Source organism: Clinocottus analis, unplaced genomic scaffold (genome assembly GCF_023055335.1).
Source record: "Clinocottus analis isolate CAN_PGR_092001 unplaced genomic scaffold, fCliAna1.0.p SCAF_14, whole genome shotgun sequence".
Classification (NCBI taxonomy): domain Eukaryota; kingdom Metazoa; phylum Chordata; class Actinopteri; order Perciformes; family Cottidae; genus Clinocottus; species Clinocottus analis.
The window spans coordinates 705445-845761 of NW_027175865.1; the positions used below are offsets into that span (position 1 = coordinate 705445).

At 44.9% G+C, this 140317-nt stretch overlaps 8 protein-coding genes across 18 annotated transcripts in view; 3 read left to right on the plus strand and 5 right to left on the minus strand.

The window, feature by feature from the left end:
• The first annotated feature begins 2191 nt into the window (after positions 1-2191).
• LOC137784441 (chromodomain-helicase-DNA-binding protein 4-like) lies at positions 2192-34408 on the plus strand. 2 transcript variants are annotated; one of them, XM_068575082.1, is made up of 41 exons: positions 2192-2431; positions 2859-3063; positions 5144-5253; positions 6689-6931; positions 9967-10085; positions 10625-10899; positions 11014-11141; positions 11316-11454; positions 12458-12624; positions 13555-13788; positions 14481-14684; positions 15363-15571; positions 16277-16408; positions 16507-16606; positions 17386-17577; positions 18463-18663; positions 18760-18897; positions 19321-19442; positions 20108-20281; positions 20373-20514; positions 20614-20745; positions 21159-21276; positions 21369-21493; positions 21689-21781; positions 22347-22494; positions 22947-23125; positions 23212-23401; positions 24102-24191; positions 24295-24386; positions 24484-24617; positions 24769-24913; positions 25094-25259; positions 25543-25661; positions 25750-26017; positions 26264-26320; positions 26463-26714; positions 26861-26969; positions 27060-27192; positions 33145-33340; positions 33582-33748; positions 34078-34408. In XM_068575082.1, exons 2-41 carry the CDS (start codon positions 3000-3002, stop codon positions 34090-34092), a joined length of 6021 nt encoding a protein of 2006 aa, XP_068431183.1. In that variant the 5' UTR covers positions 2192-2431; positions 2859-2999; the 3' UTR covers positions 34093-34408. The 2 variants fall into 2 exon arrangements, with proteins under 2 accessions (XP_068431183.1, XP_068431184.1); XM_068575083.1 differs by having other exon boundaries at positions 23212-23389.
• Positions 34409-35111: 703 nt separating this feature from the next.
• LOC137784913 (vesicle-associated membrane protein 1-like) lies at positions 35112-39341 on the minus strand. Its single transcript, XM_068575895.1, has 5 exons — positions 39311-39341; positions 38082-38190; positions 37562-37720; positions 36376-36427; positions 35112-36067 (listed from the first exon to the last, which is right to left on the minus strand). Coding segments are annotated over exons 1-5 (339 nt in total). The 5' UTR covers positions 39313-39341; the 3' UTR covers positions 35112-36050.
• Positions 39342-41122: 1781 nt separating this feature from the next.
• On the minus strand, positions 41123-50720 carry LOC137784717 (non-homologous end joining factor IFFO1-like). 3 transcript variants are annotated; one of them, XM_068575590.1, is made up of 9 exons: positions 49276-50720; positions 45950-46010; positions 45556-45651; positions 45304-45444; positions 44998-45155; positions 44759-44876; positions 44535-44636; positions 44260-44390; positions 41123-42850 (listed from the first exon to the last, which is right to left on the minus strand). In XM_068575590.1, the coding sequence occupies exons 1-9, from the start codon at positions 50232-50234 to the stop codon at positions 42682-42684; spliced, it is 1935 nt and encodes a 644-aa protein (XP_068431691.1). In that variant the 5' UTR covers positions 50235-50720; the 3' UTR covers positions 41123-42681. The 3 variants fall into 3 exon arrangements, with proteins under 3 accessions (XP_068431691.1, XP_068431690.1, XP_068431692.1); XM_068575589.1 differs by having other exon boundaries at positions 44998-45158; XM_068575591.1 differs by lacking the exons at positions 41123-42850; positions 44260-44390 and having other exon boundaries at positions 44571-44876; positions 44998-45158.
• A 611-nt stretch (positions 50721-51331) lies between these two features.
• On the minus strand, positions 51332-57082 carry LOC137784390 (glyceraldehyde-3-phosphate dehydrogenase-like). Its single transcript, XM_068574989.1, has 12 exons — positions 56988-57082; positions 56656-56703; positions 54799-54898; positions 54061-54170; positions 53880-53970; positions 52977-53092; positions 52798-52879; positions 52381-52532; positions 52212-52290; positions 52029-52112; positions 51723-51820; positions 51332-51584 (listed from the first exon to the last, which is right to left on the minus strand). The coding sequence occupies exons 2-12, from the start codon at positions 56676-56678 to the stop codon at positions 51515-51517; spliced, it is 1005 nt and encodes a 334-aa protein (XP_068431090.1). The 5' UTR covers positions 56679-56703; positions 56988-57082; the 3' UTR covers positions 51332-51514.
• Positions 57083-63884: 6802 nt separating this feature from the next.
• Positions 63885-94397, plus strand: LOC137785220 (protein FAM131B-like). 7 transcript variants are annotated; one of them, XM_068576335.1, is made up of 11 exons: positions 63885-64153; positions 75113-75150; positions 81179-81214; positions 82404-82509; positions 85251-85469; positions 86091-86231; positions 87769-87924; positions 88811-88983; positions 90950-91084; positions 92574-92702; positions 93518-94397. In XM_068576335.1, exons 1-11 carry the CDS (start codon positions 64126-64128, stop codon positions 93692-93694), a joined length of 1338 nt encoding a protein of 445 aa, XP_068432436.1. In that variant the 5' UTR covers positions 63885-64125; the 3' UTR covers positions 93695-94397. The 7 variants fall into 7 exon arrangements, with proteins under 7 accessions (XP_068432436.1, XP_068432438.1, XP_068432437.1 ...); XM_068576337.1 differs by having other exon boundaries at positions 82404-82500; XM_068576336.1 differs by having other exon boundaries at positions 75116-75150.
• Positions 94398-94811: 414 nt separating this feature from the next.
• Positions 94812-119103, minus strand: LOC137785219 (chloride channel protein 1-like). Its single transcript, XM_068576334.1, has 24 exons — positions 118958-119103; positions 113221-113533; positions 112622-112753; positions 112338-112466; positions 111166-111299; positions 110934-111011; positions 110752-110830; positions 110530-110655; positions 109177-109261; positions 108678-108779; positions 108495-108579; positions 107390-107545; positions 105946-106015; positions 105025-105135; positions 104239-104452; positions 103206-103339; positions 103023-103114; positions 102274-102384; positions 101978-102065; positions 100350-100432; positions 98728-98775; positions 98510-98614; positions 97409-97495; positions 94812-96563 (listed from the first exon to the last, which is right to left on the minus strand). Exons 1-24 carry the CDS (start codon positions 119063-119065, stop codon positions 96141-96143), a joined length of 3093 nt encoding a protein of 1030 aa, XP_068432435.1. The 5' UTR covers positions 119066-119103; the 3' UTR covers positions 94812-96140.
• An 8240-nt stretch (positions 119104-127343) lies between these two features.
• On the plus strand, positions 127344-131383 carry LOC137785221 (tyrosine-protein kinase STYK1-like). Its single transcript, XM_068576342.1, has 8 exons — positions 127344-127544; positions 127642-127878; positions 128215-128396; positions 128762-128842; positions 129139-129365; positions 129555-129595; positions 129856-129952; positions 130604-131383. Exons 1-8 carry the CDS (start codon positions 127352-127354, stop codon positions 130797-130799), a joined length of 1254 nt encoding a protein of 417 aa, XP_068432443.1. The 5' UTR covers positions 127344-127351; the 3' UTR covers positions 130800-131383.
• Positions 131384-131748: 365 nt separating this feature from the next.
• Positions 131749-140317, minus strand: part of LOC137785193 (polyhomeotic-like protein 1) — a 10724-nt gene continuing 2155 nt past the window's right edge. For both annotated transcript variants that reach the window (XM_068576295.1, XM_068576294.1), the window contains exons 4-15: positions 140223-140291; positions 139995-140117; positions 139741-139908; positions 139568-139649; positions 138233-139251; positions 137494-137629; positions 137205-137374; positions 136665-136755; positions 136079-136166; positions 135058-135229; positions 134721-134946; positions 131749-134128 (exon numbers count right to left, since the gene is read on the minus strand). In XM_068576295.1, coding sequence (XP_068432396.1) covers positions 133977-134128; positions 134721-134946; positions 135058-135229; positions 136079-136166; positions 136665-136755; positions 137205-137374; positions 137494-137629; positions 138233-139251; positions 139568-139649; positions 139741-139908; positions 139995-140117; positions 140223-140291 — 2496 coding nt within the window. In that variant the 3' untranslated portion in view covers positions 131749-133976. The remainder of the gene's footprint in view (positions 134129-134720; positions 134947-135057; positions 135230-136078; positions 136167-136664; positions 136756-137204; positions 137375-137493; positions 137630-138232; positions 139252-139567; positions 139650-139740; positions 139909-139994; positions 140118-140222; positions 140292-140317) is intronic.

Sequence of the window (140317 nt, forward strand, 5' to 3'; positions counted from 1 at the left end):
AGAGAGAGAAGAGACAGAGAGAGAGAGAGAGAGAGAGAGAGAGAGAGAGAGAGGCCTCCAGCTGGAGCCAGAAGGGAGACAGCTTGAAGAGGGTGAAAAGCCAAAGAGTCGGGCGCTGCAACAATGTGCTGACGTGAATGATTTCATCCCTAGATTAATAATAAACCCGGCGCGGATTAAAACCGGAACCAATCGTCCAGATTCACAGGTAGCGACGCAATGGCGTCCGCGTGTGATGGCGGTCTAATCTAGTGCAGTCACTCAGTTCTGGTCTAGTCGAGCCCAGTCTAGTCCATTTCAGCCCAATCCAGTCCAGTCTGGTCCAGTCTAATCTACTCTATTTTAATCCAGTCCAGTCTGGTCCAGTTGCGCGACACACTTATTATATTGCAAAGGTTGTGTGCTTATGAAATATTCTGGTATCTTTTCCGACTAAAAAGAGGAGATATTCCTAAAAAGAGTACGAACATTCTTGTGTTGGGAATAAAAACCTCTGTTTGTTTGGCCTCGAGGTTTCGACTCTAGAAAGTGGAGTTAAAACCCGGCAGACCAGAACTCCGTGACACGGGACATCCTCCACAAACAAACAAACAAACAAGACTTTTTGCGTAATTTTTTCAAATTATACAATGCTTGAATTTTTCATAATTTTCTTAGTCGCTGAGCCGATCAGGTTATTGATAAGTAGTGTTGGGTTTCACATGGTCGTCTTAAAGGGCCGGTACGTTTTTAAAATCACGTCTGCATACTTCTGGCTCTATCTCGTGCTCTGACTGGTGGTCAAACAGCTGGGTTCTTTGGGGCGGGGGGGACACACACTTGTGGGCAACTCAAGCCACATAGGCAGACAACAACAACAACAACGCACGACTCATTCTGATGCCCACCCCACTGCCATTTTTTTTAACACGGCCCTCACAACCGTCAATGTACACCCCCCCAGCCCACACAGACACACACACACACACACACACATACACACACACACACACACACACACACACACATAAAACATCACACTCAGCACTAGTCCACTTTCGCTCAGTCTAAAATGCACTACAGTCGGTTAATGGTGGGAAAGAAAAAAAAACTGTCTAGGACCCAGACGTTTTTCCCACCATTGACTGCAATGCATTTCCAAAGCAGCCTGTGGAGCAAGTGTGTGTGTGTCTGTGTGTGAGTGTGTGTAGCACACAGCATAACTCAGCTGTTGGCTCTTGTACTTCTGGGCTCCTTGCTTCTTGTTTTGATGGGAGGGGGAGGGGGGGCTGCAGTTTGACCTTTGTGACCTTCACCCTGCAGGCCCGTCTGACTGTTTTAACCCCTCACACCTCTCTCTCTCTCTCTCTCTCTCTCTCTCTCTCTCTCTCTCTCTCTTTTCACCTTCTCCGTCCGGCCTTCAGGTTCCTGATGATAACATTTTGGTGATGAGTCATAATCCTTGTGATGACACCTCATATGTTATGGAGTGGAGGGGGGGCGGGGCGAAGCGGGGGGGGGGGGTTACACCCGGGGTCACCCAACTTTCCGGTGGCACCTTAAGGTGCAGAAAGTGGTTGTGCATCCGCAGCGTCCCGTGCAGCCAGACCCGCATACAGTACGCCGGCTGCGCATACATGCAAACATGCACGCTCAAGTTGAGCAGTCATGTGACACACACACACACACACACACACACACACACACACACACACGCACACGCACACTTGCTCGCGCGCGCGCACACACACACACACACACACTTGTCATGTGATGCTCTTTCTGTTTTTTCTTCTTCCCCTGTTTTCTCCTATCTCTCTCTCTCTCTCTCTCTCTCTCTCTCTCTCTCTTTTTGGAGTTATGCTTATTGAGGGATGTCAGTGACTGTGCTCATTACTATTATGGGATGCTGCACAGGGGCGGGAGGGGGTGAGCGTCTCCACGGTAACCACGGTTGCTATGGGAGGGGGTAGAGTGGGGGGGTGCATGTAGGAATGGGGAAGAGACTGTATGAGAGGGTGGGGGTGGTGGGGGGGAGTTGACTATTATGGTCTGTACGTTGCAAGGTAACTATGCAGAGTGGGGGAGGGGTGACTGAAGTGTGTGTATGTGTGGAGGAGGAGGAGGAACGGGGGGGGGGGGGGGCGATATTATGGGATGCCTGCCCCCTGATCTCTTTGTGTGTGTGCGCGCGCGCGCGGGGTGTGTGTAGTGTGCGAGGGAGAGAAAGAGGAGACGGCGTCGTGCGCACACGCTGCGCTCTGCATATACATATATATATATAAAAATAAAAAAAAACCGAAAATCTATTTAAATGTGTTCGTGTGCCGCTACCTGAACGGAAGGAGAGACAGAGACACACAAGTATTGATTGATTGACAAAGTCAGCGCGGACTTACTGTTTTTTTTTTTTTTTTTTTTTTTAGTGAGAGAGAAGCTGGTGAATCAAGTTGTGAGTATCACAGTTTTTTTGAGGGGGGGTTATTGTTTGTAAAAAAAAAAATACTTGAGTAAAAGGTAAAAGATGGACGCCGGGTTGTTTATTTTAAGAAGATGTGTTAAGTGTGTAAAGCGCCTCGCTGCTGTATCTTCTTCTGCTGCTTTATTTATTGTGTCTTTTTTTCCGGTATCGTCTCCGAGCCGGTTAGCAGCGCGTGCTAATGGCAACATGTCAGCTGCACGCGGGGAGATGGAGGCTTTGTAATCTGTCTCATCACCACATAAAGTTATAATTTAATGTCGTTAACAAAGTCCACGCGGAGTTTGTTTGTGTGTTTTTTTTCTTAAATCCTTGTATTTAGTGTGTCTCTCTCCGCTGTTTTTAAAATATTCACTTCCGTTTTCTTTTTTTTTTGTGCGTTTCTTATTTCCCTTGTCAGGAGGGGTAAACCTGTCCGACCATCCGAACCGACTCTTAAAAAGACCTGCACCCTGGATAGCACAACTTTTTTTTTTGTATTTAGTTGAGCTAAACCGCTTAGCTAACTAAATATAAAAGTTATTCCTCCCCCTCGTCGGCGATGTCTGGAAGCGAGGACGACGGCGGGGACGGTTACGGAGCCCCGGAGGACCGGCTACTTCACGGTAAGGCGGGAGGCTCCGCGAGCTAGCATCGAGCAGATGTTTTTCCGCCTGTTTTTACATACACTTGAATCGCGTTTCGGCCCGCCGAGCTAATGTTGCTAACCACTGCTGGAAACGTTAGCAAAAATGCGCGCGGTGTCGTTTTAACGTCTTTTATTGATACAACAAATGTGTGTGAGAGGGAGAAGGAGGTGTGTGGGGTTCTCGGCTACGTTTTACGCCGGTTTCCCGGTCGTGTTTCCCCCGGTAGGGGGGCCCTAAACGGTCGCCTGCTACCGGCGTTATTTACGTGTCCGATGACAAGATGGAGGCAGCCAGTTAGCTTGGAAGCTCGCGGATGACGTTCCCGGAGCGTTTCCCTCCTCGTGGCCGGTGGTTTGTTGTGCGTGCGCGCGCACGTATGTGTGCGGAGAGGGAGAGTGTGGGGGCGCGCGCATGGCGAATAAAGTACAAATAAAACATTATCTGACATCGTATCGATTCATCTTCCTGGGTAGATATTATATACGCAGACTAATGGGGTGTGTTTGTGTGTGTGTGAAGGGGGGTTGCATTGTTTACACTGTGTGTATAATACCGACGTGCACGCGCTGCGTACACAGTGGACGCTTTGAGAACAAGAAGTCCTTGCAAGTAAGCTTTCACGTTTCATTCATCACGTAGCACCAGATTTTAATGAATCGGTCACGTGGTTGCTGCATACATCTAAACATATTGTGCAATCCAACTGAAAAATGCAAAGGAAAAAAAAGCACGTTATTTGTTCTGATGCAAATAAACGTTTTTTGGATTTGATGATGATGCACCAGTGTCAGAAGTATTCAAAATATATGTATATTTAAGTAAAAGTACAAGCAAATGCATTTACCTAACTATTCAGGATCCTATATGTTACATCATTGCATCATAATGACACTTTGTGGTAGCTTTAAATAACACTAATGCATCAGAACATAGCAGTTGTGTCAGTCTAGATCTGCAAAGATAACTGAAGCTGTCAAATGGAAGTAGTGCAATAAAAAGTATAACTTTTCCTTCTGAAATGTAGTGTATAGTCAGTGACTGGAAATACTCAGTATTGTCCGTAAGTATAGTTCTCGAGTGGATTGTTTTGGTTCCACCTCTGAAAATAAACTCAAGCAGGAGCGTGTTGAGCTGCGACTACGTTTCGTAATTTATTAAGCATTTAGTCTTTTAAGATTGCGAGACATTAACGTGCCGTCACAGTTCTCCGAGTCCAAGCTTGTGTCTTCGGATCCTCTGAGGCGGTGCTGAACACTGGACTGGGATGCTCCCTGGGTATACTGGGATCCTCTCTGGGATTCTCTCAGAGAGACAGGGGAGGCACTCTGAGAGACTGGGACGCTCTATAGGAGACTGGGACGCTCTATAGGAGACTGGGATGCTCTCTGGGAGACTGGGATGCCCTCTGGGAGACTGGGATGCCCTCTGGGAGACTGGGATGCCCTCTGGGAGACTGGGATGCTCTATAGGAGACTGGGATGCTCTCTGGGATACTGGGATCCTCTCTGTCGTCAGGCCTGCAAGAGGGGATACGGGGTGTAACTTCTAATGACTAATCAGTTGTAAACTTACGGTTTTAACCACAGGAACAAACTGATTTCAATCGCCCCCCTAAGGGCCAACTCGCAGCCCAAACCACTGGCTTATCCGCCACTCGTCGTTGTTCTCTGGACTCCTGTTGGTTTTTATTAATCGTGCACCACTTAAAAGTCATTTAACGCCATGTGAATGCGGTTGCAGCCTGGCAGGGGAAAGAAGCAACGTTAAATCATCCTGCTGGAGTCCAGACTTTGTCACTTGCTCGTGTTTTTCTACATCCAAAAAGGAAGCTAGTCGGTCACTTCAATAAGGGTGAAAATGTGGCGTCTTGTCAATCTCTCTATATTCAGAGATGTCTCTTTAATGTGTATATATAAAATATATAATCGGAATAAAACTGAGGGAAGCGGCTCAAAGTTCACCAGCTTGTGTTTTGCAACGCTCTGGTCTCTGTATGTCACTAACTGTGAAATGTCTCCGCTGTCCTGACTTTCTTTTCTCCATTTTTTTTCCGCAGACGATGAGGAAGAGGAGGTCTCGGAGGCCGAGACCCCAAAGGTGAAGAAGAAGAAGAAGGCCAAGAAGAGCAAAGAGAGCAAGGGCAGCAAGAGGCGGTCGCGCAGAGAGGTGAGACCGCAGACTATTGTCATCAAAGTCAGAAAGCTACCCAAAGAGCACGACAACTTTCTTTCGAACACATCCAAGTCCTCGTCCTGCCCTCGCATGGCAGATTAATTGTTGTTGTGGTGTCGTGTTCATGCTGCACGTCTTGCACCTGAAACAAATCTGTTTTTACCACGAAAACGCTGTAAAAGCTCAATGTGACCCAGGTGGAGTCATTCTTGTTGATCCACACGTCGTCTTAACCATCTCCCCTCATGTACGTAGCATCTCGCCCAACAATCCAGGTGCAACACACAAGTAGACGCCCTCTGCATAGTACCAACACATGCTTTTTATTGGCTGTAGCTCCCAGACAGGTCATGATATTCAGGACGCTAGTTATCTGTTATCAGTCTTGGCTCTTTCTTTTTTTTTTGGCCTATGATTTGCAAAATTTGTCCACTAGCGTCTTATCATTTTATTTAATTTTTTTTACATTTTCCTGATTGCCGTGTATCTTCTGTGCTTGGTGAGCCGTTGTTCATTATCAGGCGCTGTGCTTTTCCTCCGCTGGTTAATGAGGAAGACGAGCGGCTCGGCAGGCTGCCGGGGTCTCTGCTCCCCGATGCTAACAGGCCGTGAACCAGGAGGAGATCAGCCGGTCTGGTCTCTCCGGAGGGTTAAACGCTGGTCGAATTTTAGTTCCTGCGGCTGGCGCCCTCCTGCCCTGGGGGAGTTGTTCCCCACGGTTGGGGAGTTAGACGGAGGGCTCACAGGTTGTAATCCTAGTCTCATTTATGGTCCGATAAACCACGTATTCATCATATTAAGTCCCCTGGGTCATATCGCTAGGTGGCACGCTGCTCTAGCTATCTCGCAAGCTACTGTAGCTAGCTGTCAAGCTGCTGTAGCTAGCTGTCAAGCTGCTGTAGCTAAGTGGCAAGCTGCTGTAGCTTGCTGTCAAGCTGCTGTAGCTTGCTGTCAAGCTGCTGTAGCTAGCTGTCAAGCTGCTCTAGCTAGCTGTCAAGCTGCTGTAGCTATCTGTCAAGCTGCTGTAGCTAGCTGTCAAGCTGCTGTAGCTAGGTGCCACGCTACTGTAGCTAAGTAGCACGCTGCCGTAGCTAGGTGGCACGCTGCTGTAGCGAGGTGGCACGCTGCTGTAGCTAAATGGTAAGCTACTGGAGCTAGGTGACAAGCTTTCCCCTCCCACCATTTTTTGAATTATACAGTTTTCCCCTACTTTTTTTTAGTTTTCAAGAGCACAACTTTCGTGGGATTGAATGCGTCTGAAGAACTATTAAGAACTATTTTCTTGTGTATCAACACTGCTTGTTGATGGAAAAAGCACGTTACAAGTTGAAGGACATTTCACTCCTCACTTATGGGATTTTAGATGAGTTATATTCAATCATTCCTCTAATAAATCAGTTTTTATCATGCTTCGCCCCTCCTGTTGCAGGAGCTCCCTGTCAGCTCCCCGGAGCCCATGGACGCCGGCGGGGCGGAGGAGGCGGAGGCCGGCCACGCCCTGCGCTCCGACAGCGAGGGCAGCGACTACACTCCGGGACGCAAGAAGAAGAGGAGGGGCAGCAGCGGCAAGGAGAAGAAGAGGAGCAGCTCCGGCGCCGAGAGGAGCAGCTCCAAGAAGAAGGAGCCCGAGCCCGAGGAGGAAGATGACGACGATGATGACGACGACAGCTCGGTGAGGACAACGGGGAGTTTGTGGGGGGAGGAGCTAGTCTAATCTTTTCTTTTCAACAACGACTGGGACTTTGCGGAGGCTTTGGAGCACGTCGGTCACCCCTTCGGGTCGCGGGTTTCAGGTCAAGACAAACGTTGGGTCCAGGATGCGTAGTTTTATCTCTATTTGGTTCAACGCAGCCAGGTGTTCCAGTTCACGGCATGAATCTCTGAACCCCTGCGCCGCTTCAGGGTGTTTTTCACTCCCGTGGCCTTGTTTTCACTGCAATATAAAAAGTCCTGCGCCTCTGTGGAAACGGCACAGCCGAGGCTAGAAGGAGAAGGAACTCAGACGGGACTTTTGTGCAGAATAAAAACGCAGTTAAAACACCTTACAGCCAACATTGTGCTACAGTTGTTGGTGGAAATGGATGCACTACGTGTGATTTATATACATTAAAGTATTCACAGTTTCGCAGAATGTTTTGTCAGGTGACTCGTCGGTCTCAGATGACTCGATCACGGCTTCACAGTTGCGTCAAATTTTATGTTTTTAACAAGAACTGGTTGGCGCAAACGGTTCATTAGAAGGACAATTTTTAAGGAGACAATGTTTTTTTCCGGTAAAATGTAATAATTCGTCACACGATGTGTTCAGGGAACGTCGAAAAGATGAGCATCTGACCGTTCATGATAGTTTCTGCAGCTTCCGGTTGCGATAAACAGAATAGTTTTGGCAATTGTTTTACAGAAAACAAGCTTTTCCACCCAGCGGGTCGTAGGGTCCAGACTCTGACAAACGTTAACGCAGGTTTCAAGAAAAGTGAACGCGAGCTGCAGCGACTGAACCGAAACATGTCGAGCTATAACGCGCATCGTCCCCGCTTTAAGTTTACTTCTAAACGTATGAAACTGAGCTTTGTGCACAAGCGCTTCAGAATCCACGCTTTCTGCCCACCACTTTTTGTGGCTCATGGACTTGTGCGAGAGGCTCTTCCTGTGCGTACCTGTGCGCCCCGGCGTACCTGTAGTGAGCATCGGAGTCGTTCCCGTCTGACGGACGGAAACGTGAGACGACAGACGAGGAAACAAAGAGCTGCGTCTGCTGGACTCGCAAGACCCGGCGGCCAATGAGGGGCCTCGTAGTTAATGACACTTATGCAAGGAGGGGGGAGGGGGGGGGGGGGGGTGTCTGCGTGTGTGTGTGTGTGTGTGTAAGGCGTATATATGCTGTTACCATGGCAACCCCGCTTAGCGCCGCACCGCACTGCGCTCTTGACCCTTTTTTCTTTTTTTTGGGAGGCGGGGTGAGGAGGAGGAGGAGGGGGGAGGAAGGGGCGGGGGGGGGGGGGGATAAACACATTTTTTGATTCATTGTCAGAGACGCCGCTCGATCTGTTCGGCAGCCATTTGTTGAGACGGGATGAAGGATTTTAGCTAGTGGAGGAAGAGGAGGAGGAAGAAGAGATTACTGCTCACCTGCTCATCGGCCTTTTTACAACTTTAGGTCGCTTTTTACATTTATTTTTATTAAAAGCTGTAATGAACAAGAAAGGGATATTTAAGGTCAAAATATTCACAACTGTTTCAGTTTTGCAACATTTATTATATTTTAAAGTCGGTTCCCCCACAAAAACCAATCAAGCTGAATATTTTTCGTGGTTCCTTCTGGATTGTGAGGATTTGCAGCTTTTTCTTTTGTTTATCGCGCTTTGTTCTGATAACGATTTAAAGCTTTAATCAGGAAAATATTTGGCATAGAAATGTTTCTGATTGAACAAAAGCAACGTAAAAGGTTTTATGATCAATAATGAAAACAAATCTACAAAAGGCCATAAACTATTACATTTTTATTGATTTTAATCATTTATATATAAAAGTAATGACACACTAAACCAGAAACTATATCAATAAAGTATTTTTGTGTGTTTCAGGGGTAGACTTATTGATTTATTGATTTCAGGCCCAAAGGCAAAAGCGTTCTTTTCTTATTTTTAACACAGCGACGGAAAACATTGAATATTTTGTATTATTGTTTTTTCTATATTGCACAAACAAACACAGGACAGAACAAAACAAATCACCAAACTATTTCATCAAATTATCTTTTAAACCTTGATGGTCCAATTTAATCCTAACAAACTCAATCCAATATTAAAAAAATGTTCTTTTAGACACTTTAACACAAAAAACACTGTGGATTCAAAAAATCAAGATCATAGATACATGTATATAACATGCATTTACAAAGTACATATTGTTAAATGAACTTGAATGCATCAATTTGTGAGGATATATTCAGCTATAAACTCTGTTACTGTTTAGATATAAAAGCTCCCAGACGCAACATCGCTGCAAAAAACAACCCAATAGTAATTTTTCTTCCTCCTATATTTTCTATTTTCGAAGCCAAAATTGGATTAAATTAAGTCAGGTGTCCTGTTACCTGTTGTTACTTGTTACCTGGTACTTGCTACCTGCTACCTGTGCCGTCATCATTGAACACGTTGTGAGGCAACAGCGTTCTGAAGAGACGGACATGTTGGGGCTCGTCTCCTGAACCGGGTTCTGCTCCGATTGATCCGATTAGTATCGATAACTCCTCGCTGAGCTAAAGTGCTCGTGAGCTTACAGATTTGTGTGTGTGTGTGTGTGTGTGTGTGTGTGTGTGTGTGTGTGTGTGTGTGTGTGTGTGTGTGTGTGTGTGTGTGTGTGTGTGTGTGTTACTGCTGTTATTGAGACATTTTATTGTGACTCTTCGGCATCGATGCATTTTGCAACGTCTACTTTTGTGCGTGTGTTACATCACGTTTGTGCACTTTTATTACTGAAGACTTGGCAGCTTTCGTGTGTGTGTGTGTGTGTGTGTGTGTGTGTGTGTGTGTGTGTGTGTGTTTCATTCACCATTACCAGCTACCATCTTGGGATGGCCGTTCTGTTTAAGTCTCTTTTTTACAGGCTGCTAGCAAGATTTTTCTGTCTCTTTTAGTAATTTTTCTATATTAATGTTGTCCCTCTAACAAGGCTTGTTGTTGTTGTTGTTGTTGTTTCCTTCAGGAGCCGAAGTCGTCGTCCCAGCTGCTCGACGACTGGGGCATGGAGGACATCGACCACGTGTTCACGGAGGAGGACTACCGCTCGCTGACCAACTACAAGGCCTTCAGCCAGTTCGTCAGGTAGAGGAGGACCCGCAAGTCTGTGTGTGTGTTTGTGTAGTGAAAGTTGTGTAAATGTGTTATATTCATGTGTTCATGACGTTCATTTACGCTGAGTTATAAATAATGAATCTGCTTTTAAAAGAAAGAGGCTCAAAATATCAGCAGCATACATTCATATAAAATCTATATAAATGTTTATTCTTTTAACCAAACTATTGTCTCTCATTCATTTGAGTCATTTAAGGTTTACTGTATGCTTTGAATCCTCATTGTTAGTTTAAATACTACATTTTATCACTTTTTACTGTTTACACACACATTTCACACAATGTTTGATCATGAACATTTGGTTAAAAGTCATGAAAATATGGTTAAAAGTCACAGAAATATGATTTAAAATCATGAAAATATGGTGAACATTTTGTTAAGTCGTTGAAATCCATCGGTCACAATGTGTATGAACCTGTATTTTACTTCATATATTATCCATGAGAGAAATTTCCCATGACTCTTTAAATAATGTTCCATGTCCCTCCTCTTCCTCTTCTTCCTCAAAGGCCCCTCATCGCAGCCAAGAACCCCAAGATCGCCGTGTCCAAGATGATGATGGTCCTCGGCGCCAAGTGGCGTGAGTTCAGCACCAACAACCCGCTTCGCGGCGCCGCCGCTGCCAACGCGGCGCTGGCCACCGCCAACGTGCCGGCCGCGGTCGACACCATGGTGGCCGAGGTCGCGCCGGTGGCTCCGCCATCGCCGCTGCCGGCCCCGGTGGAGGCTCCGCCCCCTCCGGCGCCTGCACCGCTACGCAAGGCCAAGACCAAGGAAGGGAAAGGTACGGCGGTCAGAAAACAGTTTCAGACGGATCTCGGTTCTTCTTCTCTTATCTGTACGCGACTCATGTTGTTGTGTGTGTGTGTGTGTGTGTGTGTGTGTGTGTGTGTTGCAGGTCCCAACGCCCGCAAGAAGTCCAAACCTACGCCTAAAGCCCAAGAGAAGAAGAACGCCAAGACCAAGAAAGTGGCGCCGCTCAAAATCAAACTGGGAGGCTTCAACAGCAAAAGGAAGCGCTCGTCGGTACGACTGTCTCTCTCTCTCTCTCTCTCTCTCTCTCTCTCTCTCTCTCTCTCTCTCTCTCTCTCTTCTCTCTGTCTCTTCTCTCTGTCTCTTGTTCTTGGTCGCCCACATAAAGTTGTGTACGACAAACAGTTTTTAAACGTGTGTGTGTCTCTCCCTCCCTCCCTCTCTCAGAGCGAGGAGGACGAGCCGGAGGTGGACAGCGACTTCGAGGACGGCAGCATGAACAGCGTCTCCGTCTCCGAGGGCTCAAACAGCCGCAGCAGCCGCAGCAAGAAGAAGCCGTCCAAGAGCAAACCCAAGAAGAAGAAAGGTGTGTGTGTGTGTGTGTGTCCACGCTGCTCTGACACTCCTCCTCCTTCTCCGCCCGCTGACTCAGGCTCTACCTGTCGTAAGCGGCGGCGGGTTGAACGCACGGCGGTGAATCCGGTAATGACTGCGTGCCGAGTGAAGCATTAAGCCTGCAGATTGGACAACAACACACACACACACACACTCACACACACACACACATTAGTCACTGTGCCTGAGTCAGCTGATTATATTTAGCAGGCTGACATCTTGGTCTTGGCCATCTTCTACTGACTCATCTTCATCTTCTTCATCCTCTCCTGCAGCCGCTCGGCCGTCGTGTCGGATGGGTTTCGGCTCGTCGAGTTCTCTCAAAAAATTGGCGTAGAAATCTGTGTTTTTAACGGCAGATTGTTAACGTTTAGCTTTTCAACTCGCACACGTTGAACCCTTTAACACGGTTCATACGGTCATTGAAAACCTGGAGGAGTCATTGAGTTTTATTTCAAGGCCTGGAAAGTCCTTGAGAAAAAAATCTCCATAGTGTTGTAAAAGTTGAAAGTGATGGAGGGAGAGGCAGTCATTGAGTTTTTTTCAAGGACTTTTCCAGGCCTGGAAATAACCAAAGTTTTGTGAATGTGTTATATTCATGTGTTTCAAGACGTTCATTTACGCTGAGTTTGAAATAATTAACATGCTTTTAAAAGGAATAGGCTCAAAATATAAGCTTGAAAAGTCATGGAAACACACTTGAACAAAGCTTTTCATATCCGGCAATTCTGGAAAAAACGCGAACAAACTTGCGTGTTTTGGCGGAAAAGCAGCGCATTAAAAAGCTTTAACCGAAAGTCAAAATGGACGTTTACATTTGTTGTTGTTGAGGAAATGTGTCTGTGTGTGTGACTCACCAACCATCCACACACACACACACACGATGAGCGTGTCACTTCCTGTGTGTCGGGCTGAGTGTGCGTGATGTTGGAAGGTTTCTTGTTAAGTGCCTTGTTGTGTCTGTTCTGTAACAGCGGATGAAGGGGACGGCTACGAGACGGACCACCAGGACTACTGCGAGGTGTGCCAGCAGGGCGGCGAGATCATCCTGTGTGACACGTGTCCCCGAGCGTACCACATGGTCTGCCTGGACCCCGACATGGAGAAGGCCCCCGAGGGCACCTGGAGCTGCCCGCACTGCGTAAGCCGCCGCCCACACGCCCACGCCTCTTCATTCACCGCCCAACCGCTTCACCGCTTGGAAACCGTGTGCATTTCAATACCCAGCATGCCCCATTCAGACAATCTTTGGGCATAAAATACGTAATTTTTCCATTTTTGAACGGAACGACACAGTTTTTTGACTGAAACTCCTTCCTAACAGGACAAGACTTTGTTTTATTGTGATTTTTGTCTCAGATTCTGATTCTTTATGTCCTAATCTTTCCATAAAGGTGTCTGATTGACGCTCCAGGAGGCTTTTTTGGGGAATCTGGCTCATATCATGCTGGATGTTCATAGTTAGCATCAAAATATCTTTTAAAAGTGATATTTGTTTTTTACAGATGTACATTTTTTTCACAAGACTTTGCTTAACAAATACAAACAATAAACACAAGTACGGGAATTAACAGGGAAAAGGAGGTCTAGAGACAAAATGGCTTCTCGTAACATCAACTGAAGTTTAGCTTCTCTACGAGTCCCCGTAAAGTAGGACGGGCGTCAGCTATAACGATGAAGATTAAGATGAAGATCAAGAGTAGAAAGACGGGAACTTTGTGCTTTTTAAAGTGACACCAAAAGCACTATTTGTGTAATAAATTGTCTCCTTGTTACCTTGACTTCTTGGTGAAGAAATCATCCAAAAAAAGGGAACAACCTTGACACAAACTTGTGCATCTTTGGACGCACAACTGCACGAGTGTGAGGCGTTTTGTGCGTTTTTAAACGCTGCGTTTCTTTGACAAAGATGCATGTTTGTGGAGCTTTGTTTGAGTTTGTAAACACACCTTTTTTTACGTACCTTAAAGCTTTTCTCAAGAGATTCAAAGTAACGGAACAAGTGATTGTTTTGTGTTTGTCGTGTTACTCTGAGGGTTTTTTAAACGTCCGATGTGGTTGTGCGTCCCAGGAGAAGGAGGGCATCCAGTGGGAGGCCCGGGACGAGCCCTCGGAAGGCGAGGAGGAGCTCAACGAGACGGCGGACATGGAGGAGGACGACCTGCACATGGAGTTCTGCCGCGTGTGCAAAGACGGAGGCGAGCTGCTCTGCTGCGACTCGTGCCCGTCGTCCTACCACATCCACTGCCTCAACCCGCCGCTGCCCGAGATCCCCAACGGAGAGTGGATCTGCCCTCGCTGCACGGTGGGTGCTTACGCTCTTCCTGCCGCCTTTCTTCGATTCTGTGCCCGCTGACCCAAAACAACCCGACGAGTTCTTTGTTTCATTGAGGGAACAAATGAGGTTTAGTTCAAGAAACCAGCGCAGAAATACAGGAACAGATTAACGTGTTTATAAGGATGGAAACGCTGGATTATTACGGAGTTTTGAGGACGTTATTTGCAGAGCCGTCGACCTACAGAAAATTTATTTTTATTTAATAAATCAATTTATCAAAACAGTTGATGGATTTGTAAAAATAATCAGCAAAAAAAAGGGAAAAAAATCATTAGTTGCATCCTGGAAAGTATTTTCAATGTCAAATAATCTGCTTATATCTTGATATATTGTCTGTAAAAGTCATAAAAACAGGTCCCTTAAATTCTTATAATATAAACTATTAACTCTCTGTAAAGATTGTTGTATTTTCCATCTTTGTCGCAATATACAACTTATTTATTCGGAATAAAGTGTGTGAGACATAATATTTCTCTTAGTCTAAATAAAGGAGAAGAAAAGCGGTAAAACATCATATTAACACTTTAAAAAAGTATTTTGTTGTGTTTAATTGTGTTGCTTCGTCTATAAAATGTTAAATGAAAGTGAGAAATGACGTCAGAAGTTTCCTCCTCTTCCTCTTCATAACATAAACATGTCTCCTCCTCTTCCTCCTCCAGTGCCCTCCCATCAAGGCGAAGGTGCAGAAGATCCTGACGTGGCGGTGGGGCGAGGTCCCGCCCCCGACGCCGGTGCCCCGCCCCCCCGACCTCGCGGCCGACGCCCCCGACCCCAAACCGCTGGTGGGACGTCCCGACCGCGAGTTCTTCACCAAGTGGTCCAACATGTCGTACTGGCACTGCTCCTGGGTCACCGAGCTGCAGGTGTGTGTGTCTGTGTGTGTCTGTGTGTGTCTGGGTTCTTACAGTCATGGAAAACCTGGAAAAGTCATGGAATTTTAATGTGGTTGGAGGGAGCGACATGTAAAACATGTGGGGAGGAAGGGAGGGGTAAGGAAGGATGGAAGTGAAGGAGACGGAGGGAGGAAGAAGGAGAGGGAGAGATGAAGAAGGAAGTGAAGGAGAGGGAGGAAGAAGAAGGAAGTGAAGGATAGGGAGGAAGAAGGAAGTGAAGGAGACGGAGGAAGAAGGAAGTGAAGGAGAGGGAGAAGGAAGTGAAGAAGGGAGGGGGAACAAAGGAAGTGAAGAAGGCATGGATGAGGAAGTGAAGGAGAGGGAAGAGGAAGTGAAGAAGGGAGAGGAGAGAGAGAAAGGAAGTGAAGGAGGGAGGGAGAAAGGAGGTAGAGGGAGGAGGACAGAAGGAAGTCAAGGAAGGGTTCTTGCGGTCATGGAAAACCTGGAAAAGTTAAATACTACATTTACTCACTTTTTAATGTTTATACACAGATTTCACTAAATGTTTGCTCAAAGGCACCTGGTTAAACATCATGGAGATGCACTGGTGTGTGTGTGTTTGTGTGTTTGTTTGTGTGTTACTCAACGTCCACTTTAATCTCCCGCCTCCCTCCCCGGTTATTTATTCTTCGTCCGTGTTGTTTCCAGCTGGAGATCTACTGCCAGGTGCTGTTCAGGAACTACCAGAGGAAGAACGACATGGACGACCCGCCCACCAGCGAGTTCGGCGAGGGCGAGGAGGACAAGAGCGTGAAGAGGAGGAACAAGAACCCCATGTACGCGCAGCTGGAGGAGAAGTACCTCCGCTACGGCATCAAGCTGGAGTGGCTCATGATGCACCGCATCATCAACCACAGGTGAGGACGTGCCTTCACTCGCGGCGCCCGGGTTACAACGTAACCGCTAAATGAGCTGAAGTCATGAGAAACTCATTAAAGGTCCCGATTACTTTGCTTCCGCTCAATTGAGTTGTTTTAATTATTATTTATCTTACCTTTTATTTCATGAAGTAGTTTTTTATTGCATGCACAAGCTGCTGCTGTGAGTTACTAGTTAGTTGTATTAATTAAAACACAACAAAAACACAATAAATCTCTACTTGCATATTTAATATTTCTGATTCTGGTGTCGTGAAACATAACAAATGACTGGTTTCTTAATGTTAATGTTTTATTACATGCACAACTTGTTGCTGTGAGCTTCTCTATCACAGGAAGCGCAGGTTTTATTCAACAAAAACACAATAAATCTCTGCTTATACATGTAATATTTCAGATTCTGGTGTCGTGAAACACAACAAATGTCTTATTATTATTAATTTCACCCTTTTATTTGATGAGAAGAGTCTCTTTAGTTAACAAGTCACTGGTTTCTGAAAGTTAAGCAGTTTTTATTATGTGCACAACTCATTGCTGTGAGTTACTATATCACAATGTAGTCTTTCAGAAAACATAACAAAAACACAATAATTCTCTACTTACACGTGTAATATTTCACATTCTGGTGTCGTGAAACGTTTAAAATAGACTTATGTGTTCCATCATCGTGCTTCACGTCCTCAGCGTCGACCGGAAGAACAACATCCACTACCTGATCAAGTGGAGGGAGCTGCCGTACGACCAGGCCACCTGGGAGGCCGACGACATGGACGTGCCCGAGTACGACACCCTGAAGGTGCAGTACTGGAACCACAGGTGAGACGCCGCCCCTCTCTCTCCTCTCTCTCTTTCTTTTATCGGACGCGCTGCGCTTTTGAACACTTTTTGCTGACCGAGCGCGTTTCCTCTTGCAGGGAGCTGATCATGGGAGACGAGGGGAAACCGGGGAAGAAGATCAAGGTGAAGGGACGGACGAAGCGGCTCGACCGACCTCCTGAGAACCCCGTGGTGGACGTGAGTCACAACTTCCTGTTTCAGAGAAGGACGAGAGACCATGGACACTCTCCAAACACTTTTACAGCTTTTGTTCTTGACAAAAAACATCTTTTAAATGATCTCTTGTGGAAAAAACAAGGGACTTCAACATATACATTCTTTTAATCTGAATATTTACGTTTCATTCCTTATTTTTTTTACCTTTTTCTTGGTTATCAGGCGTTTCATTGGTGGCTTCGAGAGATATTAAACGCCAGTTCTTGTTTCTATTTATTAGGCGAGGATTCCTTCTGTTGATCCTCAAGCGTGTCTTTTAATTTGTGAATTGATAGTCGATGATGATGACGAAACGTTTGTACTTCGCACGGCCCTTTTTTAAATTGCTTTAAGACGCAAACGAGGTGAAACACAAACGGCAAAAGCAAATAAATGACGCTGCATTCGTTACATGAACGTAGCGTCACATGTTAGAAAGTTAAACTTCATTACGTCGTCATGTTACATGCGTTACGTGACATTTTGCTCTCTACTTTCAACACATCCAGAGCAATGTATGAGTGTCATAAGAGACTCTACTGGACTCTACTGTCATTAAGGAAACTTTGTAAAACGTCTAATTAATCAGACGACCTCTAGTTCACTGGAACAACAATATGTTGCACATGAATAAACAGCTTCTGGGTTCACGATGCGATGTTTTGAAGTGAAATTCAAATTTAAAAAAGCGCGTTAGAGGCAGCTTCTCCTGGACTTCTGGTGTCTGTGGGTCTGACCCGTGTCTCTGGCGTCTCCCGCAGCCGACCATAAAGTTCGAGCGGCAGCCCGAGTACCTGGACAGCATGGGGGGGAAGCTGCACCCGTACCAGCTGGAGGGGCTGAACTGGCTGCGCTTCTCCTGGGCGCAGGGAACCGACACCATCCTGGCCGACGAGATGGGGCTCGGCAAGACGGTGCAGACGGCCGTGTTCCTGTACTCGCTCTACAAGGAGGTGTGTGTGACTGTGTGTGTGTCGTTTTGTGAGATTATTTTTATTCAATTGTTATTGTTCAGCACAAAAAGTCAATATTTCTACTACACAGTTCATCGTCTTCACGGTTTTGTATTAAATTGTTTAGTATTTTCCCTCATAATTAATATTGAAGCCTCTCTGGCGGCAGAGGAACTCCTCGCTGTGGAGCCGTGCTCCTATTGGCCGGCAGCCTTCCAGCCATTTTGTACCCGTCAGGTGAAATGTGACATTAAGTTCATTGTCAGACGGTAATCGTCCTCAGACGTCACGTGAGCGGCTGCTGCCCCCTGCAGGAGGGAGGCCAGAATGCACTTCCTGGAAGGAGACGATGCACTTTTACTCTAATTCATGACGCAGTGTGTTGAGTCTTCAGTGTCTTTGTGGGGAGAAATCGGACAGAAAATGTCTCTGGAACTAGTTTATTAATCAATTTAAAGCTTAAGTGGTTTGTTTTGAGCGTAGTTGGCACAAATTCACTGGCTCCATCTTCAAATTTGATGATTCAGCAGGATTCTTATGTGGATGTTTTTTTGCTGTATAAACAGAAGGATTCATCCAATAATCCAGAAGATATTCATCTGATTTAATTGTGAAAAATCAATTGTAGCTCCAGGAGGAAATTACCTGAAACATAAAGAAGATTTGGGTTAAAAAATAAAATCCTTTCTGGACAATTTTCACAATCATTACTGTACGTTTTGTCCAAAAATGTACTGTAACTTTACATGGAAAAGATGCATTTTTTTATTTGTAGATTTCTGCTCTGCTCATTCCAGTTCTTACTGGTTTGGAACCAGAAGAACTGACCTCCTCTCCCTCCCCCCACCCTCTCTCTCCCTCTCTACACCCCCCCCCCCCCATCAGGGCCACTCTAAAGGGCCGTTCCTGGTCAGCGCGCCGCTCTCCACCATCATCAACTGGGAGCGCGAGCTGGAGCTGTGGGCGCCCGACATGTACGTGGTGACGTACGTCGGGGACAAAGACAGCCGAGCCGTCATCCGGGAGAACGAGTTCTCCTTCGAGGAACACGCCATCCGGGGAGGGAAGAAGGCCTCCAGGATGCGGGTGAGGGGATGAGGAGGAGGAGGAGGAAGAGGAGAACACTAACGCCTCCAGCGGCTCGGCGCTGACGTCTTTGTTCTTCTCGCTTTCCCCCGACAGAAAGACTCGTCGGTGAAGTTCCACGTCCTGCTGACGTCCTACGAGCTCATCACCATCGACATGGCCATCCTGGGCTCCATCGACTGGGCCTGCCTGGTGGTGGACGAGGCCCACCGGCTGAAGAACAACCAGTCCAAGGTACCGGGGGGGGGCTGGTAGTGAAGAGCAAGTTCGTTAAGTCTAAGGTCAAGTTAGATAGCTCAAATTAGCTAGAGTTAAGGTCAATTCAGTCAAGTTTCTGGTCAATGTTAGTTAAGGTCATGATTAGTTAAGGTCATGGTTAGTTGCTGCTTCACCAGTTTTCTAAACAGGTTTTTTCTACTTTATATTCTTTCTTTAGGGGGATTTTTGCACCGTTTGTGTGTTTTCTTTCATTCCGTCTGTGTTAATAGTTAAAATCTACTTCTTTCTCAAGTTGTGATCACACCAAAAAGCGTAAAATATACAAAGTCAAAGCAGCTTCTCAGACACAACTTCATCTTTTCATGTTGTGGTTCTAGTTGCGTGCCGACCGGCGTCTCTGACGTTTAACTTTCTTTGCCTTCTTTCCCTCCGCTGTAGTTCTTCCGCGTGTTGAACAACTACCCGCTGCAGCACAAGCTGCTGCTGACGGGAACGCCGCTGCAGAACAACCTGGAGGAGCTCTTCCACCTGCTGAACTTCCTCACGCCGGAGCGGTTCAGGTACGCGCCGGCTCTGCTTCTGTCTCACGAGAGGAACAGGTGTCGCTGTGTGGCTACTGGGGACGCGAAATCATTATAAATGCTAATAAACCTGTAGAAATCAGTAGAATAAACCTCTTTTATGAGCTTTTTTATCCATTTTAGTTTCTTACGACATCTTGGATTTGTGCGTTGCATCCAAACCTGATTTAAAGCAACTTTAAAGTCTCTTAAACTGTTATTATAATTATTAAAAATACCTAACCTCACTCAATCAAAGCCACACTTCACACATATACGCTTAACATATGTTATATATTGAATTAAAGTATATAAATTATGGTTACAATAAGAAAATACAACTTAAAATGTTTCTCTATTTTTTGCGAAATATATATATTTTTCCTTTTCTGTGCATTATCATAAACCAACATACCAATAACACATATATGATGTTATCATCTATGTTCACGAGGGTTTTCTGTATGTTACACCTTTTTAAATTATTCCAGTAGGCCTTGTGGTTGAAGAGATAATCTGGGTTTAGTTTGGGTAAATTAACCATTTAACTTTTTGGAAAACGGGGCTCGCTGCTGTGAGGTTAAATTTAAAAGTGTGCCGAGGTTTTGGCAAATCACACGAAGCCCTCGTGCCTCGCCCGTCTCACCCGCCCGTCTCGTTGGCAGTAAGCTGGAGATCTTCCTGGAGGAGTTCGCCGACATCGCGAAGGAGGACCAGATCAAGAAGCTGCACGACATGCTGGGCCCGCACATGCTGAGGAGGCTGAAGGCCGACGTCTTCAAGCACATGCCCTCCAAGACGGAGCTCATCGTGCGCGTGGAGCTCAGTCCGCTTCAGAAGTGAGTCTTTTACTCAATATTTTAAAAGTGTACACATGTTTTTAAAGCGGGGGAAAAAGGTAAATGTGTGTTTTTGTTTGTTCGCTCGCAGGAAGTACTACAAATTCATCCTGACGAAAAACTTTGACGCTTTGAACACCAAAGGAGGAGGAAACCAGGTTTCTCTGCTCAACGTCGTCATGGACCTCAAGAAGTGCTGCAACCACCCCTACCTCTTCCCCACGGCCGCCATCGTACGCAACGTTTACAAAAATACACATATCATATATAAATATATATTCCAGCCCCAAACTTTAGAAACATAAAATGTCCGTCTGGTCGCTCGCCAACAGGAAGCTCCAAAGATGCCCAACGGGATGTACGACGGCAACTCTCTCACAAAGGCTGCTGGGAAACTGGTGCTGCTGCAGACGATGATGAGGAAGCTGAAGAGCGGAGGACACCGAGTGCTCATCTTCTCTCAGGCAAGACGCCGCATGAGTCTTCATCCTCCTGTATCCTGTCTCTTTAACTCTTCTTCTTTCTCTTCCACCTGAAATATACGTTCATATTTTATTCATAACTAGAATTGTAGAAAAGGTTGTAAAGAAATCGTGCAAACACTTTTTTATTTTACGCTTCCTGTTTGCAAGTCTCCACTAAAGTATTTCCAGTTGCAGAAATGTCATTTAGCTCCTAACAAACTGTCTCCTCTGCTAACAGAACACATGGAAAGTAGCAGCATAGTAGCACTTAAATGTCTCTGATAGCACTTTGTAGTTTAGCTTCCTTGTAGAAATCATGCTTTCTTGATTCTTGTTGTTCTGAGTTTGTATTCTAAGTCTCTTTGGATGAAAGCGTCGGCTAAATGAAATGTAACGTCTGTGTTTTCCTGCAGATGACCAAGATGTTGGACATACTCGAGGACTTCCTGGAGAACGAGGGCTACAAGTACGAGAGGATCGACGGCGGCATCACCGGCGGGATGAGACAGGAAGCCATCGACCGCTTCAACGGTGAGGCCGGGGAGCTCCACCGCTTTTTAAACGTTACGTCAGTCATCGGCGTTTCAGCTCGCTGACGATCTTCCTTCCTTCCTCCCCTTCAGCTCCCGGCGCTCCGCAGTTCGCCTTCCTGCTGTCGACGAGGGCCGGCGGCCTGGGCATCAACCTGGCCACCGCCGACACCGTCATCATCTACGACTCCGACTGGAACCCCCACAACGACATCCAGGTACGGCGAGGCTCCGCCCACCCCGACTCGCTTCTGTCGATCTATCGATCGGGGACGTTTGTCTTTTTATTTTGAAAGTTATTTTTTATTTCCCTCATTTTGTAGTTCCAGATTTCCTTTTTTTTATTTATTTATTTTTAATGTAGCTTTTTGTCTTATTTTGGCGGTTCACATCTCCTCTTCCTGTGTCTCCAGGCCTTCAGCAGAGCGCATCGTATCGGTCAGAACAAGAAGGTGATGATCTACCGCTTCGTCACCAAGGCCTCAGTGGAGGAGAGGATCACTCAGGTGAACCAGAGACTTTCATCTTTCTAATCCTGCCGCAGAAGCTTTTTGTAGAAACGCAAAAGAAACACAAAAAAAACATTTTATAGCTGCCAAAAAAGTGAGACTCAGCGAGACGATGAAAGCACCAGGCAGATCATTTTTTGTGTTGTATTAAATAAATAATACAAATAATTTTACTCTTATTTTTATATATATATATATATATATATATATATATATATATATATATATATATATATATATATATATATATATATAATTTTAAAATAAAAAATGATATATAACATTTTTTTATACATATAAAAAATATTTTATATTAAAAAAATTTTTTTATATGAAATATTTTGTATACATATTTTTTGATATATAAAAAACATTTTCTTTTATGTATAAAAAAAATATTTCTTTAAAAAATATATTTAAAAAAATATATAAATATATATATTTTTTTACATATAAAAAAAAGGTGTTGTAATAAATAATGAAAATAAGACTCGCCCGTTCGAGCAGATGACCGCACCGGCCGTACTAACGAGCAATACAAATGCTCCTTTCCGTCGTCCAGGTGGCCAAGAAGAAGATGATGCTGACTCACCTGGTGGTCCGGCCCGGCCTCGGATCCAAGACTGGATCCATGTCCAAACAGGAGCTGGACGACATCCTGAAGTTCGGCACGGAGCGACTCTTCAAGGACGAGTTCGACGGGGGGCTCGGTGAGAGAGTAGGAAACGACACCACGAGGAGGAGGATTATTTACTGAGGAGAGAGACAACGGGGCTGAGAGGAGGGAGGGAGCGAGAGGGGAGAAAGGCTGGAAATAGGAAGAAAGTGATGGAGAGAGGAAGTGAAGGAAGGAAGGAGGGAGAGAGCAAGAGATAAAGGAAGGAGGGAGAGGAAGAGAAGGAGAGAGGGAGCTTCTTAAAGAAAGAGGCTCAACATATCAGCAGCATACATACAGGCATCTATATAAATGTTTATTCTTTTAACCAAACTATTGTCTCTCATTCATTTGAGTCATTAAAGGTTTACTGTATGCTTTGACTCCTCATTGTTAGTTTAAATACTACATTTCATCACTTTGTACTGTTCACACACACCGTGTTTGCTCTGGTCAGAGTGTGTATGAACCTGAGAGAAGTTACCTGACCTTTGTTCTGCCCTTCAGGTGAGATGATGAAGAGCAAGGAGGACGACAGCAGCGTGATCCACTACGACGAGAAGGCCATCGACCGGCTGCTGGACCGCAACCAGGACGCCACCGACGACAAGGAGCTGCAGAGCATGAACGAGTACCTGAGCTCCTTCAAGGTGGCGCAGTACGTGGTGCAGGACCAGGAGGAGGAGGTGAGTGAGGACGGAGGCTTCGGACTCTCGCCGCCGCCGCCGCTCCACGTCTGCAGGTTTGTTTTTAACCCGTCGTCTCCGCCCAGGAGGAGGAGGTGCAGCGCGAGGTCATCAAGCAGGAGGAGAGCGTGGACCCGGACTACTGGGAGAAGCTGCTGCGGCACCACTACGAGCAGCAGCAGGAGGACCTGGCCCGCAACCTGGGCAAAGGCAAGCGCATCCGCAAGCAGGTGAACTACAACGACGGGTCTCAGGAAGACAGAGGTAAGAACGGAGGTACATCCTGGCTCTTTCCTACGCTACTTCAGGACGTGTTGATGAGTCTGTGTGGTCTGCTGTTTGTATTATGGTAAAATATATATATATTTGTTTATTTCTTTTCAGTGTTTTTGTTTTGTAAGATTTTTTTGTTTTTTATTTAATTAATACGCTTTATTAGTTTTTATGGTTTTCTAAGATTTAAATTTTATTTTCATTTTTTTTATATATGTATATATAAACCTTTCGTTTAAAATATTTAAAAAATATATTTTTATATATTTAAAAAAAATATAAAAAATAATTTTATATATAAAATATATATATGACATTTATTTTGATATTTTTTATACACAAACAACTTCATAACTTCATTACATAAGTTTCCCCTTCATTTTTTTTTGGTGAGGATCTATTTTCAGTATTTTTATTTGACCCTTCTGCTAATGTCCGGCTCGCTTGTTTGTATGTTAAGGACATTACGAAGAACATGTCTTAAACATGTTATATTGTGATAAACATGTCTTACAGTCTGTCTGGAGGATATTTACAGTGTAATTTCCAATGAAAATGGCAGAAATACTTATATAAATACTATATGAACATAAAAACCTAGGTGTGAATTTAGTGTGAATGTTGAATTTGTGATAAAACTAAAATATCCAGCCGCGTCTCATCGGGCCTCTAAACTAACTCCTCTTTGTTTTCTACCTTGAAGCCGATTGGCAGGACGACCAGTCCGACGGCCAATCGGATTACTCGGTGGCGTCTGAGGAGGGAGACGAGGACTTTGACGAGCGGACGGAAGGTAAGACTGTGTAACTCTTATTTTGTGAGACGCTCGTACACTAAAAGAAGACGACGTTCCCGTCCGTCATCGCGTGTTTTAACCTCTGGTGTAATTCCTGCAGCCAACTCTCGCAGGCCGAGCAGGAAGGGCCTGAGGAACGACAAGGACAAGCCGCTGCCCCCCCTGCTGGCCAGGGTGGGAGGCAACATCGAGGTGAGGACCTTGCTTATCCTCCTCCTCTTCCTCCTCTTCCTCCTGCATTTGGCTCCCCTCCCAGGTTTTAATCTGTGTGTCTGCCGTGCTCCCCCAGGTGTTGGGCTTCAACTCTCGGCAGAGGAAGGCCTTCCTGAACGCAGTGATGCGTTATGGGATGCCTCCGCAGGACGCCTTCACCACCCAGTGGCTGGTCCGAGACCTGCGCGGGAAATCTGAGAAGGAGTTCAAGTGAGAGGCGACGGGTTTTACGTTCACAGCGTCTTCATTTCAACACTTCTCTTACATCATTTGTTGTGTATTAAAACCCGTACGCAGAGATAGAATAATGTATAATGTATAGTTGCTGGTTGTGTATATTCACGCGCTGGTCTCCTCTCAGGGCGTACGTCTCTCTGTTCATGCGTCACCTCTGTGAACCCGGAGCCGACGGCGCCGAGACCTTCGCCGACGGCGTCCCCAGGGAAGGGTTGTCGCGGCAACACGTCCTCACGCGCATCGGCGTCATGTCACTCATTCGCAAGAAGGTAACAACAACAACAACAAGACTTTATCCAACTTTCTGTTCTACTTTATTTGAATTTTCTTGAGTTTTTTGTATTTTGCTTTTCGAAGGATGAACTGAAACGTTTGTCTGCTCACATGTAACGACGTGTAAACAATATGGCCGACGTGTAAACAATATGACCCCCTCCTCCCTCCACCAGGTGCAGGAGTTCGAGCACGTGAACGGCCAGTGGTCGATGCCCTGGATGGCCGAGCTGGAGGAGAGCAAGAAGGCGGTGGCGTTGGCGGCGGCTCAGCTCGACTCCCCGGGGAAAACTCCGTCTACCGGAACCCCCGCAGACACGCAGCCCAACACGCCCGCTCCAGGTACACACACACACACGCACACACATGCATAGATACACGCGTACACATTTACATATGCACATATACACACACAGACATACATGCACATATACACACAAGACACATGCACAAATATACACACAGACACACATGCGCAAATATATATACAGATATACACAAACAGTTATACATACACACACACACACACACACACACACACACACACACACACACACACACGCTCTCAGGCTTAAAGGTTCCTTGGTAAACCACACAACAACAACGACTCGTTCGTCTCCTGCAGGTGACGACTCCTCAACAAAGAGCGAGGAGGCCGTGAAGGAGGCGGAGAAGAGTCCGGCGGAGGTGAAGAAGGAGGGCGAGGCCGAGAAGAGCAACGGCAAAGAGCCGGCGAGCGACGAGGTGAGGACCGCGCGCTCCAGTGGCGCGGCTGAAAGCGGGATTATATGTCCTGAGCGTGTGTTAATTCCCCCTCCGCGTCGCCTCCCAGGTGATCGCCATCCCAGACGACGACGAGGAAGAAGAAGAGAAGAGTCCGGCGGCGGAGCCGGAGAGCAAGAAGGACGCGGAGGAGCCGATGGAGACGGACAAACAAACGAGCAACGGGGAGGCGGAGAGCGACAAGGAGAAGGAGAAGGAGGGAGAGAAGGAGGCGGAGAGCGAGACCAAGAGTCCGGACGGAGAAGAAGAAACAAAGTCGCCGTCGGAGGCCAAGACGGAGGTGACAGAGGTCAAGTCTGAGGACACAGAGGTCAAAGGTAAAAGCTCCTCCTCTTTAAACGCTTTTTCTTCTTTTCCTCTTTCTCTTTCTCCTCCTTTTTCCTCTTTCTCTTTCTCCTCCTTTTTCTTCTTAAACAGTCAACAGTTTATTTAGGACTCGAGTCCCATCCAATAAAGTCTTGTGTAACAGATCCCGTAGTTTCAGATCTCTGAGAGAAACTTTGTGTGTTTGTTTGTTTGTGATCTTTTTAAAGTCTTTAATGTGTTTTTCTCTGTTGTTGCAGCGGAAGAAAAGAAAGAGGAAAAGATGGACGTCACGCCTCCTGCAGACGAAAAGAAAGGTACCGATCCCCCTTTCCTGTTATGACATCACAGGTTATATTCCGTGAGGGAAGCGATGCGATGAGATTAAAACAAGCTGTCTGGTCGTTAACGGCGTCTCTTCGTGGTCGTTAATGGCGTCTCCTCTTCGTCCTCGTGCAGTCGAGCTGAAGGAGGAGAAGGAGCCTCTGAAGCTGGAGGAGGCGACCAAACTGCAGAACGGAGACGGCAGCAAGGAGGGCGGAGCTTCAGCCGCCGCCGGCGCCGCCGCGGCAACCATGACCACCACCACCATCGCCACAGTCGGAGCCGCCGTCGGCGCCGCCGCCATCGCAGCCGCCGCCGCCAGCGAGGAGAAGAAGAAGGCGGCAAAGACCCGCTTCATGTTCAACATCGCTGACGGAGGATTCACAGGTACAGACACGTGTGTGTGTGTGTGTGTGTGTGTGTGTGTGTGTGTGTATGTGTATGAGGGTGTGTGTACACATCTTTTCTTTACATGCATACCTAGAAAATCAACATTTGTTTGTTTTCTCACCGTTGTCGTGGTTTCCCTGCAGAGCTTCACTCCTTGTGGCAGAACGAGGAGCGCGCCGCCACCGTCACCAAGAAGACCAACGAGATCTGGCACCGCCGGCACGACTACTGGCTGCTGGCCGGCATCATCCTGTATCCTTTCCTTCCTGTGGCTCTCAGATATCTGTGTGTGTGTGTTGAGGAGTTGTTGTCGTCGTCGTCCTTGACCGCGGCTCCTCTCAGACACGGCTACGCTCGCTGGCAGGACATCCAGAACGACGTGAAGTTTGCCATCCTCAACGAGCCCTTCAAGGGAGAGATAAACCGAGGAAACTTCCTGGAGATCAAGAACAAGTTCTTGGCCAGGAGGTTCAAGGTGGGAAAAGTTTAACGTTTGGAGCGGGAACGTTTTCACCTTCTTTTATCTGACTCCATTCATAAAAACTGTAGTTTTATCAGTAATCGTGATTCAAATTCCTATTTTCTCTTATTCATTTATGTCTTTTAAGGTTTTACTGTGTGCTTTGAATCCTCATTGTTAGTTTAAATACTACATGTTATCACTTTGTACTGTTTACACACACACTTCACATGTTTGGTCATGGAAGTTTGGTGAAAGGTCGTGGAAATGTTTGTGAAAAGTCGTGGAAATTTGGTAGAAAAGTCGTAGAAATTTGTTAGAAAAGTCGTGGAAATTTGTTTGAAAAGTCGTGGAAATTTGTTAGAAAAGTCGTGGAAATTTGTTTGAAAAGTCGTGGAAATTTGTTTGAAAAGTCGTGGAAATTTGTTTGAAAAGTCGTGGAAATTTGTTTGAAAAGTCGTGGAAATTTGTTAGAAAAGTTATGGAAATTTGTTAGAAAAGTCGTGGAAATTTGGAAAAATTTGTGAAAATTTCTATGAAAAAGTCGTGGAAATGTATTGAAAAGTCGTGGAAAAGTTTTGAACATTTGTTAGAAAATTTGTTTGAAAAGTCGTGAAAATTTCTTAGAAAAGTCGGGAAAATTTGTTCGAAAAGTTATGAAAATTTGTTAGAAAAGTTATGAAAATTTGTTCGAAAAGTTGTGGAAATTTGGTAGAAAAGTCGTGGAAATTTGGTAGAAAATTTGGGAAAATTTCTATGAAAAAGTCATGGAAATGTTTTAAAAAGTCGTAGAAATTTGTTAGAAAAGTTGTGAAAATTTGTTAGAAAAGTTGTGAAAATGTATTAGAAAAGTTTTGAACATTTGTTAGAAAAGTCGTGAAAATGTATTAGAAAAGTTGTGAAAATTTGGTAGAAAAGTTGTGAAAATTTGGTAGAAAATTTGGGAAAAAAGTCGTGGAAATGTTTTAAAAAGTTGTGAAAATTTGTTAAAAAAGTTGTGAATATTTGTTAGAAAAGTTGTGAACATTTGTTAGAAAAGTTGTGAACATTTGTTAGAAAAGTTGTGAACATTTGTTTGAAAAGTCGTGGAAATTTGTTAGAAAAGTCGTGGAAATTTGTTAGAAAAGTTGTGAAAATTTATTAGAAAAGTTTTGAACATTTGTTAGAAAAGTTGCGAACATTTATTAGAAAAGATGTGAAAATTTATTAGAAAAGTTTTGAACATTTGTTGGAAAAGTTGTGAAAATTTATTAGAAAAGTTGCGAAAATTTATTACAAAAGTCGTGAAAATTTGTTTGAAAAGTCGTGAAAATTTGTTTGAAAAGTCGTGAAAATTTGTTTGAAAAGTCGTGAAAATTTGTTAGAAAAGTTGTGAAAATTTGTTTGTGAAAATTTCTATGAAAAAGTCGTGGAAAAGTTTTGAACATTTGTTAGAAAATTTGTTTCAAAAGTCGTGAAAATTTCTTAGAAAAGTCGTGAAAATTTGTTACAAAAGTCGTGAAAATTTGTTACAAAAGTCGTGAAAATTTGTTACAAAAGTTGTGAAAATTTGTTACAAAAGTCGGGAAAATTTGTTAGAAAAGTCGTGAAACTTTGGTAGAAAAGTCGGGAAAATTTATTTGAAAAGTTTTGAACATTTGTTAGAAAAGTTGTGAAAATTTGTTAGAAAAGTTGTGGAAATTTGGTAGAAAAGTCGTGGAAATTTGGTAGAAAAGTCGTGGAAATTTGGGAAAATTTCTATTGAAAAGTCGTGGAGATTTGTTAGAAAAGTCGTGGAAATTTATTTGAAAAGTTTTGAACATTTGTTAGAAAAGTTGTGAAAATTTGTTAGAAAAGTTGTGGAAATTTGTTAGAAAAGTTATGAAAATTTGTTAGAAAAGTCGTGAAAATTTGTTTGAAAAGTCGGGAAAATTTGTTAGAAAAGTTATGAAAATTTGTTAGAAAAGTCGTGAAACATTGGTAGAAAAGTCGTGAAAATTTATTTGAAAAGTTTTGAACATTTGTTAGAAAAGTTGTGAAAATTTGTCAGAAAAGTCGTGAAAATTTGGTAGAAAAGTCGTGAAAATTTGGTAGAAAAGTCGTGAAAATTTGGTCGAAAATTTCTATGAAAAAGTCATAGAAATGTTTTAAAAAGTCGTAGAAATTTGTTAGAAAATTTGTTAAAAAAGTTGTGAAAATTTGGTAGAAAATTTGTTAAAAAAGTTGTGAAAATTTGGTAGAAAAGTCGTGGAAATTTGGTAGAAAAGTCGTGAAAATTTGGGAAAATTTCTATTGAAAAGTCGTGGAAATTTGGTAGAAAAGTCGTGGAAATTTGGTAGAAAAGTCGTGGAAATTTGGTAGAAAAGTCGTGAAACTTTGGTAGAAAAGTCGTGAAAATTTCTTAGAAAAGTCGTGAAAATTTGTTACAAAAGTCGGGAAAATTTGTTACAAAAGTTGTGAAAATTTGGTAGAAAATTTGTTTGAAAAGTCGGGAAAATTTGTTAGAAAAGTTATGAAAATTTGTTAGAAAAGTCGTGAAACTTTGGTAGAAAAGTCGTAAAAATTTATTTGAAAATTTTTGAACATTTGTTAGAAAAGTTGTGAAAATTTGTTAGAAAAGTTATGAAAATTTGTTAGAAAAGTTGTGAAAATTTGTCAGAAAAGTTGTGAAAATTTGTCAGAAAAGTTGTGAAAATTTGTCAGAAAAGTCGTGAAAATTTGGTCGAAAAGTCGTGAAAATTTGGTCGAAAATTTGGGAAAATTTCTATGAAAAAGTCATAGAAATGTTTTAAAAAGTCGTAGAAATTTGTTAGAAAATTTGTTAAAAAAGTTGTGAAAATTTGGTAGAAAATTTGTTAAAAAAGTTGTGAAAATTTGGTAGAAAAGTCGTGGAAATTTGGTAGAAAAGTCGTGGAAATTTGGTAGAAAAGTCGTGGAAATTTGGGAAAATTTCTATTGAAAAGTCGTGGAAATTTGTTAGAAAAGTTATGAAAATTTGTTAGAAAAGTTGTGAAAATTTGTTAGAAAAGTTGTGAAAATTTGTTAGAAAAGTTATGAAAATTTGTTTAAAAAGTTGTGAAAATTTGTCAGAAAAGTCGTGAAAATTTGGTAGAAAAGTCGTGAAACTTTGGTAGAAAAGTCGTGAAAATTTATTTGAAAAGTTGTGAACATTTGTTAGAAAAGTTGTGAAAATTTGTTAGAAAAGTTGTGGAAATTTGTTAGAAAAGTTATGAAAATTTGTTAGAAAACTTGTGAACATTTGTTAGAAAACTTGTGAACATTTGTTAGAAAACTTGTGAACATTTGTTAGAAAAGTCGTGAAACTTTGGTAGAAAAGTCGTGAAAATTTATTTGAAAAGTTTTGAACATTTGTTAGAAAAGTTGTGAAAATTTGTGAGAAAAGTTGTGGAAATTTGTTAGAAAAGTTATGAAAATTTGTTAGAAAAGTCGTGAAAATTTGTTAGAAAAGTCGTGAAACTTTGTTAGAAAAGTCGTGAAAATTTATTTGAAAAGTTTTGAACATTTGTTAGAAAAGTCGTGGAAATTTTGTTTCAAAAGTCGGGAAAATTTGTTTGAAAAGTCGGGAAAATTTGTTAGAAAAGTTGTGAAAATTTGTTAGAAAAGTTATGAACATTTGTTAGAAAAGTTGTGAAAATTTGGTAGAAAAGTCGTGAAAATTTGGTAGAAAAGTCGTGAAAATTTGGTAGAAAAGTCGTGGAAATTTGTTAGAAAAGTCGTGGAAATTTGTTAGAAAAGTCGTGGAAATTTGTTAGAAAAGTCGTGGAAATTTGTTTGAAAAGTCGTGAACATTTGTTAAAAAAGTTGCGAAAATTTATTAGAAAAGTTATGGAAATTTAGAAAAATTTGTGAAAATTTCTATGAAAAAGTCGTGGAAATGTATTGAAAAGTCGTGGAAAAGTTTTGAACATTTGTTAGAAAATTTGTTTCAAAAGTCGTGAAAATTTCTTAGAAAAGTCGTAAAAATTTGTTACAAAAGTCGTGAAACTTTGTTAGAAAAGTTATGAAAATCTGTTCGAAAAGTTGTGAAAATTTGTCAGAAAAGTCGTGAAACTTTGGTAGAAAAGTCGGGAAAATTTGTTTGAAAAGTCGGGAAAATTTGTTTGAAAAGTCGGGAAAATTTGTTAGAAAAGTTATGAAAATTTGTTAGAAAAGTCGTGAAACATTGGTAGAAAAGTCGTGAAAATTTATTTGAAAAGTTTTGAACATTTGTTAGAAAAGTTGTGAAAAATTTGTCAGAAAAGTCGTGAAAATTTGGTAGAAAAGTCGTGAAAATTTGGTAGAAAAGTCGTGAAAATTTGGTCGAAAATTTCTATGAAAAAGTCATAGAAATGTTTTAAAAAGTCGTAGAAATTTGTTAGAAAATTTGTTAAAAAAGTTGTGAAAATTTGTTAGAAAATTTGTTAAAAAAGTTGTGAAAATTTGGTAGAAAAGTCGTGGAAATTTGGTAGAAAAGTCGTGAAAATTTGGGAAAATTTCTATTGAAAAGTCGTGGAAATTTGTTAGAAAAGTCGTGGAAATTTGGTAGAAAAGTCGTGGAAATTTGTTAGAAAAGTCGTGGAAATTTGTTAGAAAAGTCGTGGAAATTTGTTAGAAAAGTCGTGAAACTTTGGTAGAAAAGTCGTGAAAATTTGTTACAAAAGTCGGGAAAATTTGTTACAAAAGTCGGGAAAATTTGTTACAAAAGTTGTGAAAATTTGGTAGAAAATTTGTTTGAAAAGTCGGGAAAATTTGTTAGAAAAGTTATGAAAATTTGGTAGAAAAGTCGTGAAACTTTGGTAGAAAAGTCGTAAAAATTTATTTGAAAATTTTTGAACATTTGTTAGAAAAGTTGTGAAAATTTGTTAGAAAAGTTATGAAAATTTGTTAGAAAAGTTGTGAAAATTTGTCAGAAAAGTTGTGAAAATTTGTCAGAAAAGTTGTGAAAATTTGTCAGAAAAGTCGTGAAAATTTGGTCGAAAAGTCGTGAAAATTTGGTCGAAAATTTGGGAAAATTTCTATGAAAAAGTCATAGAAATGTTTTAAAAAGTCGTAGAAATTTGTTAGAAAATTTGTTAAAAAAGTTGTGAAAATTTGGTAGAAAATTTGTTAAAAAAGTTGTGAAAATTTGGTAGAAAAGTCGTGGAAATTTGGTAGAAAAGTCGTGGAAATTTGGTAGAAAAGTCGTGGAAATTTGGGAAAATTTCTATTGAAAAGTCGTGGAAATTTGTTAGAAAAGTTATGAAAATTTGTTAGAAAAGTTGTGAAAATTTGTTAGAAAAGTTGTGAAAATTTGTTAGAAAAGTTATGAAAATTTGTTTAAAAAGTTGTGAAAATTTGTCAGAAAAGTAGTGAAAATTTGGTAGAAAAGTCGTGAAACTTTGGTAGAAAAGTCGTGAAAATTTATTTGAAAAGTTTTGAACATTTGTTAGAAAAGTTGTGAAAATTTGTTAGAAAAGTTGTGGAAATTTGTTAGAAAAGTTATGAAAATTTGTTAGAAAACTTGTGAACATTTGTTAGAAAACTTGTGAACATTTGTTAGAAAACTTGTGAACATTTGTTAGAAAAGTCGTGAAACTTTGGTAGAAAAGTCGTGAAAATTTATTTGAAAAGTTTTGAACATTTGTTAGAAAAGTTGTGAAAATTTGGTAGAAAAAGTCATGGAAATGTATTGAAAACTCGTGGAAATTTGTTAGAAAAATCGGAAATTTGGATTAAAGTCGTGGAAATGTTTTAAAAAGTCGTAGAAATTTGTTAGAAAAGTTGTAAAAATTTGGTTTGATGAAGTCATAAAAATAGGTTAGAAAAGTCGTAATAATTTGTTAGAAAAACTCGTCGAAATGTGGTAGAAAAGTCGTGAAAATTTGGTGGGAAAAGTCATAGAAATGTGTTAAAGTCGTGGGAGTGTTGTGGTCCAGGTGTGTATGCACCCTGGTATTTGTTCTCCACCCGGCTGACCCGTTGTGCTCCGTGGTGGCGTTCCTCCTGCAGCTGTTGGAGCAGGCGTTGGTGATCGAGGAGCAGCTGCGCCGCGCCGCCTACCTCAACATGTCCGAGGACCCGTCGCACCCGTCCATGGCGCTCAACACGCGCTTCAGCGAGGTCGAGTGTCTGGCCGAGTCCCACCAGCACCTCAGCAAGGAGTCCATGTCCGGGAACAAGCCGGCCAACGCCGTCCTGCACAAAGGTGAGGCCCCCGGTTGTATAGAAGTCTCTGCTTCATGTGTTAAAGCTGCATTCTCTCTCCTGACCGCCAGGGGGCAACTCCTCTGGTTGTATAGAAGTCTCTGCTTCATGTGTTAAAGCTGCATTCTCTCTCCTGACCACCAGGGGGCGACTCCCCTGGTTGTATAGAAGTCTATATAAATGAATGAATGACCCATTAATATGTTCTTTATTTAAATATGTGTTTCTCTTCTTCCTCTCAGTGCTGAAGCAGCTGGAGGAGTTGCTGAGCGACATGAAGGCAGACGTCACTCGCCTCCCGGCAACCATCGCACGGATACCGCCGGTTGCCGTGCGGCTCCAGATGTCAGAGAGAAACATCTTGAGTCGGCTGGCGAGCCGGGGGCCCGAGACCCAGACACAGACGCAGGTACGCAGAGGACATATTATTTTTATGTAGATATGTACGTGTATTTTATGTAGATATGTACGTGTATTTTATTTTATTTTTTTCTCGTATTTCTTTTCTCGTATTTTTATATTTAATCATTTGCATATATTTTTTGAATTATTTTTATATATATATATATATATATATATATATATATATATACATTATTTATATTTTTAAAGACATGATTTATTTCTTGTTATATTTACTCCCAGCAGAACTACCTGTTAAAGTTCCGTTTTCAACAGAAAAAGTGAAATGTTCCTTTCAGAGTTGATGATTTAAACTTCCTCTTTTCTTTCCTCCAGATGTCACAGCAGTAAAAACTGAACCTCTGCTTTACCTCGAAGACCCGCCCCCCTGCCTCACCTCGACATTCCTGATTGGTGCGCAGCAGAATGATGGACAGCGCGCTCGAGCTTGAAGCCACGCCTTGTTCAAACCCCCAAGCCCCGCCCCCCCAAAACAGACATTAAACAGTTTTTCTGGAGGATCGAATCCTTTCCCCCAAAGTTTGAGGCTGTGGACAGAAAAGCTATTTTATTTTTTTTCCTCCTTTTTTCAATTTCTGTATTAATATTATTGATATAATGTTATTATGATGGTTTTTTGGGACCTAAATAAAAATATGTAATAAAGCTTTTGTGCGTGGTCAGTTGGTGGCGGTTCACCTGCTGGAGGAACTTTACCAGTTTACTCTCAGGTGACTTCTCTGGTTTCTTTTCTTTTTCTTAAAATCATCTTTTATTTATTTATTTTTTATTTGACCTTTTTATTTAACCTTACTAAATCAGTTTAGAACCAATTCTCATTTTCAATGACATCTTTTGCATAAAGAAAAGTAGATTTTTTATTTTCAACACTTTTCTCGATTCATCATATCATATTTAACTTTTATTCATTTATTTAGCAAATAAATTGTTTTACTTCCTTTTAAACAGACAGCTTTGGAAACTTCAGAGAACTTTATTTTTAATATTCCATTTTGTGTTTCTTGATCCATCTCCTGCCGTCTTGAAGTTGCAGTTTTAATAAGCTCTGCATGAATAAATCTGTATTTCTAGCTTTTAGTTGGCATTTAGTTGGTTTAGAATATTGTTTTTGTCACAAACTCGAAACCTGCATAGAATGACGCATCACATGATAAATGTAACAATACCATTTGTCACCACTAGAGGCAGACAAAGACCTTTGGGAGTAAATCGGAAAGAAAACGACGTTTCTGTTGCAAACATGAATTTATTGAGTTCACAGGCAGAATCAGAATCACAGTGCGTTGAAATCTTTCAATGTTAAAGTTCCAGTTTTAAATTTAACACGTGTATTTTTATATATTTTTTTACATTTTCTGAATCTACAGTTTTGCCATTTTCCGAAAGAAAATGTCTTTTAAAAGAAAGAAATGTACAGATGAGTCACAGTCGAGTAAGTTCAGAACACAAACACAGGAATGTATGGAAGCCCATTTCCGCAACACCAAAACAAAAATAAGGACCAAAAAAAAAAAAAAAAAGAAATTGGGACCCCAAAAAAAAAGGAATAATTTTGACAATTCTAGTCAGTAAAGTTCTCATTTCTCTTGAAGTGAAACGGGGGAAACTTTTTTTTTTTGTCGTTGCCTTTATTCAAGTCAACAAAAAAAGGCAACGAAAAAAAAAAAGTAAATTTTTTCTTTTTTATTGTCCTATTTTTTTAAAACATTTTTTGTCCTAATTTTTTATTTTTTTTGTCCCATTTATTTTTTGTGTTTCAGAAATGGGCTTCCATAGCACACGACAAATCAATTAAATCTAAATGTTTCCCGTCGCAGTACCGACACCGACAGCGGGGGGGCAGCGTTCCTCAACATGAACATACGAGTACAACACAGCGAGACGAAGAGGGACGGACAGAAAGCAGAAACCATTCACTCTGGTTTCACATCTGCTTTATTTAAGTACTGGTTGAGATGAAATCACTTCCTGTCCTTTAACTCGGCCTGGAAGTTTGTTTTTTTATTGATCAAATCCCTTTTTGGAGTATCTGGAGTGTCAAACACAAAGAAGACTCTTTTCTATCGCTTCGCCTCCAAGAAGTGTGAAGTTTGTGCAGCGAGAACCAGGAAGAAAAGAAGTTAGTTTTCTTTGATTAACTTAATAATTATTAAACAGTCAAACCCCAAAAACTAAAACGTGACGTCCACTCAGGATCCCTGATGGAGAGGAAGAGGAGGAAGAGGAGGGGCTGGACTTTCTTCTTCTCTGGTTTCTGGGGCTCGGCGGTGCAGACTCGTCCCTGAAGCTCAGTAGAAGAAATACACTGAGGAAGAAGAGCAGAGGAGTGAGACGTCTCCTGATGAAGAGAAAAAAGGTTTCCTTGTTTTTTACATTTGATGAAACTTTTTTTTTTCGAGCTTTGATTTGATATTTTTGTTTAATTTTTATAAACACAAACTGAAACAAAGGTTGTTATTAAATCTTAAAATTAATATATTGGAGTTTGGATGCAATTTATGGTGCATTCATAACAAAAAACACTGTTAATACTGTGTGTGTATGTGTGTGTGTGTGTGTGTGTGTGTGTGTGTGTGTGTGTGTGTGTGTGTGTGTGTGTGTGTCTGTACTTACAGAAAATGACTCCAAAACATATCAGCCCTACGATCGCCATGATGATCATCATCTGCAAGAAAAACACAAAATAAAAGCTGAAATCATTATTTACGTGTTTGTTTTCATCCCTAAAATGAAAAATAAATAAATAATAATCCTTTAAATATGTTGTATTTCTGAAGAAAGCAAAAAATAAAAACAAGTGGCAACAAATGAAATTGTATCTTTTTTGCTCCAAAATGTTACAATTTTGTGTGTGTGTGTGTGTGTGTGTGTGTGTGTGTGTGTGTGTGTGTGTGTGTGTGTGTGTGTTTGGACTTAAATAACGATGACATGAAATTCAGAGCAGCAGGAAATCACATTACCTCTGATGGAGGGAGGGGCGAGAGAGATTAACAAGATCGAGAGAGAGAGACAGAGAGAGAGAGAGAGAGAGAGAGAGAGAGAGAGAGAGAGAGACATGTTCGTGGGTTGATGTGTAAAATGTGTGAAAGTGAAATAAAGCTTCCGTGTTATTCTACGTTTTCAGCAGCGGATTAACAAACATTTGGCGCTCACAGTGTTGGTGATGAAGATGTGATGATGAAGATGTATCTTGTGTCTTTTTATGGGATTACGTCAGTAACGTCTACAAATGAAATCATCAAAAGAACAAAACAAAGAACTCAACTTTAGGGTTAAAATTAAAGGCAGTGCGTCCTCACAAGTATAGTGAGGGTGTGTGTGTGTGTGTGTGTGTGTGTGTGTGTGTGTGTGTGTGTGTTGGTTGTGTCACACATCACAGCTGGCTCTTTAATCTGGCGCTGTAATCCAGATTGTGAGTTCTCTCCCTGACTTCCTGCTCGCCGTCACTCAAACTCCTCCCTCATGTAATCCGCCCCTAAACGCCAGCTTCTGATTGGACGATCTGATCTGCCAGAGGCGGAGCCCTGAGAATGAAGGGAATGCTGGGATGAAGACGGCTCGGCGGCCAATAGAGGGAGGGATGATGGAGGGATGATGGAGGGATGATGGAGGGATGATGGAGGGATGATGGAGGGATGATGGAGGAATGATGGAGGGATGATGGAGGGATGATGGAGGATGGATGACGGTGACAATAAGATGCGGCGATGGAGGTGAACGAGGAACAAAGATGGCGGCTGGAGGGTAAATCCAGGCGAGAGGAGACAGAGCACAGGTGCATGATGGGTAAGAAGCCCACCTTGCAGTTCTTCCACCAGTACTTGTTCTTCAGTTTGGCGGCGCTGCTCTCAAACTGCGAGGCTCCGGCCTGCAGGGCGTCGGCCCGGTCGTCCAACTCCGACAGCTTCTGGTCGCGCTCCAGAACTTTGTCCACGTTCACGCGCATGATGTCCACCACCTGTCAATCAAGCAGTATGTCAATATACCAATACATCAACATACCAAATAATGTATCGATCAATGTCAATCAATATCAATATCACCTTTATCGATATTAACATAACATGTATCTCTTTTGTGGCCCTGATTATACATTCATATATATATATGAATAAATACGTAAAAAATATGTAAACATATATTAATAAATTGATATGTAAATATAGATACATATGGTAATATATATAAATATATATGCATACAAATAGATATATGTAAATATGTAAAGATAAAATATATACAATATATGCAACATATATATGTATCATATCATATATATATATATATCTATATATATAAACATAGTTTGTGCTCCTCACCTCGTCCACCTGCGCCTGCGTCTGCTGCAGTCGTCGGTTGCTCGTGAGGTTCGGAGCCGCAGACGGAGGAGCGCCTTCATCTGTCGCCCCGGAGGCTTCTGAAGACGACCTGCAGGAGGAAGAGGAGGAGAGGAAGAGGAGGAGAGGAAGAGGAAGAAGAAGAGGAAGAAGAGGAAGAAGAAGAGGAAGAAGAGGAAGAAGAAGAAGAGGAAGAAGAAGAAGAAGAGGAAGAGGAAGAAGAAAAACTTGTTTTTGCCTATGAAGTACTCAAGAACACAGAAACAGAACATTTTCTTTGAACACGTACTAACTTTACTTAAATAAAGTACAAACACCTCAACAAGTGAACTTAAATAAAGTTCTGTGGTATTTGTATTTTATTGAAGTATTTCTATGATACATTATACTTCTGTAGTTATGAATTGAATGAAATATCTATAGCTGAAGAAGTAAAGATGAATAATTTGTAGACATTTGAACCTGTTTAAATAATCCCACTAGAATATATTTCTCGTGTCTTTTTGCTGCATAAAATCTGCATAATGAGACTTTCACATTTATTACTTGACGTATATATTTACTTTCCGGTTCTTTCTGCATAAACTTCACATTTCTTGAGACGAGGTCTTTAAATACGTTTTGCTTCTTCTACGTCTCGTCTAGAAAAACTACGACAGCAGCCGGCGGTTCGATGCCCGCGGCGCTCTGACAGCCGGCTTGTTTTGCAGAAGCAAAATGGAGAAAGATTAGTGCCGAGAGGCTGAAGAGAGATCAACGTGCAGCGCTCAGGCCGCCCGGTGCCCACCACGAGCACCAGATATGGATTTATATGGATTTATATAGATATATTACCTATAATAAAGTTGTTTTTAAAGACTTTTCTTTTAGTTTGTGATGTTTTGAGCTGAATGAAGTCCAAGAACAGAAAGATTCTGAATCTGATCACTATATTGTTCATACATCATAATAATAATCTGTTTAAATTGTTCAAGGCATTGTTGTATTTGTAACAATGACTTAAATCAATATGGATTCATAAAGAACGGTACGTAGCTTCGTCCAGGATCTATATCTATATATCTATAACTATAACTATAACGATGTCTTTAACTCGATGTAAGCAGCAACAGTTTAGTCGACGACAAATTTAGGATAGTTAATAAATATTCCTCTCAGATAACAACAGAACGATTAATACAAATTAAATGAAATACATGTTGAGTACTCACATCTCAGCGGCTGGAGGATGGAGATAATCTGAGAGAGAGAGAGAGAGAGAGAGAGAGAGAGAGGGAGGGGGAGGGACATGATGAGGAGGGGGAGGAAGGAGCGATGATGGTGATGGAGTGAGAGAGGAAGAGGATGATGATCCAGATGATTCTCTCTCTCTCGTATCGTGATTCACTTTTACTTTCAAACCAAAAAAACTACACTGAAGCAGCTGCACAGAAAGACAGAAAGATACATACAAAGATATATATATATATATATATATATATATATATATATATATATATATATATATATATATATATATATATATATATATATATATACGTACATACACATACAGACGTTAGTTTTGTGAAGAACCTCCCAGAAGTTCAACCTCCAGATAAAAAAGGTTGAGAACCTACAAGAACCTTTAAATTCTTAAAAAGTTGTATGTTGTGATCAAACAGTCTTAAAAAAGGTTTTACAGTCTGAGTACAATATGAAAGTTATATGTTGAAAACAATGAAAAAAATCTTGTAACAATGTAAAAATGTGCAATATTTCCTTTTTATTTATAGAACACGTGGAAGTAAAAAGTACAATCCCGTGAGACAAAAAGTAAACGTACCAAAATAAACTCACAACACAAACTCCTTCCAAGTCTTTTATTCGGTGCAGCTCTTGAAGCTGGAACACAAAACGTTAAAGTCCTGGAGACAACAGCTCCAGCCCCGAAACAGGAAGTAAACACTCGTCCTGCGTGGTTGTTTCCTTCAGCTCTCATCGGCCGCTCTCTCGTTTCTCGAGACTTTCACGTCTTTTTCTTTTCTCACACACTTGATTTATTTCTTGCTATTTACATTAAAGCGTCTGTACAGTTTCATGAGACGTCTAATGTTTAGTTTCTTTGCTTTTCTGCTCGACGTTAAAGGAAAACTTTCACATTTCAGTCCGTTTAGTTTAGTTTAGTTTACGGAAAGAAGCATTTTTGTTTCAGGACCAAAACTAAAAGTGTTCCTTTAACCGACCTTTATTGATTAAAGCCGACGTGTTTGAAAAGGCGACCGGGACGAAAGTAAAAACAAATCGTGATTTTAAAAACACACTTCATGTTCAATTCTTAAACAGGAAACTTAAAAGTTAAAAAGTGATGTGTAGTAATGTGTAGTTAGCGATGATGTAACTGAAGGTCATAAGAACATGAAGCATGAGATAGCTCAGCCTTGTTATGTACATTATTATGATACAATATTTAGCATTTACAAACTGTACATAATTAAAATAGGTTTTTCACTTTTTGTAAAATAAAAAAATAATAATTCCCTTAAATTTTCTGCCATCAGCCGTCTCAAAAGCCCCGGATTATTATCATATTTATATTTATTACTATTAATATTATTATATTTTTTTAATATAATTGTTATTTCTGCCGTAGAAACAAGAGAAACGCGTCACACGGGGCTTCGAGAGTGATGATGTCATTGATTATTTTAGCGTTAATGGCTAGAAATATGACAACTTCCATCTAAATTTTAAGATTTTGGAACCAAAATCACCCGGGATATTATTCAGATTCACAAAACTAAATTAAATTAACTTTAAACTGAGAAGAATATAAGTAATCAAATTAACGAGCAATTGTCTTTGATAAATTGTAATTTTAAAAGCAAAAGAGTTCCATCTTTCCCAACATTGTATATTTTTTATTATAAGATTACTTCAGGATTAATAATTAAGAATAATATTTACTTATATATCAATATATTTAATATATAAATACATATACATAAATATACATAATATTAATATATATATATATATATATATATATATATATATATATATATATATATATATATATATATCATATAAATATAATTCAGGACAGTTCTCATATTTGTCATATTTGTCAGTTTTAAGGCTCGTTGGGTTTTAATAGTTTGAGATTTGTTAACTTTCAGACGATCGCTCGTTACACTTCCAGAGTTACATTTCTGCTTCTTTCAAAGATGCAGCACAAGACAGGATTAAACGCAATAAAGTTTAAAAAAAATCATAATAAAAACAAGCAGTCTATCATAATAAATAGTTAAACTGTTCATACATGTGAGCAGTTTGTGTGCAAACTCTTTCTTTTGTGCGTTGCTGAAAGGCATCGATACAGAAACTGTGCAATAAATCAAGCAGCTCCTGCACTCAGCAGCGAGGTCATTGAGACGCTGCCCTCCTGTGGTCACCTGCTGTAACTGCAGCTCAGCGTTGAGGCGCTGCCCTCCTGTGGTCACCGGCTGTCACTGCAGCTCAGCGTTGAGGCGCTGCCCTCCTGTGGTCACAGGCTGTCACTGCAGCTCAGCGTTGAGACGCTGCCCTCCTGTGGTCACCGGCTGTAACTGCAGCTCAGCGTTGAGGCGCTGCCCTCCTGTGGTCACCGGCTGTAACTGCAGTTCAGCGTTGAGACGCTGCCCTCCTGTGGTCACCGGCTGTAACTGCAGCTCAGCGTTGAGGCGCTGCCCTCCTGTGGTCACCGGCTGTAACTGCAGCTCAGCGTTGAGGCTCTGCCCTCCTGTGGTCACCGGCTGTAACTGCAGCTCAGCGTTGAGGCGCTGCCCTCCTGTGGTCACCGGCTGTCACTGCAGCTCAGCGTTGAGGCGCTGCCCTCCTGTGGTCACCGGCTGTCACTGCAGCTCAGCGTTGAGACGCTGCCCTCCTGTGGTCACCGGCTGTCACTGCAGCTCAGCGTTGAGACGCTGCCCTCCTGTGGTCACCGGCTGTAACTGCAGCTCAGCGTTGAGACGCTGCCCTCCTGTGGTCACCGGCTGTAACTGCAGCTCAGCGTTGAGACGCTGCCCTCCTGTGGTCACCGGCTGTAACTGCAGCTCAGCGTTGAGACGCTGCCCTCCTGTGGTCACCGGCTGTAACTGCAGCTCAGCGTTGAGACGCTGCCCTCCTGTGGTCACCGGCTGTAACTGCAGCTCAGCGTTGAGACGCTGCCCTCCTGTGGTCACCGGCTGTAACTGCAGCTCAGCGTTGAGACGCTGCCCTCCTGTGGTCACCGGCTGTAACTGCAGCTCAGCAAAGTCCTTTAAGGCAGTTCAACATCAAGTGAAGAATTACTGCTTTTTCTTTTCTTTCTTCTTTTATAATTCACTCTACAAGCTTCGCAAGCAAATTCTGGTTTTTGTGTGGACGTTTTATTTAACGTATACACATTAAATCCACTTTGTTTCTGCATGATCAGACTTTTAGAGAAGCTTAAAGATAATTTAAAAATAAAAGGCTATTTTACATTTGCTGGTTTTAAAACAACGTCCACGTTAAATCCCACAGAGAGACGACATCATCTACCAGCAGTGTGTGTGTGTGTGTGTGTGTGTGTGTGTGTGTGTTAGGGTTTCCTCCAGGTCAGAGGTGGGATGGCGGCGTTGGCGGCGCAGTAAGAGACGGCGCTCTCGGACTCGGCTGGGAGCTGCTGCTGCTTTTTCTTCTTCTTCTCCTCCTCCTCCTCCTCGCCTTTGGAGTCGTCCACCGTCAGCGTGATGAGCGACGGCGCCTCCCTGTGGAGGGAAAGCACAAAAAAACATAAACTTCCTCACTCAAGGTGAATGAATATATTGTCTGCAGGAGGTTCCTTCAGTCGTTTTTTTGGTTTAGTTTTTTTACACAAACGTGGACCAGAAAAAGACCTCTGGAAAATGGAAATTTGAACAATATATATAATATATGGAAGCCCATTCGCGCCACAAAAAAAAAAATTAGGACCAGAAAAAAAAAAAAAAAATTAGGACCAAAAAAAAATTAAAAATTAGGACCAAAAAAAAAAATTAGGGAGAAATTTTTTTATAGATTTCTTTTCGTTGACAAAAATAAAGAAAACATCTAAGCAATACGTTATTTCACAATACCTTAATTTAAATGTAAATATGTATTGTTCATACAACAAAACAAGTACAGGTAAAAACAAAGTCCAATCGTTGTTTCAATTCAAAATATCTTTTAGTAAATAATAAGAGCACTTGAATATAAAACAATGCTTGCTTGGCAATGTCAACCACCTGTAAGCCTGTTGATGGGTTACTTTAAAGTAAATAATTCATTCAATATATGTGTGGACTTTGCATTTTACTCAGTTCTTAAAAATGGTCAATGGAAGGACAACAATGTACTTTGTGTGTACAAATATTAGCTACAATTATATTTAGGCTGTAACTGTAATTTTGACATTTGTAGTCAGTAGTCAAGTTCTCATTTCTCTCCTGGAATGAAACTTTTTTTTTGTTGCTTTTTTTCTAGTCAACGGAAAAAAAAGACAACAAAAAAAAAGATTTTTTTTTTTTGGTCTTAAATTCTTTTATTTATTTTTTTTGGTCTTAATTTTTTTTTTTTTTTTTTGGTCCTAATTTTTTATTTTTTTTGGTCCTAATTTATTTATTTATTTTTTTCTGGTCCTAATTTTTTTTTTTGTGGCGGGAATGGGCTTCCATAGTAATATGATTAAGAGTCTTCCGTATTAAAAATTTAAAAAAAAGACATCAAGAGTTAAAAAATATTTACATAAATTTGAAAAAGGTCCATAAGTCTTTCAACGCATTCGACTCAGTTATTAAGTTATTATATAACATAACTATGTATTCTTTGATATATTTTAATCCAGTAAAAACTGATGTTTATCACAATAGCACAACGTTTACCTTTGTTAACCCTCTAATTAGTGTGTGTGTGTGTGTGTGTGTGTGTGTGTGTGTGTGTGCGCATATGTCTGTCTGTGTGTGTGTGTGTCTCTTTCACTGGTCCCCGCTCTGCGTGATTAGTCTCCCACAGGTCCTCAAATCTGTGTGTGTGTGTGTCTCACCGGTCCCCGCTCTGTCCGTGTGTGTGTGTCTGTGTGTGTGTGTGTCTGTCTCACTAGTCCCTGCTCTGCTTGTGTGTGTGTGTGTGTGTGTGTGTGTGTGTGTGTGTGTCTCACCGGTCCTCGCTCTGCGTGATCAGCCTCCTGCAGGTCTCCATCTGGACGTCCAGGCCTCTCTTCATGGAGCACATCTCCATGTACTCCTGCAGGTGGCGGTTCATGTCGCTCTTGGCCGTCGCCAGATCCACCTGACGGGACGCAAAGCCTTTTATTCACCTTCAGACACACGTCTGTCCACATTGAGAAAACTACGAGGTGGACGTCCAGCTGTGAGGAAGAGCAGGTATTAAACAAACAACAACAAACAAACAAAGGGATTGAAGCCGACTCGCCTCGATCTGGTCGATGGTCTCCTGGTACTCCTTCTCTCGGGTCTTGAACAGACACTCGGTGTCTTTGATCACCTCCTCGATGGACTCCTCCTGCTGCTGCAGCTGGAACCCAGGAGGAGGAGGAACAGGAACACATTATGAGCCAATACAATTGTGGATTAAATGTGTGTGTGTCTCTGTGTGTGTGTGTGTGTGTGTGTGTGTGTGTGTGTGTGTGTGTGCACCTCTCCCTGTGTCTCTACTCCCAGAGGGTATCCAGGAAAATCCTCCCAGAGCAGAAGAGTCTCCTCTGTTTCCTCCCACGCCAGACTGTCACAGTCATCATCAAACTCACACTCCCTCCTGGACACACACACACACACATACACACACACACACACACACACACACACACACACACACACACACATTAGACGTTTCAACCGGTCGCGTGTTGGTGTGTAACCGGCGTGTAAACACCCACAGCTGGTTCAGCATCCTCTGCATCTGCTCGTTGATCTGATTGGCCGACATGCTGCAGGACTCCTCGTCCTTAGCCCCGCCCATCTGGCCCTCGTCCACGCCCTTAGCCGATTGGCCGCTCTGCTGCCTGCCGCCCAGCGTGGAAGGGGGCGTGGCCACCTGCTGGAAGGGACAACGCGTGATAACTAAGGAAGCCAAATGGCGGCGGGGTCGTCGAAAGGGAGACTTTTTCTTGCTGCACGTGTGTGTTTGTGTGTCTGTGTGTGTGTGTGTGTGTGTGTGTGTGTGTGTGTGTGTGTGTGTGCACCTGGAACATCTGCATCATGTCCTCACAGTTCCTCTGCTGGGCGACGTCACACAGTCGGGCCGTGATGTCGATGCGCCGGCAGATGTCCATGTCCACCTTCATGGCCTTCTGCTGGATGCGGCTGTCCAGGTCCGACAGGTTCTGGTGGAGAGAGAGAGGGTTCTCATCCTCTGACGGATCAGAGCCGGCGTTGTCACACGGAACCCGCCGGTTCCTCTGTGGAACGTCGGCGTTCCTCTTCCTGAGACTCACGTTGCTGACGAGCCCTTTGAAGAGGACGAGCTCGGCCTTCAGCTGCGTCACCCGCAGGGCCAGCTCGCCCTCACACACCTCGCTCTCCTGCAGGTCCTGCACACACACACACACACACACACACACACAGACACACACACACACACACACACACACACACACACACACACACACACACACACACACACACAAACAGTCAAAGTTAACAGACTTTTTAATGTTTAATGTTGAAATGTCGGCCATGTTTTTTTTCTGCTACTAATAAAAACGCGGCCCTCAGCTGCACTTGTGTGATTGTTGTTGTTTTTTTGTGTCCCCGTGTTGCGTAACGACAATAAATAATCCTTTGATCTTGTTACTTTAGTGTGTTTCATAATAAAAAAGAAGACGTTACCTCCTCCAGGTCAGCCACCTTCTCCTGGAGCTCCATTCTGACCGTGACCTCTTCCTCCCATCTACAACACACACACACACACACACACACACACACACACACACACACACACACACACACACACACACGCACACACACGAGGGAGTAACGGTGTTATACTGAGGTATTAAATAGAGGTTTTGATCGTGAAATGAACTCCTTTAAGTAAATAAAGGTCACATTGATGCGCGCAGCAGCTCGACCACACGCTCACGTTCAGGCTGAATGTCCTGAGAGGGCCACCGTACTCAGGAATGCTCTCTGACTTCCACCAGCACCACCACATTGACATGATGAGGTCATGGTTTTGACTCTCTACTACACACACACACACACACACACACACACAGATATTTCACCTGACGCTGCAGAGGGTGTGATGAGTCAGCCAAACGTTTTAATAAACAATAAAGAAAAACACAGAACAAAAAAGCATGAAAAATGGTGAGGGAGTAAATGTGAGGAGAGAGAGAGAGAGAGAGAGAGAGAGAGAGAGAGAGAGAGAGGAGACGGGGTGACATCACTGCTGCCGGTCACAGGCCAGTGCTGCATTGCAGGTATCAGGACAAGAGGGAGGAAGAGGAGGAAGAAGAGGAAGAAGAGAAGCTCCTTTAGGACAGAGTTAAAGGAAACCAATGTATTAAAAGAGTGTGTAAAGATGTTGTGATGTCATCAACATGTTTCTGTTCTCTCTGACAGTGAACGGGTTCTCTAAGAGGAACCACAGCTCTGTAACATGTGATGAATACCTGGTTCTCTGAGAGGAACCACAGCTCTGTAACATGTGATGAATACCTGGTTCTCTGTGAGGAACCACAGCTCTGTAACATGATGAATACCTGGTTCTCTGTGAGGAACCACAGCTCTGTAACATGATGAATACCTGGTTCTCTATGAGGAACCACAGCTCTGTAACATGTGATGAATACCTGGTTCTCTGAGAAGAACCACAGCTCTGTAACATGATGAATACCTGGTTCTCTATGAGGAACCACAGCTCTGTAACATGTGATGAATACCTGGTTCTCTGAGAGGAACCACAGCTCTGTAACATGTGATGAATACCTGGTTCTCTATGAGGAACCACAGCTCTGTAACTTGTGATGAATACCTGGTTCTCTGAGAGGAACCACAGCTCTGTAACATGTGATGAATACCTGGTTCTCTATGAGGAACCACAGCTCTGTAACATGATGAATACCTGGTTCTCTAAGAAGAACCACAGCTCTGTAACATGTGATGAATACCTGGTTCTCTATGAGGAACCACAGCTCTGTAACATGTGATGAACACCTGGTTCTCTGAGAGGAACCACAGCTCTGTAACGTGATGAATGTCTAACAAACTGATTCCTCTGGAACATCAACAGGATTCTTCTGAACTGATGTTCATGTTGTGAATCAACTTCCTGTAAATTAATAAATAAATAAATGACAATAAGAAACAAGAACCTTTGATCTGGAGAACCCTTTGAACTCAGAACATGAATTAGTGCTGAACTCAGAGGGTCAGAGGGAGAACCGCCTGGTTCTGGTCCTGGTTCTGGTCCTGGTTCTGGTTTTAGTCCTGGTTCTGGTCCTGATTCTGGTTTTGGTTCTGGTCTTTGTTCTAGTTCTGGTTCTGGTTTTAGTTCTGGTTCTGGTTCTAGTTCTAGTTCTAGTTCTGGTTCTGGTTCTAGTTCTGGTTCTGGTTCTCGTCTTGGTTCTGGTTCTGGTCTTGGTTCTGGTCTTTGTTCTGGTCCTGGTTCTGGTCTTTGTTCTGGTCCTGGTTCTGGTCTTGGTTCTGGTTCTGGTTAAAGTTCTGGTTCTGGTCTTGGTTCTGGTTCTGGTTAAAGTTCTGGTTCCGGTCTTGATCCTGGTCCTGGTTCCAATTCTGGTCCTGGTTCTGGTCTTGGTTCTGGTCTTGGTTCTGGTTCTGGTTAAAGTTCTGGTTCCAGTTCTGGTCCTGGTTCTGGTTCTGGTCTTGGTTCTGGGCCTGGTTCTGGTCCTGGTCCTGGTCCTGTAGTGTGAGTGAAGCTCTGCCTGCGTCTCCTCACAGAACGCTGAGTCGTGTTTCTTTCAGCAGAAAGAAACTCTCGTGTTTCAAACAGAAACATTTTAAACATCTTAAACATTTAAAACAAAACAAAAGTCCTCGAGGATTTTACTTCTGGTGAAACCTCAAAGAGTCAAAGAGACAAAGAGTCAAAGAACTTCATCTTCAGTTCTGCTTCCATACATCATACATCATCTGCCAAATAGAAAAGTTAAAGAAACGCAGCTCAGTGCTTTGACCCGGAGGCGTCTGAGTGTGTGTTGAGCTCCAATACAACATGAAGTACTAAGTACACCATACTGGTACACGACTACATGAGTACTGCTGAGCGCTGATGACCAAACATTCACTGGCAACTGAAGACAGACGCGTATCGACGTGTTTTAAACGTTATTGATCCTCAATACTGTCACTGCGCTCTGGTCCCTCACCTTCACTGTGTGTTGTGTGTCCAGCGTGATGTCAGAGACACTCATCTTCATACACACAGTGACTCGCCATAACTGATCGTAGAGAAATGATTCAAGGTTTAAAACATTGACAAAAGTCTGGAGTTTATTTGACTAATTGGCTATTTTTTGATAGCTAGCACAGTTTTCATGTAATTACTGTTTGAGTTTAGTAAAACTGTTTCAGAGTTTACAATGGGTGTGTATGGCACAGAGTGTTGGTGTCCGAGTGAGAGGGAGAAACTGGTAAAAATAAAACCTATGCTGTCTTTCCTCGCACAATGTTCACTCTTCAGACATTATTGTTGGATAGAAACGTAGGATATTTTTTGTTTGTGGTTCACAAGCGTCAAGGAATCAATCAAACGTTTTATTTTTTTGTCAGCAAGCCTGAAAGCAACATGAAGTCCGACCAACTGCCGATTGAAAATCACTGTTCAGTGATTTTAGAATTTTTCTAGTTCTCATTTATTATTTTTTACCTTTTATCTTAATGTGGTTTGTAGGAGGATGAGTTACTTATCGTATTAGTAACTTTGTTATATGTGCACATGACATTAAAATATCTGGAACCTTGAACATGTTTGCATCGTAAAGACTTGTTGTATTTGTGTTTGTATTTGATTTGATGATATATATATATATATTTATGTAGATATAGATATGTAGATATATAGATAAAGATATATAGGTATGTAGATATAAATAGATAGATATAGTGTATATAGATATGTAGATATAGATATATAAATATAGATATATAAATATAGATATATGGACACAGATACAGGTGAATGGCCTCACCTCATCTTGTACTCGTCCCTCTCTCTCTTCACTTTGCCCAGCACGTTGTACAGCGCGCGGATCTCCGGCGTGATGGTGTCGGTCTGGACCCCGACACCGTCCGGCTGCGTCCAGGAGGGGGCGGCGGGCCCCGGGGCCTCCCTCCCGGACCCGAACCTGCGCGCGTGGTTGAAGGACCAGAGGCTCCCGGGCAGGAACCTCGGCGCGGGAGGCGGCGGGGCCCTGAGCGGGTTCCCCCCGGCTTGGGCCTTCTCGTTGACGTTGAAGCCGCCGAGGAGGCTCCTGGTCGGGTCGCTGGGGCTCAGGGCCGGGCTGCCGGAGAACCCGCATGTGGTGAGGTTGCAGTTGGAGTCAGTGTGCGGCGGGCCGCTCCCGAACAGAGGGGGCGGGTTCAGGGTCGGGGACAGCAGGCCGCCGGGCAGGTAGGCCGCGTGGTTGGCGTTGTGGAGCGGCACCGGGATGGGCCCGATGAACCCGGTCTGCACCCCCATCTCCTTGGTCTGCGGCTTCTGGGCTCCTCGGTCCCCGCAGCCGTCCTCCTGCGCCTGCTGCAGCTGCTTCTCCAGGACTTTGTTGCGGCGCTCCAGCTCGTGCACTTTGGCCAGGAAGCAGCGGAAGCGCAGGTTCAGGGTCTTCAGCACGCTGATGTTGGAGCCCAGGTCGTTGCGCAGCAGCGCCGCGGCCGCGGGGGGTCCGCGGTGCAGAGGGTGGCCGCCCAGGTGCAGGTAGGCGAGGCCCGACGGCGGCAGGGAGCCCATCAGGTCCAGGCCGGACAGCGCGTCCGGGCCGAACCCGCCGCCGCCGCCGTGCTCCCCCAGGAAGTAGCCCGGCTCCAGGCCCGCGGGGTCGCCGGCCAGCGGGTAGTGCGGGTGCGCGTGCGGGTACTGCAGCTGCTGCTGCTGCTCCAGGACCGGGTTCATGCTCGAGTAGGAAAATCTGAAGTGCTCGAAATCCGGCATCAACCCAGACTTCTGGACCCGGATATTCAACGCGAATACTTCGAGATGTTCGCTCTCAGCAGCGTTTACGAGCTGCGGGTTTAAAGTGCTGTGACGTGGGTTAAAAAGGCTTCACGGGGCCCCAGAAATCGCAGCAGAAATAACAATGTCCCGGTGGAGTTTTGCAGAAAAGCTGGTATTAATAACGACGACACAACAATACACACAACGAGGTGCCTCTGGACCCGCAAACACTGCAGCAACACGAGAGTTTTACTTTTACGCAGAGCGGAATGTGCGCACTGTCATCAACGTTTATTCTAAGGCTCAGAATGAAGCGTTCACGAGATATTGTGCAGCTGTAATAAAAATATAAATGTATATTTGTGTATATGTGAGCACCGTACCTGGCAGTGAGAGGAGGAAACAGTAACTTTGGCGGCCGACGAGGAGGTGAAATGAGCGAGTGTGTGTCAGCAGAGGCGCAGCAGCAACACCACTGCGGCGGAGAGGAGCGGGGGAGCGGCGCAGTGCGCATGCGCGGCCGTAGGACCCGAGCAGAGGAGTCAACTCGTCCTGGATCAACGACATGGGGACTGACGTCACACAAGCCGAGGTGTTTTAATGCCTTTTAGCCCATCTTCCATAATAATAAGAAATAAAAGACAATTGTTTTTCTGCTCCGGGAAGTTTTTAACTAACATTATGATAGAAATCCACAGAAGTTTTAATTGTTCGTCAGCTTTTCTAATTCAATTTTTGGCCATTCTCCCAGACATTAATTTGATATTCTGCACAAAAACTTAATGTAATTTGTCTAGAAAGGAGTCATTTAATTTAATGTTTGACTATTTAACTAAAATATAGACAAAAGAAGAAAAAAAGTCAGTTTAATAGAAAACTGTAGGAGCCCATTTCCGCCACACAAAAAATAAAGATGAGATAAAAAGTCGAAATTATGATTAAAAAGTCATAATTATAAGATTAAAAAGTCATAACTATGTCATAAAGTCATAATTATGAAGTAAAAAGTCAGAATTATTAGATAAAAGTCAAAATGATTAGATAAAAAGATCAACTTAATGAGATAAAGTCATAATCAGAGAGGACAAACTCCATCATCATCAACTAGAGGACTTTATTTGCATGATTATCAAGCAGAACATTCAGTACAATAAAGTTCAGTAAAGGAACATCGCCTCTACGCTCATGTCGTATATATAAAAAAAAGAATTTCTAAAGGTTGTTGGAGACGGGAGGTCGTTACAGGTGAAGCGCGGCGGGGGCGGAGCCTCAGGACTTTACTCCTTGGAGGACATGTGCATCACAAGGTCGCACACGCGGTGGCTGTAGGCGAACTCGTTGTCGTACCTGCAGACACACGGAGGAGATGTTCATGAAGGTAAGGTGTGTCACTAGAGGGATGCACGGGTTCTACAGCGAGACACATATTCATTAAAGAGACTTTAAATGACTCTGTTCAGAGCAGAGATGTGGACTTGTGCTCACCATGAAACCAGCTTGACGAAGTGGTCGCTGAGGGCGATGCCGGCGCCGGCGTCAAAGATGGAGGAGCGAGAGTCTCCGTTGAAGTCTGTGGACACGACCTGAGCAGAGAGAGGACCAAGAGCACCACGTTCAGACAACAGGAGGAGCACCGAGGACCAACACCTGCAGGCTGGTTCCTCCAGGTTATTCATGCTTTCATTCAGTCAGACATGTTATGATAGGTGTGTTGCCATCTAGTGGCGGACATCGGGCCTGCGCTCTGCTCTGCTCACACTGACGCTACACAGGAAGCCTGTCTTTACGTACGTGGTCCTCTGTGTATCCCAGAATTCCCTTCATGGGTCCGTCGGCGGCGGCCTTGATCACCTTCTTGATGTCATCGTACTTAGCCTGAAGGACGAGACGTGTTTAATAAGACCAGGATCAGAACTCAGCTGCATATTGTGTTTTTATCTAGATGATAAAAGCTTCAGGTGAAGAGAGACTTACGGGTTTCTCCAGACGGACGGTCAGATCAACGACGGAGACGTTGGGTGTTGGGACACGGAAAGCCATGCCGGTCAGTTTACTGGAGGAGGAAGAAGACATTTTTAGTACAATAGGATTGTGTTTTTTCTTCATAATACATAAAAAAAAGTATCCGCTCTGCTCCTCGTACCCGCTCAGCTCGGGGATGACCTTGCCCACGGCCTTGGCGGCGCCGGTGGAGGCGGGGATGATGTTCTGGGAGGCGCCACGGCCGTCCCTCCACAGCTTACCGGAGGGCCCGTCCACTGTCTTCTGGGTGGCGGTGATGGCGTGCACGGTGCTCTGAGGGGAGGAAGGTTCGAGTCATCGTGTGTGTTGCGTGCGTTTCCTTCCTGCTCGTTTATTAATATACAGGCTGAACTATATGTCTATGCATCTCTATCTCGTCTGGCTTCTTTGTTTTAGTTCTTTAAAAAAAAACATTTTAATCGTATTTTCTTGCCCTGTCTGCATGTGGTTTGTGTTTCTTTCTTAGTCTTTGTGCTCTAAATGCTACAAAATAATCACAAAAGCTGCTCTTAAAGCTACAAATACTTGAGTTCTTTACCATGAGACCCTCCACGATGACGAAGTTGTCGTTGATGACCTTGGCGACGGGAGCCAGGCAGTTGGTGGTGCAGGAGGCGTTGCTGCAGACGGAGACACGAGTTACAAACACACATTCAAAGGCCTCCAGATGCTCTCTTTGCAAAGTCAGACAACACTTAAAACGCGCTGCAGCCTCACCTCACCACCTTCATGGAGTTGTCGTACTTCTGGTGGTTGACGCCCATGACGAACATGGGGGCGTCGGCGCTGGGGGCGGAGATCACCACCCTCTTGGCACCGCCCTTCAGGTGAGCCTGGACGGGACAACGCGAGAGGACGATGAGGTCGAAGGCATTGAAATGAATTACGTAGCTTCAAGTCTACACCATCACATTATTAGTGGCTGCCTTCATGCCTTCTGGAACAAAACTAATAAACATTAATGAAAGTTGTGTTATAAGCTGCTACTATCTTCGGTGGTTGTCTCCGCTGTTGCCTGCTAGCGCTGCTGCTGCTGCTATCTCCCCATTAGCTTCTGGCTGTTGTCAGCTAGCGCTGCTGCTATCTCACCACTAGATTCCGGTTGTTGCCAGCTAGCGCTGCTGCTGCTGCTGCTGCTGCTGCTGCTGCTATCTCCCCTTTAGCTTCTGGCTGTTGTCAGCTAGCGCTGCTGCTATCTCCCCACTATCTCTCCACTCTAGCCAGCGAGCACTGCTACTATCTCCCCATTAGCTTCCCGCTGTAGCCAGCTAGCGCTGCTGCTATCTCCCAACTAGCTTCCAGCTGTAGCCAGCGAGCGCTGCTGCTATCTCCCAACTAGCTTCCAGCTGTAGCCAGCGAGCACTGCTGCTATCTCCCCACTAGCTTCCCGCTGTAGCTAGCTAGCACTGCTGCTATCTGCCCACTAGCGTCCTGCTGTAGCTAGCTAGCGCTGCTGCTATCTCCCAACTAGCTTCCGGCTGTAGCCAGCTAGCACTGCTGCTACCTTCGGTGGTTGTTGGGGAGCAGCAGCGCTAACTGGCTACAGCGGGGAGTTAGCAGGGACAACCACCGAAGGTAGTAGCGGCTTATAACCCGACTCTTACGGTACTATGAACTTACGGAGGCCTTCTCGATGGTGGTGAACACACCGGTGGACTCCACCACGTAGTCGGCAGCGGCGTCGCTCCACTTGATGTTGGCGGGGTCCTTCCTGTAAGACCACATCCGAGGTTAAAATGAGCTGGGATCAGGTGTGGAAAAAAATGTCAATCCAATAATAATAATGAAAAAGTGCCCGTACTCGTGGAACACTGTGATGTGCATGTTGCCGATGACCAGCTTGCCGCCCTCGGCCTTCACCTCTCCGTGCTTCCACACGCCGTGAGTGGAGTCGTACTTGAACATGTAGACCTGCGAGACGGAGAGTTGGGAAGCAGAAGCTCTTCAGTCAGCAGGTGACCATCAGCTTACAGCGCGGCACCCAAACTACAACCCTGTTTTATTTAAATAAACTGCAATATGGCTTGAAATAGTATTACCATATCAAGCAGATACTTGTTATTGTACATCGCAGATAAATAAATGTAGTAAAATGAACTCTGTACCGGCAAAAAAAAACAACCGTAATCTTGATATTAAACAGATTTACAGCTTTCAATTAAGTTTGCATGATAATCTTTTAGGTGCATGCTGAAAACTAGGAACAGAAACCAATAATTATCAATTTATCGTTTAAAACCTGACTTATTTACAGACATCATAGTATTTTAAGTGAGAACTGAGGCCATGCACTGTGTTAAGCAGCAGAAACAGACATAGTTTTTGTAATGTTTTTGTTTTTAAACAGTTTTTCTTGCGCTAACAAGGTTAACTGATGGAAAATGACACATTCACTATTATTTGGCCCACAATCTAAACAAAAAGTGTCTTTCAGGATCATACTTTACCATATTTCACCCCAAAAAAAACATTACTAAACGTTTGATCCTGAATGAACTTTGGAAAACCTTTGCAGGTGAGAAACAGGAAGTCCTCTCACCATGTATTCCAGGTCGATGAAGGGGTCGTTGATGGCCACGACCTCGACCTTGCCTCCGATGGCGGCGGCGCGGGTCACCAGACGGCCGATACGTCCGAATCTGAAAGCGAGGAAGAAAGGAGGAGGAGGAGGAGAAGAAGAAGATGCGCTTGAGACAAAGGATAACAGAGGCATGAAAATGTGACACTTGCTCTCTCCGGCCAGCAGGGGGCAGCGAGACACACACTGAGAGAGGGGAGGCGCAGCGGAGGGGAGGCAAAGGGCCATAAAAGGCCCCGCCACCCTCCACTAGAAGATAACAGAAGATGCCTAAATATGGCAGCAAGGCAGGGGTCAAACAGCGAGACAAAGGGGCGACGGGGAGAGGCTTTTATTTCTCATATCATATCAACCACTTCTGTGGAAGAATGGAACTCTGATAACGAGTGTGAGAGGAGAAATGTCCTCAACGTCCATGAGGAGGAGGACACAGATGGACCTGATTCATCTGAACGGGTCTAGTTCTTCTCCCGGGAGTCGCAGGGCGAAGGGGGAGGGTTACATACTTGCTGTCTCGGCCAGTTTGACAATCACACTCTCCTGCATGCCGAAATAAGAGAACCCCTCCTTCCCCCCCGAAGGAGAAGGTCAGGGTGCAACCAGGAAGTTGAGACAGTTGGCTGACTAAAGGTCATCGCTACGATTCCACGCTCATGAGACCTTTATGAGACGGTAGAACAACCTTTTACAAAGAGGTTCAATCAGCAGGCCCGTCTGGGCGGGTTCTAGATGGAACCTTTGGATTACAACAACCTGGACGGGTTCTAGGTGGAACCTTTGGGTTATCAAAGGGGTTATCGGTAGAAAAGCCCTGGTTCGGTTCTTGTTAGTAACTTTAGAAAGAGGAAAGGTTCTGGATAGAACCTCCCATAGAGGGTTCTGGGTGGAACCATTACTCCAGAGATGAGTTCTCTATAGAACCCAAGAGGAGAACCTGTAACGCCGGTGGTCTCCGGGTCCGAGCGGCGCCTCCAGACCTTCGGCCCGGATGATCTCTGAGAGTCAGCGTGAAAAGGTCAGAGGGTAAAAATAAACGAGGGATGAAAGGAATGTGACAGCTGAGGAGAGGAGGGGTAGTGGAGGAGGAGGAGGAGGAGGAGGAGGAGGAGGAGAAGGAGGAGGGAGTCCAACCGTGACACCGCAATGGCTATAAATAACCAGAGAATAGACGGGTCCGGTCCCACCACCAAGCCGCATTTTGAGATAGAAAAGAAGTTTTCAAAGGAACATTGTGGAGGCCAATTTTAAGTTTCAGTGACACTTTACAATATCATGCCATTTAGTTAATTTAATGCATTTATTGCAACTTTAAGGCTTCAATGCTGCACTGTTGTTTCTTGTAGAGATGCAAGTCACAATTATTTTGTGTTACTAGATTAATGTGCTGACTGTTCACATTGTTCCAGAACCCGTGGTGACGAATTCAAAATGCACATCAACGCCTCATTGAGTCCTTTAAGTGTCCTTTAAGTGTGATTTTAGTGTCCTTTCCTGTGGCTCAGAGTGAAATAAAGACAATCATTTCACTCTGAACAGCTTCTGGGTGTTCGTGATGGGAGTGAAGGCTGCAGCCGCCCCAAACTTGCAGGATGACATCATCGTTCCCACCCAAAACGTCCACGAGAACATAAAACACGAGGAAATATTTTGTATTACTTGTGCACTAAGTTCTTAATGTCGCTGTCGTACCACCACAAATAAAACCCCACTGAGGCCTTTAAAGCTCCTCAGACTGTGCAGCTCCACTGAGACGCTTCTGAGGATCAGTGATGAACCATTTTATGACTTAAATCTGAATTTAAAAAAGCAGCAACTCACCCGTTGATTCCGATCTTCACCATTTTGTCTGATATGTTCTAGTCCTCACTGGGGAGAGAAGAGACACACAATGCATGAAGAGACACACAATGCATATTTAACCATCATCTGTGCATCATGCAAAACAAAAGAAAGAAATAAAAACTTAAATCAATATTGCAAAGTAATTAACTTTGTAAAGCTCTGTACAAGTTGCATGAGCAGCATGCAGATCAATCAAAGACCAAATCACAGGAATTCTGAGACGAGATCCCTTAAAAAAAGTTTGTTTTGTTGCATAAAAACTAAACTAAACAGGAGTTAGCAGTCTGAAAAGTTGCTCCATGAAGTACCGTTGGTGAAGGCTCTTGGTCTGTCTGTCCTCGGTGGGGAGAAGCGAGAGCGGGGAACGAGCCGACCGCCTCGCCGCCCTTTATACCCTCCAGAATGTCAAGGTCGCGTGCAGCTGCCCGTCACGCCGCGAGGTCACGGGGTTTCACAGGAGTCTTTTTACAGCAGAAGGAAGGCGATACAAAAGACATAAACTCCTGAAAACATTCTGACCGACTTATTCTCACTCAAACAGCATGAGACACACAAAGACCTTTCATTTATTTATCCTATGAAACACAAAAAAAACATCCATCAAGAAAAGTAGTCCCAGCAGAGAGGATGTAGACGCTGTGGCTGCTCTAAAGAAATACACATTTATACTACAAACTAAACACTTTATCAAACATTAATAATCTCAAAGAAGCATTCCTGTACATTTCCTCCAAACTTAAATAAGTGAAGTAAAATGGGGCATTTAACGATCTATTGATACGTAGATAATCACAACAATGTGTAGGCGGATCACACGGCTTTGCGTTATGAACTCATTTGTTTATTTCATATTAAGTTATGTTTTAGGAAGCGACCCCTCCCGTCCGGTCACGTGACGCCGTGGCGCTCGCCACTACGTGGACCGCTGCATGACCGAGGAGAGAGGAGGCGGAGAGATAAAGGTCATGTCGGGGTCAACTTTAGAGTGCAGGGGGCGGAGTTTAGGAGTCATCAGAGACACTCAGTTCATATGCGAATATATAGATATTGAAAACAATATTGCCAGAAATTAATTTAGTTACAGAATTTTAGGCTTTAACACATGAAGCATAGACTTCTATACAACCAGAGGAGTCCCCCCTTGGTGGTCAGGAGAGAGAATGCAGCTTTAACACATGAAGCATAGACTTCTATACAACCAGAGGAGTCGCCCCCTGGTGGTCAGGAGAGAGAATGCAGCTTTAACACATGAAGCATAGACTTCTATACAACCAGAGGAGTCGCCCCCTGGTGGTCAGGAGAGAGAATGCAGCTTTAACACATGAAGCAGAGACTTCTATACAACCAGAGGAGTCGCCCCCTGGTGGTCAGGGGAGAGAATGCAGCTTCAACACATGAAGCAGAGACTTCTATACAACCAGAGGAGTCGCCCCCTGGTGGTCAGGAGAGAGAATGCAGCTTCAACACATGAAGCAGAGACTTCTATACAACCAGAGGAGTCGCCGCCTGGTGGTCAGGGTTAGGTTTAGACTCATTTAAAAAAGAAAAGTGAGTTCCACAGAATAATTGTTGAGTAAATTTGTGTCAGTAAAGGATTAAATCTCGAGCGTCACGTGACACAGAGTCATGCGCGGGATCCGAACCCGAGTCCTCACGATGCTCAGGGGCCGACGGAAATACAGTTCTTTAAGTCAGCCGGTGCGAGTTGAAGTAAAGGTCGGGCTATAAATACGACTGCCGACCTTCTGCCGCACCGAGCAGGATATGTCAAAGGGGGTGACATTTGGCGACGCAACGAGCCGAAGGTCAAAGGTCGACCCGGCCGGGAACGACTCGAGGAAAAAGACTCTGATGGGACCGACCGGGTCGTCTGGATGAAGATGTGTCGAGTTCCAGCTGCTCTGATCGGACCAGAATAAACCTCCTGGTGCTGGTCTCTGAGCTGAAACTACGGAAGCCCCGAGAGGTAAAAAATACAAAACATTCACGTGTGATCAATATTCAAAGTCTGATGTGTTTTTTCTGTCCTGTGGTTATGAATTTAGATTAGTTGAAAATAAAAGCCAAATTTTCTAAGTGGATGTTTTTTTCCATCTGAGAAGAACAGGTAGAAAAGAAAGTGTTTTCTCCTCCAGGTGAGTTTTATTTCTCCATAAAGTCTGAACTCCAGGTGCATCAGTTGTGTGCTGGCGAGTTACAGAACATTAAAATCACCACGAGGAAAACATAGATGCTTTTAGAACCTTTTAGCACCAGTGATAGCAGAACTTTATTATTATTAATTTATTTTCTTTTTTTTTCTCATTTCAAAATAAAAGCCAACTACTAAAAAAACAAGATGGCGGCGCGAGCCTTTCTTTGTCTCCACTAAAGTGTGAAAAACTCAACAAATCCTGATTTATTTTGTTGTTTTTCAGGTCGCATGTTGAGCTAAGAAACTTTGAGTGAAATTAAACATGTTTTAAAGATAAAAAGCAGCAAAATGTTGTTTGGAGGATGAAGAGAGAGAAGAAGAGTTGAGGGAAAAGTCAGAAGAAGAAAAAAATGAAAGATGATGAAAGATGGCTTCAGTCCAGTTGAAGAGCTCTCTCTCTCTCTCTCTCTCTCTCTCTCTCTCTCTCTCTCTCTCTCTCTCTCTCTCTCCTCTCTCTCTCTCTCTCTCTCTCTCTCTCTCTCTCTCTCTCTCTCTCTCTCTCTCTCTCTCTCTCTCTCTCTCTCTCTCTCTCTCTCTCTCTCTCTCTCTCTCTCTCTCTCTCTCTCTCTCTCTCTCTCTCTCTCTGGCGCCCTCTAGTGACAACAAAAGGAGTTTCATAGTCGTTTGCCTCTGTGAATGTTTTGGTCTCATTGTGTCTCTTTGTTGTTCTTTTTGCCCTTTTTGTCGTCTTTGTGAGTCTCTTTGAAGTTATTATGATCTCTCTGTCGTCGTGTTGTGTCACTTTGTTGTCATTTTGTGTCATTTATTTGTCTTATTCTGTCTCTTTGTTGCCATTCTATGTCTCTATGTGGTTGAGTTGGTCCTTTTCATAGTCATTTCATGTCTCTTTGTCATCATTTTGTGTATTTTATTAGTCTCTTTGGACTCGTTTTGTATGTCTTTGTGGTTGTTTGGCCCCTTGTCCGTCATTGTCAGTCTCTTTGTAGTCGTTCGGTCTCTCTGTCGTCTCTTTGTGTCTCTTTCTCGTCACTTCATGCCTCCTCTTGGTCCTTTGTGAGTCTCTCGCTGGTCGGTGTCTGTTTCAGGGACATTTTCTAGGTGAATGCACAAAGATGTGCCACACTTCCGTATCAGTTAAAGACAAATTGCTAAACACAAAACGACAAACTGCTGTCGTCAGCTCGGCTCTCGTTATGATGTCACTCCCGCCGTGAAGTCGGGGACAAAAAGGATGATGTCATCCTGTAGGCGGCGCGTATGATTCAGTGTAAAGGTCAAAGGAACGAAAAAGAAAAAACAAAGTAAAGACGCCGACCCGCAGAACCTCCAGCGGTTCTGTGATGATCTCGTTAAGCTCGCGGGTCGGACCGGCTGAACCGAGCGCTCCGCTGGCGGACGCAGAGGACGGCGTCCTCGACTCGTCCTCTGCTGCAGGAGGAGGCCTCTCCTGAGCAGAGAGGATGCTGGGACACCTGGCAGGAAACCAGGTGAGCGGAGGTAAAGGACGGAGGAGAGTTTCATTCATAATTCACTCGTAGACTCGTTCACAAAAACATAATATTTTAAAATAATGATTCCTCAATAAACACAGTTATTATTGTTATTTTATTTTGATAATGTGTAAAAAAAGTTCATATTTAGTTCAAATTGTCTCACATAAAACGTATTTATTCCTGACCGCTCGTTGTCATTTCCAGCTTGAACGCTGGAGCTGAACATTACTGGCGGTACAGGACGGCCTGAAGGTGTTTCTACAGGTGAGTTTGTTCACACAGGATTCATAAACTCATTTATAGAACATTTTATTATTAAAACATGAATAAAATGTTTCTGAGTCACAGAGTGAAACATCATCCGTCACAGAGACGGAACAGCTAAGTTTTTTTTAAAGTAAGAAATCTGAAACCAACCCTTTAGGACAATAAAAGCTGATTTCTCTCTGAGATTTCCCGCTCTGCACAGAGGCAGTGAACGCAACACTCAGGAGCCGTTTGTTTGGTTTTCAGAGGCATGAAACTCTTTTTCACGGCAGCAGGGAGCCGAAAACAAAGAGCATCGATCCTGCAGGACTCCAGTGTGAGATCAATCACCATGGCATTTACAGAGTGTGTGTGTGTGTGTGTGTGTGTGTGTGTGTGTGTGTGTGTGTGTGTGTGTGTGTGTGTGTGTGGCAGTTTACATCCACATGGATCCAAAATGGCGTCACTTTATATCGTTTAGTCTATTGAGAGATTTGTCTTTAAGCAAATATTTTTTTGAGTTTAAAATAAAATGTTTCATACTGAATGTCGTATTTCCAAGAAATTCCTGAGCGTATTTTACGATCTTTTCCTAAACCTAACCAAGTATTTTAACCATAATTTAGGAAGGTTATCGGTTATTTATTTTCTCGAACATGCATTGCCTTAATCTGTTTACTTTTGCAGTTTAATGCACTCTGAGTTGTTTTTGAGGAAAAGTGCATTATGGGTAATTGTACAGCAGCTGCACAATAAAACCAGTCATGAAGTATTCAGCAAACAATTTAACCCAATTTAACAATTTAATTTGGCAAATGAAAAAAAAATATGTGGATAAAAAATGATAAAACTGTACAAATTGACAAAATGTTTTGTTTTCTTATAAATGGAGATTAGTTGTTAATGATGTTTGACCACTAGATGGCAGCAACCAGCCTCCTTATTCTATTAACATGTGACGACTACAGGCTCTGTTTTAGCTCTTCTTTTGGTCTCCACCAACTACACACACACACACACACACACACACACACACACACACACACACACACACACACACACACACACACACAGAGTCAAAAGAACCTTCCTGCTGCCACAAATACTCTTCCGCTGCTAAAAAATAGTCCCTAACAAATGCAGTTTTTTGGGGAGATAAAATAATAAAATCTAATGTCATATTTGTGAATATTGTAATATATTTTTTCCCAGATTTGCATTTTCAGTTGTAACCAAAAGGTTTAAGTCTGAGACACACACACAGGTGTTTACACCTCAGCCCTGTGGAGTCAGATGATTCTATCCTTGTGAGGACATCTGGCCTGCAGGTTTTTGTCCCTTTTCCTTCATCTTCAAAAAAAAAACACACAACCAACCAGCTGGACAATTAGGAATTCATGCACACACACACACACACACACACACACACACACACACACACACACACACACACACACAGCTATAAATAGTGAGCGACGTCTTTGTCTTCGAATGAAGAGACGTAACATTTCTCCTTCTTTCTCGTCTCTCTCTCTCTCTTCCCTCACTCCTCTCCTCTTCCCTGCGTTTCCTTTCCTTTCCTCTCGTCTCTCTCAGTCAGAATACTAATACACCTCCTCTTCTCTCTCTCATTCTCAAGTTGTTCTTTTTTTCATTTCCACAGAAGCTCATATTTCCCATAAATTGTCTCGGCTTGAACTCGTTGTCCTCATCTCTCAGCGTGACTCATAGACTTCACCCTCTTCCTCTCTCCCTCCTCTTCCTCCCTCCCTCCTCTTCCTCTCTCCATCCTCTCTCCTCTTCATCTCTCCCTCTTCCTCCCTCCATCCTCTTCCTCCCTCCCGACACTCTCTCAGGCAAGTTTGGGTTTTTACCTCCTCCTCATGTCGTTACGCTTTCTTCCCTCTTTTCTTCTGTCCTCCGTATGGACTCCTCTGGTTGTATAGAAGTCTATGTTCATGTGTTGAAGCTGCATTCTCTCTCCTGACCACCAGGGGGCGACTCCTCTGGTTGTATAGAAGTCTATGTTCATGTGTTGAAGCTGCATTCTCTCTCCTGACCACCAGGGGGCGACTCCTCTGGTTGTATAGAAGTCTATGTTCATGTGTTGAAGCTGCATTCTCTCTCCTGACCACCAGGGGGCGACTCCTCTGGTTGTATAGAAGTCTATGCTTCATGTGTTAAAGCTGCATTCTCTCTCCTGACCACCAGGGGGCGACTCCTCTGGTTGTATAGAAGTCTATGCTTCATGTGTTGAAGCTGCATTCTCTCTCCTGACCACCAGGGGGCGACTCCTCCGGTTGTATAGAAGTCTATGCTTCATGTGGTAAAGCTGCATTCTCTCTTCTGACCACCAGGGGGAGACTCCTCTGGTTGTATAGAAGTCTATGCTTCATGTGTTAAAGCTGCATTCTCTCTCCTGACCACCAGGGGGAGACTCCTCTGGTTGTATAGAAGTCTATGCTTCATGTGGTAAAGCTGCATTCTCTCTTCTGACCACCAGGGGGAGACTCCTCTGGTTGTATAGAAGTCTATGCTTCATGTGTTAAAGCTGCATTCTCTCTCCTGACCACCAGGGGGAGACTCCTCTGGTTGTATAGAAGTCTATGCTTCATGTGTTAAAGCTGCATTCTCTCTCCTGACCACCAGGGGGCGACTCCTGTGGTTGTATAGAAGTCTATGCTTCATGTGGTAAAGCTGCATTCTCTCTTCTGACCACCAGGGGGAGACTCCTCTGGTTGTATAGAAGTCTATGCTTCATGTGTTAAAGCTGCATTCTCTCTCCTGACCACCAGGGGGAGACTCCTCTGGTTGTATAGAAGTCTATGCTTCATGTGTTAAAGCTGCATTCTCTCTCCTGACCACCAGGGGGCGACTCCTGTGGTTGTATAGAAGTCTATGCTTCATGTGTTAAAGCTGCATTCTCTCTCCTGACCACCAGGGGGCGACTCCTGTGGTTGTTTACAGTAACGTGAGTTGTTTACAGTAACAAGTTGTTTACAGCAACATGAGCTGCTTTGTGTTGAACTGAAACTTGGCGCTTGAGAGGAAGACGAGGATGAAGATGAACTCAGCTCATGGACGCTGTAAAGGAAGTTTAACACAATTATACTGATAACTGAAGATCGACAATAACTTGTCAGACGAGTGTGTGTCTTTGTGTGTGTGTGTGTGTGTGTGTGTGTGTCAGTCAGTCAGACAATGAGGGGGGAAACAGACACTTGTGACGACGTGAGAGAGAGAGAGAGAGAGAGAGAGAGAGAGAGAGAGAGAGAGAGAGAGAGAGAGAGAGAGAGAGGGGGAGAAGGGAGGCGACGCGGATGACACAAACACACCCTCACTCTCTCTCTCACTCTGTCTCTGTTTCTCACACACAGAGGAGAAGAGGAAGAGGACGGCGAAGCAGAAGAGGAGGAGGAAGAGAGGGGGAACGCGCAGAGAGAGAGAGAAAGAGAGAGAGAGAGAGAGAGAGAGAGAGAGAGAGAGAGAGAGATGCCCGCTGAACGGATGGATTTTATTCTCCCCGAGCTGCAGGCGCCTCTGTGAGACAACATGGGCTGCATCGGATCCCGGACGATCAGTAAGGAGCTTCATATGCTGCCATGTGGCCGCGGGAGGATGGATGGAGGGATGGAGGGATGAACGGAGGGGTGGATGGAGGGAGGAAGGGATGAATGGAGGGGTGGATGGAGGGATGGATGCATTGGAGGGGATTTAAGACGCGCTGTGCGTCTGCAGGGCGGAGGTGCCGGGAGAAAGGTCAGAGGAGGAGCCGGTAACACGAGGAGCCTCTTCTGGTGTCGCTAGAGTTTACTACAGGGACTACGTCTGGCTGCGTGTGTGTGTGTGTGTGTGTGTGTGTGTGTGTGTGTGTGGAGGGGAGAGGCGGGACAGACAGGCGGGATGTGAGCGGAATGAGATGCAGCTTGACGTCCTGGTGTCCACATGGATGACACCGGGAAGACTGAGTGAGTGTGTGTGTGTGTGTGTGTGTGTGTGCATATATATATATATATATATATATATATATATATATATATATATATATATATATATATATATATATATATATATATATATATATATGTGTGTGTGTGTGTGTGTGTGTCTGTGTTTGAGAAGAGAGAGAGAGAGAGAGAGAGAGAGAGAGAGAGAGAGAGAGAGAGAGAGAGAGAGAGAGAGAGAGAGCGAGAGAGAGAGAGAGAGAGAGAGAGAGAGAGACTTCCGCCTTAATGAAACTAAGGTCATTGCATTTTGGGTGTCTGAGAAAATTCCCCTCTCTCTCTTCTTCACCATCACACTTTCCTTCCTTCCTTCCTTCCTTCCTCTCCCCTCCATCCACCTCTCACCTCACCTCTCTCTCCCTCCCTCCCTCCCTCCCTCTCTTGTCTCTCTACTGTGCGTCATGCAGCAACGTAATAAATTGAAGACGCAGGCAGCTCACGCCGGGTTTTCACACACACACACACACACACACACACACACACACACACACACACACACACACACACACACACACACACACACACACAGGAAGCTCGCGGGGCATGACTCGTGCAGGATGAGTCAGAACCGGCCCGGTAAACTCAGGTGTGAGTCTGAACGCTCTGCACATGTAGGTCAATTGTGCAAAGTCAATGGTGCCGACAGCCACACCCACACACCCACACACACACAGACACACACACACACACACACACACAGGACTCCATGCTACACTTGTGAGGTTACAGGATGCGTTGAATCTAAACCTGGATTGTTTCTGTTGTTTAGACTTAATGACCAAAAACATCCTCAAACTAGTCTGAGTTGAGTGACGCAATACCAGTGTGTGTGTGTGTGTGTGTGTGTGTGTGTGTGTGTGTGTGTGTGTGTGTGTGTGTGTGTACCCTGAATGTCTCCCGACGGTTTGTCCGGCGCCTCGGTCGCTCGCCGCCTTCGGCGAGAACGAGAAGCAGCGAAGCTGTTTGATAGAAACACTAAATATAAACCCATTAAATCTGGGACGAACACGGAGACATGAAGGAAGGGGACGACTGCGGTTGTATAGAAGTCTCTGCTTCATGTGTTGAAGCTGTATTCTCTCTCCTGACCACCAGGGGACGACTGCGGTTGTATAGAAGTCTCTGCTTCATGTGTTGAAGCTGTATTCTCTCTCCTGACCACCAGGGGGCGACTCCTCTGGTTGTATAGAAGTCTATGCTTCATGTGTTGAAGCTGCATTCTCTCTCCTGACCACCAGGGGGCGACTCCTCTGGTTGTATAGAAGTCTATGCTTCATGTGTTGAAGCTGCATTCTCTCTCCTGACCACCAGGGGGCGACTCCTCTGGTTGTATAGAAGTCTATGCTTCATGTGTTGAAGCTGCATTCTCTCTCCTCACCACCAAGGGGTGATTCTTTGGTTGTATAGAAGTACATTCACAAAGATGGACACACACACTCAGCTTTGAATCTCCCACAGACTCAAAGACCCGGGAGACACTTCAAACTGCTCTAATGTGTCAAGGAAAGCATGGCCACTGTGTGTGTGTGTGTGTGTGTGTGTGTGTGTGTGTGTGTGTGTGTGTGTAAGAGAGTGTGTCATCCTTTCCCATTAAGTGAAGCATGCAGCTGGTGCGTCCGGCCTTCACATGCTCGTGTATGCACACACACACACACACACACACACACACCATCAAAGCCACATCAACTCCTTCATGATGACAAATAGAAGCTGCTGAGGAAAATAAACAAAGGAGGAAACGTTTGACCTTTGACTGACATTGAGGTGGACGAGAGAGAGAGAGAGAGAGAGACGGAGAGAGGGAGAGACGGAGATAGAGAGAGAGTGAGAGAGAGAGAGAGAGAGAGTGAGAGAGGGAGGGAGATCAATAATAATGTGGCTGCTGTTTGAGGACGGCAAAGTACAAACAAACAAACAAACAAAACAAACCTCCGACTGTGAGCTTCAGTTTCTCTTAGTGAGCGACTCAGGGTCACACTGTGACCTTCACTAAGGACTCAGGGTCACACTGTGACCTCCACTAAGGACTCAGGGTCACACTGTGACCTCCACTAAGGACTCAGGGTCACACTGTGACCTTTACTAAGGACTCAGGGTCACACTGTGACCTCCACTAAGGACTCAGGGTCACACTGTGACCTCCACTAAGGACTCAGGGTCACACTGTGACCTCCATTAGGGACTCAAGGAAAACAGGAGGTGAAGTTTTAGGCCTCTATCTCTACTATAGTTAAGTCACGTAAACATAAGAAGAAGAGCATCATGGGTAAAAAGAAACCGGTGCTGTCTTGGGGGAGGACTTCCTGTTTCCAGCGAGGAGCAGGAAGTCGCCGCTTTGAAGACGAGTGGACGCTTGTTTTGTTCGCCGGCGGGTCGTCACACTATTTCCACGTCAGAGCGCGACGACGACGCAGAAACAAAAACATCGTTAAAAAAACTGGAAAGAGAAAGAAAACAGGTTTGAAAAGATTCCTGTCGTTCATGTTTACGCCCAAATAAGGACGGAAACCCGATGACGCAACAAACCCGTCTGAGACTGGCAGTAAAAGAAGGAAAAGTTCACAAAATCCGACACGTTCGTTCATCTTGTCGGCTAAGATATGAAATAGCCGCATGAGCAAACACCTCGTGGAGGTTATTGTCTGTGTTTTTTATAACGATTCATAAACTCGGTTGCGGTGAAAGACGAGAGAGAGAGAGAAGCGCCAGAAAAGTGTTTTTTACCGAAATCAATCATCTGTTTTATAGCTGAATAAAAGTCAGTTAAAGGGCCGGAACGCGTCTGAACCTCCGAGTGTCGAACAGGAGGAAGTGCAGCGAGGACGAGGAGCGCGACGCCGCCGAAGGCTTCCTGCCGCGGCGTCTGGCGAGCAGCTTCTATTCTTATGTTCGACTGAGCTAAAAATAGATCGGGAGAGAGGGGGGAGGAGGAGGGAGGAGGACGGGGGAGGAGGGAGGTCAATGAGAGACGGAGGGGAAATGTTACAGTAAATATGGGTCAACAGCTCGCTCTTCGGTTCCTTCTTCTTCTTCTTCTTCGTTCCCGTCTCGGCCGGTGAATTAAATGTCAGCGTCTCCTCAGACAAACGGACTCGTCCGCACGGCGTCCCGGCTCCTTCTCGTCCCGTCGCCTCGGGTTTGACTCCCGTCGCTCCGTCGGCTCGTCGAGTGAAGCTCCGGCGAAGCGAAGCCGCTGCCATTACACTGAACTCCCCTCCAGTCAGGAAGAGCTGACGCTCTCTGGAGAGAGGACACGAGGAGAAGACCTGATCCGCTGCTCCTCCTGTGAACACCAGGTCCGCCCGGCGACACCACAAATGTGTCGACTTATCAGGGTCAAAGGTCACGTTCAATTTCCCTTCAGGGATCAATAAAGTAATTATCTGTGATATAAATCCATCAAGTGAAAGGGTTTTTTGATCATTACTATTTTACCATCAGTATTTTATCATTACTAATTTATTGTCAATATTGTACCATCAATATTTTATCGTCAATATTTTATCGTCAATATTTTATCGTCAATATTTTATCATCAATATTTTATCGTCCACGGCTGAAACCGGCGACAGAAGTGGAGTGAGCTTTGTGGGGTAAAAAAAAGTTTGCTTGTTGTGTTTTCTTTAATATCTTGAAGACCGTGTAGCATTAGCCGCTAACGGTGAATAAGCAGCGAGAGAATAAAGCCGTCTGGTTGGCTGCTGCTCTGAAGAGAATGAACACGTCGGAGGAGATTTCTGCCGTCTCACTCTTTCCCACAATCGTGTTGGTGTTGTCGTTGTTTGAGGCAGCGTGGAGGTCGTTTGAGGCAGCGTGGAGGACATTTAAGGCAACATGGAGGTCGTCTGAGGCAGCATAGAAGACATTTAAGGCAACGTGGAGGTCGTTTGAGGCGGCGTGGAGGTCGTTTGAGGCAGCATGGAGGACATTTAAGGCAACGTGGAGGTCGTCTGAGGCAGCATAGAGGACATTTAAGGCGGCGTGGAGGTCGTCTGAGGCAGCGTAGAGGTCGTTTGAGGCAGCATAGAGGTCGTTTGAGGCAGCATAGAGGTCGTCTGAGGCAGCGTAGAGGTCGTTTGAGGCAGCATGGAGGTCGTGTGAGGCGGCGCGTCCTCTTCTTTTGTTTACAGTAATTGTGCTGATGAAGAGCAGAACAGAGAATCCCACATGAAGGTTTTTTACTCACCTGAGGAAACAGAGCGGCAGCGCTCCATAAGACCTCGTGTAAAACCAGCACCAGGTCCCGCGCTGCTGGTTCTCACTGGGAGCGTCATCACAGAGTCAGTCAAGCGCTTCAGTCAGAGACTTTAAGGGCTTTTAACTCCCAGCTGGAATATATTTACCGTGTTGAGTGTTTGGCAATGCAGAACATAAACGATACGCTTCCACTAAATAATGCATTCATCTTATTTTAATGACACTAACGCACATCACCACGGAGCTGAATTCATTCATAGAAGTGCAAAACAACAACAAAGTGATGACATCATGGGAGCGCCGCTCAGCTGTTGTGTGTCTGTTGTGTAGGCGTGTTTGTTGTGTGTCTGTTGTGTATTTTGCTGTCCAGAGTCCTGAAACGGAGCCGTGTTGCTTTTTGTGGTTTAAAGTCGTTCTTTTGGGTCACAATGTGCTCGTTGGAGCCAGAAAAAGGGAACAGCTGTTTCTAGTTGTTTTAAGCGCTAAAAACTGTTTCTAGTAGCCGCAAACAGCTGTTATTAAATGCTAAAAACAATTGTTTTTGGGACTTAAAAACAACAGTTTTCAGTCGCGGACCTTCAGAGCTGAGAGGACTTGAAGGTCTTCATAGTTATGATCCGGTCACAGAGAAATCTCGCTTTTAAAACAGCAACCTGTGAAAATATATTTAAAAACAAGTCACCTTGCATTCAGTCACCGGAGTGCAAACATGAATATGTATTCCACGTTTTAAACCCCGATGCCCTGAATCAACAGCGAGGTCGTTACAGCGTCAACGAGCAGCAGCGTTGCTCTCTGAGTTGCTGCTCCACCACCAAGAACACGCTCGACATGAGGAGTCGTGTTAGTTTAGACGACCGTTGAGTTTATGGAGGTAGATTTGTGTCTTTTTTACCTGAGAAAAATACACTCAATTTTTTTTTGCAAATTTCTTTTTTACAACAATATTTTGTTTGAAGAGCGGTTTTTTTTTTGAGAGCAATTTTTTTTGGTAAAAATGTTTTTCGAAATTTTTTTTTTTTCAGAGCAATTTTTTAGAGCGTTTGTTTTGAAAGGATTTTTTTTTAAAGCGTTTTTTTTTTTTGAGAGATTTATTTTTTTGAGCAAAAATTTTTTGAGAGCAATTCTTTTTTTGGAGAAATTTTTTTTGGAGAGGAATTTTTTTTAAGAGCAATTTTCTTTTTTAGAGCAAATTTTTTTTGGGACAAAATTTTTTTGGAGCATTTTGTTTTGAGAGTTTTATTTTTTAAGAGAATTTTTTTGGGGAGATAAAATATGTTTTAATTGAGAGAAAAGATTTGGAAGACGTTCGCCTGGGTAAAAAAGACACAAATGTACCTCCACAGACGATCAGCCGTGCAGATCGACAGAGGTATCCGGCGCTGGCCTCTCACACGATGCAGGAGGTTTGTTTGCCGTCTGAGTCGCGCTCTCATCCGTCAGACTCCGAGTCTTGTTTTGGCGTCCGTGTTGTTGTCGGTCGGCAGGAGGCCTCGGCTCCGTTACCTTCCACATAAATAACCGCAGGATTGTGTGATGCGAGTCGCAGCCGACGTGACACTGGACTGTGAAAGGAGCGGAGTCCTGCCGCCGGTATTTTTAGCCGAATCGATTCAGGCCAGTAAATGGGAAGAAGAGAAGAAAAAAAGCCGATTGCTTCCTTTCAGGCATGTCTTCTTTCTTTTTTCTTTCTGAGTGTCTAGTTTCCCGTCTTTCCCTCTAAATTTACATCACAATGGCTCCGCGGCCTCGGCCCTCCTCCGGGTTCTCCACATGACAGCCGGATGCCACATGCAGGATATTTTTGTAGAAATGTGACAGGCGGCTTGAGAAGTAAGTCAGAGCCTCACCACAAGAAGTGTTTCACCACAAGATGGTGAATCTTAGAGAAAGCTAAAGTCGTGATGCTATGAACTAGCTTGTGTTTGTCCCCTGGCCTGCGTCGCTTCATGAGAATGTGAAAGAAAATGAGTTTGATGAGGAAAAAATGTGTGATTTTCAATGCAATACGTTTCTTTGTTGCAGCAACCAGAGAAATAAAAACAGAGTTAGTTTCTTTTAGGAATCTGCACTGCTGGAAGCAAGCGAGAGGCATTGAAAGCACGGTGGGGTTAGCAAGCTAGCTAACTAGCCAGCTGTCTGCTAATGTCAACATGCTTTTAATGCGAGAGGCATTGAAAGCATGGTGGGGTTAGCAAGCTAGCTAACTAGCCAATTGCCCGCTAATGTCAACATGCTTTTAATGCGAGAGGCATTGAAAGCATGGTGGGGTTAGCAAGCTAGCTAACTAGCCAATTGTCCGCTAATGCCGCCGTGCTTTTAATGCCTCTAGCAATGAAAGCATGGCGGGATTAGCAAGCTAGCTAACTAGCCAGCTGTCCGTCCATGCCGCCGTGCTTAATGCTACACCGGTGTCTGCCGATAACATGCCTGAATCGGACAATGTTTTGCCATAACATAGGTATTTTTTCCATTTTTGGACCGATCGCCACGTTCTTTTGACTGAAACTTGTTCCTGAGAGGCCGATGCTCTGTTGCATTGTTATTCTTTAGGTCCTGACCTTTCCAAAAAGGTGCCGCATGAGCATGTGGGTTGTCGTTCGGGCCCTGAACAAACAGTACGTAACACTCAGTTGTGTTTGTTTCTCTGCGCCGGGTGTGTTGGAGGTATCGCCTCACACGGGACAACCCCCCTCCCTCCCCAACGAACCAATATCCAGCTCTGCTGACGGATCGACTGATGGATGCCTCGTGTGTGTGAGGAAACACACACACACACTTTTGTAGGGAGGATTGTGTGATCTTAGCAGCGAGTCTGAGAGCGATGAATATATACGGCGTGAGGCGACCGGTCAATAGTTTGATTGACAGGTGGCCGTGAGCGTCTCTGACCTGGAGGGCAGCGGGAGAAAGAACGATGAGAACGATCCATTCGTCTTGTTTCAACTTTTAACTGGTTACGGTCTCGATTCGATACGGACGACCTTCAAAAGGTCAACGGGGACGCGAAGAATCGTCTATTTCTGTGCAGCGAGTGTTAACGGGGGACATCGGAGACATCTACGAGAAACCAGATGACATCATGCAGGTCCACCAGAAACCCCTTCGGCTCAGACTCCAGAGGGATCCAGGAGAGACCAGTAGACTGGACTGGACCCAGATCCAGTAGAGACCAGTAGACTGGACTGGACCCAGATCCAGTAGAGACCAGTAGACTGGACTGGACCCAGATCCGTCTTTGTCCGTCTTCGCTCGCCTGGATGAAGCTGAACGTTTGTTTTATTAGAGGAGCGAGTTCAGGAAATGACAGTTCGCCTGGAGGAAAAGGTGAAGCAGCTTAAAGGTTTCAGCCACAAAAAAATAAAAAATTTTAACCAAAAAAAAAGAAGAAAAAAAAATAGAACCAAAAAAAAAAAAAAAAAATTTGACCAAAATTTCTTTTTTTAAAATTACGACCCAAAAAAAATAAATAAAAAATGAAGAAAAATTAGGACCAAAAATAAATAAATAAAAAATGTTGACCAAAAAAAATAAGGAAAAACATGAGGACCAAAAAAAAAAAAAAAATCTACAAAAAAAGAACAAAAAACTGGACCCCAAAAAAAAATTTGACCAAAAAAAAGTAGAAAAATAATTATAAAAAAATAAATAAAAAAATGAGGACAAAAAAAAAAAATAAAAAAATGAGGACAAGAAAAAAAAAAGAAGGGGGAATCCATTTTTTTGGTCCAAATTTGTTTTTGTTTTTTTTTGGTCCTAATTTTTTTTATTTTTTCTGTGTGTGGCGGAAACGGCCTTCCATAGCAGCCTCATCCCTCCAGGTGTGAAAACGTCTTCACGCCGAGCGGACTGCAGCTCAGGAGACGTGTGACTGGAGGAAAACACTGACCTGGAATCAGACCTGGAATCAGACCTGGAATCAGCTCACACACAACGATACAAAACGTGGCGACAAAAAGAACCAGGAGGTCCTTTAAAAAGTAACAGGACCATGAGCTGTAAGGCTAAAGTGGAGGCTAACGGCAGCACAGTCTCTCACTAGAGACTGTGAAGTATATAGAGATAGATGAAGTATATATATTATACATTTAAGCAATAAGGGACGAGAGGCAGTCCTGTATCGTTAATAACGTGCTGTTCAAGTGTGCTTGATTGGATCCAACAAGTATCATACAGGGAGATAAATGTGCTGTTAACCTTTTTGTTCAAGTGTCTTAGCTGCGTGTTATCAAAGTAGTTGATGCATAGAGATTAACCCTTCATGAGCTGGATATTAACTGAATATCTTGTCTGTTCAATCAGTCGTCGGTGATTTAAATGTACAGATTAAAAAAAAATAGCACAAGACAGAGAAAGAACATTGGAGGTTTTTTCCTTCTTGGAGTCACATCAGGAGGAACATCAGGTCACGAACGGAAACCTCCAGGAGCTCCAGGGAATATGGGGGCGCACACACACTCGCAGACACACACAGACACACACACACGCGGGTGAAGGTATTGCAGTGAGCAGGACTCCTTCAGTGTTCGGTGTCGGCTCAGAGCGTCCGCCGCTGAAGCGGAGGTGAGTCAGACTCCGGACTTCACTTGGGATCACTGTCGCAGGCTGTGTGTCTCACACACACACACACACACACACACACACACACACACACACACAGTGCCCAGGGCGATGGCAGCAGACAGGCGAGGGTCTGCCAGCGAGCGCTGTCAAGACCTATTGTTGCATCGTTCCGCTCTTCCTCAGACATTCCCTGTGTGTGTGTGTGTGTGTGTGTGTGTGTGTGTCAGCAAGCATGTGCAGGTGCATGTGTGTGTCTTCATGAGGCCTGTTGTGTGTTCGTGACAGCTTTCCTCTTTTTCCGCCCCGCTGATCACCTTTTTTTCTTCCGTCTCCTCCCCTCCTCTTCCTCTCCTTCCTATATTCTTTTTTGTTTGTTTCCTAAGTGATCAATTCATCTCCTCCCCCCTCTGCTCCCTCCCTCCCTCCCTCCCTCCCTGTGGAGCAGTAAGCAGCTGGATCAGCCCTCGTGGAGCAGCTAAAGCTCCTTAAACACATTTTTCTGGCACGACTCCACCTGTCTTCCTCCTCTCCTCCCTGCTGCCCTTCAGCATCCTCCTCTTTCTGCTTTTTTTAAATTGTCCCTCTTCCTCATGCTTTCATCATCATCATAACCAGTCAAGTGGAGGACACACTGGTTCCCTTCGTCTCCAGACGTCAACGCGCTGGACGCCGTAGAATCAGCGTCTCCATTTCGCTGCTTAATTGTCGATAAAGTTGCAATAAACTGAATATTTTTTAGAGGTTTTGGATTCAATAACTGAGCGTTCAAAGCTCTCTCATGAGTTCTCATCATCGTAACGGAGAAGAAAAACTTATGTATACTTTTGTTGTGTTTATATATATATATATATATATATATATATATATATATATATATATATATATATATATATATATATATATATATATATAATTTTCTCCCCTCGACAATCGTTTTGAGCTTCGATTAATCTCTGGGTTTTATTCCCTTCACTTCCTCTTCAATTTTTTATCATCTCTGTTTTATGAGTCTCTCTCTCTCAGGGAGCTCCATCATCTCCACTGTGTGTGTGTGTGTGTGTGTGTGGTGGACTTGCTTGTATGGACCTCCGTGTGTGTGTGTGTGTGTGTGTGTGTGTGTGTGTGTGTGTGTGTGTGTGTGTGTGTGTGTGTGTGTGTGTTGTGAGGAGTGAATGGCCTCCAGGATCCCCGGAGTCGCATCTCAAATGTACTCACAGAGAGCCGAGTCATGACTGAGACTTCATTAACAGAGAGAGAGAGAGAGAGAGAGAGAGAGAGAGAGAGAGAGAGAGAGAGAGAGAGAGAGAGAGAGAGAGAGAGAGAGAGAGAGTTTTAAACTTCAATTCATTTCTCTGCGTTGAAGTAAAAAGAGGTTTCATTCACTCTGAACCTCGTTTAAGTGAATAAAAACCTTTTTCACAGTTTTTTGCTCATTTCACGGAAACAAATAGTGGAATCTCAGAAAAGTCGCAGCTCAGATTCACAAAGTCGGACTCACGTTCTGATGTTTTAGTCGCGTGCTGACGAATTACAGTCTGAAGTTTTTACTAAAACGACGGCTCATGAAACACTGAGACTGCAGAGTTGTGTCTAGTCTGATGTCACTGAAACCTGCAGCTGTACTGTGATGATGAAATGATCTTTAATTCATCTCTCTCTCTCCCTCTCCCCCTCCCTCTCTCCCCCTCTCTCTCTCTCTCTCTCTCTCTCTCTCTCTCTCCTTCTCTCTCCCTCTCCCTCTCTCCCTCTCCCTCTCTCTCTCTCTCTCTCTTTAGCAGTGGACGCTGTGCCGGTACAGAAAGATGGGGATCAGGTAAATGTTTTTCTTTTTCTCCTTAACGCTGAACATAGAGACTGAACAGAGAGACAGACAGACAGACAGACAGACAGACAGACAGACAGACAGACAGACAGACAGACAGAGAGACAGACAGACAGACAGTCGGCGCTCTCCTCCAGCTGTGTGTGAGCGTCGCTTCTCGTCTCCTCAGACCTTGTGGAGGTGAGGAAAAGAAGCGCTGCTGCTCACAGAGAACGTCCTGCTGGCAGGCGGCCAGACTAAACTCTGGAAAGAGATCAATTATTCAGTGTGTGAGTGTCTGTGTGTGTGTGTGTGTGTGTGTGTGTGTGTGTGTGTGTGTGTGTGTGTGTGGTCTACATTACTGTCACAACGCATCAGGACAGAGTTACACGCTTTGTTGTTCTGACTCTGTACTGCAGCACGTTGGAGTGGAGCGGAGTTAAAGGGGAACGCATTGTGTTACAGCTGCTGCTGCTGCTGCTGCTGCTGCTGCTGCACAGCTGCTGCTGCTGCTGCTGCTGCTGCTGCTGCACAAGTAGCATGAAGCCTTCAGTCTCTTTAAAGGGCTCAAGGAGAACGAGTCCAGTGGAAATGTTCTCCAGACGTCTGTCAACGCGCTGAATGAACGTTTTATTTAGGCGCAATACCGCCAGCGGCCACTGGAGGAGAAGTAGAGGCCGAGCAGGACGCTTCACACACCTGTGTGTGTCCTCGTGTGTGTGTCCTCGTGTGTGTGTCATGCTGTGTACCTGTGTGGACACTTCCAGAGAGAGAGACGTCCATCTTGTTCTCACCAGCTGCTTTCATGTCTTCAGTGTTTTCGTTCTCTCTCGACACAAAAGGTTGAAGGTCGACAGCAGAACTTTTATTTCCCGTTGAAGCTTCAGCTCTTCTCCTGCGTCAGCTGCGGCTGGAACGGAGAGACAGACGGAGAGGGATTATGAGTAAATAGAGAAGGTAGAAGAGCTTCGGGGAGATGATTCACGCCAAGCGGCGACAAACAAAGAGGCAAAATAAATTCCACACGGAGACGAGGAAGCAAACGCGGTGCGGCAGAAGTTCAAGGACAAAAAAGTGCAGGGCGGAAAAATCAGAGATGAAACGAGAAGATCAGACAGAGAGATCTCACCACGACATCGAGGAGAGCCGGCAGGAGGTTAAGAAAGAGAAGGAGGTCTCTGTCTGGGTGGAACAAAGAGAGACTGTGACGTGAGGCTGGATCATGAGTCATGGTTGACTCCACGGCGGTCTCCTGGGTGAAAGTCCTGCGTTAGCTCGGCTGGTTCGTGCTCCCCGACTCATCTCAGTGTAGCGTGTTAGCATGATGCTAATATTTGCTCAGGAAGTTGTTGGAGACGTCATCCTAAAAGTCAGGAGGATTCATCCTCTGGGGACCATGAACGTGTTCTGGGAGTCCATCCAGTGTTGTTGTTGACAAAGTGTTGTTGTGTTTACATTTACACAACTTGTTTAAGTTGCGTGTCGTACAAAGTGTCATCGCTTTCTCTTCTGGTTCAGTTCTTTGTGACTTTGTTGCTAAACTTTAAACCTTTTAAACGACTAAAAGACTTCCTGAAACCCAGAATTCATCTTTCAGGATGTGAACGACGTAAATAATGTTTTTATCTTCCCAGGAGACGTCAGTCCCGGTTGTGCGATGGTTTCTTTGTCTCGTCCACACTCCACCATGTCAGTGGTTTGTCAGGCCTGAGCAACACAATCCATCACACATTGTGTCCTCGGAAAGAAGAAGAAACAAAGACGCACAATAGAAAGTAGTTTTGCACCCTGCGTCTCGCCCCAATGCATGCTGGGATATGTTAACGTACCCCCCCCCACCCCGTGACCATGAGCGGGGAGAAAGACACACAGAAAATGTGTAGCTGTCGTTGTGTAAGCGCTTCGCGTCGTGACCTCCAGAGGCTCAAAGACACGATTGAAGAAACGCAGAGACGAGAACGTTGAACAGGAGTTTGAGTTTGAGCTCGCACGCCGCCGGAGAGACGACGAGCTCAGCTGCTGTTGTGCACTTTATGGAGACTGTTTGACTGCAACGTATGAGCACGAGCACACACACACACACACACACACACACACACACACACACACACACACACACACACACACACACAACAAAGATGGTGATGACGTCTGATGTTTGTTTTCTTCTGTCCTCGGTTGACCAGGAGAGCTTAACAACCACACACTGAGCGCTGCTTCTGAATCCAAATCCTGCGACCTCTGACGCAAGCTGTGTTAATGACAGACACACACACACACACACACACACACACACACACACACACACACACACACACACACACACAGTCCAAGGACAGAGATGACGCCACAATAACTAACTCCTCACACATTTGACCATCATGGATCATGTATAGAACCTCCTACAGAGTTTCATCCTTCATGCTACAGTGTAGCTAGATGTAGCTACAGTGTAGCTACATGTAGCTACATGTAGCTACAGTGTAGCTACATGTGTAACTACAGTGTAGCTACAGTGTAGCTACACGTAGCTACAGTCTAGCTAAAGACGTTTGCTCTCTCTTAAAGATTTAAGGGCCTCAAACAAAACCCTTTATAACGAACGACTGATTAGAAGGTTATAACTATATCTTTATTTATCTTTCATCAGCAGCAACATTAGATTAGAGGTAGTTTTCACAGTGAAAGCAGATCATTATAACATGAGTGAGTTGTCTGCAGTGTTTATAGATGACTCAATGTCCCGTTAACGCCGACAACACATTAACACACAACATTTATGGGCATTAACATAATATACTGAGCATGTTCCTCAGATGAGTAATAATCCTGTAACACTTCAGATCAGCGGGTGATTCACTCTCGCCACCAGAAGATTCATTTACATCAGTCTGAGGCTTCATTAGCCTTTAAATGAAATAAAACACGATTCAATTAGTTCTCTTCAGTCTGGAGTTTAGCACGGCGGCTAACATGCATGCTCCTGTTGAGAGGAAGTCTTATTTTGAAAGGTTCGGTGTCGCTCAGGTCTGGTTGTGATGCAGGAATGATTGTTTATCAGTTATTCTCCTGCTCTGGTTCATCCTGGCTTCTCTACAGCGTCTCCTTCAAGCGTCTCTGTTACAGGATTATTCTTGTTCCTCATTCACTTCGCCATGAAAATAAACATCCTCGGACAATGAGCGTCACATGGACGCTCCGCAGAGAGCGAAAGGAAGGAAGCGGATGAATCCTGGCTTTGGGTTTCAGCTCGTCCGTCCTCTGTGTTCGACACCAGAGGAGGAAAGAAATGGAAACGTGTCAATCGGGGCGACGAGGCCGTAAACCAGAGTCAGACCTGAATTCATATTCATTCATGATGTTCTGGCTGCAGAGTCCCTGAGCGCAGCAGCCGCTGATTAAAGCGTGAATAAATACCACGACAGAGGCCGGGCGCCATCCTCATGTTCCCCCGCCGCCGCTTGCTCTCCTGCCCTCGTGTCTTCTGTTGTCAGTCTCACATGCGGCTTGTCCATCTCCCGCTACACTATTAGCATTTTAGCATTTTAGTTCCTTCAGGTGACCTGATGGGAATCAACAATTACGCCATTACAGCTGCACACGATTGGATCTTTATGTAAAAATGTAGATGTGGATTCATCTGGAGTCGCACAATGAGAGCAGCACTCTGCCCTCGATGTGTCGGCGTGGTGAACGTTATTACTGCTGCTGCCACGTGAAGACACCAGGAAGAAGAGCCCTGTCAGTGAGTTTGGTTAAACGTGCCGTTAGCAGTGCGCTTGTCTCCATTAGAGGACTTTTAAAGTGTTGTTCTACTACAATAGAGCAACAAAAACAAAATGGCGGCGTGAAGTCGTACAGTTTCTTTAAAGCTACTTCAAAGAAAGTTGAAGGAAGTTAAAGCATTTAACGTTTGTGCGTTCGGCCTCCAGCTGCGAAAGTGAGCTGCAACCAATGAGCTTTGTCTTGGGCAAAGCTGGACTCAGAGTCCGGGTCCTGGTGTCCTCTTCAGAGTCTCTGATGCTGCATGACACACCAGTTCATTTTCTTACAGTTTCAGAGATTTGTGATCGTTCCATTCTCATTTCATACGCTAATCAATGAACCTCTTCTGCAGCAGCAGCAGCAGCCTTGTGGGGCCGGGACGCATAGCAGGACGTAGCCAGGATGTAGAAAGCTAGGACATAGCCAGAACGTAGCCAGGATGTAGGCGGGTCGTAGCCAGGACGTAGCCAAGAAGTAGCTAGCCAGGAGGTAGCTGGGACGTAGCTAGGACTTAGCTAGCCGGGTCATAGCCAGGGCTTATTTAGCCGGGACATGGCTGGGACGTAGCCAGCGTTAAGCTAGGGCCTAGCTAGCCAGGGCGTAGCTGGGATGTAGCTAGGACTTAGCTAGCCAGGGCGTAGCCAGGGCTTATTTAGCCGGGACATGGCTGGGACGTAGCCAGCGTTAAGCTAGGGCGTAGCTAGCCAGGTCGTAGCTGGGATGTAGCTAGGACTTAGCTAGCCAGGGCGTAGCCAGGGCTTATTTAGCCGGGACATGGCTGGGACGTAGCCAGGGCTTAGCTAGGGCGTAGCTAGCCAGGGCGTAGCTAGCCAGGGTGTAGCTAGCCAGGGCGTAGCTAGCCAGGGCGTAGCGGCCTTTAACGGCACGACTCTGATGAGGAGCTCAGAGCGCCGGTGGAGGAGAAACTCTTTTGGAGCGACAGACGCTAAAAAGAAAGAACAGAATCCTCTCTGACGGCGTGAAGAGCACCGACGCTCTGCAGCGACCGCAGGCTCCCAAAATGTTCCCCGCTGCCTTTTTATTATACTGTATGATGAATATGCATGAGTGTGAGTGTGTGTGTGTGTGTGTGAGTGTGTGTCCAGGTTCGGTCACCCAATCAGATTTGCCGTTGCCCCTGGCAACAGGGTTGCTGCTGAGCGGTATCCGTTGGTTACCTAAACATTCTGTGTGGACGGACAAAAGGACGGAGCGGCGACACAACGGCACAGAAACACACAACGACACCACCTGAACTACACCACCTGAACTACACCACCTGAACTACACCACCTGAACTACACCACCTGAACTACACCACCTGAACTACACCACCTCCATGTGTCTTTGTGCGCTTTGACTCAAAGAATTAACATCTGATGTCATACATTTAAAAATCATCATAATTGTCTCCTCAAAGTCGAGCTGCTGACCCTAAAATCACTTTGATCACCGCGTTCTTATTGCCAAATAATATGAATCCAGATGCAAATTTGAGTCCATGCGGTTTTTATTTGTAGTAGTATTTATAGTAGTTTAGTTAAAGAAACACAGAATCGCACTACTTTAAATATTACAAGGGTTCATACACATCTTGACTCATGGATTTCCATGACTTTAAATCATATTTACATCACTTTTTACCAAATTTTCCTGACTTTTAACTAAATTTCTATCACTTTAAACCAAATTTTCATGACTTTAACTAAATGTTCATGAGCAAACATTGTGTGAAATGTGTGTGTAAACAGTACAAAGTGATAAAATGTAGTATTTAAACTAACAATGAGGATTCAAAGCATACAGTAAACCTTAAATAACTCAAATGAATGAGAGACAATAGTTTAAATAAAAGAATAAACATCTTGACTCATGTTTTCCATGAGCGTACAGTACTCTGTACTACCTGTACATGAAGAGAAGTACACACAACTAGTAATCTTTGTTGATTTAAGACCAACATCGAGCGATTAGTCCCGTGATTTATTTAATTTGAGAATAATTTGGGTGGATTACGTGCAGGACGCCACATCCTCTGCAAACATCAAAGTAGTTCAACTTCTAAACTGTTGAGTATAAAAAGTGTTTTGACCTTTTAGAGAAAACTATTGTGACATTTTCACACTCAACAAACCACCGAACTGAAAACGTTCGGGACGCAAAAGCCTGGAAACCAGTTTTCTGTCCCAAACCTCTTCTATTCTAAATCTCTTCTCTTGCTTCACCTTCACCTTCCTCATCCCCTCCTCCTCCTCCTCCTCCTCCTCCTCCTCAGTGTGACCATACAGCGTCTTCCTTGGAAGGAACCAATGTAAGTCTCTTTGTTTGAATCTCCATCTCGCTCCATCGCCCTCCACCTGAGTTTGGTCTTGGAGTCCATGCGTTGACATCCTCCTGGTTCATCCCTCCATCTCTCTCATCCCACAGTTCTTCTCTTTCTCTCCCTCCCTCTCTTGGCCTGTGCTAACCTACTGAACAGGAAGCCTTGCTGTGCTGCACACAGGACAGACGCCGGGTGCTATGAGGAGCTCATCTCATCCACAGCTGAAGCCGTCGTTCCAGTCACAGTTTTTTTGCTTGCATAATGTTCATTTTTGTTGACTCACAAGTGTTCTCGTACGCAAAGACCTCGCTGACCCGAAGGGAGCGTTTGTTTCGCTCACCAAGTGGACCAAGTCGGCATTGTTAGCTTCATTAGCTTCGTTAGCGTCGTTGAAATGCAAAGTTAGTTGTGGCCATAGACGCAGAGACGCGTCCTCTTGTTACGGTCAGTGAGTCGTAGTCTGGCTTTGTTCTGGTTCTCTGTTGTCTATTTGCACAAAAAACAAGCGTTTGACTGCCGTCGTGTCTTTTTAAATGTTGGTGTTCCACTGACGCAGGACGATGAGCTTCAGAGGCCAAACAAACACAGACTTTCACCCAGGAGACGGCTGTTAGCGTCCTGCGTACCTCATCAGGAGCCGGGCTCCGTCTCTGTTCATCAGTTAGCTTGTTGGTTTGCCGCTAACCGCTAACTGGCACCAGGAAGTAAAAACTGCGGGAAAATCACACAATAAATTGCTTTTAAATCACTGAAGCATCCATTTTTTTGTTGAGTCTCATATATATATATATATATATATATATATATATATATATATATATATATATATATATATATATATATATATGTATGTGCATATCTAGGATTCTGTTCTTTTCGAGCAATGATGCCTGTAAGACGTTTACAAGGTGTTTGAATAATTAACCCTCCTTTCTTATTCCCTCTTTTACAACCTCTCTTCTCTTCTTCTGTCTCTCTCAATCATCTGCTCTCTTCACCTCCATTTCTTTATTCTACTTTATCGTTCCTGCATTTATCTTTTTCTCTCTCATCTGCACTTGTTTTGTCTTTTTTTTTTTTACCTGTCACGTTGCATTTTCTTTCCTTCTCTTTGTCTCTTTATTGTTCTGTCCATCCCTCCCTCTCTCTCTCCCTCTCTCTCTCCCTCTCTCTTTAGTCGTCCATGGAGGACACGACTTCCATTCTTCCCCGGCTCAAGAGGAAGCCTCCCCAGACCTATGGGATCGGTGCCCTGGCTAAGTCCTCTCTGACAGGTGTGTCAGGTGTGTGTCTGTGCTGCTGTCGATGGTAAAATGGCCCCCATGTTGCCTCCAGGTGCTCCGGGAGGCTCGAGGGTCGAGTCGCTGTTGAGCAGAAAGCGGAGGTCAAACTTCCTCGTGGTGAAAAAGATCATTCCTGGTTTTCTTCCCGCGTGTCACTCAGATGGTTTGGGTTCAGCGACCGACGTGAACGAGAGTAAACGGGGGATTTGAACTTCAACTAGCGTTGGTCATGTTTGGAATGGTCGCTTAGCATTAGCTTAGCTGCGCTAAAGTCTGCGTGACCAACAAATATATAACTCTGGACTAATTGTGACGCAATGTCCGTCCAGCAGGGCGGAGACAGGAAGACATCTTTGAGGTGAAGTCCTTCCTTCCTGCTGCTGTCAGGCTGCACAACAAGCTGAGCTCACAGTCGACTACACAACACAACTCATGACATTTTAATCACTCATGATTACGTTCAACTGGTGCAATATTAATACATTTAACTACTTTTTTAATATACTTTTTATTCCGTCTGTTTTCTTCTTTACCGTATTTATTAAATACAAAAAACGATCACAGTTTCAAATTGAAGCAAAATGACTTTGTTTATGCAACAAAGCATCTTTTAAATAAGTAAGTTTGTTACTTCAGTTAAGTTACATCCTAAAGTGGTTTCACGAGGACAGCGGTCTCCTGGGTGAAAGTCCTGTGTTTGTTTGACCAATTCATCCCAATCTCTCGCCGACGCTACACAAGTCATTAGACATCAGAGAGAGGATGAAACCAGCTGTTGCCTCCATTTTGAATCTAAACTTCATGTTATCAGGATGCCGAAGGCGACACTGAAACCCGACACATTTGTGGAAAAGAAAACCAGGAACGACCTCGTCACGTTTGCCGTAAACGGCGGATTTTGTAAAACCCGAAACTCAACAGACGACTTCCCTCTCGAGGAGGGGGAGGAGCTTGGAACCAACATGGTCACCCTGTGGGTGCCCCCTTCCTTTATCACTTCCTACTTCCCCCTCTTCTCTTCCATTGATTTCAACAGCAGACGTCAATGACAGACACATTTTTGCGGAGTCATTGATGGAAATCCGATCAGATCTTTGATTTCAAAGAAAACTTAAAGTAAGTGCGATTACTTACTTTAATGACCTACTGAAGCATCTCCACAGGTGTGTTGGGACATGTGGTGTACTTGTGCAGTGCTGGTGGTGCTGGTGGTGTGGTCCGGTATCTTTGTGTCGACTTCTTTGTGTCGTGGCCGCTGCGTCTGTGCTTCACACTGTGATGTTTGAGTGTAGCGCCTCAAGTGTCGTCTGTGTTTTTTGGTTCATTTTTGTGTGTCTGGTGCACTTTAAATATATATTTTTTGGAGTATCCGAGGCCCTTCACCTCCCTCCCTCATCCCCATTCTTTCCATTCCTATTTCCATCCCCAATTAGTCTCTGCAGGGAGTGTTTGATTTTCAAATGAGATTGGCTCTTTGTCTTCAGGGGAAAACTGTTTCTATTCATAACTCAGCGTGGAAGTTGGAGACGGAGCAACTTCCACAGGCGCCGTCTCTTGTTGATTCACGCCCGTTTGATTTTGATTTTTAATTATCGATCGGCCTCTCCGGCAGCGTTTGACTCAGAGTACGAGTCCCTCGCATTTGCATCTCAAGCAGAGCGTTTAGCCAGCGGACCCTTCTTATCGCCGTGGATTACGTTCCTCTCTCTCGGTCTCTGTAACAGCTTTTTAATTACAGGAAGTCTAATGAATCTCATTTATTCTGTTTACCGAGAGATGAGTAACGGCTTTAATTATTAACGTGGGCTCCTCTTCCTCCTCGTCCTCCTCGCCGTTCAACTCGACAAACTCTTAACGTTGAACTCGTCACCGCGGTGTCGCTCGAGTCACGTGACCTCTGACCCCCCTCGTCAAAACATCTGCATTATCGTACAGAGGATTCCTCCGGGGGATTTATTGGATTATTCAAGAATTACTCATGGGACCTTAAACCGGAATATTTTACACTTTTCGTTAATTCAATCCCAGCGAGGCCGCGAGACGAGTCTAGTCGTTATTAATCCTCACAAGTAACTTTGTTGAGTTTCAGGGATCCACATTAGTCGCATGCATCGTTATCATTTAAAAAACGTCAGATTGTGATGAACAGACTCATTTTGATGCTTAGAATCCAAGTGTTTTCATACTGAGGTTGTTGTGCAGGACGAGGCCGGCAGACGGAGGTTTGAAAGCGGCGCCGGCTTTAAAGGACGGAGGCACAGACTCACAACACCGTTGTGTCCTCCTCCGGCCGCGAGGCGCTTGAACCCCCGGCCTCCAACAGCTGGAGAGGCTCATGAGGCCAGGAGAGGTCGCACCGAGCAGATGTGGAAGTGAGAGGATGGAGCTCGTCGTTAAGGGAACTTGACAAACTTACCTTCAGGGAAAAACTCATTCATTTTTTTCGGTCCTTGTGGACTAGAAAAGTTATTTTAAAATACTATTGATGCAAACTATCTGCAAGGTTCTCAAACAGAGTCTCATCCATTCCAGTTCGTTTCTGACCCCACTGGCTTTTCATTGATCAGGGTTTAGTTTCCCCACAACATGACACCGCTTCTCATGATCATTCTACTCTCCCACCCGGAGCCTCAGCTGGAGGCGTCAACAACCACCGGGCCAGAAGGAGTTCTGACAGTGTGTGTGTGTGTGTGTGTGTGTGTGTGTGTGTGTGTGTGTGTGCCTTCCCATACCTGTGGCAGGTGTGTCTCGCTCCATGAAGGACAAAGTGACGAAGCCCACCGCCATGGCCCAGGGCCGCGTGGCCCACATGATCGAGTGGCAGAGTTGGGGCAAACCAACCGCGGGGCCGCCGGGCAGCGCGGGGCACACCAACCTGCAGAGGGAGAAGGAGCGCCGGTTGGAGAACGACGCCTACAGCGACCTGAGCGACGGCGAGAAGGAGGCTCGCTTCGCTGCAGGTGAGGAAGCCGAGCGGCGCACGCCGAGCCGAAGGTCGAAATGAATACAACGCAGAGAAGAGGGACGGTGTCGGGGTTTCAACCCGAAAACCATACGTTTAGAACGATAGCGGTGCTAGAACGACACTTTGAGAACGATACTTTAAAACGATACTTTTAAAACGATACTTTTAGAAAGATACTTTTAAAACGATACTTTGAGAAAGATACTTTGAGAACGATACTTTGAGAACGATACTTTTAAAACGATACTTTTCGAACGGTACTTTTCGAACGATACGGCAGAAACATTAAAATCCTTGATTTCTTTTCTCGCCGCTGACATTTTAATTCTTAAATATTCATTTTTGCGACACACTGGAAGCAGTTTGGAAGAAAATAAACCCTAATTGGTTCTGGCCCATCTGGTGGTTCTAACAACGTTCCATTAATAATTTGTGATTTGTTGTTCCTTTGCGTATATTTGTCTTTCCAACATTTACAGATTCCCAGCCTGGACTGAAGCACTTTGTATTCTCTTCTGCTCCTAATTAACTTCCACATGTTCGCAAAGCTTCGACTGTGATTTCTCTCTAATGGTGTGTTTCCGTGAGTTCAAAGCTTCTCTCTCTTTTTTTTCAGGCATCATGCAGCAGTTCGCCATCTCGGAGGCGACTCTGTTCGGCTGGAACTCCATGGACGGGGAGAGCATGGGAGCCGGATCCAACCAGGGCAGCGTGGCCCACCTGAGCGAGGTCAACCAGGAGAGCATCACCAGCAGAGGTGCTGAGTCGTTAGTATGACGGATACGTTCCAATCACAACTTTAACCACATCAGAACCGACCTATTGTCAGGCCCGTTCCTCTCAAATGTCACGCCCAAAGCAAAAAGGCTGTGTCTCTCGCACATTCAACACGCGACCATTCAACACGCGACCATTCAACACGTGAACATCCAACATGTGAACATGTTGGATCAGGCGAGGTCCCAATGACCCCAATGGATCCAAAGACCCCAATGGACCCAATGGGGCCATTGGGTCTATTTGAATTGTCTCATGTACTAAACCATATATTTCACTTGTATATTACTGATGGTGGTCAATACATCCAAATACAGCAGTGTTGAATGTTTTTTTTATTTTTCTTATTCATAAAACAAGCTATGATTTACACAGTTTTGTATAACAATTGATTGGTTTTGAAAAGGTTTTAAACTCTAAACACTCCTCACGCTCCATCCTTAAGTATTTGGACCACACAGTAAAGTATTGTGTGTTTTCATGGTGCAGAGATGCAGTTAGTTTGGGGGTAGAAATGAAAAAGCCCTGCTGGAAAACTAGAAACAGCCGAGTCAGTGATCCTGCCGCCCGGCTGTGAAGGGCTTCTGGAGGACGACCACACAGCTGCACACTTCTGCCTTTCACCGCTATCGGGCACCGAGCTCAAAAACTCTCGAATGACAAATCCAGATGACAGCCTGTCACTTCTGAAACATCCGGACACGTTCTGACAGTCACGAGTGCTCGGCCGAGAGACTCGCGTGTGAAGAAAAAACATCCCAGAAAAGACGAGTTGTATTCAAATAGATGCACTTTACACTTGGATGAATAAAACTGAATAAGTTTGGCGAAAAACAAACTTGTATCCTAAATTGTGGCTTGAGCCTCAGGTGGTCAGACGTCTGTTCAGTTTAGGATGAGATCAACGAAGAGGAAGGAAGGGAAGAGAAGAGGGTCAGATTAGAAACCCAGAGGAGAGGCAGATTAACGTCAAAGAGGTCAAAACCATTCTGTCTTTCTGGCTCTTCAAAGACCAAATGCCTTGAAAAAACATGGACTTGTGTGCTGCTTTCACTCTTTTTTTTTTCGGGGCTTTTGCTGCACCGAATCTACCATGCAGCACATGTACAGTACACACACACACACAGTACACACACACACACACACATTGGGGATTAAAATGGCAGCATGAGGACTGAGGGAATGTTTCTCCTCCACAGTCTATAATCAGGACGCTGCTCGCATCGAGCTGATCGTCCTGCAGGAGTTATCTGCTGCGGCTTCAGCTCGACGGTTTGATCCTCGAGTGCAAACTTTGCTGCTGACGACTGAAGCGACAACTCAGTCAGAAGGAATTAGGTTCCTTCTTCATGCAATCTGATGCTTTGCGTTGCTCTATAACATAGTACGCCTCTCAGTATCTGAAGTAAGAAGAAGAAAGAAGGTGAATGGTGACTTGAACGCAACAGGACACACATTAAACCCGTAAGTGAGGAAGGAGTCCGGCTCACCGCTCTTTGTTCCCTCCTGTCTTGCAGACCAGGTGCTCCATCACTCCTCGGCGGACGTCTGGCCTCACACCTACGTCTCGCAGGGCCTGTTCTGCCTGTCGTCCTCCGACGCCTGGGACCCGATCACCAGCCAGCCCTCGGGCGTGGCCTCCCCGGCCGCGGGCTCCTACATCATGTCCACCGGTGGGCAGCTCGTACCTCAGTGTCGTCTACTGGAGTGTACTTGAGCTCAAGTAAAAGTGTTGTTGACTTGAGCTCAAGTAAAAGTGTTGTTGACTTGAGCTCAAGTGAAAGTGTTGTTGACTTGAGCTCAAGTGAAAGTGTTGTTGACTTGAGCTCAAGTAAAAGTGTTGTTGACTTGAGCTCAAGTGAAAGTGTTGTTGACTTGAGCTCAAGTGAAAGTGTTGTTGACTTGAGCTCAAGTAAAAGTGTTGTTGACTTGAGCTCAAGTAAAAGTGTTGTTGACTTGAGCTCAAGTAAAAGTGTTCTTGACTTTAGCTCAAGTAAAAGTGTTCTTGACTTGAGCTCAAGTAAAAGTGTTCTTGACTTGAGCTCAAGTAAAAGTGTTCTTGACTTGAGCTCAAGTAAAAGTGTTCTTGACTTCAGCTCAAGTAAAAGTGTTGTTGACTTCAGCTCAAGTAAAAGTGTTGTTGACTTGAGATCAAACAGTGGGCGGTAGCAGGCGGTAGGTAGCAGCCGCTGCTCCTCTCTCAAAGCTACCCGGTTTGGTTTTCCACCGGAGCAGCTAGGGCTAAAGCTAGCTCGAAAGCTAGCTAAATCTGCATTATGTTTTGCTTTTAATGGTTTAATGTGAAGCACATTGAATCCCCTTGTTGTTGAAATGTGCTATGCAAATAAACTCGCCTTGCCTGGAAAGCTAGCGCGAAGCTAGCGCATAGCCGTTTTGTACCGTATGTTTCTGCAACTGCTGCTAAATTTAGAAAAATCGGAAAAAATCCACAGATTAGCTGCACCGATATTCAAGTCACACGGGTGGAAGTTGAGGGGAAAAAAAGCTCGGCTCATAACCTGAACCTCACCGTAAGCGTCTTGCGGTTTTTGCCCCCAGGTGGCAGCGGCGCGCCGGGGACGCCCGGCGAGGGCTTCGAGGGGACGGTGGGCGGCTACCTGCAGCAGCAGCAGCACCACGCCCACCTGGCCCTGCAGCAGCAGAGCCAGCTCCACCAGCTGCAGCACCTCCACCAGTACCAGCAGCAGCTGCTGCAGTACCAGCAGCAACAGGTCCGTAGCGCCGAGAACGCCACCGGGCCGACCGGCGGCACCGAGCTGGAGAACCTGACTCGATGTCACCAGAATACTAAGCACCTTGATTACATTTGTTTTGACGTCAACTTTGGTCTCATTTGGTCAGTTTATGAACCAAATAGATTCAAAACTAACAGATTGGTGAATATTAAACGAGGCGCAGGAAACACTCTGCTTCCTCACCGACGGACAACAGAGCAGTTTTATTCTTCCAGCATTCAGCAGCCTTTGCCGGATGTGTTTTTTGACATTTCTTTTCCCACCTCCTGCTCCATAATAACGGTCTTTTTGTAATAACGGTGCTGAGGGAACATGGGGAACGTCTCAGGCTGATGCAGCGGATGCACAGTGAGCTTTTATGGTTGGATTTACCTCAAAGCCTCAAAGGTGAGGACATCTCGTTCCTCTGGAAACATCAAAATGTGTTTTTTACAGAGCGTCATGGAGGATTTCTGGGGGATCTACAGTACACATAATTATATTTATCGGCGTATGATAGTAGGAGTTCAACGTACGTTCCCTTTCAAGTCAAAGTAGCAGGATAATTGTGTCTTTTTGGTCTGTATAAACTAAACCAACAAAACAAAACTAGTTGTATTTCTATCGACAATCAATCCGAGTGTCGTGTTGACTATTTACATCTCCATGTTCTTACGGTGGCCCAGAACGGACAAACTTTTAACCAAATGTACATGACTTTTAACCAAATTTTCACAACTTTTAACCAAATTTTTACAACTTTTAACCAAATTTTTACACCTTTAACCAAATTTTTTATGACATTTAACCAAATTTTCACGACTTTTAACCAAATTTTCACGACTTTTAACCAAATTTTCACGACTTTGAACCAGATTTCCATCTCGTCACACCGGTTTAAACAATGAAAAGAAGGAAAAGCTTCCAGATTGAACGGCGAGGCGTTCAGTTCCCGTGAAGCAGCTGCTGACTTCCAGCTCGCAGGCTGTTGTGTTTTTTTTGTGGTTTTTCTGCCAACGTAGTGAGTCACGATGAGCCGCGACACCCCGGAGACTTCTTCTGCCTCGCCGGCTGCCGCGGCGTCGGAGCATCTCAGAGCTCATTAAGCGACCGAGGGTTATGAAATAATAACGTGAAAAAGGTCAGGCCGAGAGACGGGGCGCTGATCCCAGACCGCGCTGGAAATGAGCTTGTTAGCTGGGCTGTGTGTATTATTACCTCCTCCAAAGGAGACTATTGAATATATTACACTACAATGTCAGAAAGCTTTTCAATCAGCCAGTTTTCTGAGAGAAAGACATCTCGCCACTTTCTCTACTCACCATGACTCACTGGCCCCGAACCTGTTCATGGTTGTTAGAGGTTGTACATGGGGGCTACTTACTATAACAGCCCTGATTTTGATGTTTCATGTGATTCCCAACAGGTTTTCGGGGGGATTTGTAAGTTGTGATCTGATTCAAACGAGTTTAAGTAGAAAAAGACCGTTATTTGTGACAAGAAGCGAGTTAAAAACTCACAAAAGTTTCCTCCACAAGTCTGCAAAATGCTGGAAGAACACAACTTGTTGCCGTGTATTTAAAGCTCTCGTGGGCGAAGACGTCTTCATTCCAAAAGGCAAACAACACATTGTTTATTTTAATGAAGAGACGCAGCCGGCAGGCCGAGTTGGTTTCCACCCCCTTGAATATATATATATATATATATATATATATATATATATATATATATATATATATATATATATATATATATATATATATATAGACATATATATATATAGACATATATATATATATATATATATATATATAGACATATATATAGACATATATATATATATATAGACATATATATATATAGACATATATATATATATATATATATATATATAAAAAAGAAGCATATTTCACAGTGGAACCTCATTAATTGTCTTCTCTCCCTCTCCATCTCTTGACTACAGTCTATGGAGCACAGGCTGCATAGCGCCTCCCATTCCCTCCAAGCCACGCCCAACAGCACCATCCACAGCCTCGGGCCTCCCGCCCACCCGCGGCTGGCGGACCTGTGGGGCGCGGCGCAGGGCGAGGCGCACCACGTAGGCACCGCCCGCTGAATCCAAACCGTCCGCTCGCAGGCTTCTGCGGACGAGACGGCGTTTTTTTTTTTTTAAAAAGAAGTGTTTTTGCAGAATGAAGGGAGGGGAGGCGAGCGCGGCGGCGACAGAAGCGTCACGATACTTTGTGCTCAGCTGCTGTTGTTGTCGGGAAGCCGAGTTTAGCTTCTTCCATGTCGGTGCAAAGGTCAGGGGTCACACACTGTGAGCAGGGGGGTTACCAGGACTTTTAACCAAATTTACATGGTTTTAAACCAAATTTACATGATTTTAAACCACATTTCCAGGACTTTTAACTACATTTCCCAAAAATTGGAAATTTCTATGACTTTAATCCAAATTTCCACGATTTTTAAACAAATTTCCAAGACTTCAAAGCAACTTTCTAGGACTTTTAACCAAATTTACATGATTTAAAATCAAATTTCCATGATTTTAAATCAAATTTACATAATTTTAAACCATATTTCCAGGACTTTAAACCACCTTTCTAGGACTTTTAACCACATTTCTAGGACTTTTAACTACATCTTTGAATTTTTTATTACTTTAATCCAAATTTCCACAATTTTTAAACAAGTTTTCATGACTTTCAACCAAATTTCCAGGAATTTAAAGGAACTTTCCAGGACTTTTGACAACATTTCCAGGACTTTTAACCACATTTCCATGAGCAAACCTTTACTACATTTTGGGGATTTATTATTATTTCCAAAGACTTTTCCAGGCCTGGAATTCCATGACTTTCCATGACCTGTAGGAACGTTCCTCTTGTCCTCGTAGGAAGCGGTTTAGCTTCTTCTGACGTCGTTGCAGAGCGTGAAAAGAGAAGCGTGCTCTCGTCTCTCGATGTTGATAATCTGCCCGGCAACAAGCCTTTTTTTTTTTTTGAGTCTTTTTTTTCCGCATCATGTTTTGACGCTAATTTGTTTTTGTTTGTTTTCTGGATCTGGGTTTGCTCATAGCAGCAGGCGTGTTTAGCACACGACTGTAGTGCAATGAATGATGGGACAGGCGGCCAGGGGAGTCAGCAAGGTAGGAAACGGGCTGAACGTCTGCATGGAGCACAAAGTCTGCATGACGGCCTCTAGCGGACGCCTGGATCTCTGACTGAGGACTTCCTTAAAATAAAATGAATGCCTGCCGTCTCCAGAGTAGCATGCTGTAAAGTCCGCAAGTTTACAACTCTCAGCATTTGGATTCAGCATCCGTGTCTGCTCTTCCTCCCTGCACTCTCTCTGATGTCCTGAGCGCTGGGGTCAGGACATGGGAGCTCATCTCCTTCCTTCCTTCCTTCTTTCCTTGCTGACTTCTCTCTCTCTCTCTCTTTCTCTCTCTGTGACTGTTGCCAGGAACAATTGAAGGTTTAATAATGTTAAAAAATGGCGGCGACCCCGTTTGAAACCCTTCTTCCGGTTTGAAAAGCGATTTCAAAAACAGGAGAACTCACCTGCTTCTCCACCGGCTGCAGGTGGAGGTCGGCGGGCCGCCGGCTGACGCGCTCGGAGGAGCGGCGGCGGAGACGGTCGGAGAGGAGGCGGAGCTCGAGGCCGACGGCGGCGCCGAACGGCACGAAGAGGAAGAGGAGGAGCTGACGAAGGTGAAATTTGTATTACTTTAAACCAAATTTCCACGATTTTTAAACAAGTTTTCATGACTTTAAAACAAATTTCCAAGACTTTAAAGGAACTTTCCAGGACTTTAAAGGAACTTTCCAGGACTTTTAACAACATTTACATGACTTAACCAAATTTCCCAAAATTTTAACTAAATTTCTACGATTTTTAAACAAATTTCCATGAGCGAACCTTTACTACATTTCTAAGACTTAACTACATTTTTGAAATTTCTATGACTTTAATTAAAATTTCCACAATTTTTAAACAAGTGTTCAGGACTTTCAACCAAATTTCCAGGACTTTAAAGGAACTTCTAGGACTTTTAACAACATTTCCAGGACTTTTAACCACATTTCCATGAGCAAACCTTTACTACATTTTGGGGATTTATTATTATTTCCGAAGACTTTTCCAGGCCTGGAATTCCATGACTTTCAATGACCTGTAGGAACCTTGCTGTTGTCCTCGTAGGAAGCGGTTTAGCTTCTTCTGACGTTGCAGAGCGTGAAAAGAGAAGCGTGCTCTCGTCTCTCGATGTTGATAATCTGCCCGGCAACAAGCCTTTTTTTTTTTGGAGTCTTTTTTTTCGCATCGTGTTTTGACGCTAATATGTAGGAACTGACGAAGGTGAGCGCTTTTCAACTGCAGCTGTGGATGTGGTAGAGGTAAAAAAAAAAGATGGATGAACAAAGATGAAGACAGTCAGATAATATTGCACATACGTGATTATATATCATATAAAGTATAAAGACTCATCTGCAGCGTCTCAAACGTCGCCTCCTCTTCGTCCCTCCAGGTGGACGAGGTGACGTTGACCTTGGAGCCGGAGCCGTGCTCTTTGACCCCGCCCCCGCCGAGGGAGGAGCCGCCCTCCGCCCGAGGCTGCGGCCCGGCGCCGCCGCAGGTCGCCGAGTCGTCGAGGAAACCCTTCGAGGTCACGGCCTGCGTGGTCCAGCCGCTGGCAGCGGAGTAGCGCCGAGCGGCGGCGGAGCCGACGGACAAACCGAAGCATTTTGCCGCTGACCGACGAACGCCGGGGGGGGAAATAAATACTTCAATAATCAAATCAAGCTCTTCTATCCCCACGGAAACAACTCTGGACCCACGCCGAGGCTTTTTTTTTCCAGGCGAAGAAAAAGAAATCAGTGGGATTTAACGACACAAACTGAAGCCGGAGACGTGGAACGCTGGAGAAGAAACAAAGGAGAAGGAAACAGGGACGGAGGAAGGAAAGGAGTCCGGTGGCAGCGCAATACAACAAACATGGCCGCCGCCGCCGCCGCCGGGTCGGACGGCGTCTGCAAATCCTTCCGGTTTGTTGAACACTGCTGAGTCACGTGTCTTTGCTTTGATTGACAGCTTGTCCCGACTCCATGGAGTCTCAGCGTTGGGGGAAAAGCACTCGATCTGAACTCAAACAGGAAGTGCATGCTCTTCAGGCCACGCCCCCTTACAAGTATAACTCAGAATACTACGGTCATCATATATCAACATCTGCTTTTTATAATAAAACAAACAAACAAAAAAGACAATAAACAAAATAAATGTATTTGTATGGATGTGTGTGTGTGTGTGTGTGTGTGTACGAATGAATGTAGCTCTGTTCCTGTGTGAAATATATATATATATTCTGGAAAAACAGATCCTTCTTGGTGCCGTTCTGTGGACACACACACACACACGTTTTGTGAACCTTCCAATGAAGAAACAGGCTTCATACACATTCTAACCAATGAATTTCATGACTTTTAACCAAATTATGATGATTTTTTTAACCAAATTTCCACAATTTTCCACCCAAATTTTCATGATTCAGTGAGACAATGTTTTGTGACTGTGCATCTATATGTTTAATAAAGACACGAAGACACACACAAAGATACATAAACAGACACAAAGACACAAAAACAGACACATAAACAGACACAAAGACAAAAACAGACACAAAGACACATAAACACACATAAACAGACACTAAGACACACAAAAAAGACACAAAGACACACACGCAGCCACTGGTTGTGCGTCCAGTGAGTGACGCTGTGCTTCTTTTCCTCTGTCCTGGTCACATGAGTAAAAAGGTCAAAAAGTAGTTCACTAAATAAAACTTTATTTCGCTACATCTTTCAAAGTTATTTACATTCATGAGATAACGTTTGACTGAAAGATACATAACTTTCATAAAAGTACATGAAACAGACATTTTGCACAGAGCCTCCTTAAGAAATGATGAACACACACATTTTAAATCACACACACACACGAAGAAAATGAGTCAATCTGAGGGTTTAAAGACTTTTAAGGCGGCGCCTGAGAACCTGAACCCAGGAGGGAAGAGAAGAAGAGGAGGAGAGGAAGAGGAGGAGGAGAGGAGGAGGAGAGGAAGAGGAGGAGAGGAAGAGGATCCGTAACGTTAATCTGAACAACCACAAAGCGCCCGGAGTCTTTACTTCTGCTCACGCTCCTAAAGCGTCGTACAGCGAGTGAGGAAGGATACGCAAATGTTAAGTCCCAGCATGCAACATCCAGACAACCTTTTGGGGTAAAATAAGTTGTTTTTTTCCATTTTTTATCAGAACATGTTTTTTTTTGACTGAAACTCTTTAAACCATATTTATATGACTTTAAACCATATTTTCTTGACTTTAAACCATATTTTCATGACTTTAAACCATATTTTCATGACTTTAAACCATATTTTCATGACTTTAAACCATATTTTCATGACTTTAAACTAAATGTTCATGAGCAAACATGTAGTGAAATCTGTGTGTAGCCATGAAAGTGATAAAATGTAGTATTTAAACTACAGTTTTGTGACTGAAACTCCTTGATGACCGGCCGACGCTTTGTGTTATTGTGTATTTGTGTAATTGTGTATTTGTGTTATTTGTGTTGGTCTCTTTGTGTTGGTGCTCCTCAACACGACGCTGAGAGCAACAGGAAGCAGACGCAGCCGAGAGGAGGAAGCGCTCATGAGCGCCGTGACGGATCAAATAGTTTCTAACGAGGTGATTTATTAGACTAATTGATGCATTAATGGGCCGATATCTCCACGGCAACACGGGTCTCCATCTTCATTAAAGACAAAACGGCAGCTGTCACTCACAGAGGAGGACAGGAAGAGGAGAGGAAGAGGACAGGAAGAGGAGAGGAAGAGGAGAGGAAGAGGAGAGGAAGTGTACAGGAAGAGGAGAGGAAGAGGAGAGGAAGTGTACAGGAAGAGGACAGGAAGAGGACAGGAAGTGTACAGGAAGAGGAGAGGAAGAGGAGAGGAAGTGTACAGGAGGAGGACAGGAGGAGGTAAACGAGTGTCCAGAGACCAGAGCGACAAATTAAGAACAGAAGAAGAAACTCAAATATTTTTTTAAAAAAGAAGAAAAAAAGGTTTTCCATTATAAAAAACACTGGACTCTAATCTACACCATCGGCTCGTCGTCGCTCTCTTCCTCCTGCTGGAGCAGTCTCTGTAAAGGGGTCAGGGAGGAGGAAGAGGGGGGAGGAAGAGGAGGAGGAGGGGTGGAGGAAGAAGGGACAGGGGGAGGAGTGGTGGAGGGAGGAGGGGTGAGGTCTGAGCCGCTCTCCTCCGTCACGCCCTCGATCCACGCCTCGGTTTGGTTCTGGTGTCGCTGGTGGAGGGGAGGAGGAGGAGGAGAGGGGGGAGGAGGCTGGGGAGCTGACGGAGGAGAGGAGGAAGAGGAGGAGGACGAGGTGGGAGCGGCGGAGGGAGAGGAAGCCGGAGGTTTGGGGATGGAGTTTCGGTTTGTGACGTCGCGAAAGCTGGCGAGAGGAGGACGGAGACGAACGCCAGAGCGGGTGGAGCCTTCGATGGCCTTCTGGAGCTGAAGGAGGAAGAGGAGGAGGAAGAGGAGGAGGAAGGAGGGGAGGGGGAGATGGATGGAGGGAACGACAAGGAGGAGGGGGAGGGGTAGAACGAGGGGAATGACAAGAAGAAGAAGAAGAAGAAGAAGAAGAAGAAGAAGAAGAAGAAGAAGAAAAAGGAGGAGGATGAGAAGGAGAAGAAGAAAAAAAATGAGGAGAAGGAGAAGAAGAGGGAGGAGGAAGAGTAGAAGCAGAGGAGGGGGAGATGGATGGAGGGAAGGACAAGAAGGAGGGGAAGAAGAAGAAGAAGGAGAAGGAGGAGGAAGAGGAGGAGAGGAAGAAGAAGGAGGAGGGAGAGAAGGAGAAGAAGAATATAGGTGAAGTGTGAGAAAAGGAGGGGGAGAGAGAGAGAGAGGGAGAGAGAGAGAGAGAGATAGAGACACAGAGAGAGAGAGACACAGAGAGAGAGAGAGAGACACAGAGAGAGAGAGAGAGAGAGAGAGAGAGAGAGAGAGAGAGACACAGAGAGAGAGAGAGAGAGAGAGAGAGAGACACAGAGAGAGAGAGAGAGAGAGAGAGAGAGAGAGAGAGAGAACAGAGAGAGAGAGAGAGAGAGAGAGGATGACATCAGAGGTTCAGGAGTCAGCAGGAAGTAAATGAAAGACGCGCAGCAGGAATATTGATCATGAACAGCTGATCATTTAGAAGCTTCATGAGACATAAAACCCAGAGAAGCGACAGAGAGAGAAGAGTTCAACCCAGAAGGCTTTCAGGACTTCAGATCAATGTGAATCTGATCTCACGTCTCCGCTCGACCTTCATCGTTTTGAGTTCTTTGCTCCTGGAGCTCTCAGGGCCTCCTCACCTCCTTCAGGGCGACCACGCCCACCAGCTTGCCGATGCTGGTCACGTAGGCGTGGCTGAGGCCCAGCAGCGAGAACAAGGTGTGTGTCTGTGGAGAGAGAGAAGGTCACCACAGCGCCTCGCACCGGGCGGCCATCTTTATTTTAGTTTGACTCGCTGACAGCTCACGTCTCCGTGCTCGTCACAGAGACGCAGACTGAAATGTCTTTTATTGATTTTATTTTAGCTGAGAGGAAATAGAAAACACCTTTTGGTTAACGGCTTCAACAGAAATGTTTATATTGATGTGCAACGTCCCTTTTTTCAATAAACATTATGAAAAGACAACCAGCTGCAGCTGAAAAAAATCTATTTTTTTAAATAAAAAAAATAAATATATTTTTTATTAAAAAAATAATAATTTTATATATATATTATTTTAATTATAAAAAATAATAATATATATATATATATAAATAAAAAATAAAAAATATATTATTATATAAATACTATAATTAATAAAATCATGAATAATTATTAATAATTATTCAAAATATGAAAATAATAAGAATTGTAATAAATATTTTAATTAACACATAAATATAATTATTAATAAGTATGAAATATTATTAATCATAATAATACAAATACATATTTTTTAATGTATTAATCCGGCTCAGTCTGTGGATGAGCTCTGCGCGTCGGCTCAGTAGAATATTCTGGATGCTACCGTGAAAAATGAATTGCAGTTATACTGAAAACACAGAAACCAATCAGCTTAACCTCCAGCACATCCTACAATTAAATAAGATATGAAAAAATACTATTAAAGTTTCACACGAGCCCAACAGATGTCGTGTGTCAACACAAAATATAACATGGAGCTGAAACGGCGTCCGCGACGCGTCACCGGCAGAGGAGTGGGGCTGTGCAGCTCCTTTTGTTTGCGGCAGCGGCAGCAACAACGGTTAAATATGAATAAATAAACACGTGGGAGGGATCGGGTGTTTGTGTAACCGACGACGAGCGCTGGGAATAAACACGGACACAAACTCGTATTTCTAAATCCATCTCTCAGGCGGGAGGCGAGGCGCTGACCTCCGTGACCTCCGTGACCTCTGACCTTGTGCAGCGACGTCCTCTCGACCAGCTGGAAAGGCGACGGGTCGACTCGGATCTCGTCGATCTCCATGGGCGTGTCCGTCTCGGCCTCCTCCCACGCCTTCACCTGCGGACAACAAAGAACGAGGTCAGGGAGGCGGGAACAGCAGGACGTGTTCAAGAAGAGCAGCACGCTCACGCTGACTGGGTTCAGTTGGCATCATTGTAAACCCTGCACACCTCCTCTGGGGTCATGGTGTCCAGCAGGGCCGGAGGACAGCAGGGCTCCTGCAGGGAAACACAAGGAAGAGTGATGTCATCATGATGTCATCAGAACGCCTCGTCTGAACCATCCCATGACTCAGCATTTACTTCCAGTCGTCTGGAGAAAAGAAACCACCGAGCGATTCATCTGCAGACATAGAAACTCTCTGAAAACACACGATACTGCATCTGGAAACACGTGTAGTGTATTAGTACCTGAAACACCCGAATGCGGCCGGACAGCTTCTTGTTTTATTGTGATTTTTATCAGAATCAGCTTTAATGGCCATGTGCATTTACACATTCATGCAATTTGACGCCGGATTCTGCGCTTCGTACATTTTTACAATGCAAGAGCTAAATATAAAGATAAATATGAAAGAAAGACCAAAATATAAGACATTAAGGCACATAAAAAGAGTATGACAGTAAACAGAGGTCCAGAGAGTGCAGGTGGACGTGACTGACTAATTGTTCAGTTGTTCAAAAGACTGAGACATTTATTGTGTTTTCTTTTGTTAACAGACCTCACTGAGGCCTCTAGAGGAGCTTCTCAAAAGGTCCCGACCTGTACACATCAGTGCATTTCTGTTTTTGTGGAGCATCACACCGAGACGCCGACGCCGCCACGACCGAAGGCCGAAGGTCGCCGCGTGCGTTACCGGGTAAAGTACACAAAACGCCTGATTCACAGCCAGAAGCTCATGCGCGGTTCGGCTCGGCTGGATGTTTACAGACGAGGATTGAATCCAAACACACACACAATAGAGCATCAGGCTGGTAATACACGAGGCGGCGGCGGCACAACAGGAACCCAAATTCTAATCTCGCCGAGCTTACAAGCGCCTTCGCTTATTGCTGCGACGCCGGGCGTTCATCCCCCGCTCCTGTAAACAGAGGACTCGCTTCAGCTTCTCTCCGGCGAGCCGCGCCGCGATAACGCCAACCCTCCCGTGTGCGACGCACACATCTCCATATGGAGGCTGGAAGGAGCTCGACGCGCAAACTTCACGGGGGGAGTTCGGCCCCCGAAGGACGAGGAGGCGCCGGCGTCAGATAAAGAGAGAAGCTGCAGAAAACCCCGCGAGGATAAATATAACGGATAAATATTCATGTCCCAGTCGGGGCCACGAGGACGGCGGCCATTTGCATTTCAATGGTTCTCAACATCTCCTGGAAACGGAGTTCAGACGACTCCTGAGTGGTTTCACAGAGACGTAAGACACACAAAGACGTGAGCCAGCGCGACAAAGAGAGACACAAACAAACAAAAGGGCTGGACGGGTTGTTTGTGTTGTTTTTGTGTAAGCGTCTGTTTGTCCGGTGGCGACCTCTAGTGGGCGGAGTTATAACGAGCGTGAAGGAGGAGACACACAAACACTTTCACCCAGATCACCGCTGTTTGTGTTGTTTTCAGCTACACACACGAGACGCCGTGACTTCAGTTAGGACGGAAGTGTGTAACGACAAAGCGCAACGCAATTACTTTAAAACACACACACACAATGTCTGTCCATGAAGAAATGAGGACGCTTTGTTGTAGAAGAAGACGGCCGTAGAGAAGAGTGATGGACACACACACACACACACACACACACCTGTGACTGTCCCTCGGTCTGTCTGCTCTTGGAGGTGAAGAGACTCCTGAGTGTTTTCTGCACCGATTGGAGAGGACCTTTACCTGGAAGAGAGAGAGAGAGAGAGAGAGAGAGAGAGAGAGAGAGAAAGAGAGAGAGAGAGAAAGAGAGAGAGAGAGAGAGAGAGAGAGAAAGAGAGAGAGAGAGGGTCAATAAATGATGGAGTTGCTTTTCTGAGTCTTCAACTACAACCCATGTGACTCTTTATTGTTGTTGCCTGGATACCATGTCACATGGAGGCTGTGTGTGTGTGTGTGTGTGTGTGTGTGTGTGTGTGTGTGTGTGTGTGTGAGCGTCTCAGACCATCTGGGCCTGAGCGCTGAGTCATATCAGTGGACATGTTCCTCTGAGGCGGCGACAGCACAGAGAACATCTCACGGCTTCAAACCCGCCAGAGAAAACTTGTCTGAAAGAATGAAGACGACGACCGCGAGGCGTTCAATGACTCCATGAGGCGTTCAATGACTCCATGAGGCGTTCACTGACTCCATGAGGCGTTCAATGACTCCATGAGGCGTTCAATGACTCCATGAGGCGTTCACTGACTCCATGAGGCGTTCAATGACTCCATGAGGCGTTCAATGACTCCATGAGGCGTTCAATGACTCCATGAGGCGTTCAATGACTCCGCGAGGCGTTCAAAGACTGATTCTACTTCCTGTTTCCTGAAGTCTGAACGACGTGTTGATGCAACGACCTCATGTTGAAATGAGCCGAACAACTGAACGAGACACTGTAGAGGAGTGTGTGTGTGGTGTGTAGAAGGGTGTGTAGATGAGTGTGTATGTGGTGTGTAGAAGGGTGTGTAGATGAGTGTGTATGTGGTGTGTAGACGAGTGTGTAGATGAGTGTGTATGTGGTGTGTAGAAGGGTGTGTAGATGAGTGTGTATGTGGTGTGTAGACGAGTGTGTAGATGAGTGTGTATGTGGTGTGTAGAAGGGTGTGTAGATGAGTGTGTATGTGGTGTGTAGACGAGTGTGTAGATGAGTGTGTATGTGGTGTGTAGAAGGGCGTGTAGATGAGTGTGTATGTGGTGTGTAGAGGAGTGTGTAGATGAGTGTGTATGTGGTGTGTAGAGGAGTGTGTAGATGAGTGTGTGTGTGGTGTGTAGATGAGTGTGTGTGGTGTGTAGATGAGTGTGTGTGTGGTGTGTAGATGAGTGTGTAGATGAGTGTGTATGTGGTGTGTAGATGAGTGTGTATGTGGTGTGTAGATGAGTGTGTATGTGGTGTGTAGATGAGTGTGTGTGTGGAGTGTAGATGAGTGTGTAGATGAGTGTGTATGTGGTGTGTAGATGAGTGTGTAGATGAGTGTGTATGTGGTGTGTAGATGAGTGTGTATGTGGTGTGTAGATGAGTGTGTGTGTGGTGTGTAGATGAGTGTGTAGATGAGTGTGTATGTGGTGTGTAGATGAGTGTGTATGTGGTGTGTAGATGAGTGTGTGTGTGGTGTGTAGATGAGTGTGTATGTGGTGTGTAGATGAGTGTGTAGATGAGTGTGTATGTGGTGTGTAGATGAGTGTGTATGTGGTGTGTAGATGAGTGTGTATGTGGTGTGTAGATGAGTGTGTGTGTGGTGTGCGGCTCACCCGGTGCAGCAGCCGTGTGGTTGGATGACGGCTCCTGAGGCTTCGGCGGCGGCAGCGGGCCGTTCCTCTCCTCTGGCACCGGGCTGCCCTGCAGACCACACACGTTATTAACAACAACAACAACAACAACAACAACAACAACAACATGATGTCTTCTGTATTTCAAGGCGAGGTTTTGAACGGAACAGAAGAAGGTAAACGAGCAGCGAACACATAGATGACGACAACAAAACAAATCCATCTTCTCACGACACTTCACGAAGGAACGGAAGACGCTGCAGTCGGAGCCCCACCTTCTTCTTCTTCTTCTCCTCCGCGTCCTCCTCCTCCTCTTCCTCCTCGTCCACGAAGGCGAAGGACTCCCAGCTGTGTTTCTGAGACTGGTTCTGCTCCTGGAGGCTCTGACCCTGAACCCAAAGGAACCAAAGGAACAGAACTGTTGTCATAGAAGTTATCGTCTTCTTCTCTCGCATCAGAATATCTGAAGAGACGACGTGAACTTCTGTCAACAACCGTTTAAGTTTGTTTCCTGTAAAGTGATTTTAAAGTTTCACTTCACGACTGTTTACATTTGTACTTTTAGTCCTTAAAGTCTGTGTTTCTGTCCTTTAAGGCGTTTAAGGATGAGGTCATATGTGAGCCACATGTATGAAATATTTTACAGTTTTTCATCAAGTTGGAGTTTCCTTCCATGAAGTCTTTCTTTATCTGGACATAATAAACAACCTGTTGTGTTAATTTGTTATTGAATTATTTGTTATTATTGTTTGTAGCAATGCATAGTGTATAAAGACACAATGAGCAATACTATTATCATATATTTATCATAGCAATACTATAGTTTGTGCCTAATTTTTCAATTGTAATTCTGTGTTGGAGGACGAGCAAAACAAGCTTTTCATTGTACAGAATAACTGTTATCTGAGCTTATGACAGTAAAAACATGAGGATATTTAAGGATTACTTTTATATCTGCGTGCTTGTTTTAACGCAACGTGTCAAACTCAATAATCCAGCGGCTGTAATCTGCAGGCGAGCGTTCAACCTGCATCAGGAGCCGCCTCTCTGCCGACAGCCACCAATCACACAGCGCCAGCAGCTCCAGCCGGTCGATGCTGCCCAAGAGGATCATGGAGTCTGAGGAAGAGGAGGATGAAGAGGAAGACAGCGGCTCAACGACCAGGACTTCATCCAAACACGAGGCGGACGAAACCTTCGACTCTTGTACCTTTGGAGTCCACCAGCGGGATGGAGTTGAGCGCGTTGGAGTCCAGCAGCAGTTTCACTTCTCTGAACGTTGACTGAGACGACACGAACTTGACTTTCCTCACCATGATGTCTTCCACCACGATGTTGTACTGACTGCAGGACGCACGCACACACACACATACACACACACACACACACACACACATCACATAGTGAACAAATGCACCCTGAGTGAGCGCCGCACAAGTTTGATGGACGTTTAGGACGTTAAAGCCGAGCTGTGTGGGATCCAGTGCCATCTAGTGGTGAGGTTGCAGACTGCAACCGACAGAATACCCGAGCTTTAAAAGCTTTAAAGCTTTAAGCTTGAGGTGCTAAACAGCTCATATGACCTTGATATGAATATTAGACCCTATGGTCATGATCTCTAATGAATATGCAACTCCTTGCCATTGATTTTGTTTTGTTTCTTTTTGCATAAATATGATCAAAAGTCCAAAAATGACTACGAGTTTTTTTTATTTTTTTAATTGTATTGTTGGGTGCTTCCCATCATGGCACAGAGTAATACTGCACCTCTTTAGAAAGATTAACACCTAAAGCATCTGAATAAAGCAATAATAATCACAATACATACAAGTATTTACATTTTAGGAAGCATATATAGTCCAAAAAACATTCAGAAATTGAAAAATTAGCTCTTTTGACTCTGAATCTTGGTCACAACAGAAGAAACTTGGTATGTAACTGATCGTCTCCTTCCGCATGTGTCACCTGACGTGCTTTCAGACAAGTATGAGGACCAATGAGATCGCAGGACCTCAAAACGCCCCCTCACACACCCAAGAAAAAAGACCTGCTTGCGTGTAAGGTGAGCCGCGCCTCTGTCCTGAAGATCCTACAAAACTGGAAAAGTTCCCTGATCTGGAACTCCTCTCCTTTACGTCTCGACTCGTCGTTTAACAGCATCTCTTCTACGTTCAGCGGCTCTGTATCGCATGCGTCTGATTGGTTTAAAACCTGCGGCGTGGGCCGCTTGAAGCGAAACCAACCTCATGTGGCCGAAGCCGAGCTCCGGCAGGTACGGCAGCTTCTTGACCTGGATGATGGAGTCGTACAGCGAGGGCTGCAGGCCCTGAGCCACCATGTTGGCCAGGATCACCGCCACCATCATGGGCAGGATGTGGGAGATCTGACCCGTCAGCTCGAAGCAGATCACCGCCGTGGACACCGTGTGAGTCACGGCGCCGGTCAGCGCCGCCGCGCCTGAGAGAGACGAGGGGGGGGGGGGGTTAAAGGAGAAGAAAGAAGGGGGGAGGAGGTGTAGTAGCAGGAAAAGACGAGAGGAAGTGAACGGAGGGTCAGACATGAAGAAGAAGATCAAAAAAGAGATTAACAAAGATGTGAAGGATGACAGGAAGCAAAGAGAGGACAGAGGAGAGGAGAGAGGAGAGGACAGAGGACAGAGGAGAGGACAAAAGAGAGGAGACAGTGGAGAGGACAGAGGAGAGAGGAGAGGAGAGGACAGAGGAGAGGACAAAAGAGAGGAGACAGTGGAGAGGACAGATGAGAGGTAAAATAGGAGGTCAGAGGAGAGGACAGAGAGGAGAGGAGAGAGGACATAGGAGAGGACAGAGGAGAGAGGACAGAGGAGAGAGGACAGAGGACAGAGGAGAGAGGACAGAGGAGAGGACAGAGGAGAGAGGAGAGGACAGAGGAGAGAGGACAGAGGACAGAGGAGAGAGGACAGAGGAGAGAGGACAGAGGAGAGAGGAGAGGACAGAGGACATAGGAGAGAGGACAGAGGAGAGAGGACAGAGGAGAGGAGGGCAGCAGACCGATGACGGCGTAGCCTCCGGGGATGATGCGGTACAGGATGCCGTCGAACACGATGCCGTGAGGAAACAGCGTGGCCATGATCTCCCCCACCAGCCGGCCGAAAGCAGCTCCTGAGGGAAGGAGGCAAGGAAACAACCACCTGACACCCAAATACTGACTTCATGAGTAAACTAACTAAAGATCTAGCTAGAGAGTAATATACGGACTTATTAACTAAAGATCTGTCTCGAGAGACGACATGGAGACCAAGAGGATATTCCAAGATAATAAAAATACTGTTTTATACTTTCTTTGTCACTTCTGATGCTGCGATCACCTGATAGATTTACCTTTGAACAATGAACAATGGAGTTCTGACTTAACCAAATTTCCATGACTTTAAACCAAATTTCCATGACTAAACATGTAGTGAAATCTTGGCGTAAACATGAAAAAGTGATAAAATGTAATATTTAAACTTTTTTTTTTTTCAAAAACCTGGAAAGTCATGGAATTTTAAAATGGTTATTTCTTTTAGTAATTACTTTTCCAGACCTGGAAATAACCATTTTAAAAATTCCATGACTTTTCCAGGTTTTTCCATGATTGTATAAACCCTGACACACACACACACACGCACAAGCCGCCACACACACACACACACAGCTGTGTTTATTCCCTTGAAGCCCGTAATGATGAATATCTTAAAGTGAGTAAAGGTCACCACAGTGACCCTCACAACAGATGAACCGCGAATAAACACACAATCCTACAACGCAGGTCTGAATAAATGAGATGAACCCGACGCCTCCTGCGAGGTCGATGCCTGTTTTCAAGATTCCTCAGGAGTGAAGCAGTCGAGCGCCAGCGAGGTTAAAAACACTCATTATAAATGATGCTCATGATGATGATGATGATGAATGAAGGTTGTTCATGCTCACCCAGGATGAAGACGGGCATGAACGCCCCGGAGGGGATGGGCATGGTGGTGGCCACGGCCGACATCCAGAACTGGAAGACAAGAACATCGCTGTTAACGTTTAACCTGTTGAACTGTGAAAAAATATCCTCCTCTTTGGTCACAACTTGAGTTACATACAGGGAGAATCTGGAAGGTCTGTGTGTGTGTGTGTGTGTGTGTGTGTGTGTGTGTGTGTGTGTGTGTCTTTAATAAACAGCCGCTCCAGTGAATATCCCCCCAAAAAAGTCTGTCTTCGTCTGAATGTCACTTCCAAACAGCTTCTCTAATAAAACTGTTCTGGCTGCAGAGAGCTCATCAGAGATAACGATTACCTTTACTCACGCGCTTCTGGTGTGTGTGTGTGTGTGTGTGTGTGTGTGTGTGTGTGTGTGTGTGTGTGTGTGCGCAGCATGCCCGGCGCCACACACTGGGGGTTCGGGTGTAGAGGAACACTCCACCACCGGTCCAGCGGTCCAGATTACCGCTGGGCGCGTCGCTTGTCGGCGTAGTTTGAGAACTTAATTACTGCGCTACAAGATAAAAGGACATTAGCGCGTCTCTCACAGGACGGACCTCCTCTTCCTCCTCCTCATCCTCCTCTCTTTTTAATCTCGACAGTCAAACACAATCATGCAGAAACACACACACACACTACACACTTTCATCAGTGTCACAATCCGGAGATAGCCGGGGAGAAGAGAACAACGCGCAGACGGAGGGAAAGACGAGTGTGTTACGTAAGTGTGTGTTAACGGAGAGATGAGAGGAAGGACGGTCTGAGACTGAAGAGAAGCTGATGTGAGATTTGTCCGTTTAAAACGGTGGAACCAGTTTTGTCTCCAGACCTCTTTTTCCATGTTTGAGTCGTTGTAGGAACCCCAAATTAATTCCAATACTTGTGTTTATTGTGTGTATTTGTTCAGCAAAGTCTTGGGAAAAAAATGTATATCTGCAAAAAAATCACTTTTAAAAGATATTTTGATGGTAACTATAAACATCCAGCGTGATATGAGCCAGATTCCCCAAAAAAGCCTCCTGGAGCGTCAATAAGACACCTTTATGGAAAGATTAGGACCTAAAGAATCAGAATCTGAGACAAAAATCACAAGTGTGTGTGTGTGTGTGTGAGAGATTAAGCGAGTGTGTGTGTGTGCAGCTGCTTTGAACATAAGAATGCTAGAGCTGCTGGCAGCTCGCCAGCACTGTTGACCTTGGACAGGAAGAAGACACACACACACACACACACACGCACACACACACACTTCCCCGTCACCAACACACAACATGAGTGGTCCGCAACAAGCGTCCCTAATGAAGAAGAGGAGGATGACGAAAATGCTGACGTCAGGTGGAGCCGCACACACACACTTGTCAACAATGACACACACACACACACACACACACACACACACACACACACACACCTTCATGAAGAGGAAGAGCAGCAGCACCAGGAACACGCTGACGTCCGGGTGCAGCCAGGCGGCAGAGAGACCCAGACCTGCCGGGGGAGGAGAGCCGGACAGCTTCGTCCACGTGAAGTTATCAAACAGAGAGTTGATGCACTCCCTCGGCATCAGCTGGGGGGGGGGGGGGGGAGAGGAGGAGGAGGAGGAGAGGAGGAAGAAGGCATGAGGGCAGAGTACAGAGGGAAGCTTGTGCGTGGTGAACAAGGGAAGAGGAGGGAGTGGAAGATATTGAAAAGAGACATTAAAAAAAGGGAGAAGGATGGGGGAAAAGGAAGAGTGTGACAACTGAGAGGGAAGGAAAGAGAGAGAGGGCGAAGAAAAGAGAGAGAGAGAGAGAGAGAGAGAGAGAGGGGGGGGGGGGGTAAAAGAAAGGGGGAGGAGAAAACAAGAATGGTGAGAGAAATGTAGTAACAAATAGGTGAAATGGGAGGAAGAGTGGAGGTGAAGAAGGAAGTAAAAGAGGAGGAAGAAGATGAGGATGTGTAAAGGAAACTGGAGAGAAAGAAGGACGGGAAAAAGGAAGAAGGAAAATTGAGCGTGAAGGAATGAGAGAGGAGAGAAAGAGATTGAGAGGAAGAAAGAGAAGAGAAGAAGGCAGGAAGTGCAGGATGATGTGTGTGTGTATATATATATATATATATATATACACACGCACACACACACACACACACACACACACACACGGGGGTCTGTGTGTCAAAGTGATTTATTTTGGCTGTTAGAGGAAAAGCTGTGAGGCGTTTACACAATGCAGCGTGTAAACTGTTAACATGTTGTTAACGTGTTGAGGTGTCGCTGACTGACATGTACACGCAGAGGGACACGCGTGCTCGTAAACACGCGTGTGTGTGTGTGTGTGTGTGTGTTATGCTGTTTTACACACACACACCTGGTTCACACTCCGTGGTCTATTCTGAGCGTCTGTGTAACACTCGGCTTAAAGCCGCTGTTGTGAGCGTGGAGGAGGAGGAGGAAGAAGAGGAAGGAGGAGAAGAAGAAGTGATGAAGGAGGGATGAAGGAGGAGAAGAAGAAGAAGATGAAGGAGACGTGAGCTCTGACCTCGCCCGCCATGAACTGTCCGAAGCCGGGAGGGAAGGTCAGCGTGGAGATGAAGAGCGTCACCACGGCCGGGAAGATCAACCGACTGGAGGACAAAGACACGGGATGAGACTAACACCTGGAACCGAAGAGGAGGAGGAGGAGAAGGAGAAGGAGGAGGAGAAGAAGGAGGAGCAGACTCACTGCTTGGTGAGGAAGCGCGTCATGGCGTTGGGTCTCCTCATGAACAGAACCACCTGTCTGTTCAGGTAGACGAAGAACGCGCCCAAGAACCCACAGCAGATCCTGGAGGAGGACTCACAGTTTACCCTCCATCCATCCATCCACCCATCCGTCCATCCATCCACCCATCCATCCACCCGTCCATCCATCCATCCACCCATCCGTCCATCCATCCATCCATCCACCCACCCACCCACCCACCCATCCACCCACCCACCCATCCATCCATCCATCTGTAATCTCTCTCTCTCTCTGTGAGGTAAAGGCAGACCTGATAATTGGATTGTCTGTGTTTTTAAATGTTACATTTGCATAAAGTCATTAACATTTTATATCCTGTACATTGACTCACACTTACACTCGCACTCGCACACACACACACACACACACACACACACACACACACACACACACACACACACACTCTCTCTCACACACTCACACACTTTTCCGGGCTCACCCGATGATGGCGAATGCCGGCAGCTCCTGGAGGTCAAAAGGGAAATCCATCCTGAAGTTTGTCCTGAAGAGAGCGGTGATGGTGACTAGAGAGCAGGAGACACATGTTACCTTATTTAAAGGGACAGGAACATAAAAGGTTCCACACCGTCTCTATGCGTTTGTATTGATCGTCTGTGTGTTTGTATTGATCGTCTGTGTGTTTGTATTGATCGTCTGTGTGTTTGTATTGATCGTCCGTGTGTTTGTATTGATCGTCCGTGTGTTTGTATTGATCGTCCGTGTGTTTGTATTGATCGTCCGTGTGTTTGTATTGATCGTCCGTGTGTTTGTATTGATCGTCCGTGTGTTTGTATCGATCGTCCGTGTGTTTGTATCGATCGTCCGTGTGTTTGTATCGATCGTCCGTGTGTTTGTATCGATCGTCCGTGTGTTTGTATCGATCGTCCGTGTGTTTGTATCGATCGTCCGTGTGTTTGTATCGATCGTCCGTGTGTTTGTATCGATCGTCCGTGTGTTTGTATCGATCGTCCGTGTGTTTGTATTGATCGTCCGTGTGTTTGTATTGATCGTCTGTGTGTTTGTACTGCAGGGTCTTGAGGCTCTTCACAGCATTAAGACGTGTCATGGAGTGTGTCGTGCGTAGTTTTTGTGGTTTGCCAGGATGTTTACCGGATTAGCAACGATTCCTGAGGAGGAGACGTCAGCTCAGTGGACGTACTCACCATACCCAAGATGCATTGCGGCTCTTCAGGCCGCAGACATTTAAAATAATGAACCGGTTGGATGGAATGACATTAACGTAGCGCTCAGAGGAAGAGCACGGGGATGAAACATCCTGATGAAAAGCCAGTCAGCCACTTAAAAGATGTGTGTGTGTGAGTGTGTGTGTGTGTGTGTGAGTGTGTGTGTGTGAGTGTGTTTGGTGTTAATTGTTGAAGTAAGACTGCCCTCTAGTGCACGTTTGATAAAGACTGAATTCATACACATTATGATCAATGACTTTCCATGACTTCCTCTCCCTCCTTCACTTCCTTCCTCTCTTTCCCTCCTTCACTTCCTCTCTCACCCTCCTTTCTTTCTCACCCTCCTTCACTTCCTCTCCCTCCTTCACTTCCTCTCTCTCCCTCCTTCACTTCCTCTCTCCCTCCTTATCTTCCTCTCTCTCTCTCTGTCTCTCTCTCTCAACCTCCTTTACTTCCTTCCTCTCTTTCCCTCCTTCACTTCCTCTCTCTCTACCTCCTTCACGTTCTTCTTCTACGACACTTTTAGGAGCAGACTTTAAACTCCATGACTCGTCATGAGTCCTTCACATGAGTCCTTCACATGAGTCCTTCCCTCCTCCCCTCGGTACCTGAGTCCTTGTTGAACACGGACAGCACTCTGAAGATGAAGGCGCTGAACGTAGCAGCAAAGTATCCTCTCCAGTAGTTCCTCACGGCGAAGTACGTGGACGTCACCTCGATACTGAAGAGCACGCCTGGTGGAGGAGACGGGGAAGGAAACACCATCACAGCCACAGAGGGAGGAAGTCACATGCAAACTTGTGTTTCCTGTAAAAAGAGAGTCGGCGTACCTCCAAGCGGCGTCCCGAAGCAGCAGCCGACCCCGACGGCGCAGCCCACCGTGAGGATGTCCGTGTAACAGTACGGGTTCTACTGATCCACAGAGACAACATACAGGCGAGAGGGATCTCATGTGCGTTCATTATTTTTTAATAACAACCACGTGAGGATCTTTCCTTCACTTCCGGCTCACCTGATAAGCTCCCGAGAAGAAGGACATGAAGCGGCTGAGAACCGCGGCGCAGATGCTCGCGATGTGCACGAACGGGCCCTGAGCGGCGGAGACGAGCACAAAGGAGGGGAAATGAAACCAGATAGCAGAGCGGAGGGTACGAGGCCGAGCGCCATGAGTTAAGTGGCAGAACAAACGGGGAGAGGGAGAGGGTGACGGTTCGTTAATCTGAGTGGAATTAAGGATCGCCCACCTCTTTGCCCACCGGCATCCCGCTGCCGAGGGCGGCGGTCAGGCCGATGACTTTAGCCACGAAGGCCTTGAGGGTTAAATATTCCTTCAGCACCACACCTCTCAGGATGGTCTTCAGCTCGGGGATGCCAGAACCTGAGAGAGAGGGAGAGAGGAGGAGGAGGGGTTTAGCCTTTTAAAAACTGAAAGATTGTTATTTAAAACTGTAAATCGTGAGCAAATATATTGAACAACAGAAACAAAACTGCTGTATTCGGATGTATTGAACACCATAAGTAGTATAAAAGTGAAATATATCGTTTGGTACATGAGAAAATTCAACATTCGAATGGCCCCAATGGACCCATTGGGACTTCGTCTGAATGTACTTTCTCTCTAACTTTGTTCTTCTTCATTTTATCAAATTCAACCTTCACATGTTGAATGTTCACATGTTGTGTTATGGTTTGTTAGAGTTGGACTTTACAGCTGCATCATTTCAATAATCATCCTGAAAGTCATTTTTTTAGAGTTGGACCTGAAACCTTTTCATTTCTTTCTGTGTGTCATCTTCATTTCCTCTTAACCAGAAACACGTAGACTGATATTTACACATCTAAACAGCATCTCACATGTGTTCCTTTATTATAACACAACATTATTAAACAGCTCTAGTGGCTGCAGAGACACACACTTTGTAGTTTGGGTGTGTTTTATAAAGGTTAAGAGGGGCAAAAAGGTTTGAATCAAAGATCAAAAGTGGTCCCGCACTAGTGTCCAAGCAGCCGCGTAAAAAGCCGGACACTAAATTTAAAGCTCTTCCATAACCTTAAAAACTTGAGTTTGGTGAAGCTTCACCTTCCTTGTTTGTTGGTGTTTTTCTGTTCAAACCATTTTCATCTTGCTTTGCAGAGAAACATCTTGTAAGTAATTGTCTCAGGTGAGATGATGTGAAAAGTGTCCTTGAAAAGGTGAGCGAGGTAATCGCTCACCCAGAAGGGACTCCACGGGGTTTACAATCAAATGTCACAGGATCTGATCCCACTGATTAGCCGAGGTGACTTTCCCAGAGTGCAATGTTGCAGACAGAATGTTAAATGCATATCGGTGATTATTCTATCTAAAAGCAGGGGAGCGCAGAGTGAGTAAAGCCTCGAGGAAAGGAGGAGGAAGAGGAGGAGGAGGGGTACAGACCGATAGCTTGAGGTGCAACCAGGTGACAGAAGAGGGAGGAGAACAGGATGAAGATCAGGGGATATGAAACCCAGACCAGGTACTGCAGGGGGATGTTCCCCCTCAGCTCCCCGTGGATCCATTTATAGGCTGAAGGAGGGAGGGAGAGACCGGAGAGGTGGAAGGAAGAAGAGAAAGGGAGGAACTAAACAACGATGAGAAAATGTCTGCTCTATGTTGCACCGGCCTTTCCTTTTCCCCCTTCAACATATTCTGCAATGCATCGTGGGCCGTGTGGCCCTCACCTTGCAGGCTCTTGGCGCTGGCGTAGTCCATCGTCCAGCTGACCAGCGCCATCGTGAAGCCCAGCAGGACGAGGAAGATCCAGTCTTCCCCCAGACGGGTCACCAGGAACCGCTGTACCCGCGCTATGCAGTCTGACGACAAGGGAACGGGTGAGGAATACGACCACGGACAAAAAATTATATCACGACATTTTGTACGATTCTGGCAGCTGTTTGTACGTTGGGACATAGAGGGCGTTAGGAAGCTAAACATGGAGGGACTTAGGACCCAGGGGAGATGAAAAAGAGACAGACCGGAAGGGGTTGTATCTTTCAGAGTTTCTTCTTGTCATCATGGTGGGGCGAGTTGTACCCAGCATGCAGTTAGGCGGTGCAATTTTATAAATGTACAACTATTAGTGTTACAAATAGGTTGTGTGTCACAAACAGTTGTGTCGTGGTGTTTTATCCTGTTAGTGTTAGCTGTGGGTTAATTAATTGAAAAATAGCGTTACGGCTATATGACGGTATATTAAATATTCATACCGTATGGAAATGTAAAACAGCTCTACCATGGGCTCACTTTTATCCGTGCTGTATGCCACCTCGGCATGGCTCACCTCTACATTTGGAGTAGGAGCGTCTCTTCTTCATCGAGGCCGCGAGGTCGGGTTCGGCCGTCTGCTCGTCTTGCTCGTCGTCGCCCTCGGCCTCCATGTTGGACTGCCGGCGGCTCCTCGCCCTGCCGTGGTAGCCGTGCTGGTGTCGGCCGTGGTATCCGTTTTGACCGCCGCTGGCGCCGCGCCGGCCGTGGCGTGGCCTGCCGTGGCCGCGGGGATGGCTGCCATGCTTTTTGATCTGCCGCTCGGTCAGCAGGCGCGTGGCCTCCCGTCGGCCGGAGCCGCCTTGGTTCTCCTGGTACTCCCCATAGAGCTGTCAATCAAATCACAGGGCGCGACAGGTTACAGGGGTCACACACATGTTGACCAATGGATTTCCATGACTTTAAACCAACTTGCCAATGCTTTTAAGCAAATTTTCATGACTTTAAAACAAATTTCCATAACTTTTCACCAAAATTTAATTACTTTTCTATGATTTTTAACCAAATTTCTATGACTTTAAACCGCATTTCCAATACTTTTCCATGACTTAACCAAATTTTTCCAAAATTTAAACCAAAGTTCCATGACTTTTCACCAAAAATTAATTACTTTTCCATGACTTTTACCCACATTTTCATGACTTTAAACCTAATTTTCATGTTTTTAACCAAATTTCCATAAACAAACATCTAGTTACATCTGGTTGTAAACATGAAAAAGTGATAAAATATAGCACATTTACATGACTTTTCCTACACATTTTCCAGGCCTGCAAATACCCATTTTAAAACTCCATGACTTTTCCAGGTTTTCCATGACCATAAGAACACTGTATTAGAAAAGAAATCTGACAAATAATCATCATAAATGTTCATTAGTGAGACGTAAACATGTACAGGTAGTTTCTGAGCGAGAGAGAGAACAGCGTGGTAGTACTCTCCTTCTGGCAGCGTCGGGGACGAGTTGCTTTTTAAAAATAGCCGGCACCACGTGTCGACCCAAACGGCTCTAATGGGAAACACGGGCTCTGATTTATCACTTCTGGACAGACCCGGGGCATCTGGGGAAGAGATCAATTGCATCTCTTTCCGCGGGAGATGCCCGCATGCACACACATCCTGTTTCAGACATTACAATCACCCGGTTCTCGAGCTCGACATACACTGTTCTTTTTACCATAAGCAGGTATGAAAGTGCAGCTTCACACCTCCGACCTGCCCAGCGCTCCCACTGGCAGCGGCTGTGCAGGATTTGCTGGTAATCTCACGGGTGTGTTGCGACGCGTAAAGTCCTCTTGACAACTCCGGTCACATGGACCAGGACAGTGTGGGGACACCGGAGGGCAACAAACACACACGTGGAAGTTTAAAAGGAGAGATTTTTAAATTTCAAGCCGATGAATTTCATGCAAATGAATCTGAAAATACAGATTATAACTGTGTGCCTGCTATACTTTTATCAGAAAGTACTAATCACAAAGTATTTATACATAGCAGGGGATAATATTTCAGTAATCAGATACATATATGTATATATACACATATATATGTATGTATATATATACATATCAGACAATAGAGCTCCAGGAAAACAGCTGACAACCTGATAAGTTGCATCTGGTGCCGACACGTTGACGTAAGTGCCGTCACCTTTCAACAGCTTCTGATTTAGCAGGTTCATGGACAGACAGACAGATTGATGGACGAACACACACACACACACACACACACACACACAGTGAAACTCGAGCAGCGTAATACACAATCTGCAGTAACTGAATGCCGACACGCAACGCAGACCTCAGACAATAGAGGCCACAGATGTTTTGATCGGGCCGGGCTGTCGAGTCTATTTTCATATCTTCAAGCGGAAGATTTGTCTGTGCACTTTATTTTAAATTTATATCATATTCTATTATAAGTGTCATGCTCCTTTTTCTTTTGGCACTGTGTTTATTGTTACGCGCCGCCTGCCTAGACAAATTCTGATGAAACTGTGTAATCGATCACGTGAGTGTTACACCGATATGAGCATAACAGAAACCGCCCCAGCAGACACGCCCATCCAACGACTGTTTAATCTGAGCATAATCCAGACAATAAAGATGATAAATTGAAGGATTACACAAGAGACACATAGTAAATAAAATAACAATATAAATAAACAGTGAAGACGAATACAAGAGCAATATTAAATATACAGACGGAAGCATATAAAAGTACTTAAATGTATTATAAATTGCAGCAGATGAACGTAAAGTGCTGATTAAAGTGTTTGTGGTGTACTGTGAGATTAGCTTGTTGTGCAGCCTGACAGCAGCGGGAAGGAAGGACTTTCAGACATATTAATCTTATTAAATCATGTAAAATGTTCCTCAGTAATGTCAGCTGACTGTTTATTTACATTATTAAGGCATTATGAAGGAACACAGACTTCTCCTTCAGGGTCTCGTGTTTTAGACGTGCAGGAAGACCTCCAGCATGGCCGCCGCCGCCGCCACAGAGTATGTTGTGAGAAATGCATCCTCTGCACACTCCTTCCTTCCTTCCTTTACCTCGTTCCACCTCACCTTCCTGTTTTCCCTCTTAAACGGTGAAACTCGACCGCGCGCTAATCACTTAGCTCGCTCCTCCTCCCGCCGGCCCCACCAACTCTCTCTGCGCCGGTGAAACACAACTCTTGAGGGCTAAATTTAGTGGCGGTGTGCGATCCAATATTGCTCATTACGCTTCCCACACCTCTCTCCTTCTCTCACCATCAGTGTACCTTTCCATGCCGCATCGTATTCCTGAGTCTCTCCCGTGTCTCTCACTCCCTCCGTCCTTCCTTCCAGCTGTCGTTTCGGTTCCCTCAAGGACTCAAGGAGAGGAAGTGAGACCGCACCGAACCGGCAGTTTCGCCGAGCATTCTGCCGATGTGGTTAGTTTAGGACGTACCACACAGACATGCTAGTGTGTGTCTGTGTGTGTGTGTAGCTAGTGGAGGGTCAGGCTCGGTCTCAAGGAAGGAACCAATGCCTCGCTCCTAAACACTTAAGCAGCCTGAACCCGAGCTGGGTATCGCGTCACATTTTTAGAATCTAGTGACATGTGCCAATTCAATACAAACTTTTTTTTAAAGCATTCAAACTCTCAGCAAGAGTTCTGCCTCCAAGCGAGAGCTTCAACTTAATAAGATGCATTTACTGCACACATATAGATATCGACATGCATATATAGTGACCCAAACGTCAACTGAAGAGACGAATGATTGCGTCTGTGTGTGTGTGGCGATGAGGAGACGTATGAAAGCTTCCTCATGTTCAGCTTGAAGCTTCTGCAGCGTTTGAGGTGTGAGCAGCTGTTTGTTTGCACTTTATTCGTCTGCACTGGTTCAACAGCACACAGCGAGGGATCGAGGGAGAATAAATTGGCAATTTGTATTTTTTCTTGCTGATTTTCTGGACGTTCGGTGCATTGAGATGGAGATCTGGCTGAACTTGTGTTATTATATTTACAAAATGTCAACCATCTTGGATCTCATCTCCTGAGATGTTGGTTTAAAAACTGGCCCATAATCTCCATTTGTCGTTCACATGCAAATAAATAAATGTAAAAAGCTCCTTTGCGAGAGCAGATGTCTAACATTACATTCATGGCACCTGACAATGCAGTTTTTACAGATTGCGCTTCAAATTCTGTGTTTGTGTAGTTGCACTTTTGTAAAATATGTTTTAAAGGGTTCATACACATTTTACTCATGGATTTCCATGACTTTTCCAGGTTTTTCAGGACTTTTCCAGGTGTTCTATGACCATACGAACCCTTTTTAAAAATTCTTTTTTTTTTTTTTTTTTTACAATCGATGCACATTGTCATCAGAAAAAAAAGTTAATTATCATGTAGAGGAATGCTTCAATTATTTGTTAAATCTTAATATCAATGAATATATAGATTTTGTTTTTGGCAGGCAGCGCGTCCCGTCATCGGCTGGTTGCATATTTGTGGTATAAGCCTTCACTTCCAGTCGTTTGAATCTAGATCGTTATCAAGACTCCCTCCTGTGCAGGTGAACAGCGCTCAGGTAAAGTTTCAAACGTTCAAACAAACCGCGGTCGTCCCTTCAACCGACCGACGGCTCGACAGCCGAGCGGCAGCAGGATCTCCAGCTGGAGAGAGAATGAACATGAAGCGCTGGAGTCACAGCTACAGCACATGAAGGTCTTCTGAAACAGAGACGGGTTTAACTCTCATTCTGCACATGGCGGCAGCGCCGCGCGGAGCAGACCGACAACGGGGATGTTGCTGCTGCTGCTGCTCATTTATTGAGTTTTTTTGGGACTTCAAATTTAGACATCAAGAGACTGCTAGCTATGAACACACACACACACCTCCACAGTACACACACACACCTCCACCCGCAGACTTCCACACACACACTTACACCTATACACACTTCCACACACACATCTCCATCAATTTACACCTCCACACACACACACACACACACACACACACACTTACACCTATACACACTTCCACACACACATACACCTCCATCCAGTCACACCTCCACACACACACACACACACACACACCTCCATCCACTCACATGTCCACACACACCTCCACCCCTCTACACCTGTTAGATGACGTTGCGCTTCCTGTTCTGCTCGTAGTAAAACGGCTTCAGCAGCGTTAAACTCTACAGGTCACCTGCTACTCTACTTTACTCTACTCTACTCTACTTTACTCTACTCTACCGGTCTCCACCATCGCCGGTTCTCTCATACCGGCTGATCGACAGGTGGAGGCTCTGCTTCACGCAGCTTTACTTCAGGAAGCGTCGTCACTCACAACTCATTGAAGTTTCAGGACATAAGCAGAGTTTCAGTTTTTCCCCCAATGAGCCGGATGCTGAACGAGGCGCCTCGTCGTCCAGCGGCTTCAGAGTAAAAGATGCAGGAACTGAAGTATTGAATCCATTTGTCTGTGTGCACCTCGGAGAACCTTCAGGGTTCTGCAACAGAACGTCTCCAAACCCTCCGGCCGAGACGCCTTTCTTCACGCCGCCTCGTCCGTAAAACACACACATGTAACGACATGGAGATTAGCGCCACTGCAAATGCGCGATCGGGTTTCGCTTTTGCAGCACAAGCATCCTACACACACACACACACACACACACACACACACACACACACACACACACACACACACACACACACACACACACACACACAGACACATGCACACACATGTACTGCACACACAGCATTCAAATACACATGCCGCAAAGGTAATTCTGAGTTGTGTTAAGACCGAGCGGGGCTAAAGAAACAAGGGGAGCAAACAGGTGGCCGGCCCGGCGGAAAGGAAACAGCGACAAAGTGTGTGTGCAAGTGTGTGTGCACGAGTGTGTGTGTGTATAGCGAGATCAGGGGTGAAGGTGGTGCACGGTGTTTAAGCAACTGCTGCGTAACCACGTGCGTGACCCTGTTGTTGTACATGAAGCTAATTGGTCTTCACAAAACCTAGAGCACACACACTCACACACACACACACACACACACACACACACACGCTCCATCCATGCACATGTAGTTTGCAGGTGCGTCACGCTAGACTGACAGGTGATTTCGGGGGGAAAGAGAAACGCAGAGCGACACACACACACACACACTGAGCAAAACCGCTGACGGAGAGAATAACAGATGGATGAAGAGAAAGAGCGACAAAGAGAGAGAGCGAGAGAGAGGGAGAGCGACACTGACCAGGGTTTGCTTGTATCTCAGAGCCTTCCTTTCCGACGCATCTGCGGCCATTGACACACTGTCACTGACCCAAAAATAAACCCACCCGCTCACCGTCTGTCTCAGCATAACCAGGACACCCAGCCAGGACACTCGCGCTCTCTCTCTCTCTCTCTCTCTCTCACACACACACACACACACACACACACACACACACACACACACACACATTCTGCCATGGTGTAAACCAGCTCCAGCTGGGGTTACCCCCCCAACCCCTCCCTCGTGCTCTAGACTAACTGCAGTGAGCAAGAACAAATATTATGACATTCAAAGAACTGCATAAAATACAAGTATTTATAAAATGTATGCAAAAGGAGGAGGGGGGGGGGTTGACGTTGGTTGCTTCGTAACTGATGAAGCAATTTGCAAAAAGCAAGCTAACCATTTTACCAGCGAGATCGCCCCCCAGGGAGTCCGGATGATTGGCCCACTTCATCCACTCAATGACGGTTTTGTCTTTTTTTTTTAATGCTACGTCGGCGCCGCAGAGAGGCGAAGGTCCTCTGGAGGACAAGGTCCACGTCACATCCTGTGGATCGTCTCCAGTGAGAACCGTCCACGGGGCTGTTTTGTTTAGTTGCAGTCTGATCACGGAGTTGCAATACAAAGACTCTCATGAAATCGTTAGAAATAGCACCTTTAGTTGCCTCCTAGAGTTTCCCGTCGTCCCCATACCTTCTAGTTTTCAGCCGGGTGGCGGGCGTTTGATTCCTGATATAGGAAAACCTGGTGACGTGCAGAGGCAGATCCAGTGGCGTGCCAACGGGGTGTTTGCTTCCCGACAGTATTCTCCGTTTCATCGCTCAATGGAGCTTCACTGGTCCAGATTACCGGTTTCACGCCAGGGATCCGTTCCTGTGCCGTGGGAAAGAAACGATCCGACATTCCCGGATGTGCTGCAAATGCGGCGGCGTTCCCGGTGCGGTGATTGTTTAAACGACAGCCGCTGAGCGTTAACAAGTCCAGAGCACACCAGGGACAGGAATTAAAAATAGTCTTTAACCTTCTTAGTGTTACCATGATACTGAAGGTGGACTAGTTAGGGTCTACCAAGCAGCAGGTGGACTAGTTAGGGTCTACCAAACGTCAGGTGGACTAATTAAAGTCTACCAAGCAGCAGGTGGACTAGTTAGGGTCTGCCAAGCAGCAGGTGGACTAGTTAGGGTCTACCAAACATCAGGTGGACTAGTTGGGGTCTACCAAGCAGCAGGTGGACTAGTTAGGGTCTACCAAACATCAGGTGGACTAGTTAGGGTCTACCAAACAGCAGGTGGACTAGTTAGGGTCTACCAAACAGCAGGTGGACTAGTTAAGGTCTACCAGATGACAGGTATACCAGTTAGAGTCTACCAAGCAGCAGATGGACTAGTTAGGGTATATTAGATGTCAGGTGGACTAGTTAGGGTCTACAAAACCACAGGTGGACTAGTTAGAGTCTAGCGAACATCAGGAATATGTCATGCTAGAAATCCCAGAGCCCTGTTTGTGTTCATGGGCAGAGAAGATGTTTGTCTTAGTTAATCCTTTAGATTATACGACCCAGTGAGAGGATGAAGTCTGCGGTAGCTTAAATCAAGAGGACAACACACAGACTGGCCGTTGTAGGTTTGATAGCTTAGCAAAGACATTTCAGTGTGTGTGTCTGTGGAGAAACGTGACCAAAGTGCTGTGAGTGTCTAGGTGTGTCAGCACGGCAGGTGAAAAGTCACGATTGTTCAACAACAGTACTGATCACACGCACACACACACACACACACACACACACACACACACACACACACACACACACACACCCCAGCCAGCGTCACACCTTTCAGCTCCAATAACAGTGATAAGTCAGTTTTTGTATATCTTGCCAGCATGAACAAATACAGACTGTCAGAAGGCTTCAATACAATAGCAGCTTCAAAAACTCATTTATCTTTATATACTTTGTAGTTTTTTATCTGGAGGATCAAGACTATGACCTTGTTACACAACCTGGTCTACCTGTGATCTGCTCAGGTAGAACTGCTTACATTTGGTGAATGTATTGAGTCTTAATGCTTTACAGGGATCACCTGAAGGCTCTCTCTGTGAGGACAGAGGCCTTGTGAATGTTTTAGTTGTATTGGAAGCTTTAAACTCTCGGCCTTTGGCGCACAGCGAGGACCACGAGCTGGACCCTCTGCTTCTGACCCAACATCTATAGCGAGGAGATTACCCCACCTGCCTCAAAGAAAACAACATCTGCACCTTTATTTGTTTATGAAATAAAAGGGATGTTAATGATTAACCGTTCAAATTGAACCGTTAAAATGAAAATAATAAATGTAAATGATGGGAATATGAAACCTCAGCAAATCTTTGTTCCAGCAACACTTTTAGTTTTTAGATGGAGCAACTTCCTGACGTGGGTCATGAGTCTGGTTTCATTTGGCATTTCAGATCTTTTTTGTCTGTTTCTTTGTGTTTATTGTCTGCTGAGCACTTTGTCTGTTTGAGTCTATTGTTGTTTGACTTCGGTGACAAATTAGTTTCCCCACTGGGGATAAAAAAAAAAAGTTAGCAATCATGTATAATTTTTTTCTCACTTTTTCTGCTAAATGTCGGCCATTATTGGTCGGACTTTTACGACTTTCCTTTCGTGTTGATTCTGGCGGTCCCTGTGGACAAAAGTGGTAGCGCCAGACTCCCTTCAGAAAGCCTCTCATTTAACGTCTATCCATCCATCAATCTCTCCCTCTCTCTCTCTCTCAAAGGAGCTGCTTGTCACCTAAAGCAGAAAAGTTCATCCAAGGCCGTCATCGTCGCTCCCTTGAACCAACCGGTTTTGACGGGCGGCTCGTTGCCCCCTCCCCCCCCCCCCCCCCCCCCTTGTTACGCCGCTGTTAACGAGGGCTGGTATCAGACAGGATCATGTCTCTCTCCAAAATTAGCATCCCTAATGGAAGATGACCAAAACATTTCATGTTCAAAATGTATGAATCTGGCAACAAAAGGCCCCGGGAAATATTGTTGGGGACAAATAAATATGAAAAGGTATTCTGGAGCATTAAATATCATCATGCTGCCTCTGCACCTACTGAAGTCACTGTAACTGAAGAAAATAACACAACCAGCTGCCTGGAAACTCCACACAAACAGAAAAACTAAACAAAAAAACCTGAACCGTGAAATCCAAATACATGCACACAGCAAATATAATACTGAATGCAAGGTGTGTGCAGGTGATAAGCAGAGCAAGGAAACAGTGTTGGAGTGGTGGGAGTGGCTTACCTGAGAGAGAGAGAGAGAGAGAGAGAGAGAGAGAGAGAGAGAGAGAGAGAGAGAGAGAGAGAGAGAGAGAACCAGCTTGGTGACGGCAATAGAAACAGAGATTTTACCATCGGCAGTGTCTTCACTTTGGATTTCACTATTTACCGACTACGAAAAACATGAGAACGGAGAAGGTGGACTTGAACGTGTCTTCCGACTCTCTCCACTCGCATCGGTCTGCGTGCTTCAGGACAAGAGGAGCACCAAGAGTCTGACCCCATCAGGCCAGACAGACATCCAGGTGAGATGAGAGGAAAAAAAGAAAAGACAAAAAAAAAATGGATTTTTGACGAAAAATTCTGGATTTGAGTTCCACTGATTTTAGTTGTTTTTTCAACACGCTCTGGCTAAAATCTATGTGCACGCCTTTCAGATGCATTGTGCTGTGTCAAACGCGTGTGTGTGTACACACATGCGAGTAGATGGTTTCCCTTCAAAGTTCCACCTTTACACGTCTTCATGAGCCGTGATTTAGGTTTATTATCTACACACATCCAAGTCTCTGTAACAGCAGATTTGTTTTGCGTCTGCTCTTGTGTGTGTGTGTGTGTGTGTGTGTGAGACAGCCAGTCTTTTGTTGTGTTTGCAGGCGTGCGTTGATGCGCCGCGTGTGAATGTGGGAGAACAATGCAGACAAACGGGTTCAGTGACATCCGTTCTAGTGGAAAAAGGAGTGTAGTCGCTGTCTCTCTCTGTGTTTTGACTTTTAATAAATTGCTTACTACATACCAGTGAGACTCCGTAAGAAGCATGTGTGTGTGTGTCACACACTGCGAGTACACTATAATAAGATTTGTTCCATGCTCAGAGGTGTGGGTGACTCAGCATCGTTACCACATGAAGCGAGTCACATGCATCTCGTCCTGAAGAAGCGTCTTCATCCCGTGACAATAACACAACTCCATCAACACAACAGTCCGTCGCACACACTACACGCACAACACAGGAGACGACAACATAGAAGCTGTGAGTAACAATAAGAAATCCTTATTTACGTTGAACTAAAAAGACTTAGAATAAATCAAATATTCAATAAATCTGTGTTTTTATAAACCTTAAAGTTTAAATTCACAAATTACTTTTTCCTGTGGAAGCAGTGTTGTCTCCAGACCTCTTTTCCCTGTTTGAGTCGTCGTACGAACCCCAAATAAATTCCAATACTTGTATTTATTGTATGTGTTTGTTCAGCAAAGTCTTGGGAAGGAAATGTATATCTGCAAAAAAAGACTTTTAAAAGATATTTTGATCATAACTATGAACATCCAGCGTGATATGAGCCAGATTCCCCAAAAAAGCCTCCTGGAGCGTCAATAAGACACCTTTCTGGAAAGATTAGGACCTAAAGAATCAGAATCTGCAACAAAAATCACAATAAAACAAAGTGTTGTTCTGTTAGGAAGGAGTTTCAGTCAAAGAACTGTGTCGATCAGTTCAAAAATGGAAAAATATTATGTATTTTATGCCAAAAGATTGTCTGAATGGGGCATGCTGGGTATTAAAATGGGAGCGGGAGGATCAAAAAGGTTCAAACCTGAACCAAAAGAGGAAAGTTGAGTGATGTTACTGAGGAGGCTGCGTGTTTCTCTCCTGTGTGTTACCTTCTTACAGAACATCACACACCTTTTAGATATTTGCCTAGGTTGATAACTTTCAGCTTTTACTCATTTGTCAGACCCCTCCTCGGCCTCGGCCTCATTTGTTAAACAAATCCTGTGGACGGGACGACAACAGTACACGTGGATCTATTCAGATTTATTGTCGCTGCACACAAAACTAGTCCTGTGACTACGACGTGTTGTTTGCATGTCCAGCGTGCAGTAAAGGTGCAGAGCAGTGTGGTGCACAATACAATGAAAAGACAGTATAAACAGATAAATACATTATATATAGATATATGTATCCATCAGTTAAGCTTTACAGGGATGGTTTGGCTTGGATGAGGTACTTTATTATCATCAGTGTAGTACCTAGAGTGTAGTATTTACACTGTAGTACCTACAGTAGACCAGCGCAGTATCAAAAGGAGCAAAAGCAATGGTTAACGTTGCAGAAAAACTGGTTTTATCCAGTGGAAGAAAAGGCCAACCTTAAAGAGCATCCAGTAGAAACTGCAGCTAAAACCATCAGCACTTTGTTGTCAGACCAGTTGATCCGGACTGAACCTAGAAAAACACCAAAGTTGGGTAATAATACTAACTAACTAACTAACTAGTAGCAGATGAAGCAGCAGGAGAGCAGCAGCTCCTCAGCTCTGGAGGGAACAAAGTGGTTTTGTGAATGGAGGCCGGCGGCTTTGAAGAGAGCGAAGTTAAAAGCTTCGGATCCTCATCAAAACATGTCTGAGGACGACGTGAAAACACGCTGAATATAACACACACTTAAAGTTGTATTGATTTCTTTTTAGTCACCTTAAAACACACACTTACACGCGTGTATTACCTACATCTACTGTAGGTAATATACTATGGATAAGTACCTCATACAACCCCACGAGCCCTTCCATGTAAATATATGTTGGTCAAGTTCTGTTTGCTTTACTAGGGATCAGAGATGTGTAAACAACACCTGGGCACCGTGTCAGGGGGTTTCCTGCAGGGAGAAGTTTCTAAAACTCCACCTTGTTATAAGGAAACTATTCCCAGAGGAGTGACATGCATCCTGCCACCGAGCTGCACACGATGCAACAGAAACACATCTTTTTAAAAGTAGGACGAGCAATGAAGAGATGATCTTGGACTCATCGTTTCACCAGGAGCTCATATACGTAGCCTTGAGGGGGTATTGCATGTTTCTGGTGTATCATGTGTGTGATTTGAGAAGTTTAACGGGCCGCTGGATGCCGGGTAATCCTCTCGAGCCCTTTGCTGCTGATCTCCTCTGTTATCTACGCAACACATCTATCTGAGTATTTGACTAATCACATACAAAGCAGGTCCTCCAGCGCTCCTCTTTACATCCGCCGTGCGAGTCCAGATTTGCAAAAAGAAGGTCAGGGTTCATATTTGTCGTGTAAGTAGAAGCTTTACGTCAACTGTAAATATTTACATCTTTCTGAAAACGTCGACGTCCTTCTGGACATGTGCCGACTTCATCGGGCTGCTGCAGGTTTTCTAGAAGCTATTCGAGGTTATCAGAGGGAACGTTGACCTCCTTGTTCCTCTCTTTCCTCTGCAGCATGTCGTCCAACTCCACGGCCGATGACGTGTGTGCGCCGGACGACAACCTCTGCAGTAAGTAACACAACTCACGCTCTCATCATCTACCACGCTTCCTCAACGCGTCTCCTGTCGTTTCTCTTGTTTACTTTACTTCACAATTGTGCTCTTTTCTGAAAAAGTACGTGCGTGATATTAGACCTCAGTGTTAAACCCTCCTGTCCGGCTGAGGAGCAAACATCTATACTTTAAACTTTACATCGAGCTGACACTTTTAAACCAAAGCCAGTTACAGACGCAGCTACGGGGAGCAATTTCGGATTTCATGCGGCACTTGTTCAGGCTCTTGCTTCCTTAACTCCTTCCCTCCTTCCTCTGCTGCCTTTTGCTCTCAATCCATCGTCGCCTCACATCAGCCGTATCTCTTAGTTTACTGAGGGACCTTTTCATCTCGCCACAGCATCGCAGTTTCAGCTCACAGCCTGCTGGGTGTTCCCCCCCGTGAACATAAACACCACCGGCCTTCTCGATGCGGCGGTGTTAGCGCATCGGCTGGATCTAGATCCTCTAGATCTTCTAGATCCTCTAGATCTAGATCCGTGTAGCCGATCGGGCAAACCGTGACGCTAAGGCTCAAAGCCGTTAGAAGCAACACGACCTGGAACGAACCCTTCAAACCTCGACGATGCATCAGGACTTTAAAAATAAAGTTTGAAAAACTCTTGTAGGTAGAGGAGCGGCGTCGACGTCTCAAGCTCAAACCGTCTTTTATGAAGATGACAAGACGTGGTGTGATGTGTGTCTTTTGGACCATAAACCTCGCCTCACTTAAGAATGTGCAACAACCAGAACAGAGTTTTTCACGGACCAGAAGCTTCACATTCCAGTTTCTTTCTTTTCCAACAACACCGGACTCACATCTTTCTGCAGCTTACATGCATTGTAGTGTGTTAAGTAAGGGTGTGTTGGTCTACACACACACACACACACACACAGGCTGGTGTGAACAGGGTTGTGTGTAAAGTGTGAACATGGAGGATAGGCATAATTATGAAGGAAAGCAATAAGCAGGGACACATTAATGCAAGTCCTGTTCAAAATAAAGTGCCTGTGATCCATGACTCAGCAGTATCTGCGTCTCTAGTTCTCGCACAGTCAGTGAATGACTCATGCAAGCGCTCGGAGCCGGTCCCGCTGTCTAATCGCGGTCTTAATTGTGCGTTATGTCGGTGATGCAGCGGCACATGGATGTGCAGGAGCAGCTGAGTCAGCGACAGCGTGGAGGTTGTGCAATGTGGATGTATGCGACCCACATGCACGCCGTCATATGACGACAATGAAGACAAAATTAAGATTAAAACAGGATTAAAGTACCAGCTGCGTGTCCAGATATATGATTAAGCGATAACGGAACAGTGTGAATGCTTAACTGCAAACTACTTACTTAATTGAGCAATCATGCAATCACCTTTCCTTGCTGCCAAGCTTCGTGCCAATGAAACAAACACACAGAGACGGTATCGGCAGTTGCTCTCAAACACTGCTTTGTTAAATGACGGCGTCATCTAACTGTCCATCGTTGATCGCCGGCCTGCGCGGCGGCCGGGCGGCAGAACGTCCCGTCAACGCTCGAGAGCCGCGACTTTTCTGCGACGCCCGAAACCAAAACTCTCGCTCTTGGAATTCCTTCTTTCTTACAACACAAATAAAACAAAAGCATGCCCACGCTTCACAAAGCGTCGAGGACTCGTGTGATGTCTTAACTTAAGTATGAGAAACGAGGGCGGAGAGGACATTCCCGCTGTGGGAAGGTCTTCCTCATCAGTGACATACCCAGAAAAAATGATGGACATTCACACGCGTACCTTCTGTGGCCCTCCTCCTAGTTGTAGTGGAGCACATGCAGGCGGTGATCATCGTGCCCACGCTGCTCCTCCTGGGGACGCTGGTGACGCTGCTGGCCCTGTGCCTGGTGCGGTACTGTCCCGGTGAGAAGCGGCCGCGGCCGGCCGCGGCCTTCCAGCGCTACCACAGCTCCTCCCACCGACACCAACAGAGGAGCGGCCACCGGCATCACCTGCAGGGGATCGACGGTGAGCAAAGCGCGCCATTCCTAATCTTTTTTTAAACTCAAACTCGCCTCAAAAAAAGGACGACACTCTTGACGTAACATTCTGCGTCTCTCTCTAGCGCCCGCGGGGATAAACCCGCTGGAACACGAAGAGCTGCCGATGTCGGTTCAAGAGGTGCAGCAGACCGTCGTGCCGACTCTGGCCACGGTTCCTCAAGTGTCCACGGAGAGGCAGCGCGGAGCCTTCAGCCAGGTCACCGCCATGCCGCAGGCCTTCTCCATCAAGCCGGACGACACCACCAGCCTCTTCAGAGCCCGCATGGACGGCAGGGACGTCGTCCTGAGGGTGCTGAAAGGTACGGAGAGATGTGCAGAGGAGTCTCAGGCTGCTGAGGGATGTTGGGAATGAACTGGGAGCGACGAGAATGGTCTGATCGCTGGTTCAAAGAGTTTTGTACTCTTGTGTGTGCTTGGTTTTGCTTCATATCGGAGCTTTAAAGTCTAAATGACGCTCTACAAATGATCGATGGCACAGAAGCTTTGTTTTTCGCGACGTATCACTTGTTAAAAAGTGTCCCAATGAAATAAAAACTAATGCTGAACAGCCACTGTGCGCATGTGAAGCAGGATGCTCGTGAAAAACAATTGAATGAAAGTCTCCTGTTGCTCAATTATCTAATCTCTCCCTTCAGAAAGAGCAAACAGCAGCGAGAGGCAGCACTTTTTGGGTTTCGCGTCCTTCGTGTCGGGACTCGGGCCCCACCCCTTCCTGCCCGAGCTGCTGGGCGTGGTGTCGGTGCAGCCGCCGCCGATGATGGTGGTGGAGGAGCTGCAGCACAGAGACCTGCTGGGCTTCCTGTGGAGGTGTCGACAGGTACAGGGGAATCACCCGAAACCCCTGAACGCAATGCAACCATTTCTAAATGGAGGAAAAAACTCATCTGTTGCTGCCAAAAATATTAATGGAATAGAAGTGAATTGTAATTCACATGCAGCGTAGTTAAGTAATTCCTGCTCTTCACCTCTGAGAGGCAGTGTAGGGTAGTATATAAATATATATATAGAGATATATATCCAACTACACAGTGTCGGGTTCAGTATGTTTACCTTCGGGTGTAACTGGTTATGAGTGCAGACAGGGAGAGAGATATCAGGTCACATGAAGGGAAGGTCTGATTTAATAGGCTACTATCTATCCATAAGTCTGAATATATGTTTCCCTCTTCCTCCTCACTGAAGGACAACGCGGGTGCAGAGTCTTCATGTGACATTACAGAGAAGAGGATCTTCTCCATGGGGGAACAGGTGGCCTCTGCTCTGGTTGGTTAAACAGCTGTCTGTCAGCTTTATGTACTAAAATACTGTATTTTATAGTCTGAACACTATCTTCACACTTCAGGTTATGTTGTTATGATGCCAGCGAGAATAAAATACCATATATATTCTATAAAAGTATGAACACGGTATTAAACATTCTGAATCTGAGCGTTACGTCTGGTTGGTGTTCATATTTTGTGTGTTTTTTAGTGTCCTTAAAGATGCCGATTGTTCTACTATTCCACAGCACTGTTCCCCAGGTTCCCTCTCATTATCCCGTCTTTACCTTTGTTCTCTAGGAGTACCTGCACACTCAGCGCTGCGTCCACGGCAACGTGGGCGCTCACAGCATCCTGGTTGGTGGAGATCTGACGGCGAAGCTGTGGGGATTGGGCTCGGCCTATCGGAGGACGACGCGGGATGCCGCCGCAGCTGCGTTGCCGGGCGAAGGGGAGGACAGGGAGAAGAGGAAGTGGCAGGCGCCTGAAGTGTTGAGCGGACGAGGCGTCAGTCAGAGTAGTGACGTGTGAGTAGTCTGCGGGAACATTAAATAATAAAAGCAGTCACTGAAATGTCTCCCAGACATAGTTATGAAAACAGGAGCTTGATATCACAGCCATTACAAAAAAATGATTTATCCTGAATGCATTCATAAACAATGAATATTATTATGATTAATATTATTATTATGCTCCTCTCTCACTCTTTTGGACAGATGGTCTTTTGGTATCCTGCTCTATGAAATGGTCACATTGGGTAGGTGTTTTAAAATTAAGAGAGAAGTACAAGAGAAGTATACAAAAGAAGATACAAGAGTTGTTTATTGTATGAATCATAGAATGAGATTGCAGAGCATATGTTTATTATAATTACCTGCATAGAACAAATATAAACACCCTTTCAAACAGTAAAGTACTCAGCCAAAATAAAAATATGACAGCGATACTGTGTTTAGTTCATATTTGTTACGTACAGGGACATTATTAAAGTAAAGTATAATACTCACATGTCTGCAGGTGACCCACCGTTTGCCAAGATCAGTGAGACTGAACTTCTGCAGCATCTACAGAGAGGAAAGCATCTCAAACGGCCCGCCAGCTGCTCCAACTCTCTGTAAGACACACAGCAGGAAGCTGCTCTCACAACGCGACGAGAGAACCGGCAACTATCTTATCTTTACATCATGTAGCGCACCAGCAATAACAAATTCACGATGTCATGAGTAGAGATGGGAGCGATATCTCACCCCCACCGAGGCTGCTAGCTATATATATAAATAATATAATATATATATAAATAATATAATATATATATAAATAATATAATATATATATATATTTATATATATATATAGAAATATGTTTACATTATTCAGCTAGCATTAGCAAGCTAGCAAAGAATGTTGAGTTGGATGTAGCCAACGGTAGCTAACTTCCTGTTGAATTTCTGACCAGAACGGGTGACTATTTTTTCGTAGTTGACTTTTGATTTTAATAAAGATTAAAATGTAACTTAATTTTCATAGAAAAAAACTTAACTTTAACTTCTGTTGCAATAGTCAAAATTACATTTCAAGCAGGCTATGGGGCAAGTAGCGCTAAGCTAACATTAACAGATACCGTTTGCTAGCTCAAGTGAGACAACGGCACATCGCTCATGAAGTAACATGTTAAAATAACCTGCTACGTAAGTTTTAAGGGGGTATTAATACACGTCTTTTCGCTGGGTTTCAGTTGTAGTGTTAATTGTACCTTGTTCCTGTAGGTACTCCGTCATCAGGGCCTGCTGCCATTGGCGCCTGGAACAACGGCTTTCTACGTCAGAGCTCATTAGAACGCTTCACGAGGGGGAAAAATCAGCCAATGGGAGCACAGCTCTCAGAGCGTCTGAACCACTTGACATCGAGAAATACTTGAAGGAGGCGGGATATTCAGAGACACACAACTATGCTGTGCTCTGATTGGCTGAGACCGTCGGGCCAGAAACCGCACCGGCGCCGTCGTAAACATTGGAGGACTGCTGCAAAAATGAAGGATTATAATGGAGAACTTTCAGCACAAAAACAAAGGCACATTGTTTTTGAAACACAAGTTTAGTGTTTTTAACCTCCATGCTGTATATGTGGAAAGTAATATATGGGTTGTAGATATTTATTTTTCTGTAAACTATAACTATGGTGATCTAAAAAGACTCATACAATGAAGGTTAGCAGCACTTTTTAACTGTAAAGGAAGTGTAATATGTACATATCTTTAAAGAAAGTAATACAGCGGAGGACAGGCGATGCACTTTACAACAGTGTGACGGGACCATAACACTGCAATAGAGTTACGATACTATGCAGTCAAATGGACTATTTGCCATAAAAAATAAAAAAAAATATCAGCTGGAAGGAAAGTTTGATGAAGTCCTGAAGCTGATGTGAATCAGTGCTAAGGAGCCATAAAAGCTGACACGACCTGCAAAGAGACTTGTTGGGAATCAAGTTCTGTCTACTTGGTGACAACTTGCTGTTGTTTTACACCATATAATTAGGCCATCGTAAAGCGCATACCGTTGTACAAGCTGGTGTTGAACTGTGTTATTTTCTCCTGAGTTTAAGACAAACAACCCCAGCAGGCTGCCGCAGGCCAACAGGATCTTATCAAGGACTGATGTTATGACTCAGGTCACAAAAATATAAGGAACAATCGGCCCTTAAGGCAAAGATTAAAAGCCTGCAGCGACAGTTGGCAAAAAAAAACACTTTCCCTGTAAACCTGTCTATTCTTACATGTCGGACAAAGAAGCTAAAGGCCATTACTGAACACTTTGAAAATAAAAAACATGATAGAAGAGAGACACATCCCCCGCAGGTCAGTTTAGTTTCACCTCAAAAATAAAAACACAGTTTTAAAACAGTTCCTTGATTATTTATTTCCACGATAGCATTGTTAGCGTCTCCTCGACAAACTCGCGTCCCTCCAAGGGTTAGCAGGGTTTCTTTTCTTTTTTTCAGATTATTGCAAGCAAACACATCCTGAAGTAGCCGCTTTATTTAAATAAAAAGAAAAGGGGTCTTTTTTGAAAGAGTCTTTGAGAGATCCATCATCACCACAGACCTGCAGATGTGTTTGACTTAAGAAGTTGTGTCTCACAGCACTTGTTATGCAACACAAGGGCTCTTTCATTATTATTATTTATTGGTTTTGTGTCTACACAATATGGCAACGCAGCTGCAGATCCCAACACTTCAAAAACCTGGCGAGCATCATAAAATACAAAAAAAAACAAAAACACAGCTATCAAAGATTATGATCCTCTTTGAAAGAAAACACTGCAAAGAGCCACAGCCACTAACAATAAAGCCGAAGACACGGAAAGAGAGAGAGCTAGAAAAAAAGGGGAAATACTGCCGGCGGTTACACGCTACATGAGACGAAACGCTACGAGGAAGACGGCGAGTGTCCTCGATCGAGGGAGCTACGACTCGGTCACGCTTTGGGGGAAAGGCTACTGATGTCATTGCTCGAATTAACAATCGTAAAAAAAGTAAAGCACTAATATAAAAGAAGGAGTGATATGAAAAGCAGTTAGAAAACAGACAATCCTCATGTAAACCTACGGGAGAGACGAGTGAGAAAGGCCACGAGGGTCACAGAGAGAACATGAGAACACTCCTACGATAAGAAGCTTGAGCAAACAAATGTGCATTTAAATATAAAGGCAGATTTTACACTTATTACAGTTTAGCTTACGTTGTTTTACCTCACTCTCACACACTCTCACACACTCTCTCTCACTCACACAAACACACACATACATATTCAGGGAGGATTTTATCTTCCTTCATTCCTCTAACAAGCCGGATTCTTATCTTTTCTGCACCAAACCTTCTGGTTTTTGTTCATGAATGTCGACACTTCAAAATCAACAGCTTTTAGTTCTTCGTTCTTGTTGAACGTTTCCGTCACTTCACAAAAAAAAAAATCAAGCCCACGATGTCACCCTTCACTCAGACACAAGGTTTTGAGTTAGACAATTTAAAAAAATTCTGATTTGACAGAACAGAAATAGTCACAGATTGCAGATTACATTTCTAACAGTGGAGTCAACAAAAAGAAGTGTTAAAAGACTTTAAAAGACCAGAGACACGGAGTGAAAAACACAGTTTAGGAAGAGCATTTTGAGTGTCGATGTGCTCCGTTTGTAAAAACACAAAGAGGAATGTGAGGAAACGAGACACAGCGTCGATGTTTTTAGAGAAAAAGCCGTGAAACTCGAGGGCTTCGGGTTTCATCGGGACTCTGGTTCAGCGCCTCTGCAGCCGCGATGCTGCACTTTGAGCTGAAACCCTGTAAACTGAAGAATAAGACCGCAGACTAAATAAATAATAAGCAAAACGTTTCAAACAAAATGATTCAAAGTACTAGTTTTTACAGGATTAACATTTAAAGTTGTAAATGTTCCCTTGAAAGATGCTTTAAAATGAAAACATCTTTGATAATGACTGATAAATAGCTTTTGGGTGGATTTAAATTAATTATGCGTATTTATTTACTGCATTTCTGTCCTAATGCCACGCTGATTGTGGATTAAATAAGAAATACAATTTTAAAAAACCACGAGCGTTCGGCTAGATGAGAACCAAAGTTATTCCTCAAAGGAATCTGTCAAAAACACTTTGTTTCAGCTGCACAATAAGAAACAATGAACAACTAAAAGCAGGGAGGCACAGCCGAGGCCAGAGTCTGTGCACAGGACGCCCTGTGTGTCAACATGAGGGAGTCCTGTGCAAGTGCAATAAATCCAACTTGCTGAAGTGACTTCTGCATCGAAAAATACATTCAAAAAAACTCCATTTCTGCATTTTTGCAACGCAGGTAACGAGAGGGGAGCTGTGCAAACTAAAAAACCACAAATCAAACCACTACTTCTGACCGCACGTTTGCATTTTAGGGAACAGGAACCTTCATGAAAGATGAACAGTTTCTGTGCGTTGACATGAGCTGCAGAGCGCTGCAGCTCCACCAGAGAGCCGCACGCGTCCTCCTGCAGGACTCTGGCAGCACTGGGACCAGTTTCATGTCCGAACTGGTGAGCGCAGCAGGAGTTTGAGGGCCGGGCGGCGAGCTGTACGCGGCCAGAGCGCCGGCGGTCAGTCTCTCAGGGTGTTGATGTGGGCGCAGATCTTGAGGGCGGGACCGAGCTTGATGTTCATGGTGGACATCAGGTGCTCCTCTTTCAGCAGCAGCAGGGCCTGTCCGTCAATCTCCTGCGACAGGAACTGGGAGGCGACCTCCTCACAGCCTGAGGAGGAAGAGGAGGAGGAGGAGGAAGAAGATAAAGTGGCAAAAATAGAAGAAAAAACCATAAAGTGTCATAAAAAGAAATGCTATATATATATATATATATATATATATATATATATATATATATATATATATATATATATATATATATATATGTAATATAAACATATATATATATATATAAATAAATATGCATGAATAAATAATACATATAAAAGGTATATATATATATATATATATATATATATATATATATATATATATATATATATATATATATAATAAATATGCATACATATAAATATGTTTAATATAAATATGTATAGATCAATAAATATATATAAATAAATACAAAAATATTATTAAATATATCCAAATATTTACCACCGCGGGACTAGTAAAGAAATATCTAATCTCAATATATATATATATATATATATATATATATATATATATATATATATATATATATATACACAAATATATTTACATTCATTTAGCGTTAGTAAGCTAGTAAACAATATCGCGTTGGATGTAGCTAACGCAAGCTAACTTCCTGTTGAAAAAACAAACAAGCTCAATCTTCCAACCTTGTAGCGAGGAAATGAACTGCGACACTTCCTCTACGCTCCACTGGGCGGGGCCAGCGAGCAGGCAGCCGGGTGCTGGGCTCTCCGCCGCCGCCGCTGCCGGCAGCAGCAGCGGGGGAGGCGGCGGGCGGCAGGAGGCCGAGGAGGCGGAGGACAGGGACACGGGGTCGTCCTCGTCCTCCTCGCCGCTGGACTCCTCGTCCGAGTGGCTGGACTCTGAGCGGCACTGTGGGGAGGGGGGGGGGGGGCAGTTTGATCCATACTGAAAACTACACACTGTGGCAGTAGCAAGAGCGAGGACGATGATGATGATGATGATGATGATGTTCCTTCTCACCTTGACGGGTACGGGTCTCCCCGCTATCTTGGCGCTGGCTATTTCGGAGCTGGTCCTGCGGGGGACCCTCCGCCGGGCGACCCCTCCCTCCTCGTCAGAGTTGGAGAGCTGACCTTGACCTTGACCTTGACCCTGCCGCATGCAGAAGTGCTGCCGGAAGCTGACGTTGTACCTGGGGAACCAATACATACTGTATCGTAGACAAAGAGTGACATATACGGTACTGAAGCCAAGACGAGCAACACATACAGTTTTTATCCCTTTGCTCCGCAGGTGGTATGATCCATACGCATAGATCCATACGCATGAAACTATGCGTATGGATCTATACCTATGGATCTATGCGTATGGATCTATACCGTATGGATCTATACGCATAGATCTATACCTGTAGATCTATACTTATGGATCCATGCGTATGGATCTATACGCATAGATCTATACTTATGGATCCATGCGTATGGATCTATACGCATAGATCTATACTCATAGATCTATACTCATAGATCTAGACTCATAGATCTAGACGCATAGATCTAGACTCATAGATCTAGACTCATAGATCTAGACTCATAGATCTAGACTCATAGATCTAGACTCATAGATCTATACTCATAGATCTATACTGGCATCGCGGGCAAAGGGACGAATGCAAAGCAGAAAAAGGGTCAAACAACATGGCGTCAATCTGTTCAAAACAATGCCGGCAGCGCATTGTTTTTATAGCAATACATATCCGACATAATACATACATTTAAATATGGAAATTGACAACGTAGGGAAAAAAGGAAGTGAAAGGAATTTCACTTCCTTTAAAAAAAAACGTATATAAAAGTGGATGAACAGGAAACATGCTGCATAACATACTGATGGAGCCACGTGAGAAAGAGTTCATTTATATTTATTATAATCATTTTTAAACGTGAGGATGTCAGCTCTCAGCATGTCCTCTCTCAGATGGCTGCGTATGTATATTATATACATTATATACATATCTTATAGGTCATGCATGTTGAAGTACCTCTTGGCACACGTCATGGAGCAGAACCTTTTGGTGCCTCTGAACTGGCTGGCGGGAGCAAAGTTTTTACAGTACTCACACTTCAGCACTGAGGAAGAAATACAAAGACAATATTTAAAAAAACAGAGCAGATGGCAAATATGTCATACTGAATATCCATCAGAAAACACACAGAAATAAATTTAAAAATAACTTGGTGGGAAACTCCGAGCTTGAAAGTTGTAATTAAAAACCACAAAAAGTCACTTTATTGCCCTGATGACTGCAATGTGTGTTTATAATACGAGTAGATGAAATGAAGCATTGTGATTGGTTGAGAGTGAGTCACGTGGTGTACTGTATTGAGCCATAATGTACTGTACACCTGTTCAACTATTTTACGACTTACTATTTACTTACTATTCATAATGTTGCAGGTATTATAAAAGCAATGAGGTGCTCGAGGCAGTACTGTATCTACAATAATGTACACTTTAAGGGTTTGCCGACCCTTGAACAGTACATTATTGACGATACAGTACTGCCTCGAGTACATTATTGCTTAATTAAGCCCCGCCCTCAGATGGAGAGCGAGGTCGGACGTTACCTGTCGCCGCCGTAATCGCCTCTGATTGGTTCACGTCCGAGCGGCCGTTGGTTAAATCCTCACCGGTCGAGTCCTTCACTGACCCACAAACCTGTCAATCAAACAAACATCAAGCCACAAAGGAAAAAGGTTGAAAAGGTTCACTGTTGAAGTTATTTTTCATGCACATTTAACTGAATATCTTTTGTTTTTTACGGCCACAAAAAAATAAATAATTAGGACCCCAAAAAAAAAATTTTTCCGAAGATTTTTTTTTCTTTTTTGAATGAATAGTCAACGAAAAAAAAAATTCTGAATTATGAAGGAAAAAAAAAAAAAAAAAATTCTAAAAATTCTAAAAAAAAAATTTGTCTCAAAAAAAAAAAAAAAAAAAATTGTCTCAAAAAAAAAAAAAAAAATTGTCTTTTTTTTTTTCTCATACTCTTTTTTTGTCCTAATTTCTATTTTTTTCGTCCCTATTTTTCAAGGACTTTCCAGGCCTGGAAAAGTAACAATATATAAATTCAATGACTTCTCCAGGGTTTCCATGACGGTACTCACGGGGAACGGCTCGGCGCCCTCCTGGATGACGAAGCCCTCGATGAGGTGCGTGAGGACGTTGGGCTTCACCACCGCTTGAGGGGGCGGAGCTCTCTCCCCCTGGGAGACGCCACGGGACACCGGCAGCATGGGGGAGGGGGAGGAGGAGAGCGGGGGAGGAGCACCAGAGCCTGAAGGGGAGGGGGGAGGAGAGGAGGGAGGAGGAGGAGGGGGGGACAAGAAGAGGAGTCAATATTCACGTTTCAGGAATATAAATGTTGAGATTCACACGTTTCCTGTGCCGTTCAACCTGCTTCGCTGGGATTGGTCGGCAGTGCCGAAGCGTGGTCTCTGATTGGCTGGAGCCGCGGAGGGGAGGGGCCGTCCTCATCGTTGGCTGAAGAACAGTCGGACTTTCTCTTTAGTGAACCCGACAACTGCTTTCCCTAAAAAACACAAAGAAACATAAAGAAACAAGAAAGAAACAATACAGAAACAAAAAGAAACAAGAAACATGAAGAAACAGTTTCAACAGACAAAACTAAGTGAAATAGTCCATTTTATAAATATAACACAAATCAGAAGCAATATTTTTGTTTACTAGTATTTTTTCCAAATTATATATATATATATATATATATATATATATATATATATATATATATATATATATATATTATATAATATAATTATCTGTTTTTAATAAAATAGAACAAATATTACAATCTCATTTAATATTAATGTAGTAATTGTATTGGATTTTAATTTAATTAGCATTCATTTATACATATTTGTATTAATGTGTTTCTTTAATTATTCATGTCTCTCTTGCTTCATTCTTCTCCTGGGACACACAGAATATTATTTATTAATAAGATGTAAACTACTTTCATATTTCATCTCCAGAAGCCGTGTAGTTCTGGATGGAACTTTTAAAGGATGAAGTTACTTTAATTCACGGCGTATAAAAGTAAATTAAATTAAACTCAACGTTTAAATCCCGCCTCCCTCGTCCGCTAAGTCCCTCCCCTTTGCCGCTATCAGCTGACCTGTGCTGTCTGACTTCCGTTGGTGGTCGCGGCCGCCGGCGCCGCTCTCTGCTGCGCCGCCGCCAGCGGGAGGGAGAGGGAGGCGCGGGGCGAGGAGGCGGGAGGCGAGGAAACCGCGGGGGGCTGGGAGGAGGAGGAGCAGGAGGAGGAAGAGCAGGAGGCGGGGCTTGAAGCCAGGGCTCCGTTGCGGCTCGGCCCGGAGGCGGCGCTCTGCTTGGCCTGCGGACGCACCTGAGACACCTGAGCCGACGGGGGCGGAGCCTCCTTCAGCCCCGCCCCTCGTCCCACGCCGCCGCCCTCCCTGGAGGCGATGGACGCCACCATGGTGAGCAGGCCGGACGAGCCGCCGAGGATGCCGCCGCCGCCGCCGCCGGCTCCGTCCTGGCAGCAGCTGCCGCGGGCCAGAGCCAGAGCCTGCGGGTTACCCAGCGTGCTTTGCCTCGCGCCCACGATCTGGACCGGGATGTGCGGCGGCGGCGGGAGCGGAGCCGGCTGCTGGTGCGCGGAGCTGCTGACGGGCGGCGGGGCGGGCAGGATCGGGGGCGGGTTCCTCGACGGCAGCTGCAGCGGCAGGCGCTGGAGCCCCTGCAGGGTTTTGGGCTGGATGGGGACGGGCCCGCTGCCGCCGCCACCGCCGCCGCCACCGTGGCCTGATTTCTCGGTCTTCTGCAGCGGCTGCACCACCAGCGTCTGAGCGCCGCCGGCCGGCTTCATGGACGCCGCTCCTGACGTGCCGCCGCCGCCAGACGTCAGGACCAGGGTGCGCCCCGCCGCGGGAGGGTGCCCCGCCGCGGGAGGGTGCCCCGCCGCGGGAGGGTGCCCCGCCGCGAGGGTGCGGGTCCCGTGAAGCAGGAGCTGGGAGAGAGGGATGGAGGCGGAGGAGGAGGAGGAGGAGGACGGGTGGGCTTTGAGGTTGGTGGGCTGAGGGTACGTGGGGATTTTGATGTGGGCCGGCGGGCTTGGCTTACTGGGAGACTGGGAGTTTGACTGGTGGGAGGGCTGGACGAAGGAGAAGGCAGCTGAGGAGACAAGAGGACAACAAGCAGGTTCATCAGGACCACCAGGTTTACACGACTTTAAACCAGGTTTACACGACCTTAAACCAGGTTTACACGACTTTAAACCAGGTTTACACGACTTTAAACCAGGTTTACACGACTTTAAACCAGGTTTACACGACCTTAAACCAGGTTTACACGACCTTAAACCAGGTTTACACGACTTTAAACCAGATTTACACGACTTTTTTCCCAGGTTTTCCATGGCGGCATGGACCCTGCATGTGACGCCACACCGACGTGGCGTCTCCGTACGGCGCTCCAACACCAGACCTACCTGAGTCGCTCCTCTCTGCGGCTTCAGTCTTCACGCCGACGCCTTTGAGCGCCGCCACGCCGCGCAGCGCCAGATTCTGCACCTGGAGAGGAAGAAGGGCGAATAATCAGTGAGGACGAAAAGAGAACAAATCACAATTTCTTAATCATTTTTTTCCCTCCATCTCCACCGACCTGGTCGTTATCCGATTGGCCGCCGCAGGAGGAGGAAGTGGGCGCTACTTCCTGCTGCTGCTGCTGCTGCTGCTGCTGCTGCTGCTGCTGCTGCTGCTGCTGCTGGGTGATGCTGCCGGGCATGAAGATGAGCTGCGAGGAGATGGGAGCCCTCAGGGAGCGGTTGACCTGCAGGACAAAAAATATAAAATTAAATAAATAAATGTAGTTGTGACGAAGCCCTTGGACCCTCAGGTGATTCAAAGTGACCTCACCCTCAGGTACATTTGGCCCTGCCCCCCCGCCGCACCGCTCAGCAGCACCGATTGGCTGATGGTGGACGCCGGCGGGGCGCTCGCCGTGCGGCCGCCGGCCGTGGGCGCCGTCGTCACGCCGACCTGACGGGCGACAGAGACGAGTCGTCAACGAGGAGAAGCAGTGATTGTTTTTTTTTATTGAGTGTTTTCTTATCTTGTGAGGGAGAGAAGCGAGGCGGCACGTACAGACGCCGTGCCGGTGGTCTGAGAGCCGCCGCTGGAGGGAGTCGACTGACGACTGGCAGCCAGAGTAGCCTGAGAGGAGAAAGAGGAGGAAGAAG

Coding starts and splice junctions, on each gene's coding strand:
- LOC137785219 (XM_068576334.1), bottom strand. CDS start 119,065: ATGCTGAGACAGACGGTGAGCGGGTGGGTTTATTTTTGGGTCAGTGAC. Junction 110,831..110,933: donor TCTTCTCGGGAGCTTATCAG/GTGAGCCGGAAG, acceptor GTGGATCAGTAG/AACCCGTACTGTTACACGGA. Junction 105,136..105,945: donor CATGCCCGTCTTCATCCTGG/GTGAGCATGAAC, acceptor TCCTTCCCTCAG/GAGCTGCTTTCGGCCGGCTG.
- LOC137785221 (XM_068576342.1), top strand. CDS start 127,352: ATGCAGGCGGTGATCATCGTGCCCACGCTGCTCCTCCTGGGGACGCTG. Junction 127,545..127,641: donor TCACCTGCAGGGGATCGACG/GTGAGCAAAGCG, acceptor GTCTCTCTCTAG/CGCCCGCGGGGATAAACCCG. Junction 127,879..128,214: donor CGTCCTGAGGGTGCTGAAAG/GTACGGAGAGAT, acceptor CTCTCCCTTCAG/AAAGAGCAAACAGCAGCGAG.
- LOC137784390 (XM_068574989.1), bottom strand. CDS start 56,678: ATGGTGAAGATCGGAATCAACGG. Junction 54,899..56,655: donor GTGAAGATCGGAATCAACGG/GTGAGTTGCTGC, acceptor CCTCGCTTTCAG/ATTCGGACGTATCGGCCGTC. Junction 51,585..51,722: donor TTCGTCAAGCTGGTTTCATG/GTGAGCACAAGT, acceptor GTGTGTCTGCAG/GTACGACAACGAGTTCGCCT.
- LOC137784441 (XM_068575082.1), top strand. CDS start 3,000: ATGTCTGGAAGCGAGGACGACGGCGGGGACGGTTACGGAGCCCCGGAG. Junction 21,277..21,368: donor AGCCATCGACCGCTTCAACG/GTGAGGCCGGGG, acceptor CCTCCCCTTCAG/CTCCCGGCGCTCCGCAGTTC. Junction 26,018..26,263: donor TGAGGACACAGAGGTCAAAG/GTAAAAGCTCCT, acceptor CTGTTGTTGCAG/CGGAAGAAAAGAAAGAGGAA.
- LOC137784913 (XM_068575895.1), bottom strand. Junction 37,721..38,081: donor CGCAGGCGCAGGTGGACGAG/GTGAGGAGCACA, acceptor CTTGATTGACAG/GTGGTGGACATCATGCGCGT. Junction 36,428..37,561: donor ACTGGTGGAAGAACTGCAAG/GTGGGCTTCTTA, acceptor TTTTTCTTGCAG/ATGATGATCATCATGGCGAT.
- LOC137785220 (XM_068576335.1), top strand. CDS start 64,126: ATGGGCTGCATCGGATCCCGGACGATCA. Junction 86,232..87,768: donor GGAGAGCATCACCAGCAGAG/GTGCTGAGTCGT, acceptor CCTGTCTTGCAG/ACCAGGTGCTCCATCACTCC. Junction 88,984..90,949: donor TGCAGTACCAGCAGCAACAG/GTCCGTAGCGCC, acceptor TCTTGACTACAG/TCTATGGAGCACAGGCTGCA.
- LOC137784717 (XM_068575589.1), bottom strand. CDS start 50,234: ATGCCGGATTTCGAGCACTTCAGATTTTCCTACTCGAGCATGAACCCG. Junction 45,445..45,555: donor TCAAAGGGCTCGTCAGCAAC/GTGAGTCTCAGG, acceptor TCTCTCCACCAG/AACCTGTCGGACCTGGACAG. Junction 45,159..45,303: donor ACATGATGCAGATGTTCCAG/GTGCACACACAC, acceptor TGTCCCTTCCAG/CAGGTGGCCACGCCCCCTTC.